Genomic DNA, 144,179 nt, shown 5'->3' with positions numbered 1-144,179 from the left:
TGGAAAAGGGAGAGGCTTGGCCCCATGGATGCCAGTTTTAACAATTCAACATGCCTTATTTGGTCCCTAACACAGGTGTGCTTGTGTTAGGGACCAAATATTCACAATTGCTGAAGGAGACAGAAGGGGCTGTGGTGAGGGCAGGTGGGAATTCTGTCCTCCAAAGCCAGAGCTGTCTGCCCCTTAAAGACCTCACAAGCCCAATTAGACCATCTCCCTGAATACTAGACCTCTCCGCCTGATCAGAGCACCCCACACTCAGCTTCTTCAGCACTGTCTAAACTCAGACATTTTCTAGAAAAGGAAGTTATATTTAGAAACTTGTTATCTTTCCCACATACATAATACATTTAAAATTGTGGCATGTACAGGAAAGTAAATTGCCTCATCAATGTATCGTACAGGACAACACAGACAAAAAGCACTAAAGTACTTGCACTATTTATTTTTTTTTAAGAGAGAGTGAGAGAGGAGAGAGAGAGATAGAGAGAATTTTTAATATTTATTTTTTAGTTCTCGGCGGACACAACATCTTTGTTGGTATGTGGTGCTAAGGATCGAACCCGGGCCGCACACATGCCAGGCCAGCGCGCTACCGCTTGAGCCACATCCCCAGCCCCCACTATTTATTTTTGTGTAATTTTAAAGCAAGGCTGGAGTTGTGACTCAGTGGTGGAGCACTTGCCTAGCACATGTGAGGCCCTGGGTTCAATCCTCAGCACCACATAAAAATAAATGAATAAAATAAAGGTATTGTGTCCAACTACAACTAAAAAATAAAAAATAATTTTTAAAGCAATCAATTGTTCAATTTTCTTTAAAAGAAGTCCATGATTTTATATATCTTAATTTTTCAAAACTCTGTGGCTCAATATCTTTGGATGTTCCAAGTGGCTAGTGACTTTCTGGAATTCTGCATGAACACCAAGTTAAAATAACAGTTTTAGATAAATTCAGATACTTACACATCCAAATCTATGCCAACATGTACATTTAATAATGCTCAGGTTGTGGCTCAGTGGTAGAGTATTCACCTAGCAAGTGCAAGGTCTTGGGTTTGATCTTCAGCGCCACATAAAAATAAATGAAATAAAGGTATTGTGTCCAACTACAACTAAAAAATAATATTTTTTTAAAAAAGAGTACATTTAATGAATGTTCACAACACAAAAATTGATAAACTGAGTACATATATTGAAACATCTCACTATATGTACTAAATATGTAGAATTATTTTGTGTCAATCTTTAAATGTTTCCAAAAAAGAAAATAAAGGGATAAAATTTTAAAGTACTTTCAGTACTCTCAAAAAGACACTGTAAAGGAAAGGGGGGAAAATGAGTTCTGTAGCTGGGGATGCAGCTCAGTAGTACAGTGCTTGCCTAGCATGCAAAAGCCCCTGGATTTAACACCCAGTACTACAATGGGGTTGGCATGGCAAGGGAGCTCATTGTCTCAAATTCTTTCCTCCTCAAATACAATGTTTATGACTTATTCTATTTAGTGAATTGATATTCTCTTTAATATCCCATATTAAGCCAAAGTTATGATTGTGTCCAATTTTAATTTCAGACTCAAACATCATTTGATTAAATTTTTTAGAAGCTCTTTTACTGTCGTGCAGAATAGAACTGGAATTTCCCAATGAATGTCTCAGGTATAAATACAAGACCACAGTAAAGAGAACAGCCCAAACTTTTTAGCCTAGTGCAATTTGGCCATTGTTATATCAACATGACCTTAAGAGTACAGGCCTTGAAGTAATTTGATTTAGTGTTTAGCTTGAGAGCTACCTTAATCCTGTCTTTTAGCTTCTTGACATTTAATACGCCTCTTCACACAAAAAGAAGGGGTCACTCTTCCTGGATAGCTCATTGCCAATTGGACAGTATAAACACAGACTTTAACTTTCCCTTCCCCACTGTTTCTGTTCTTATCTCAGTTTTATTTTGCCTTTATCACTTCACTATTTACACATAAATATGTTCTCCATGTCTTGTATTTATGTAATAGATTACTCCCTCAGTCAAACACCCACAGCCATTGCTAAAGATAGAAACCATTAAGAAATATGACCATTGCCTTTAAGAAGTTACTTCCTCATTTGAGTAGTAGTTTGGAGTTTGACTCTCTAAGCCCTGATTAAGGTTTTTGAAGGTGAATACATAGTCACTTTTGCATGGCTATAATGGAATACCTGAGGCAGTCTAACTTCTTTTTAAAAAAGAGTTTTATTTAGTTCATCATTTTGGAAGTTCAAAGGCATGGCTTTTTCAGGGCCCTCTTGGCTCTGCCAGGCTCTGCCACATCCTGTGATTTGATGTGATATGGTAAAGAAAAAATCACATCATCAGGGCTGGGGATGTGGCTCAAGCGGTATTGCGCTTGCCTGGCATGCATGCGGCCCGGGTTCGATCCTCGGCACCACATACAAACAAAGATGTTATATCCGCCAAAAACTAAAAAATAAATATTAAAAAAAAAATCACATCATCAGACAGAAACCAGGGCTTTTCTGTCCTCAGAGTGTCCTTCTGAGGTCACTCTCCCAATCACCTTAGGGCTCCCACTTGGCCTCACCTCTTACAGGATCCTCTCCTTCTCAATACTGCCCCCCTGAGAATCCCAACACATGGACCTAGGAGGACAATCACATCCAAACCTCAGAAGGGACTGCTGTGGTGGGCCTCAAACATTCACACCCCTCCAAATCAGCACGACAGTCTGTTCTCCTTGTTTGAGTCAGTTTGAGATTGTGAGTGTGACCTAGTTCTGAGGGTTAAGATGAAAGGGAAAGTCTGCTGGGAAATCTCTGGTAAAGATACAATCACAGGAGATAGACTAAAAGTTAAATATCGCAGACTGGGAAAATCTCCACATCCAACCAAAACTCCTTTAACATGCTAGGAAAAGGAATTTTTTTCTTTCTCTCTTTAAATATTTTTTAATTTGTTCTTTTTAGCTATACATGGCAGTAGAATGTATTTTGATGTATTTGTACAAACACGGAATATATCATATTTTAATCCCAGTCTTGTGGATGTACATGATGTCACGTTTCACTGTGATGTATTCACACATGTACACAGGAAAGTTATGTCAGATTCATTCTACTGTCTTTCCAATTCCTATCCCCTCTCCCTGCCTTTCATTCTCATTTGTCTAGTCCACTGAACTTTTACCAACCAGCTCCACCTACCCATTGTGTTAGCATCCACATATTAGAGAGAACATTCAACCTCTGTTTTTTTGGGGGGATGGGCTTATTTCACTTAGTATGATAGTCTCCAGATCCACTCATTTACCAGCATATGTCATAAATTCATTCTTCTTTGTGGCTGAGTAATATTGCATTGTGTATTCATACCACATTTTCTTTATCCATTCATCTGTTGATGGGTACCTAGGTTGGTTCCATAGCTTAGCTATTGTGAATTGAGCTTCTGTGAACATTGATGTGGCTGTGTCATTGAAGTATACTGATTTTATCCTGTAGTAAGAAGTGGGATAACTGGGTCAAAAGGTGTTTCCATTACTAGTTTTTTAAGGAATCTTCAATTGGTCCAGTGGAGTTGCACCAATTTGCAGTCCCATCAGCAGTGTATGAATGTACCCTTTCCCCCACTTCCTTACCAACAATTATTGTCACTTTATTCTTTTTTAAAGCAATTTTTCTTCTCATGGTCTTTTTTAAAAAAAAATACCTTTATTTTATTTATTTATTGTTTCATGTGTTGCTGAGGACCAAAGCTAGGGCATCGAACATGCTAGGCAAACACTCTACCATTGAGCCACAACCACAGCCCCTATATTCTTGATAATTGCCATTGTAACTGGAGTGAGGTGAAATCTCAGTGCAGTTTTAATTTGCACTAGGAAAAGAAATTTGAAGAAATAGAAATTCACGGGGGCATTGATAATAGAAGAGAAGAACATAATTTTGGAGGCCAGGAGAGATAGTTGATAACTGACTTGATGAACCCTCAAAAAACTGAAACCTAAGCTGGCAGTGGAGAAAGCCCTAAAAGAAGTCAATTGACATTGCACAATATTTTTTTCCTTTGCACAATATTTCTTCTTTTATCTGTGATCTTCCTTATGTGATCACTATACTTCTTTCTGAGGTTTTTTTATTTTTAGAAATTATCATAGCGAGGGTCTCTTAGTTGACTCCTGAGTTGTTTTGTCATTAAAATGTCTTTATTTCATCCTTTCTTGTTTGTTTATTTTTTTGGTACTGGAGATTGAAAGGCGCAGGAATTGAAAATAGTTGAGTATTTATAAAACGCATCCCATGTTAGGACAAAAGCAGAAAATTTTCTGGGTGTCTGCATAACAACAATTGCTAGACTCAGATCTCCTTTCTTCCTCCAAGAAAAAGTTTAGAAGATAATTATCTCAAAATATTGAGCCAAACTCTGGACAGCTAAGGATGGAGATAGGAGGTGAGGGGACCATATTGAATATAGGGTAATGTGAAATTATTCACATTGAATGGTGAGATAATCCCTCAAGTTATGGTAAAGTGAACGTGCCTTGGGCACAAAATTTAAGAAAGCACTAAAAAACCCCTCAGTAATCAAGATAAATAATGTTTGTTTTCATCAGTCCATGTTTATGTCCTTTTTCCTTTGCACAGTATTTCTTCTTTAATCTGTGATCTTATGTGATCACTATTCTTTCTGAGGTATATTTTTTATATAAGTTATCATAGTGAGAGTCACTTAGTTAACTCCTGGGCTCTGTTTTGTCTTTAAAATTCCTTTATTTCATATATTTATTATTGTTGTTGTTGTTGTTGTTGTTGTTTGGTACTGGGGATTGAACCCAGGGGCACTTAACCACTGAGCTATAACCCCACCCCTTTTTACTTTTGCTTTTGAGATGGTCTCACTAAGTTGTTTTGGGCCTCAATAAGTTGCTGAGGCTTCCTTTGAACTTGTGATCCTTGTGCCTGAGTCTCCCAAGTCTCTGGGATTACAGGTATGTATACCACCCTGCCTGGATTATAAAATTTATAACTTATAAAAACTATCAAAAATGCAATTTTGGACTTGGTGTTAATATTGGCTCCTTTGGCTAAGGTTTTTTCTGGGATGGGCTCTCAAGGGAGCTGCTCACTGCACAGAGGTCTATTGCTCCACTATGGCACTGCTACCTCCACCCAGCAACAAACACTGAAATATCATGCTTTGTGGCCACCACCATCAATGAAAGGCCTCCCCTAGGAACCACTGCAAGATGACATCACTGTCTTCAAGGGTAAACATATTTCTCAGTTCCAGGGTGCCCTTGGCCATGCATTTATGAATATATGAATGGCAATGAACATTTCTGCAAGAAGAATCATATGACTTATGAAATTTTTCGATGTCTTCATTATCTTCTATTTTATTGGAGTATAAGGTTTCAAAATAATGTCTAATTGTCTTCTGCATTTCTGTAGCATCTGTTGTGATACTGTCTTTTTCATCCGGTATGTTAGTAATTTGAGTTCTCTCTCTTCTTCTCTTTGTTAGCATGGCTAAGGGTCTGTCGTTCTTATTTATTTTTTCAAAGAACCAACTTTTAGTTTTGTCAATTTTTTCAATTGTTTCTTTTGTTTCAATTTCATTGATTTCTGCTCTGATTTTAATTATTTCTTGCCTTCTACTACATTTGCTGTTGTTTTGCTCTTTTTTTAGGGTTTTGAGATGAAGTATGAGATCATTTATTTGTGGTTTTTTGGTTTTTTTTTTTTTTTTTTTTTTTGAGGAATGAACTCCAAGTAATGAATTTGCCTCTTAGAACTGCTTTCATTTTGTCCCATAGATTCCGATATATTGTGTCTGTATTTTTATTTATCTCTAAGAATTTTTTAATTTCCTCCTTTATGTCTTCTGTAACCCATTGATCATTCAGCAACATGTTGTTCATTCTCCAAGTAATGCAGGATTTTTCCTTCCTTCTATTATCGTTGATTTCCAGTTTCATTCCATTATGATTAGATAAGACGCATGCTATTATCTCCAGACCTTTATAATTTCTAAGAGTTGCCCTATGGCATAATATATGGTCTATTTTTGAGAAGGATCCATGTGCTGCTGAGAAAAAAGTATATCCGCTTGATGATGGTTGATATATTCTATATATGTGGGTTTAGTCTAGGGTATTAATTGTGTTATTGAGTTCTATAGTTTCTTTATTCAACTTTTGTGTGGAAGTTCTGTCCAATGGTGAGAGAGGTGTGTTAAAGTCACACATAATTATTGTGTTGTGGTCTATTTGACTCTTGAACTTGAGAAAAGTTTGTTTTATGAATATAGCAGCACCATTGTTTGGTGCATAAATATTGATAATTGTTATATTTGTTGGTGGATGGTTCCCTTTAACAGTATATAGGGTCCTTCTTTATCCCTTTTGATTAACTTAGGCTTGAAGTCAATTTTATTCGATATGAGGGTGGCCACCCCTGCTTGCTTCTGAGGACCATGTGAATTGTATGATTTTTCCCAACCTTTCACCTTCAGCCTGTCAGATGAGTCTCCTGAAGGCAGCATATTGTTGGATCTGTTTTTTGAATCCAGCCTGTGTTGCTTTATTGGTGAGTTTAAACCATTAACGTTTAGGGTTATTATTGATATATGGTTTGTACTTCCAGTCATGTTTTCTTGTTTGTTTGTTTGTTTGTTTTTAATTTGGTTTGTTTTTCCCTCTTTGATTAGTTCCCCCACACACTTTACTGAGGTACTTCCCACTGTTGGTTTTGGTTGTTGTTTTTCATTTTCTCTTCGTGTATTGTTTTGCCAAAAATGGTTTGCAGTTCTGGTTTTCTGGCTGTAAATTCTTTTAACTTTTGTTTATCGTGAAAGATTTTTATTTCGTTGTAAAATCTGAAGCTTAATTTTGCTAGATACAATATTCTTGGTTGGCACCCATTATCTTTCAGTGTTTGAAATACATTGTTTCAGGATCTTCTCGCTTTCAGCGTCTGTGATAAAAATCAACTGTTAACCTAATTGGTTTACCCCTGAATGTAATCTGCCTCCTTTCTCTTATAGCTTTTAATATTCTCTCATTGTTCTGTATGTTGGATATCTTCATAATAATGTATCTTGGAGTTGGGCTATTGTGGTTTTATATGTTGGTGTCCTGTAGGCTTCTAGGATTTGGATATCCGTTTCATTTTTCATGTCTGGAAAGTTTTCTAAAATTATTTCATTCAACATGTTGCTCATTCCTTTGCTTTGGACCTCTATACCTTCCTCTATCCCAATGACTCTTAAGTTTGGTTTTTTTGTGATATCCCCTATCTCTTGGATGTTTGGCTTGTGGTTTCTTACCAGCCTTTCTGAGTTGACTAGACTCTTTTTGAGATGATATATTTTGTCTTCATTGTCTGATGTTCTGACTTCTACTTGATCTACTCTTCTAGTAATACTCTCATTTGAGTTTTTAATTTGGTTTATAGTTTCCTTCATTTCTAGGATTATTGTTTGATTTTTTTATAACCTCTATCTCCCAGTAGAGTTGTTGATTTGCTTCTTGAATTTGTTTATGTAATTCATTGTTGAAGTCTTCTTTCATTGTTTGCATTTGCTTTCTAATGACCTCTTTAAGATTCCATTCATCTGAGTCAGGTATGCCTTGATATCTTTATCTGACCCTTTTTCTGATGCCACTAGGTTCTCCTGTAGATTTAGGCTGTCCTGCATTGTTTGTAATCCTTTTTTTCCTTGTTTTTTCATGATGCTTGTGTTACTTTCTGGCTCTGTTTGACTGCTGTGTTACTATTTACTCCTATAAATTTGTTTTGGTTTTGTATATCTCCAGGATCTCTCCTTTGTGATGGGAGACTATGTCTAGAGATGTTGGGTTTTATTGTACTTTAAAGCAAATTCATTCATTTCATAAAAGGCATACAGATTCTGAAGGCGTAAAGCGATGTGCGGTTTGGTCTTAGGACTTTATGTTTGGGTCGGGTAATGTGATGGTATGGGGGTTGATATATCTTAGCAACCTTGGAAGATTGCTCTACTGAAGGGGGATATTAACAGGAGAATGGACCTGAGTATTTGGGGGTAGTGAGGGACTTGGGAGCACTGTAGACCACCTCGAAACACTTACCTGTATGTGTTTAGTAAATTACATGTAGTGAAAGTTGTAATGCTTGGGATGAAAGGTAGAGGAAGGGGAAAGAAGAAGTCCTTAAAGAGAAAGAGGAGAGAAAAATAGGTAGAATAAAAGAAAAGGGAACAATAAAAATTGAATAGAGATAAGAAAAAAAAAGATAAATGCAATCTTAGAGTTCTATTATCTTCTCTTCCAGTAGGTGGAGCTGTGCCCTCTGAGCCAAGTTTCTGCCCTCAATAGCAGGAAACAATCGTTGTGAGGTGGCTCCTCCTCCCCAGCTGGGCGGCTCTCGAATCCTGGTCATCCAGGGCCATTTCTGGTCTCCAGCCCCTGCCCCCCTTCTCCTGCCAGCCAGGCCCCACTCACCAGTGCCATTCTCCACAGATCTAGTTACACTTGTAGCCCCCTGGGTGCCCTATTCTCCTGAATGTCTGGGCACTCTCTCTGTTTGCCATTCACCCAGACCCCAAGGTTGTGGAGTGGGTGAACTTGGGGCCTTTAGCTTATTTTGCCTAGTCCCCTCCTGTAGCCACGCCCCTGGGACCTGGCGAAAAAGGCCTCGGCTGTCCCCACTGGTGGTAGGGAGAGTTGGAGGTCAGGTGTCCCTCCTGACGCCTTCGGCTCCTATAATCATGCCCACGGGGAGCTGGGGAGAGATTTTTGAGATTTCCCCGCTGTACGTATCTGGTGGGGTGAGAGTCACACACCTGTTGTAGCCAATTTCGCTGGGAAGGGATCCCATCTGCTGAACTCTGGTGACATCAGTTCTCTGCTATGGTGGACTCCCTTGCCTGGCTGACTGATGGGAAGGGTGGGTCTGGTCTGTCTCTCCTAGGTCCTGGCCTCAGTTCTTGGTCCAATGTCTCATGGAAGGTTTGGTTAGCAACCTCTTCAAAGGGCCCAACTCTTTTGTTTCTCTATGCCACTCGCGGGTCTCCGGTAGTGCTGAGACGCCTCCGTTTGCGGCTGGCCACCACACAACTGGCAAGCACCTCTGCGCCCAGGGTGGCCCAGATTGACCGGCACCTGAGCAAGCTGCCGCCTCTGAGAGGCCCAAGCTCCCCGCTTAGGTCTCACTTCAGCCGAATTTTGCTAGGAGATTTTTAGCAGGCGGCATCCAGTTGTTCTGAGGTCTCTCTCTGTCTGCATAGTTGAGAAGGTGATGGGAGTGTTGCCTCCCCACCCGCCACCATGTTCAAAATCCCCGGTGACAACCAATTTCTGCAGCTCAAACCTGCCACTGGCCACTGTCTGATTTTGGGCTCTAGTGGGGACGCCCCTTTTGCCAATAAATCAGCTCCTTCTCCCTCTCTTATACATTTGCAACATGGATAATGCGTCCTATCTGCCAGTAAACTCTCCCTTACAATGCCTTTTAGACAACCTCAAAACCCTCTCCTTGATACCAGACATAAACATACAAGTGTTCCCTCAAATTCACATAACCATCCAGGAGCAAGAGAAGGAACTCCAACACCAACTGGATGCAGTTGCCCATCCTAAAGCTGACTCTTTCTCATGGATGGCCCTAATACATCAGGGCCTTCAGCTTCTCAATTTATCCAAAGTTAAGAGCATTTCAGACTGTTTTCCTCTGCGCAGGTTTGGATTGTACTCTGTTAACTATGATTCCCATTGAGGAAGTACTTCTTTTTTGTAACTCATCAGGGAATTTCCCTTGCTGCTACACTGCCTCTGTTCAGTACCCTGTGACCAGATCGTTCAAATTTCTTCCCCAACCTTTGCTCCACCAGGGTTCTTTTTCTGGTGCAATGGTACCCTAACAAAAATCTAAGCCTCAATATGCCCTTTGCTTTTTGTGTTCCTTCCACTTTGCTTCCTCAATTAACTCTGTACAGTGAGGCTGAATTAACATGGCTTGTTACTTGTTACTACCTCCCTTTCCAGGGCAAGAAGGGCCATCTTCCTGTCCTTTAAAGCTCCACATCTCACACCTGAGCTTTCCTTTCCCCCTTCCCAGGGAAGACCTTCCTCCACCCAAGAAACCCTCACAACAACATGCCTCACTCTAGTTCCACCCTTCTCTTTGCCACTCTCCTGGCATCCACTTCTCTCACACCTACTTTGTCTGCTTTGTCAAGACATCCCAGATTGTCCTCTAACTGAGATTTTCTTGTTTTGTGCCTTTCTACCATGTATCATAAATTCCTACAGAATCAAATAAGCAAAATATCTAATCAGACCTTTAACCAGCTGCTCCTCAGGTATTTCCAGCTACCTGCTACCTTGGAGGACACCTGTCCCTTACGTGAAGGCCTCACCAATGGCTGACAGAACTTCACCATCATGGATATGGAGCTACAAAATGGAAACACGACTGCAAGAACTTCACTAGCTTGTCACCCAGGGTTTCTAGGCCCATTTGCTTTTGTGTGCCTCCTCCTGACTTCTGGTCTTTTCTCAGCCAGTTCCTCTCACTGGACCTCCCACCAGAAGCTAATGTGGTGTCTCCTCTCCCCTCTTCTTCTCCTTGCCTTCAGGTATCTTTGGTGTTCTTAGGTTCACCATGTGGCACACCTGGTTCATGGAGTTCAGGGAGGCCCTCTGACAGGACAGCTGGCTGACTCCCCCCATTTGCAGGGACAAGGATTGTATTAAGACTATGGCTTCGAGGAACTTTCATTGATTTCGTCCCCAAGGAAATTCACATCTTTAGCGCCCTGGTCTTTACAGCTATGCTTCTCTTGTCCCCACACCCTGACCATCCCTCCCTTCCTTCACTCTTCATCCCTCTCCAGCAGGAAGAAGCCATAGAGTTTTTTTGCCCTACGTTCAACACAAAAACAAAAAGGGAGGAATGTTGGGTGTGTGGGAGACTCCCCCTTCTGAGAGAACATCATGGAATCCCTTACCCCTCCCCCTCCTCTCCAAAGGGCACCAAGCTGAAGAAGAGAGCCAAATTCAAAGGTTTTCTCAACCTATCCCTGCAACACACGCAGGACACAGTGTCTGCTCGCTGGTCCTGAGTCACCCTGCCAACCAGCACCAGCCATGTCCCCTATGCAACCCTTCTAAAGCCAAAACTTGTAAGCACATGCTCTCTCTCTGCCATCCTCTTCTTCTCTTCTCTCCTCTCTCTGCTCTCCTCCTTTTTCTCTGCTCTCTTCCTCTCTTTTTCTCTGCCCTCTTCTCTCTGCTCTCTGCCTCTACTTCAGGCAGTCCCCCAATCAAATCTCTTGGTTGAATCTCTGTCTCAGGTGAGTCACTCACCTTTCACCCTGGACAGTACAGCAACAACAGCAGCTGCAGATATTTGCTGAAACACTTGAAAAGAAGCTATTTTAAATCAGACCTATGTGACTGGGATCCATGTCTCTTCAATGAATAAAAAATTCCTAATGGATATTTTGATTTGACTAAAGCCTTAACGAATACCTTCTAGACACTGAGTACCTTACCCAAGATTGGGCAGAGGACTGACTTCCTTAAACCTATAGATCTAAACAAACCCCTAGACAATAGCCACTCTTCAGTATCATTCTCTTGGAACCCCTCCCTCTGCTTTCTTTCTATCACTATAATAAATCTGTTACTTTGCTCTCATCTGGTCCATTCAACCCCATGCTTCATGCTACAATTTCATAGGCCAGGTGTTATCTCTTTTTGACTTTATAAGGGAACATTTATAAGGTTATCAGTCAGCCAATAATAATTAAATAAATAAACCCCCAAATTATGACCAGGAAAAAATGTCTGTTATAACTCCATTTGTGGCTAGTAAATCTTTATTCCATTAGGCCAACATTAGAACTGTTCTGGATTTTGAGAGAGATATCCCACCACCCCTATTCTTTTTTCACTCTTTAGAGATCTTGCTTAAAGTCTTATTATTATATTTGTTCTTATGTGTACATGTGTGGTTTTGAGTCACTTGCCCTTGATTTAAAATCTTGGTTTATTTTACCTCATGACAGCCGTATGCCCACCCCCCACGCCATTTTCTTTGCTTTTTCTCCATAACTGAAATGGAACTAAAAAATAAAGGAGAGAGCATATTAAGGTATTTCAAAGACAAACTGTTACAGGGCTGGGGAATTCCAGAAAATTGAGGCAGTGCAAAGGACCTCTTTCAACCTCTGATTCTTGGAAATCAAGTCAGAAAGATTTCAGATATGTTGCTCAGAGTGATATCAATGAGTTTATTCAAGGAGTAGGATAAGGGAAAGGGGACACTCTTAGGTGAGAGTGTAGGTCCTCTCAGAAAGAAGAGAGGATAGTGTGCCTCTCCTGAATCCCAGTTTTATTGGGAATCTCAGAGAAATTTCCAGAGAGTCCCACCCACGTCCACTTTTTCACTTTTGACTGACAGCAGAATGACATCAGACTCAATTTTCCACTGCCATGACAACTCTAGGTCCCTTTGGCCCATGTTGACTAGTTCTAATTAAGTTCTTACCATAAATTCTTACATATTTTATGGTTAGGAGGAATAATCCTTATCTGTGTGTATCTGGAGGAGGTAAGGGTCTCTGTGTGCATGTCTTAAGGATTTGTATCTTGTCTTTGATGAGCAGCGCTTACTCTGTTTCCCTTTTGCCATGTCCTGAGCTGCTTTCCTCCACCATACTCTTCCACCAAGATATTCTACCTCACCTTGGGCCAAAGCAAAGGAGTCAGCCAACTGTGGACTTGTCACAGGAAAGCAGGGAACTGAAACTTCAAACCTCAGTCTTGTGTTCCAGTGAAAGAAAATGTAAGGTCAGACATCAAAAGTCATACAAGAGAACTTTATTTTACATGATACTAGAGTGAAAGTGAGGTGAAAATAAAGTAAAAGCAAAGTGAGGCTCAAACAGAGAACACTTCCAATTGTTTCTACAGGCTCTACCAATGTTTTTCTGGGCTTTATTTATTACAAATTATTTACTTATCCGCCTTGGCAGTGACTTAAAGAAGACTTTAAGTATAAGGTCAGGCAGCGGTGACCAAAAGGAGGCAGATTTTAAAAGGCCACTGAACGAGGCTTTATTGAGATTTCACTCCCAGGCAGAACCCTCAGACTGACACAGCAAGTAAGAAGAGGGTCTAAGGAGAAGCACAGGGGGGCTCGACCTGACTGGAATTTTTACTGGGCTTAGAGCAGGAAGGGAGGACTTGAGACAGGAAAAGGGGTTTTTAGAGTCCCTAGTCCTACTGGGGTTGCGGGGGAGCTGACTAAGATCCAGGATTGTCCAGGAGACCCCATTGACTGACAGGCAGTTCCATCAGTGCCTGATTCGTGGTTCTTTTGCACGTGAGGGTTGCTTGGTACTTTGTTCTAGCCACCTCCACTTAACAGTAAGAGTAGCTAAAAGTAAACCCATCTTGCCATGCATTTCACTGCTCTTTGCTAACTACAACCTAACAGACTAAGACCTCTGAAACCATTAGCCTCAGACTAAAATCTTTTCTTCTCTACATTGTTCTTGTCAGATCTTTTGATACCCCAAATTCAAGAGTCCTACAAAAAATAATTTTTTAACCAAGTTTTAAAAATATATCTCTCTTGAGCCAAAAGGAATTTATGGCAAAAGGGTACATGATGAACTTTAAAAGTACATTTTAAAGACAGAGCAAAAACAAAAACAAAACAAACTGAAGTGCTCTGTCCCTTTTTTAAATGCAGAAAACAGGGAGAGGAAAGATGCACACACTGTGGTATCATACTGACCAGAATTTATTTAGAAAATGTAATTAGCTTTTAAAATGTTTTGTTGTGTGACAGTTACAGTAAGTAAATGCAAAGAAAAAAATTGCAAGTCAGGCTGTAGCAAAATCAAAAACAAAATGGAAAAAGAGAATTGAGCAGAGGCCAACTGTCACAAACCTGGTATATCAGCATGAATCGACATGAGAATGGGCACTGAATAACAGAAGCAAAAGGCTGATTTCTCTTAGATGCAAACATTGTGATACCAATGATCCAATGTTCACTCTCAGACTAAGAAAGCCAAACACCTTTGTTTTGGGGGGCAGTTAAGGATGATGTTTGTGCAAAAGATGCCTCCCATTGCCCTCAAAAATGTGAGAGGCCTGCACTCACATCTACTAAACTATAACACCAAGCAGATGACCTTGGGACAGTTGTGTTCCTAGCACTAACCACTCAACAAAGCCCTTTATGGACTGAAGCCTGTTGTTAAGACAAACTCTCCTGTGAACTTGACATGGTTGGACACAAAGAGTCATGTTTAATATCCTGCCTGCTTTAATATCCTATCCTTGAGTTCCCAGCATTTGGCAGGCTACCTAACACAAACCAATAACTGAGACTCCTGAATGGCAAAGGTCAGAGAGGGTATCCTCCTTGATCAGAAGATCAAACCCTCAGGCCATAAAAGAACACTAGAGGGATGATTTTTTTTTTGTACTAGGGATTGAACTCAGGGGCACTCGGCCACTGAGTCACATCTCCAGCCCTATTTTGTATTTTATTTAGAGACAGGGTTGCTTAGTCCCTTACTTTTGCTGATGATGGCTTTGAACTTGTTATCCTCCTGCCTCAGCCTCTCAAGCTGCTGGGATTACAGCTGTGCACCACAGCACCTGGTGATTAGAGACAATATTTATCTGGTGTTTGTTTGTTTGTTTTTCAAGACACATGGCAAAGTTTTGTGAAAATAGATACTAGTCTGGTGGGAACACACCAAGTCTCCAAGGCTGACTCAAACAACAGGCTTATAAGAACCTGTGCCATTTGTTCTTTCCCTATATTTCCACTCCTTACGAAACAACAGAAAGAAAAGACAAAGAAAATCAGACTAGCTTTATATGCAAAACACCAAATACAAATATAGAGCACTCACAAAACACCAACAGTTACTTCTACCAAAAAAAAAAAAAACTAGTTCACAAAATATCTTCTCGTGTCAATCTAAGTTTTTTTTGAGAAAGAAGGAAACAAAAAGTCCTACCACTCTCACCATGACTAGTGTCCACAGCAGAGATTCCAGAGGCTGACTGGAAATAGATATTGCCCTTGTTGGTCTTTTGCCATAGGTCTAGCAGTGGCAGCAACACCAGAACAAGATCTACTCTAGCCAGGGAAGGGAGGGCTCTGTGCTGGGTGCCAACTTCTGTAGGGGAGGAATAAATTCCACTAGCTACACTTTGTTCTTATGTGGGCTCTTTGGCTAAATCTAGGAACTAAATTTAACACTGTAATGCCAGATTTATGGGACCCCAATAGATCTCCAGGAGCCAAATCCAATGCAAGCTCAAGACTGGACTCACAACCATTTCTGATGCAGCGGTCCCAAGGAGTGAGTCCCCGTCCTTTGTTCAGTAAGATTTTATAGGTTTTTTGAGGATACTCTATATGTCACAACGACACAAGCAAATCATTTCACACCACAGGAAAATCAAATAACAACTCTTAACAATGATTAGCACTTTCACTGGCGGGAGCAAGTTGGGTAAGGGTGATTGGTTAGTACAAAAGGGGGATTCCTTTGAACTGATTGGTTTAAGCCACAAGTGGTGTACGTGCTAAACTACATGGTTTCCCAACATGTTATCTACCACCATAAACTACTGGGGGGTCATCTGGCATCCCAGGTATTTTCCCTGTCTCATGCTGATTGGTGGTTGCTAGGGTGTTGCTATGGGTCCTCACTTAGCCTAACTGAGTCAGTGACACATGGCACCAGAGATTTCTCCTGTTATTTGCAGACAAACAACTCAGCAGGATGGGTATGTGCCTAGAAAGGCTCTGTGGGTTTTTCCAAGGACAAGGGTCATACCCCCTTCCTTGGACAGGCTTTACTCTGAGGTAGAGGCTGGTTCTCAAAAATGGAGTCACATCAGTTTCTCAACACAAGGATGATTAACAAGAGAAAAGCATAGGAGTTTGTTTAATTTTACATGTGCATGAGGATATTCACAAGAAATGACCAAAGCCGGGATAGGAAAGGTAGCAAAATACAACAATTACTAATTGGGCATTATGTAAAACTGTGGATGTATAACCGATGTGATTCTGCAATCTGCATTTGGGGTAAAATTGGGAGTTCATAACCCACTTCAATCTAATGTATGAAATATGATATGTCAAGAGCTTTGTAATGTTGTGAACAACCAATAAAAAAAAAAATTAAAAAAAAAAAAAAAAAAAAAAAAAGAAATGACCAAAGCAAGATGATTTTGTACTTTCTAGAAAAAAGTACAACAAATTTGTGTGAATAAATGACAGCACAATGGATCTCTGGCTTGGGAAGTGTGAGGATGGCCTTAGGCCTGAGCCTAAGCAACTCCATTTTAAAAACTACAGTTTGAAACCAGGCATACCTAACAGAAGCCCTCCAGTATGGCCCTCAGGCACAAACAATTCACTTCTCCCCACCAGGATAAATTTAGAGTGAAGTCTCTGGCAGGTTCTGGTGGTGGGGACCACCAGACCAGGTGTTTTAACCCCAGGGTAAATGACATCACTGAGAGACCTGTTGGCAACTGATAAGGATTAAAAAGAGGTGGGGGCAAAAGCCCCAAAACTTGGTATAAATAATGGAGCAAATGAACAGACATTCAGCCAGCTAACAATGATACTCTTATGCTGAGAGCCTGATGAGGACCTGGACTGACATCCCAATACTTTTCATCATTTGCCTAATCCTCTGCATTTTCCTCATCACTCTCAGACTCTACAGCCACATATTAACCCTGGTGAGAGCTGGCTGGCTGTCAGCTCCACCCCAGAAGAAGCCTGTCTTGGTTCCTGACCTGATCACCACAGTCTAAGTGGGCATCTGCTGGACTTAAAGCCTAAGGCTTGAGACTTTTGATCTGACACTTGAATTTAGCATGCAAAGGGAATGTCTTTCAGGAGCCTATCATGATTAAGTGTGTTTGCAGTGCTTAGAATTAATCTAGAATTGTTTGCTGTGAATTGCTTATGTCTATTGCAGTGCCTAACATTAAGGATTGTTGTTTTCTTGATTAAGAACCTATAAAGTTAAATTGTATTGAGTGATTTAAGTGAATAAAGCATTGACAAAGGCAAAAGTGCATGGATATTCTCACCTCATCTGCATAAGTCGCACCTTTTGCCCATCACAACAGGCAGTAAATTCTAATGATGTCACTAAGAGATTAGTGGGGGACTGTAAAGGATAGTGGAAGATAAAGTTTACTCCAATGAGTTTATTTGTTCAGGTTCAGTACATTTCTAATTACATTTCTCTGTTGATTCAGGATAATATCTTGCCTTGAGAGGATACCACTCCAAAAAGCATCTTTAGGGCTTGCTACACATGGGAATAAACAGGTCAAATGGCCCTTTCTGCAATTACAATTTCTCAGGTGATTTCATCATAAAATAATCAATATACCAATTCCTCATATATTGAGATGGCACATCTAAACTTCTTCACCAGTCTGGAATCACCATCTAAACTAGTTACTGACTTATGCTGGGTTCACAAATCTGATTACTGCAATAACTTAAGAAAACAGCAAAGAAAGCACACAAACACAGAAAAGTACCTTTCAAAAGCTGGGGATGATTCTGTGACCTTAGAGGTCCATGGAAAAGAGAGAGCCACTGGAATTCTTTATTCTTATATAGGGGACAAACAAGGGGAGATTCCACAGAACATTCTATCCCAAAAATGGCAAAGGGGTAGGATTACAATGGAACAGGTGAGTGTAACTCAACCCCACTGGGTGACACCTACTCCTGGAGCCATGCCTCATTATCCAAGCAGAAGTAAAGTCCAAATTACTGGGGAGTGCGATAATTTTTTAGTATCTCTTGCTCTGGACTTAAGGGCATGAAATCCAGAGCAGCTCCCAACAGTTTGGGTTGCTTCACCATACAGTGTAAAAGAAACACACAAGGGGATGGGACTGTGGCTCAGAGGTAGAGCTTTCCTCTAGCACGGGCGGGACCCGGGTTCGATTCTCAGCACCACATAAAAAATAAATAAAGGCATTGTGTTGTGTCCATCTACAAAAAAGATATTCTCTCTCTCTCTCTCTCTCTCTCTCTCTCTCTCTCTCTCTCTCTCTCTCTCTCAAAAAAAAAAAAAGAAACAAAAATACTTACATATCTTACTATATTTGTATATATGTATGTTTATACACAAACATATGCACGTATACACACACGTATATATACACACACAAACACAAATAAAAAATGTATTTATAATGAAATATAAATGGCATATAAATATATATATAAATAAGCATAAAAATTCATAAATGTATAATACATATAAACATAACTAAGGGAACCACAATCTCACACATACTTGAACTTATATTTGTACCAGTTGCCAATGAGTCCTATCATCTACTAATGACAACAATGGAAACAGAAATCTCCAAGATGACCATTGGCTAATAGCAAGCATCAGGGCTCTGGGGGGCAGGGGTCTTGTTTTTTGTTTTGTTTGTTTGTTTTTGGTATCAGGGATTGAACTCAGGAGCACTCACCCACTGAGCCACATCCCCAGCCCTATTTTATATTTTAGAGATACCATCTCACTGAATTGCTAAGTGCCTTGTTTTTGCTGAGGTTGGCTTTGAACTCTGGATCCTCCTGCCTCAGCCTCCCAAGCAGCTGGGACTATAGGGATGCACCACTGCACCCAGCTAAGGGCTGTACTTTTTAACCAGGCCAAAACCAAGTGCCATACTATCAAGGGGGGACTTGGTCTCTTTTACCAAAATTGTCCATCAGGCCAAAAGCTCTTCTTTTTATGGTTTTTTTTTGTTTTGTTTTTAATTTCTTATAGTGCTGGGGATCAAACCCAGAGCCTCAGTAGGACTCTAATCAATGGAGAAATGCAAATTAAAACCATAAAATATCACCTCGACTAAGTTAGAATAGCTTTTATTTAAAAATATGAACAAAATCAAGTGTTGGCAAGGAGGTAGACAATGGAATTCTTGTATGTTGTTAATGAGGATGTAAAATACTATAGTCATGGCAGAAAATGGTATGGAGGATCCTCACATCATCCATCAATCCCACTACTCAGTATATAAAAGAAACTAAAACCATATGTCAAAGAGATATCTGCATCACTATGTTCCCCACAGTGTTCCCACAGTGTTATTCACAGTAGCCAAGATAAAGAATCAACCTAGGTATCCATCAGAGGATAAATGGTTAAAAAAATGGAGTGTGTATACACATGGAAAAATATACAGCATTAAAATGGGGAGGAGGAAGACCTGTAATTTTTGACAACATGGATGATTCTGGAGAACATTATACTAAGGGAAATAAGCCAGGCACAAAAAGACAAATACCACCTTATCTCACATGCTGAATATAAAGTTGAACTTAAAGAAGTAAAGCATATGGTGGTCACCAGGGACTGGGGAAGGGAATAGAGAAAGAGAAAATGGAGAGTTGTTTATTGTAGGGTACAAAGCTTCCAATACATAAGAAGAATTGATTTCAGGTCTATTCTGGGTAACTATAGTAAATATATTGTATATTTCAAAATAAAGGAGAAAATTTCAACTGTCTCACCATTTAAAATGAAAGGTAGTGGTTGTGGCTCAGTGGTAGAGTGCTTGCCTAGCATGTTGTGAGGCCTTGGGTTCAACTCTCAGCCACACATGTAAATAAATAAAGGTCAATCAACAACTAAAACATATTTTTAAAAAAACTTTTAAAAACTGAAAGGTAATCAATGGGATAGTTAATTATGTTGATTTAATCATTCCACATTGTATGCATACACACACACACACACACACCATTATACCCCACAGATATACACAATTATGATTTGTCAATCAAAAACAGTAATAAAACCCAATACTATACATAACCACAAGGTTCTAATAAAAAATTTTTAAAAATAAAACAGTATTAACAATAATAATATTATAAAAGTTATTGGTGTTGATTGGGATTAGTTTAGCAGTAATAATTACAATTTATAGATATCCATGCTTTTTGGCCTAGTAATTTCACTTTTAGCACCTTCAGAAGGGTTTACAAGTGAAGGTCTGGGAACATAGCTGTGACAGAGCACTTTCCTAGCACAAACAAGGCCCTGGGTTTGTAAAAAAAAAAGTATTATTATTATTTATTAATGAATTAAAAAGGAATATTTATAAACATGCACAAAAATGTATCTACATTTTTAAGTATTAGAAAAAATGCCCTACTTACCAATATGAAAATGGAAAAACAAATTACAGGATATCTATGGACTCAAATGCAACATTTTAAAAGGATACTCTCAATCTATATGAGGACTTAGAAAATTTTCTCCAAGACATTGTTAGGTGAAAAAAAGCAATGAGTAGAATTGCACAATATAATTTCTGTCTTTATTTTGTAATTTTTTGTTTTCGAGGATTGAATGCAGGGCTTTACATAAGCACTCTACCACTGAGCTACATCCCCTTTTTTGTTTGTTTGTTTCTTGAGGCAAGCTCTCACTGAGTTGCTGAGGCTGATCTTGAACTTGTGATCCTCCTGCCTCTGAAGTAACTGGGATTACAGCATGTGTTACCACACTCCACTTGCAAAAAACATTTATATCTGCTGAGCATGGTAGTAGCACCTGTAATTCCAGATACTCAAGGCTAAAGCAGGAGGATCACATGTTCAAGGCCAACCTGGGCAATTTAATAAGATCCTGTCTCAAAATAACAAATAAAAGATGTGGCTAGGGAAGTAACTCAGTAGTAAAGCACATCTGGGGTCAATTCCCAGTTCCAAATATATACACATCATATATATATTCCATATGTATGTATACATATGTGTGCACACACATTTTATGCAAATGCATAGAGAAGGACCTAGATTACACACCTTGTACTAGAATAGTGTCCCCAAGAAATCCAGGTCCACTTGTAGCCTCAGAATGTGAACTTGTTTGGAAAGAGGGTCTATGCAGATGTAATTAAGTCAAAATGAGGCCCTAGTAGATTAGGTGGGTCCTCATTTCAATGACTGGCATCTTTATAAGAAAGCCATGTCAAGATGAAGGCAGCAACTGAATTAAAACACCTACAAACCAATAAATGGCAAGAATTACTGGCAACCACCAGAAATTATGGAGGAGGCATAGAACAGGTTCTCCTTCTAAGCCTCAAGGGGTCAATCTTGTGGACACCTTGATTTGAGATTCTAACCTCCTGAACTATGAGACAATAAATTTCCATTGTTTCAAGCAATTCAGTTTATGCTAATTTGCTAGGGCCACCATAAGAAACTAATATACACCTGATTAATAATGGTTAGTTCTGAAAAGGGGATTCATTGAAGATTTTACAATGAATACTTATGCTTGCATGGCTAATCTTTTTAAGGAAAAAAAATAAAAATGATTTTAAAAGTTACCCATGTTTGGGCTGGGATTGTGGCTCAGTGGTAGAGCCTAGCATGTATAAGGCACTGCCTTTGATTCTCAACACTACATATAAATTAATAAATATATAAAATAAAGGTCCATCAACAACTAAAATATATATATATTTTTTATAAATCACCCAGGGGGTGGGGATGTGGCTCAAGCAGTAAGCTCGCCTCGCACGCATGCGGCCCGAGTTCGATCCTCAGCACCACATACAAAGATATTGTGTCTGCCGAAAACTAAAAAATAAACATTAAAAAATTCTCTCTCTCTCTCTAAAAAAAAATAAATAAATCTGTACTTTCTCAAATATTGTGATAAATACACATTAAGTATAGAAAACATTACTGAATATTTCTAGAGGGAATGTAAGAAACACACACCATGTTTTAAAAAAATAAAATAAATAAAAATCACCCATATTTTATGTTTAAGTTTCAAATCTGCCACTTATCATGTATGAAATCTTAAACAAGTCAGTAGGCATGTGAACATCTCAATTGATTCATCATTAAAATCAGTATGTTAACACCCACCCTGCTCACGTTACTGGTTGATATTGGACTCTCTGGATTTCTCCTATCACCCACATCCATTTTCCTCCAAAATGGCTCCAGGGACTCTGAAAGTCTTTCCACTTCCACTATCATACCTTTATCTAATCCACATCACCAGCCACTATAAAGATTAATTAACAGAACACAACTAATGATTATTCTTTTTTAGCCACTTCAATTCATTTCCTTTCAAATTTGAAACAAATTTCTTAGCTAGTTTGAGCCTCCCACATCCTGAGCTTCACCTCCCTTCCCATAACCACTTTTTCCTTTGTGTAGGGAATCCAGGTTTGTGGATTTTCTCAAACCTTTCAAGCCACTGAGTATGTTTTCCCTACAAATGGATTGTTCTTCAACCCAACCTCTTTCCAATCTGAAGTCTTCTCCGAAGGCCTCACAATAGAAGTGATTAACTATCCTTTGAATTCCTATAGCACAAACCTTCAGTATCCTATGATTAAGCTGCAAACTCCTTTTGATGGAAAGAATGTTATTGTGTCTGGTACATTATCTGATGGAGAACAGGTGATCAATACATATTTTCCAATTAAATGAGTAACAAATTATAAATGGAACTGATATTCAGCCAGTACAAACAAGTATGGTCCCAATAGTTGTAAAATATTGAAATATTGACTCCCCTCCGATTGTCTCTTGCTATCCAAATACCTTCCACTACTAGTGTTTTCTTCCATGGGAATTACTTGGACTCCCTCAACTAAATACAATCCTCCAACTGGAGGGTTAATGTCTTTCAAAGTAAGTAACACTGATAACCCTTATCTAGCCATGTGGCCAGGATCTACAGATAAAAGTACACATTTTGATTCTGACCTGTGCAGTATCATTGTTAACTAGTATGATAATTGGGCTAGTATGTTTTCTGTTGCTATAACAAAATACATGAGGCTGAGTACTTTATAAAGACATTTATTTAGCTCACATTCTGGTGACTGGAAGGTCTTATCAGCATGATGCCAACAAGCTGGCAATCAGAATATGTTTGAGAAGTGAAAGGAAACCATCATCATGAAGAAGAGGAAAAACAATGAACATACTTACCTCCCACCAGGCCCCACCCCCTTAAAAAGTTTCCACCACCTCAACACTGCCATGTTTGGCCAAGTCTCCAGCACAAGAACCTTTGAAAGACAAACCAGATCCAAAACATAATCCCCACCTGATTATAAATAACATGTAACTATACAGTTGGAAAGTTTTTCATTGTAAAATCTTGTACAAGAGTCAATAGATCCAAGAATAGGAAAGGAAAATGATAGTCTGTCAATCTCTGAAGATATAGAATAAATATCCATTAGGACTCAGTCTTCATGTAAACCAGAAGATATGCTGTTTCCTGCCTAGAAAGATGAGAAAATTCATCAGCATAGCAAAATGAACCACTGATAGTGAAATGATATTATTATTTCATGATAGGACAAGCATTATCAAACTTCCAGGCTGTTGAATCAAACCTTCATCTATCCATCATCTACTCAGTCTCATCTACTCAGCCTCATGTATTTTGTTATAGCAACAGAAAACAACTCTTCAGAGAGAAACAAAATCGTGACTTGGTGGGAAATAACCACTAATATGCTACTAGTTAATATCTAAATCATATGTTGACAAATTATGGGACCATGAGCCTTAACTAACCCTGTTTTTTGCAAATAAATGTAAGTGGAGAATAGCCAATTAAATTAATTCATTTTTTTAATATTTATTTGTTAGTTCTTGGCAGACACAACATCTTTGTATGTAGTGCTGAGGATCGAACCCGGGCCGCACGCATGCCAGACGAGCGCACTGCCACTTGAGCCACATCCCCAGCCCTAAATAAATTCATTCATGTACAGTCTGTGTCCTCTTTTATGCTAAAATGACAGAGTTGGGTACTTGAAACAGAGACTATGGTCCATAAAACCTAAAATATTTTCTCTCTGGTCCTTTACAGAGTTAAGTCTGACAATCCCTAATCTAAATCATGGATCAATCAATAACTACTACAAAGACTGGTCATGTAAGAAAGATAGCTTAGAAGAAATAGAAGAGAAATATGAAAAAGTAGAAGTCTAAGAAAGGCTTCAAACACAAATTACACCTAATTTGTTACTTTCAAATAATAGAACCTATCTCTGCAACTGAAAATCATCTTTAATATCATCTTTGGCATACACTGTCACTCCTAATACAGAAACTCAGCCAGAAAAACTTACAAAGTCTCTCTGTTTTAACTTGATAAAGTTAAAGCTTTCTTCCCTGCCATAGTTACCAATTTAAAAAGTATTATTTGATATTTATTAAATGCAAGCCACTATACCAAAGAAATATGAAAAAAATGATCTTTCTCCCCCCAAAGAGTACAAAGGACTAATGTGAAAGAAAGGATGTACCAAAACAATTTAAAAACAGTGTGATTCCTGCTATGATGGAGTCATGCTCAAGATGCAACGAAAGTACTCAAGAAGCCCCTACAAATATGATCAGGTCAATCAATAAGACTTTGAAGATCATAGAAAGACATGAGTATTGAAATGTGAGGGGGAATTTGCACAAAAGTTAAATCAGGAGAGGGCAATGCAGAAACTCCTTATGTGTAGTTAGAAGGGGAAGATGACAGACATGGTCACTTATACTTGAGGATTACTGTAGTCTAAATTGTTAGAGCACCATGGTGTAGAGGGATGGGTGCTGACAAATGAGGCTGAATGGTTAGTCCCCAGAAAGCCATCAGAATATAAGCAGTGGCTAAGTCCATGAGAGTTCCATACAGCTCCAAGAATCAGCTTAAATTCATCAGGTTTCCATCACCCAAATACTTCTCTTACCAGCGATAATTACGATTTCCATAGGTACACTGGATGTCTTCCCAGGACACCTAGAAGTACATAAACAGAAGTCAGCACCTGGCTGACCATTTACTAAATATCCACAGAATATAGGATGCTGCAATTTGCCCTCTTTCACTCCTCTAGACAAACCCACCCTAGTAACTCCCAAGAGCTGGAGCATCTAATTATAGTATGTCACGCATAATAGTCTTTTTTAATAGCCTCATTCCTCCGCTTGAACTTGGTCATGCTTTCCCCAGAGTTATATACACATGTATGTATATATCTTACATATCTGTAACCCTTCTTGCTTTACAGAAGTTTCCCACAGAGCAAGGAGCCACAGAGCAAGGAGTCCACAGCACCAGAAACCTGGACATTGAGGTAATGGCCTCTTACAGAGATTTACAAAGCTATAAACCAGATAGGGATTTCATGCAGAATAGGGATTTGAAGTCATAACCCACCTCATACACAAAGGACAATACCATACTTTGTCTTTGCCTTGAGGATCCAGGTAGATCCTCAGAACTTATTACAGGTGGCTAATTCAGGGTAAGAGGCAATTTGGGGTGTTGTTTCTCACCCAAGAAACATGGGAGTCGTTGAAGCAAAACCATCTTCCATCCACAGAATTCCGGATATAGGCACAGTAATGACCCAAGTCAGCAATCCCCACATGGGCAATCACAGCAAAGAGTTCAAACTGTCCTTCAGACTGAAAGAAGACAAAGCATAAAATGATTCACCCCCTCTTTTTCTAAACTCAGACTTGAAAAAGGAAATATTAAGTCATCACATATTTATTCACTACCTGCTCTTTGTCAGGCACTGGTACTTCAAAGATAATAGGAAAAAGTCCTTGACCTCAAAAATCTCATGGCTAATGGAAGAACAAGTATATAAACCAGAACTATAATGACATGTTTTATTTTTTAAAAAAGTATATTTACAGGTAACTTTGGAAGAATCATTTTTTGTCCCCCAAAAAGAAGAAGGAATGAACACCTAAGGAAGGGCTAAGGGGCTAGGGAAAGCTTACCAGTGCAGAACTGTTTTAACTGACCTTAAAGGATGGATAAGATCAGCAGGCAAGTTATAGGAAGGCAGTATTTTTAAGGCAAACCCAGAAACTTCAAAGATTCAGCAACTTAATAGAGCAAAGAATATTAAGAAAATGGATAATCTTCACAGACCAAGTTGGGAATTAGAACTTTAGCCTCTCATCCCAGGTACTCAATCTCAAATTCAAGGCCACCCTGGAAAATTAGTGAGACCCTGTCTCAAAATTTAAAAAAGAAAAGAATTAGAACTTTATCCCATGAATGAGGGAAAACATTCAAACAATTTTAAGGAAAGAAACAACATCATCAGATTTATTTTTGAGAAAAACCACTGGAACAATGTACTTTTAAAAAATAAATGGAAAGTTCAAGTGTGATAGGAAGTCAATGAGATAAATTAAAATACTACAATACAGTGAGGAACAAATGGTATAACCTGAATGATTACTATCAGTGTTAGTCATTAAAGTGATAATAATCATTATTATTAGCTAACTTTTGGCATTTAGTATGCAGTTGGTTTTTATATAAATTATTTCATTTAATAAACAACACTCTGAGGTGGGTATTAGTAATGCTCTATCTAACAGAAGTACAATCTGAGCTCTGGAAAAAAAGATAATTTAACCAAGGCCAAAACAAATGAAAGAGGTAGGCTGAAACCCAGTTCATACTCTGAAGAATGTAAGAGTAAAGGTAGAAATGAAGGGACAGATTTGTACAAAATTAGGCAGAAATAATTAAAGGTGCTTTGTAACTGATTGAATTAGGTAGGGGCTTGGGGGGCATTACATGGATGAATCCCAGATTTCTGGCTTGGTAATTCGGTAGATGTTGATACTATAAAGTCAACATGAAACAGTACTGTTTGAAATTAAGGACAATGAATTTGGAGACTGTGAGAATATTAAATTGGAAGGTAAAAACTCAGGTGTGGAGACCAAGAAAAAAACTCAACAGAAGATATGGACTCAGAAACCTTCAGTTTGAGACAATTATTGAATCCATTAGAATTTCTGAGATGATCTTCAAAAAATTTAGAGAAGAAGGAATAGAACTAAACCTAAGTTTCAACTAAACTGATATGCAGAAAATGATCTAGCAATGGAAAAAGAAACCCTATGCGAGAAACTTAGGGTAAGTTGATGTTTTTAAGTATCAATAACATGGAATATCACAGAAATATTTAGGGGAAAAGCCCAAAAGCATTCATTAGACATTGCAGTAAATCATTCTACTCCCTCAAAATCTTAGAAAATCAAAAAAGAGATAATTCTCTTTGAAAAAGGAATACTGATAAGAGAGAGTTTTGATTGATTATAAGCAAGATCTCCACGTTAGTCAATGTGTCAACAATTCTTCTCTCTAAAAAAGTCAAACTCAACAGAAGCAGAGAGCAGAATAGTGGTTACCAGGGGCTAGGGTAGAGGGGAATGGTAAGAGGTTGGCCAAGAAATACTAAGTTTCCATTATGGGGCAGAAGTTCTGGAAATCTCTGTACAGTACAGTAACTATAATAACTATAATTAACAGTAACATATTAGAAACTGCAATTTTACTTTAAAAAATAGATTTTAGGCTGGGTATGGTAGCACACACCTATAATCCCAGCTACTTGAGAGGCTAAGACAGGAAGATCACATGTTCAATGCCAGCCTGGGCAACTTATCAAGACCCTGACTGAAAAATAACATAAAAAGGCCTGGGGATGCAGCTGAGAAGTAGAATGCTTCTGGGTTAAATCCCCAGTACCACACAAAAATTAAAAAATAGATTATAAATGTTTTTACCACAAAAAATATATATACATATGGTAATGAAGATGCTAATTAGTTTAACCCAATCATTCATTCCACAATGTATACGTATATCAAAGCATCATGTTGTACACCAAAAGCATACATTTTTGATATTTTAGATCAATTAACCAATTCAAATATTTCTAAAATTTTATCAACAATGAGTGTAGTTGATGCACTTGTTCTATGTAATATGAATTTATTTTATTAAAATTAAAATAGCATGTAAAAAGTAAAAATCAATTACTAATTTAGACTTTTTAAAAATAAATAAAATTGCATTTTCTGTAAAGTACTTTTTAAAAAAGGAACACTTCATTCTAATTTCTCCACATTCATACAAACACCCCTAACCTGAGACTTTGGAAATGAAATGGAAGAAGGGGATAGGGTGTGAGGCAGAGCAAGTGAAGTTAATTCACTCAAAATGGAGGGCCCCACTTACTCAATACTTCTTTTACTTAAGGGCTCTATATTGAACTTTTTTTGAAATGCAGAACAATACCTGGATTTGATGATCAGTTTACAAGAAATAGCAGAGTTTAGAGGAATATGTTAAATGACACCAACCAGCCAATTATGGAATATAAAAAATTCAACAAAATAAATTACAAGAAAAAAAAATTGGTGAGTAAAACCTAAAATAAATTTAGCAGGAAGGAAGAGAAGGAGGAGGGAAAGGGAAGCCAAACGCAAACATGGACCTCGTTTGGATCTAGATTCAAACAAACCACACAAATTAAAGAAGAAATCTGAACACTGGCTAGATATTTGAAAATGTTAAGGAATTATAAGTTACAATTAGCTATATTTAGAAAAAGAGTGTTTATTCTTTAGAGAGACATAACGAAATATTCATAAAATTCAGCACATGATGTCTGGGATTTGCTTTAAAATATTGCTTAAAAAATAAGTGTGTCTTGAATCTAGTTAAGGGTGGGATAAAAGAAGAGTATGAAGGTGGAGATAGATCAAGATTGACCACTAGTTTCGGGAACTGCTAAGCTCTTTGATGGATACATGTGAATTCATTGTGCATTGGTATGTATCTGAAATTTTTAATAACAAAGTCTTTTTTAAGCAGAAGAAATTTTAAATATAATTCACCAGGCAAGACTAGGTAGGGAGAAATAAGAAAAACTGGAAAGAGAGAAAAGAAGAATCCTATGAGGTCCTGATAAACTGAATATTGTTGTAACATATTATCAGTCCTTAATTTATTTTTCATTACTGGGAATTGAACCCAAGGGCCCTTTTGAGACAATATCTCAAAGTCGCCCAGTCTGGCCTCAAACTTGGGATGCTCCTGCCTCAACCTTTTGAGTAGCTGAATTATGGGTATGGGCCACAGCACCTGACTTAAGGTTTTACTTAACTTTTTAAATAGCATGGTTCTGAGCATAAATAGACAAACAGAAAATGTAAAAGAAACAATGTTCTAAAAACTGACCCATATATATATGGAAATGCAAAATTTGTTAAATGTAGTATTTCAAACCTATGAACAAAGGATATTTATGTCATTTTTTCCTCAGCATCTCCCAATAAATTAATATAATGTCCATAAATGAATATAATGTCATATCATGAAAACTAAATAAAACTTTCCTTTGATTAAATCTGGCCCAATCAACTTACTACTTTCTTATTACCTTCAAAGTAGGCCTTGGCTATTTTAATAATAAAGTTGTACTTATGCATTTATACCTATTCTGTGTTATTTTTTTCAAAATAACATTATTTTTGCCAAATAATGCAAATTTTATAAGAGAATATGACAAATAAAAACTAGAAATCAAGCACCATTCAAGCATACACAAATGTCTACAGAGCCATAAATGAAATCAAGTTTTTTTAAAGTATGAAATCTGACCATTTGTGATGCAGGGGTCAGAATAGAACCGTGTGGCTCATCAATGCATGCTTTTTAAAATTAAAAGTGAAGAACTGAATTATGAGTTCCTTCCCTCAATCCTTCAAGGCCTTTAAGTACAGACCCAATGTTTAGAAATAAGAAAGTTTTTTGAATCTTAAGAGAAAATTAAAGTCATAATCAACAGCAAAGTCTGGTAATAAGAGTGAGGTGATAAAATGTGCCATTGTTCCATAAGACCACATTTAAATATTGTTTAAAAATAAGTGTGTCTTGAATCTATGAATGCTTCCATGAATCACACCAAGCTATGATTGGGTTTTCCTCCCTTTGAACATCCCAACATGGCAGTAGAGGACAAGATTTCTCAGATAGGGAATGGGGATGTGGCTCAAGGGGTAACGCGCTTGCCTGGCATGCACGGGGCACTGGGTTCCATCCTCAGCACCAGATAAAATAAAGATGTGTGTCCACTGAAAACTGAAAAATAAATATTTTTAAAAATCTCTCTCTCTCTCTCTCTCTCTCTCTCTCTCTCTCTCTCTCTCTCTCTCTCTCTCTCTCTAAAAAAAAAGATTTCTCAGATAAAAGAATGACACAGAGGAAGCAGACCTCACTAACTGAGCTGCTCCCATTCACCTTGCCGGTATTTGCCCAGCATGATGCTGCTTGACTCCACCATCACAGTCTGGAACCTGACATCACTCTACCACACAGACTGCATCACTGATGTGGTCTACAGAACTTCTGAGCAGGCGACTTCTAGCAGCTGAGGGGTCCAGGAAGGCAGAATCTTAAGGCTGTGGTGCCTGATAAGATTGATGTATAATGGGAAAGAACATCTCACCTGTTCCTTGGCATCACCGAGAACTTGCTCATTTGAAAGAACCTGATTGAAATCTAAACTCTGGGGGAAATACAGTGAGTGGCAGATCTTTTCTGTCCGTGAATTCTTGATGGAGAATCGCATGAGGTGGATGGTCAAGGTCTGGGGCAAATGGGTCAGCTTCAAGTCCTAAAAAAGCAAAATCACTGTGGAGTGAAGTCCTAAAGCACTTGAAATGGAAAGACAGAAAAATATCAGAGCTAGTAGAATGTTCTTCTCCAAAAGAGGAATTCAGCATGATCTAACATAGAGTTAAGGGCTCCATTTCACTGAATCTGTTGGGTTCCTCCAAGAGTCATGTGACACTTGACAACCACACCATTGCACATCTTCCACAGAAGGCACCAGCAGCCCCAGGATTCTGCAGAGGCTCCTGAAACTAGAGTAATGATGGAGTCTGCTCTAGAAAGCTAATCTATCTCATAGGGGAAAACTTAACCACTTCTTTCGAATCTTCTCTATTCTTTAAAAGGCTCTGTTTCTCTCAGTGAGAGACAAGCCACATCCACAGCTATGAAAATCAGAAGCCCTAAAACACCAGATACTAGCCTAATCCAAATTGCCTCCTCAACCAGCTTGAGGTACCCTTAGGGGTCTGGAAAGATGATATCAGGAAGTCCACTAGGGGCAAACTCAGACTAGTGAAGTAGCTGAATTAATAAGTACCTGTTTGCTATGTGTCCTCTTCCCACAGTCCTCACAGAAGCACTTGCTGGATAACACCCTGGGCTGGAAGAAACAGCGTAGGGCATCCTCCTGTCTCATCCAGAACAAGAAAAATGCAGTGTTGGTATTTACCATCTAGAGAACAATCCCCTATACCTCTATGGTAGGGATGCCAGGTTTATGTCCAGTTTTTTCCAAGCTCCCCTAAATGTCTGGCCCAGTGCAGTACATTAAGTAGAATCTCAAAAAGAATAAAGATTCCACTATTTGGAGAAATAAAATGGGAGGAGCACATTTAAGGAAACATTTTGAGTAAAGTGAAAGTAGGAGAGAAGTTTTTTATTAATTAATTTTAATTAATTAATTGATTGATTTTGCCAGTCAAAGGAGAACTTGAACAAAGCCACAGAAATGAAATACAAACCCAAAGATGGATAAAAGAAGCAACGAGGGATGGGCAACATTGGGGTTTTCAAATCCACCAAGAAAAGTTTCTCACCAGTGTTTGCAGGGGCTTTGAGTCCATATCAAAAAGACAAAGAGGGAGAGTGAGCATGCTACTGTTTCTGCTACTCTCCTTGGCACAGTCTAGACAAATCAAGGACTCCTTCATCCGGATCATGTACAAGGCCTGCAACCTATCTACCTGCAAGAGGAAGGAGGAAAGAAGTAAGTCAGGGAAAAAGCCCTAAACTATCTCAGGCCTATTACCAGAAGTTGGATCAAGAAGACAAAAGCTCCAGAAATGGTAGCCACTAAAGTTCATTGTCTTACATATAAAGGTGCAAAATAGTAATTATATTATGGAACTGTAAAAAGCATTGTATATGAATTAATTCTTTTTTTCCATCTTACATAAACATTTTTGAATGAGTTATATGAGTAGCATCCTAAACCTCTGAGTTCTCTTGTTCCAGGATCTTACCAAGTCCATATCAGTGATTTGGTCCTTAATTAGGTTCCAGACTGTGAGGTAAAGCTGAGCAGCATCATGCTGGACAAACACTAGCCAAAAAGAAGTAACATCACAATTAGAGAGATCCCTGGAGACTACTCATGCCCTTGTGCCCTAGCTACCAAGATGCCCATGAACATTCACCACTTCATCTTTTCCTAGCCTTCTCCCACTCCCAAAACAGCTAAGTTTGCACTACATTTTAGGTGCTCAAAAAATGAGAAGTAATTTATATATTGATTTTTGACAGATCCTCTAAAAACTTAAGCCATAGTCCCACCATTACATGACCCAAATTTCACTGTCCATCTCTACTGTCACCAGGGGACCCATCTAGATAGATCCAGTAATTCTCTCCTGTGTCTACCCAAAGCCAATGCTCTCACTGTACTCCTAAGGTCTTTCATTTCTCTGTCCCTTGATGTGTTTTCTTATTCAGTGCCCTAAAAACTGAGCACTATCCCCAATTCCTGTATCTGACCTAGGTTTTCCCATGGGTTCCTGGGAGGACAAGGAGGGAAAGGACCATCTTACAGTCAGATGATGATAGATAAGAGGAAGCAGGAATTAAGCAGTGAAGTCTATATCTGTTTTATAAGTAAAAGTAAGGTAGATATAACCAAATTTAATAGTATTGTTAGAAAGAAAACTAGAAAGTTAAAGACGATGAAAAACACACTGAGGGCTATTTTTGAAAAGGACAGAAAGTGCAAAAATGCAAAGATATTGCAAGAAAAGGTAGTTATTGTAAATTAGCTAAAATCTTACACCCAAACAACATTTTCTTTCCTTCATAATACTTATCACAACTTGTACTTAACATTTTTTAGTTTGTATTGGTTTTGGTTTGGGTTTGGGTCTGTCTTGACTCTAAACTGTGAGTTTCATGGAGGCAAAGACTCTTTCAGCCTTATTTCCTTATGCATAGAAACCTGGCACTATAGTATCTGGCACTCAATCAGTGAACATTACATATAAGTTGAAGAGATTGATTCCAATGCAGTGAATTCCAAACTCAAAAGAGAAACAATCTATTAGTAGGGTTAAATTGGTGCTTTCCAGGGAATAGTGTACCAAAGAATTATGTCCTACCACAGAGCTGACACTGGATGTAAAGGAAACTGGATCATGTTACCATTTAAAGACAATTTGCCATCATCTGGCCATCCTAGAACCAAGAATTCCCATTCATCTAAGAAATAGTCATTTGCCTGTCCCACAACATACTTAACATCGGCTAGGACAAGGCAGATGCCATAAAAAATTGCCATGAAAAAAACATACCAAAGAAAATTTCTGTCACCAAGAAACCTCTATTCTAATGGAGAACAGGTATCCAAATAATCATAATTCAAAGAAAAATTCCCTAAAAATTATTTCCTTCCTGTAGCCATGAAAGGCTAAAAGAAGGAAAAAAATACATCTGAAATGATAAAGTGAGGGCCTCCATAAACCTGTTCCACTGTAAAAGCAATGAAAATTCTGGCAAAAAAGAGAAAGCAAACTCAGGGCCGGGGTTGTAGTCCAGTGGCAGAGCGCTTGTGAGCATGTGTGAGGCACTGGGTTCCATTCTCAGCACCACATATAAATAAATTAATAAATAAAATAGAAGTCTATCAACAACTTTTATTATTATTATATTATATTATATATTATTATTATACTTAAGGAGAGAAGTTGAGTTTTTCCTCTAAATCTGAAACACAAATACTCACTTTTTTAAATAGAGAAAACTGACCCACTAGATGCATAAATTCCAACATATGAAAAAGAAAAGCGTGAAAAAACAAGGTAATATAATATCTCCAAAGGAACCTAATAACTCTCTAGCAACAAACCCTGAAGAAAAGAAAGTCATCAAATTACCTGACAAAGAATTCAAAAGAATGACTTTTAAGTAAACTTATTGAGATTCAAGAGAATACAGACAGACAAGTCAATGAAAAATACAATGAGAATTCATGACATAAATAAGAAATTTAGCAAAGACATAATAAAAAAGAACCATTCAGAAATTGTGGTGCTAAAAACTGAACAATATATATTTGAGATCCTTAACAGAAGAACTAGTCAGGCAGAAGAAACAATATCCAAGCTTGAACACAGGTCTTTGGGGGGAAAAAAAGAAATGAAATTAAAAAGAGCTAATTTTAAAGAACTAAAAAAGCCATTAAGGTCCACATGACACAATTAAATAAGCAAATATTCATACAGTGGGTGCTACAAGAGATGAGAAGAAGGGCTTGGGCTATGGCTTATTGTCAGAGTGCTTACCTGGCATATGTGAGGCACTGGGTTCAATCCTCAGTACCACGTACAAAAAAAAGCAAATAAAATAAAGTCATGCTGTCCATCTATAACTACAAAATTTTTTTTTAATTGAGAGATGAGAAGGAACCAGGCATGGTGGAGCACACCTATAATCCCAGTGACTTGGGAGGCTGAGGCAGGAGGATCACAAGTTCGAGGCTAACATCAGCAACTTAGTGAGACCCTAAGCTACTTAGTGAAATCCTGTATCAAAATAAACAAATACAAAGGGCTAGCCCAGCATGCATGAGGCACTGGGTTTGATCCTCAGCACCACATAAAAATAAAAATAAAGATATTATGTCCATCTAAAACTAAAAAATATTTTTTAAAGGGCTGGGGATGTGACTCAGTGGTTAAGCACCCTGGGTTTAATCCCTCGTAACCCCTCAAAAGAAAAGATAAGAAGGAAAAAGGCATAATAAATCTATTCAATGAAATAATCAATGAAAACATTCTAAATCTTGGGGACAGCTACAGATATTCAGGTCCAGGAAGCTTAAAAGAGTCCCAATAGATTTGATCTAAAAGATCCTCCATTGAACAGGAAAGAAATTTTGAACTAACAAAAAAATTGCCAATCTACATACTATCCCCAGCAGATATATCCTTCAGAAATGAAGAAGAAATAAAGAGTCTCCAGGACAAAAACTAAGGGAATTCATCACCAGGCTGACAAGAAATGCTTAAGGGAGTCTGGCAGAAGAGAAAGAATGATGACCACCATCACAAAACTGCACAAAAGTACAAAACTCAATGGTCAAGCAGGAACCAAAAGAAAAAGAGAAGAGAATCACACCCTACCAATATAGAAAAACCACCCATCAATAAGAATGGACAAGAAAGGAAGAAAGGAGCAAGAAATACACAAAACAATAAGAAAAATTTAACAAAGTCACAGAAATAGGTCTCAACTTATCAATAATAACCTTGAATGTAAATGGGTTAAATCTCTTAATTAAGATATGGACTGGATGAATGAATTTTAAAAAGTAAGGCTCAAATATATACCTTTACGAGAAAATCACTTAACGAGTAAAGATACACACATATTAAAAATTAAGGGACAGGAAAATATATAACATACAAACAGAAACCAAAACCAAGCAGAAGTAGCTAGCTTACATCAGAAAAAAAATAGACTAGGGCTGGGGATGTGGCTCAAGCGGTAGCGTGCTCGCCTGGCATGCGTGCGGCCTGGGTTCGATCCTCAGCACCACATACCAACAAAGATGTTGTGTCCGCCGAGAACTAAAAAATAAATATTAAAAAAAAAAATTCTCTCTCTCTCTCTCTCTCTCTCTCTCTCTCTCTCTCTCTCTCTCTCTCCTCTCTCACTCTCTCTTTAAAAAAAAAATAGACTATAAGGAAAACATTATAAAAAAGACAAGAAAATAACTACAGAATGATAAAGAGATAACAAGAAGCTATAACAACTATAAATATATATTTACCCAGCACAGTAGCACACAGTTGTATAAAACAAACATTCTTAGACTGAAAGGAGAGATGTACTCTAATAAAAATAATACTTACGAACTTCAATACTCCACTTTCATCAGTGAACAAATCATCCAGACACAAAACCAACAAAGAAACAACAGAGTTAAATTATAGTATAGCACAAACGGACTTAACACTATAATGAATATTATGAACCACTGATGAAAGAAATTGAAGAGGACACAAAGTATCTACAGATTCCATGAAATTCATATCAAAATACCAATGATATTCTTCACAGAAGTAGAAAAAAAAATCTATAGGGGAACACAAAAGACCTTGAAGAGCTGAAGCAAACCTGAGCCAAAAGAACAAAAAGGGAAACATTACAACACCTGACTTCAAAACATACTATAAAGCAATAACCAAAAGAGCATGGTACTGGCATAAATACACACAGTTGGGTAAAGAGACATCTGACTCTCACATTTATTGCAGCACTCTTCACAATATCCAAGAAATAATAACAAACTAAATGTTCACCAATGAATGAGTGAAAAAATGTGGGTATCTATCCACAGTGGAATATCAATCAGCCATTAAAAAGAATGAAATCCTGTCATTTGCAAAAATATGGATGGAATTGGAGGACATTATGTTAAGTGAAATAAATCAAACACATAAAGACACATTCCACACATTCTCATTTATATGTGGAAACCAAACAGTTGATTTCAAAGAAGGAGAAAGTCACAGGGTAGCCATTAGAAATTAGGAAGGGTAGAGAGAAGGGTGGATGGGAAGATGTTGAATAGCAGGTACCATATTAGAGTTAGATAGTATCAGTAAGTTCTAATGTTCTAGAGCACAGTAGAGTGACTGTTAAGGTCTGTAGACAAGTCAAAATAACACCTGGTATTTTGCCGGGGAAATGTTAGAGTTTGTAAACAAGTCTGGATGGTGCCTGGCAAAATGTCAGAGGGAGTGGTTTGAGAAATAACAAAAGTGAGCTATTAAGTGTGGAGATTCCTTAATGGTTGACTGATGTATCTAGTTTATGCTAATTAAGATAAGCTGTGTAAAATGTATAAATAGCTCTGTTGTCCTACAATAAACGGCTTCCATTCCTGCTGCATCAACGTACACAAGTTATTCGTCACCCCCCACCCCCGCAAGTGACTACTGACAACTATTTATTATGTACTTTATAAGCAATTAGGAGAGAGGAGTTCAAAGCTTCAAAACACAAAGAAATGGAAAGTGCTTAAGAAAAGGGAAATGCTAATGACCTTGATTTGACTGTTACATAAAAAATGTATCAGATTACCACAATATATCCCATAAACGTATGGTTATGCCAATGTAAAAAGAAAACCATTGGAAAAAAAATAGTAAACTGGTAATAATCACAAAAATATATATATATTAAAATAAACAAAAGTTTTAAAAATTTTTTCAGATATACACCAATACCTTAAAAATAAGGGGTTGGGGCTGGGGTTGGGGCTCAGAGGTAGAATGCTCACCTAGCATGCGTGAAGCACTGGGTTCAATCCTCAGCATCACATAAAAATAAAATAAAGATATTGTGTCTACCTATAACTAGAAAATAAATTTAAAAAATAAGGGGCCTAGGGTCACCTCACTTCCTTCTTGATGATTGTGTGGTGTGTATGTGTGTGTGTGTGTGTATGTGTGTGTGTGTGTGTGTGTGTGTGTGTTTCTAGGGATTGAACCCCAGGGATGTTGTACCACTGAGCTATATCCCCAATTTTTTATTTTGAAACAGGGTTTCACTAAGTTGCCAGGCCAGCTGGAACTTGGGATCCTCCTATCTCAGGTTCACAAACTGCCACAACCACAGATGTGCACCAAGTACGGAGCCCTGATTCATTCACTGCCCTTTTCCTCACTCTCTGGGAGCCTCCCAGGCTCCCAGCCTCTTTAGATCAGTAGGCAGCAGCCAGAACTGAAAGGACTGTCTTACGTGGCACATTGTACTTCTGGAGGCAGTAGGCAAACTCCATGGGTCGCACTGCTTTCTGCCTACTGTCTTGCATCTTCTCCAGCAGCAAAAGAAGCTGGAAGGGAACACTTCTTCTCTGTTCTCCTGCTTCCCTTGGCACTTTTATCCTGTCGAATAAGAACAGCCAGGAACCTCCTTTCACCCACAGTCGTCCATGTGAGGTACCTACTAGAATCACTTAGGAAACTTTTAAAAAATCTCCATGTCCAGTCCACTCCCCATATAAACTAAATCAGAATTCTGGGGGTGGGACCTAGATGATCTAAATGGGTAACCAAGGTAAAGAACCACCATGTTAGTGAATTGGCTAAACAGAATACCCTTGAGAAGGGGACCAACACAACTGCTGCCTCAGCAACTCCACCCTGACCAATAATCATGCTAGAATAAAGGGCACATGCACCAGATTCTGGGTTCACATAAGAGGCATGCAGTGAAATGTCCAGTCTGAAGCACTTCAAACAGAAAAGGCAAATGCTAAGTTAAGTCCTGGGTAGAAAGTGCAACATGAAGGGATGGCATGTATTTAGGCAATGATTCCTTAAATTATAGGCATCTCTCAATTTTCCTGTCAATGAAGAAAAAAAAGAAGAGTGCACGGGGCAAAAAGAATGAGTATGCTAACTATGCACACACTTGGCTCCACTGACAGTTTCTCTGACATGGGTCTAATTCAATGACTGCCAATCCTGGCCACATTTAAAAATCACCTACAGAAGAAGTCATTTAAAAAGTATCAATGTCTGGGCCCCAACCCAGACCAATTGAAATCAACTAAATGGAGGTGGGATATGGTATTTATGTATTTTTAAAACTTCTTAAGCAATTCTAATGCAGAAAAGCAGAAAAAAAATATATTTTCTTTGTCCACTTTTGAAAGAAGACTTCTAAAGTCCAAGTCACTGTAACTGAATAAAAAACATGAAATAATATACATATCAATTAACCTGAGTAATAGTCTTACCTTTTCAATATCTTGGTGAAGTCTGAATTCATTATGAATACCTGAATTAGGGAGTTAAGACAACAGGTCTGTCCGATGTTGTGTAAACCAACCAGGCCTATAAAAGGAAAAGAAAAAAAAATACTGAGAGTAAAGTATAGTTAAAGGATTTACAAAAAATCAAATGTTTTTCTAGCATCTATTGAGGACATTAAACCCTGTGAAATATCTCAGATGTACAAAGAATTCACTAGGGAACTTGTAAACAAATTTGAGAGGAGATATGCATGAACCTTTGAGAAATTAAATAACAAGACAAGTTTCAATAGTCCACCAGAAAGGAGATGTCACCCAAAAAGTGTATCATGCATTGACAAATGAATGATACAAGCAGTTCTGCACAAAAAAATTGCTGGAAGAGCAAAGGGAAAAAAATTTCTGAAAGCATAACTGGGGTGCCATGGGTTCCTCCCAAACTGGTCTCTACAGCTGTGTCAGAATGGCTGTCGAACTTTGGGGAAGATCCACCTACCCTAAATTTACCCCAAGAGACTAAAATCCAGAAAAAACTTTCAAACTATGAGAAAACCCAAAGATAAAACAATTCTCTGTTCCACTAGCAACCCACCTTTCTTTTCCCACCACAGACTCACCAGACCCCACAGGTGAGCAAAAGGGAAGCAGTACCACTAAATCTCAGAATTCCTGGGGAATGAGCACTGGTGTATAAGAGACAGGGCAGTAAAAATATCAAAACATGTAATCGCAGATTTCTGCTCCCAAATCAGTAACAGCATTTTGATTCTACACAGACTTGTAAAGGGTAACAGAGAAGACAGAAACTAATGCTGCATGCTCCATGGCAAGCATTGGTTTAAAGCCGTTTCCCCCAGATTATCTCATTTAATCCCTGGAACCACCCTCTGTGCTCAGTACTATTATTATCTCCATTCCAAAGACAGAGAAACTGAGACACAAGTGATGTGGACCCATTAACCAAAAAGCTCTAGTGCAACAGAGTGTAGTAAGTAAATGAAGCATTTCTATGAAGTCAAAAAAGAGAAAAATAGGAGGTTCTAATGACCATGAGGGTTGTCCCAGGAATTGAAATGTTCTCTCTCCCTCTTCATGCTGTTGTTCTCTTCCTTCTTCCAGGTGGATTCTCCCGGGTACTGCTGAGACTCAGCCAGGATTAACTGGCAAGTTTCTCTCAGGAACCCGAACACATTGTCCATTAATGATGACTCCAAAATCCCCAGGCCAAGGCTGCCTGGCAGGTGTTCAGGACTCCACCACTTAACTTCCAGGAAGAGCTCACATGGGCCAGGTGCAGCAGAGCCTCTGTGAAAACACACAATCTAATAAGGATAAGACAGGAGGAAGGCCTATTAATTCAATAAGTTCTGATTTCAAAGAGCCAAGTCTTAAGAAGAGATCACTGATTAGGGATATTGACTAATAAAGCTCAAGGGCTGTAAATAACAACTAAGCTAGATACACCTGACCCTCATTTCCATTTGTTCTTCTCCAGAGTAGACTGTCATACCCTAACCTTGAACTCTTCTCCCCACTCCAGATTCTCTTTTTGATAGATGATGTAACTAACATTCACCAAGGGGACCAGATGAGAAGCCCAGTGTCTCTTTGCTCCTCACTCCCATCCCCAAGTGTCACTTCCACAGCTTAAAGGCTTCTCACAGCAAATTCCTTGCTATCCACATCTCTAACTTACTGGGATACTCCTACAGACATCCAAGTTCCAACAAAATGTCCTGTCTTCTGGGAAGCTTGTGCTGGGTCCTTAGGAAGTCCTGGATGTTGTCTATGTTCCTGTGCACTTTATGCACAGAGCTATTCAAATAATTAATTAATTGTATCCTAATGTGAGGAATAGCTGTCTCTCCACCTGTGGATGTGGTGGTTCACAGACACACATTCCCCAGGCCCAGAGGAGCATTGGTTCTTGACAGAATACAACTGAGCACTTCTCCATGCAAACCAAAGGTCCAGGTACACGACAAAATCATAGCTATGGATGAGGACATAAAAACTACAGTACTTAAATTATTCTACTTCTTGACTTCCTCTTGACAACACAGACCTGACACCTGTAAATTCTCCCCAGCATGCAATTCCAGGAGGGATCTCTCATGTGTTTTACAACAAATTCATAACCATGGATACCAAGACACTACGCACTTCCCTCAGATCTCCACTAGGTAGCAGCCACATCACTGCCACACAGCAGTCAACATACCCTCACATCTCCACATGGGGGCTTGATGTGAAAGTGGGAAACACACCCAGCTCTTCTCACTGTCTAGTGCCTTTTGATTTAATCATATTCCTTCTGAAAGGGCTTTAACATGTGTATTCAGCTTCTCTCTCCTCCAGTATTCTTAGTCCTAACCACAGGTCTAAGCTGGAGAGTACAACCATATTGTATTCTCTAGGCCCCTGGCTCTCCACCCAAGGGCATATATACAAGATTTCCCCAATGATTCTCCTTTCCCTATGTAAATAAATCTGCAGCCCTATAGCCCACCTGGCCATTAGGCACTAAATCGTTTTTTATTTATCTAGAACTTTTTTGCTACCTTTGGGAGGGATTCTTAGAAATAAATACCAGGTTAAAATGTACAAGGTTCTACCAGACATGGTGGTACACACCTGTTAATCCCAGCAACTCAGAATGCTGAAGCAGGAGGACTGAAGAAAGTTCAAGGCCAGCCTCAGTAATTTAGCAAGACCCTATCTCAAGATAAAAAAATTAAAAGGGCTGGGGATCTGACTCAGTGGTTAAGAGGCCCTGAGTTCAATACCAAAAAAAAAAAAAAAAAAAAAAAACCCGAAGGCCTAAATTCTTTTTTTTTTAATCTCTTTAATATCTGACTTTAAGATTCATAATACATGTGGCAGCATGTACTAGCTTATAGTCATTGCCCATGGAGAGTGAGTGGCTGGTCAGGTCTCAGAGGCTAAATGACATAGAATGTAAATTTATTGACATTTTCAAGGGCAAGTTCATGAAAGAAGTGAGTCTGGAACTGAGTTTATTAAAGATGAGAGGGAACAGTTTCAAACAAGGGATATCTTGAAGCACAGCAAGTTGTACACAAAAGATCAGAGTTTGGAAAAAAAAAATCAAGAGTTTGGGGAAAGAGGATGTGAGTGTGTGCAAAGGACTATAAGCAGCTTTGCATAAACAAATCCAAACTTGACATGGAAGAATTATAAAAGTGTTCCAGAATTTTAATTTTATAAAAAAATAACTGCTTAACTAATAGACATGCAAACTCAAATCAGGACCATAATGAGATAGCAATTTACACTATTCAACTGGTAACAATTAGGAAATTCTAATAGAATTTGATCATTATGCATTATAAACATGTACTGAAATGTAATATTGTAATCTAGAAATATGTATAATCTTATGTGTCAATTAAAAATATGCACAGAAAAAAATTCTGATCCCGGGGACCTGGATAAATAGGATTTTTATCTACTACAAGGATAGGGGCATAAAATGGTATAAACACTTTGGAAAAAAAATTGGCATTATCTTTTAAAGTTAAACATCCACTCAACCTCAACCCCAAAATTCCAAGTGTTCTGGGGTTTTGGTTGTTTGTTTTGTTTTAGTTTATTCTACTGGTGAGGATCAAACCAAGGGCCCTGACATAATAAGCAATACTCTGCCACTGAACAACACACCCAGACTGCAAGGGAAATTCTTACATGTGTCCCCAGAGACATCTATACCAATACTCATGGCAGCACTGCTTGTATAGCAGAAAACAAGGATATTACTCGATTATTCATCAATGAAAAACCATAATGTACGTCACAAGATACTGAATCTTAGAAACATAATGTTAACTCGAAAAAACGATTCCCAGAAGATAACATATATAATGTGAATTCTTTAGATTTAAACTCAAGCTCAATGGAACATTACATTGCTTATGCATCGATATAAGCATGTACGATAAAACTGGTTTTTTATTCTTTTATTTATTAAATTTTTTAAATAGATAATGAAAACCACATGCCAATTACTCTGAGGGGAATGCAGGAGAACAAGACAGTGGAGAGCCATTGTTTATAATATTTTAGCTGAGTGTTGAAGGAGTTTCATAAGTATTTATTATTAAGTAATTAATTAGAATGTGGAGTTAAGCCTAATAGTCTAAGGAAAACACATGGTCTGACACAGGCCTAAGGGAATCAAATCATCTTTCTCGTATACAGAGCACACAGCACAGCGCCAACAGGCAATGCAGAACTGACACAGTGGATGACAAATCTCAGTTACAAATTCCTTCCTGCCTTTGCCCCAACAACCCTTAGTTTTGACTGGCTGAGATGGGAGTTTTCAGTAAAAGGCAGAAGGGACTTCACAAAGTCCTGTCTTCTAACACAGAAAAGCAGAAGTCAAACCAAGTTTGGGGATGGAGAAACTGCTTCCTAGTGAGATATATGAGGAATATCCAGGTAGAAATGAATTGAAAGACACCAAGCAATGCACCAAATAAATTAAGACTAGCACACATTAAAGGACAAATAATAAAAGATATCATCTGAAAATCATAAGTCGTATAGATAGATTGGTCATTACTACCCATTACCAGGGCACATATTGAAAGTGGCAGTGGGTACATTTTTTAAAAAAATGACTTTATAACTTTTGCCAGATAGAACTGGAGACTACTGTGCTAAGTAAAATAAACCAATCCCCCCAAACCGAAGGCTAAATGTTCTGATATGCGGATGCTAACACACAATAATGGGGGGAGGGAGGAATAGAAGTTCAGAAGTGAAAGGAAAAGAAGGAAGGATGGGAATAGAAAAAAGACAGTAGAATGAATCAGACTTAACTGTTCCACAATCCCCTTCAAGGGCACACTCCCCAGAAAAGAGTTCTTAATAGGCCCCACCTTTAAAGGGTCCACCATTTCCTAACAGCACTACCCTAAAGATCAAGCCTTTTAAGCCTTTAAGGTGGGCCTTCGGGGAAACATTCAAGATCCAAACTAAAGAAGGAGGATCATCAAAACTAAAAATAGATCTACTAGATTATCCAGTCATTCTACTATTGTGCATATTTCCAAAGGAAATTAGAATATGGAAGAGACATCTGTATGCCACTGTTGATGGCAGCATTATTCACAACAGCAAAGATTTACAGCCTAAGTGTCCATCAACAAATGAATGGATAAAGAAAATATGGTACATACACACAACAAAACATTATTCAATGATAAAATGAATTTCTACTATTTGTGACAAATGGATGAACCTAGAGAATATTCTGTCAGGTGACTTATTGTCAGGCACAGAAAGACAAATACTGCATGTCTTTTACTTGAAGTGAAAACTAAAAAAGTTGATCTCATAGAAGTTCAAAGCAGAATAGTGGTTACAAGAAGCCGGGAAGAGAATAGGAGGAAGGAGAATGGAGAGGAGATAGTTAAGCATTCAGTTAGACAGAAGGAATAGCACAGTAGGGTAACTATGGCGGAAATAAATTGATTGTACATTTCAAAATAGCTAGCTTGAATGTTACCAGTATAATGAAATAATGTTTGAGGTGGCAGATATTCCAATTACCCTGATCAGATCATTACACATTACATACAAGTATTGAAATGCCACACTGTACTCCATAAGTATGTACAAAGAATATGTCAATTTTTTTTTTTTTTTTTGCAGTACTGGGAATTGAACCAGGAGAACTCTACCACTAAGCTACATCCCCAATCCCCAGCCCCTCCTACCCTTCCTCCCTTTCTTTCTTTCCTTCTTTTTTTTTTTTTAATAATTTGTACTGGAGATTGAATCCAAGAACTCTTAATCACTGAGAACCACATCCTTAGTTCTTTTTATTTTTAATTTTGAAACAGGGTCTTACTAAGTTGCTTAGGGCCTTGCTAAATTGCTCAAATTTAGGATCCTCCTGGCTCAGCCTCCCAAGTTGCTGGGATTACAGGAGTTTGCCACTATGCCTGGTTTATAAGACCTTATCTTAAAATCAAAAAAAAAATGAAAAGGATCCAGATGAGGTGGTGCATACCTGTAATCCCTATGACTTGGGACACTGAGGCAGGAGGATCACAAGTTCAAGGCCAGCCTCAGCAACTTAGCAAGACCCTGTCTAAAAATTATTTAAAAAAAAAATCACTGGGGATGTGGCTCAGTGGTAAAGGACCCCTAGGTTAAATCTCCAGTACCAAAAAAGAAAAAAAGATCGGGTTTTACTAAGAATCAGAGGCTGGACTTAAATTTGTTATCCTATTGTCTCAGCCTTGAGAATCACTTAAGAGTACAGGCATGCACCACCACACCTTGCTAACTATTTTAAAAGATAGTTATAAAGAGTTGTCCCTTATGAAGCTTGTAGGCCAAGTTGCTTGTAGCAGAGTCAAGCTGAAAAAGAAATGGTGACAGCAGACAATTTCATCAACTAAAAATAAATACTTGAGATCATCATTGACAGACATCTAATAAAATTGACTAGAAAAGGTCCTGCAATGGAATATATCATTTGGACAGGCAGACAGGTCAGGTCCCAAAGGGGACACACAAAACTGCAGCAACATTTTAAGACTGATCACAGGGTAGGTAGGGCAACAAAAGGTAAGAAAGTGAAACTTAAAGATCTGAGGAAAATGAGGAAAGGCAAAGTTGGCAAAGAGGGTGTTCACGTAAACTATGCAGGTGCAATAAACATCCACCAGAGAAAAGAGAATGAATATATTTCAAGGAAGATGAATCTCCAAACTTAACCCCTTACAAAAAAAAAAAAGGTGGGGGAGCTCCAAAGTACTGAACCAATTTAGTTCTACCCTTCCTGAATAAGAGTGATGGAAATAACTCTTATTATATAGAATATATACTGTATATATTATATACATATATAATATATATATTATATATGTATAGACCCACCACTGTAGTAGCCAGAGAACAGAGATATAGCAAAAGCACCAAAGACATGGTAGGAAGAACCTGGTTTTGCCTGGATCTCTAATGCACTACTAAACCATGCACTACCAAACCAATGCACTACTAAACCAATGAGAGGTTGTGGGAAATTGTACAAAACTGCCTCCAACTTTAAATGCTATAAGAGGAACAAAATTAATATGTTGGCGACAATATATAAGCAACTTCCCTGTCTTTCAAATCCAATAACAACATATTGAGACTTTTTTTTTTTTTTTTTAAACAGGTTCTCACTATTTGCTGCCCAGGCTGGTCCCAAACTCCTAGACGCAAGCAATTTTCCTGCCTTAGCCTCCAAAGCTGGGACAATAGGCAGATGCCACCCCAACCAGTTTAGAACCCATTCTTAATGATTTGTTCACCTGTTTTCATTTCATGGGTAATGGCAATATGCTGGACACAAATTAGAGCATTCCAGATAAAATCCAAAGTAATTGGGAACATTGGAGCTATTCTCCCCCAAAGAATGAGCCCACATGAAATGATTAGGACTTACCTTCTTTTTGGTTCTCTTCATGCTAAACATTTTCCCCTTTGTGAGCCAACACTGCATAAAAGTGTCAAATTCACAGCACAATTTCAATGATTTAAAAAGGAAAAACAAAAGAAGTCCCCTCTTTTTTTTTTTTTGTTCTTTGCTAAATGCATCATAAATCAAGATGGAGCTGTATAACTGTGTTCTTTCTTCTCTATTTTGTTCCTGTGAACTCATAGGATAACCTGGATGTCTACATTAAACTCTCCACTTCGCTTTGCACGGTATAACACCCAAAAGAAAATATCACATGAAATATTTTAAAACACTTGCTTTGTTTTTTGGAAAGATTTCAAAGTATAACTAGGTTGTTAAGTATGAAAATAAAGCCTGTGCTTTAATTTCCCAATACTTTGGATTCAGATTTTCAAGGATATTTGGAATGGAGTTTTATGTTTAAAGGTCTAAATTTAGCTTTCCTCCAGGAAAATGGGAGGAGATGGGCTGGGAATATGGCTCAAGCGGTAGCGCGCTTGCCTGGCATGCGTGCGGCTTGGGTTCAATCCTCAGCACCACATACAAAGATGTTGTGTCCGCCAAAAATTTAAAAATAAATATTAAAAAATTCTCTCTCTCTCTCTCTCTCTCTCTCTCTCTCTCTCTCTCTCTCTCTCTCTCTCACCTCTCTCTTTTAAAAAAAAAAGAAAATGGGAGGAGAGTGATTAAGACTAAAAGACTCTGATTTGTACAGTTTGACAAAATTAATTTTATATATATATATATATCCACTGACCCAGCAATTCTACTTCTAGGAATTTCTCACAAATATATTCATATATTTGCAAGAATGTGCACATAAAATTATATTCAGTGCTGGCTCATCTAAACCAGTAAAAACTGGAAACAACCTAAATGTCCATGCGTTGTTTAAATAACGTACTTCCCATACAGTACCTATAAAAAATGTATGCCATTGACATATTTATATGTCTTGACATGAAAAGATGTCCATGATATACTAAGTTGAACTTAGAAAAGAATTTTAAAGACTGATAAAGTAAACACAAAATGTTCAATATTAGTGAACCTGGTTTCTACTTTACACATTTGTCTGCGTTACTTGCATATTTTTTTGCAAAACTTTTGTCATTTCTTTTTTTAATTAAGCACAAAGACATGTTAAAAGTTCAAATAAATATATTAGTTTGGGGGGGGGAATTATTGACCCCATATATTCACTCAATGAAAACATGCATTATTATCACTTGCAGAGCCCAAATAAATTTCTTAATTATTTGGAGACTATAAGCAGAGTTCCGTTGGATATCTTTCCTAGAAAGAAAACTTTCAATATTAGTCTCAAACTTGCCTCAAGTGCCTAGCAGCGTCGAGCTTCCACTGCTGAATTCCCGTCCGGTCTGGATGAGCTCCTCACCAACTCAGCAGGGTAAGCAGAGCTCCCCGTGGCAACCCGCGCTGCGCGCTGCCTCTGCCTGCCATCTGGCCTGCGCTTGGCTGAGCGCCCCCTTTCCTTGCAGCCGCCACTCCTCCCTGCTCCGCCCCGCTCCGCCCCAGCCCCTAGGCTTTCGTTTTCCACTAAACTGAAAGTGAAACTCAGCGAGTTGCTGGGTGCGGACGTGGGCGGATCCAGGCTGTAGGGAAATTTAGCAACCTGGTCCAGAGATTCCAGGAGGAGTACTGTTACCAGCGACGCGTCAGTGTAGCGTATTTCTCCATCTCTGCCATTTGTCCTTGAGTCCACGAATACACGCTGCTTTTTGACATTTCAAAATCTCTGCAGTAGGGAACAAATCACAACCATTTGGCATCTTACAGTATATGTATAATATCAGGGTTTTTCCCCCTTTCTGGTATGCTATAATTTATTAAATTGCGTGTTTTGACATTGATGGCTTGTAGATTCGATGAAAATCGATACCCTATTGATGTATAGCTCTTCGGAGCCAGCAGCATGGGTGTCAGAACCATGGGTGTCAGTCCACACATGGAACAGGTGCAGCAGGTACAGCCTGGGCATCAGAGAGCCCAGGTAATTTGAGAGTAGTTTCTATGTGGTGGGTGGCAAGATCAAAAGTATAGTCCGTGTAGGGAGGATACTGGTAGAGATGAGAGATTGGTTATATACAGGGGGGTAATCTAATAAGTAAACATGTATTAAGTATAACAAGCTCCAGATTTGAAATTGTCAGAAAAGAATGTTGCAAATAAAGAATGTAAAAGTGAAAACTTTAGCATTAACCTGGAACTGAGTTGTCAGTTTGGATCCATGATTTTATACACAAATGATAAGGAAATGAAGAGCTAAAAGTGTGTATGCTTGCATGTATTACTTAAGTTGGTCCACTGAGAGTGCCCAGGATTACTGACACCCCAGAAGTACATCTAGCACCCAGAATTTGACTTCTAATTACCATTCTCTAATAAAGGAACCAGAGTTGCTTAGACAAATGGCTGTTTCCAAGGTTAGGACAGAGAAAGCACAAAATAAGCCTATGACATCTTTTTCTGACAGAAGGTAAGGAAATGTGCAAAGGATGTTGGGGATGTGTCAAAAAGCACAGAAACCATCCTGAAGATACTGGCCAACTCTAAAGTAACTTGAGCATCAAATTAAAATGATGGTGATAATATTGTGACCCATTAAATAACATAGGAAACCATAATCCATATCAAAGTTAATGATTGAATAAACTGAAAGTTTGCTAAGGAATAGGATACTCTAATGTTTTGATACTTCCCACAAAATGCATATTATGAATTACTAATAATATTGCATATGTAATATTACATCACAATTACAAATGCTATAATTGATGTAAATACTAATTATACCGGGGAAAGAAGTACCTTCCCAGCAGCAGTGGCCAGCAGTGGCCAGCAGTGGCCAGCAGCAGTGATGGGACAATTGCAATTGCATGCCATCTAATAGGATGAAATTAAAAGAACACGGCATCTCTTCTGTGATGTTGCTGTCACAGATGCTAACCTGAACCCATTCATAAGGAAACTCTTGAGTGTTCAAAATTGATAGATATTCTGCAAAACAGCCAGCCCATTAGGTTCAAAAATGTCAAGGAAATAAAAATCAAAGAAAAGTTTGAAGAACTGTTCTAGACTGGCAGATCTAATAAATAAATCATTATAAGTAACAGGAGATTCTGAACTGGATCCTTTTGCTATAAAGGACAATATTGGGACAACTAGTGAAAACTGAATGGGGTCTGAGAATTAGGAAGTATTAATTTCCCACTAAGGTACAGCGGGGAATGAAACATCACATGAAAAACTTACCCTCAAGTGATTTAAGAAAAAAAGTTCTTTGTACTATATTTGCATCTTTTCTGTAAGCTTAATACTATTTCAAAAATTTTTGCCAGGCACAGTGGTACATGCCTGTGATCCCAGCAGCTCGGGAGGCTGAGACAGGATCATTGTGAGTTCAAAGCCAGCCTCAGCAACCTATCGAGGCCCTAAGCAACTCAGCAAGACCCTGTCTCTAAATCAAATTCAAAAAGGGCTGCGGTGTGCTCAGTAATTAAGTGCCCGTAGTTCAATCACCCGTACCCTCCCCCCCAAAAAAAAAGTTGTTTAATATGAAAAATACTATGGGATGTTAGGGGGTTTTTGTGTGTGTCTTGTTTTGATTTTTTTCTGAAAACCACATGATTGTATTTTTTGGAAGCACTGGTTAAAAAAATTTCTCAATACCAGGCAGGAAAGAGATTAAATGGAAACTGATATAATACTTGTCTCAAAAGAAAGCTTGGACCCTGAGATTGCATTGTATTTCTGCCTATTTGGGATATTTCCAGGGACATTGAAATTATTATCAGCTAAATTTCTTACTTCCTATTTTTTTAAATTTGAATTCAGGAATTAAAGACCACACATAACCAGTTCAACTTGAAAATTCTGCCTAAAGTCTTGGTCAGAAAAGAAGATACTGGCTGACATCATGGAATAATCTAGTTCTCCTTCACAGTGAAAAGCTACTTTAGAAAAAAACTATTTGCCTGAGGGGAAGAATACTAGTGAAAATGGCCAGGTTTGTTGCATGGGGCAAGAGCAATTGGTGGTTTTTAATAAAAAAGAATCAGTAACTAATAAAGTTTTGATACTTTTATATAAAACTCATTTCTCTACAAATACAAATGGTTTCGTGTGACTTATGTGCTCATTCTCTCTATAAATCTCTTTTTCCTATTTTCCTCTCTGCATTTTGCCAAGTTTGGGGAGGCTTTTTTGTTGATGTTGTTTTTGGTTTTGTTTTAATTTTTTTATTATAGATGGACACAATAGATTTATTTTATTTATTATGTGGTGCTGAGTATTAAACCCAGTGCCTCACATGTGCTAGGCAAGTGCACTACCACTGAGCCGTATACCCAGCCCATTTTTGTTTTGTTTTGTTTGTTTTTATATTTTACCATATTTTGCATGCTTCCAAGAATAAATAATAGGTTTGTTTTTTGAGGGATGTAAATTGATTCTCCTTCACAGTATTCACTTCAGTAAATACATTCCTAAAAGAAATAGAGGATTGTGCTAAGTTAAAGCAGTCAAACTAAACTCTAAGTTTCACTTTCCTGGCATAGATTTCAGGGGCCAACTAAAACAGACTATGACAGCATTGTCACCTTCTCCAGTAATTCTTTCTTCTGTTACTTTGTTGCCTTAATGGAGGACATTTTAAAATTATTTTACAGTTCTTTATTTTGAAAAGTCAACTTTGCACATAGGGAAAACTATGAAAAATATTACAATGACTTCATAAACCTTTCACTCATTATTAACATTTTGACACAATTGGTTTTTTGTTTTTCTCTCTTCTTCACACACATATACCTACACATCTGTATAGTACTTTTTTCTTTTTTTGCAAGAGTACTTGAGAGTAAATTACAGAAATCAAGATTCTTCAACCCTAAATAAATCAATGTATATCTCCTAGAATCAAAGTTTCTTTTGTTTGGGGTTTTGTTTTATTCATTAACCCTGATGCAATTATCATCAAATTCAGAAAATCTGATGCTGGTACAATACAATTTTCAAAAATATTCAGTTAATATTTAAATTTTGCAAATTTTCCCAGTACTATTCTTTACAGCAACTTCTTTTTTCCAATACAAGATCCAATCCATAATCTCATTCATTTAGATTTTTTATTTTTATTTTGAGATCATTGTAGATTTTTATGTAGCTATAAAAATGAATTCTTTGCCTTGTTTTCCCAATAATAACATCTTATAAAAATCAAAGTACATATCAAAATCAGGATATTGACATTATCACAGTCAAAATATAAAACATTCCTTTCAAGAAGAAAATCCTTCATGGTGCCCTTTACAGCCATACCTATGTCCTTCCTTCTTCTCTCTTTAACCCCTAACAACCACTCTTCTGATCTCCATTTCTTAATTTTGTCATTTCAAACATATTATCTAAATGAAGTCTCACAGTATGTAATCTTTGAGAATTAGCTTTTTTTTTCACTTAGCATAAATCCTCTGGAAATTTATCAAGATTTATCAACAGTTTATTCCTTTTTATTATTGAGTAGTATTCCATAGGATGAATGTACCATTGTTTGTTAACATTCTTCTGTTGAAGAAGGTTTGAATTATTTCTGAGTTTTGTCCATTATAAATAAAACCACTCTTAAAATTTTTGTCATTTTTCTACTGAAAATTTTTTCTTTCATTCTGGGATAGATGACTACCTGCAGTTGCTGGGGGTTATATAGTTGTATATTTAATTTTTTAAGTGCCAAATTATTTTCCAGTATGACTATACCACTTTTTATTCCCCAGCAATGTATACGTGACCCAGTTGCCCACTTCCTTCCCAGCATTTGGTGGTATCATTATTACTTATTTTAGTCATTCTGGAAGATGATATATGATATCATTGTGGTCATTCATTTCATTTTTTTAGTTGTATATAGACACAATACCTTTATTTTATTTATTTATTTTTTTAATGTGGTCCTAAAAATTGAACCCAGTGCCTCACACATGCTAGGCAAGCACTCTGCCACTGAGCCACAACCCCAACCCTTCATTTCATTTTAATGTTGCTTTTGTCTCCTTCCATCTGGAACAAATCCTTGATCTTTTTTTTTTTTCACATGACATTGACATTTGTAAAGAATGTAGCCACGGCATTTCCTAAAATGACCCCTAATTTGTGTTTGGCTTTTTTCCTCGTGATTTGATTCAGGTTACACACTTCTAACAATAATACTCTCTGTATGATGTTATGTCTTTCTCTGTGCACCACTTCAGGAGTCACCTAATTTCAATTTGTCTTACAATTGGTGATGATTAACGTTTTTGTACCTATGAATTTATTTATTCTTTATTATAAAATTCAACCATGTTAATTGTACAAATTAATGGGTTCCACTGTGACATGTCCATACGTGACCATGTCATGCTTTGATTGTACTCACCCTCCCTACTACTCTATCTTACTCTCCCTCTCACTCCCCACCAGTCCCCAGGACCCTTCTATTTTCCTGTAATATTTTTTTTTAATTTCCACGTTTGAGAGAAAACATACAATATTTATCTTTCTGTGTCTGGATAATTTTACTTAACATAATAATATCCATTTTCCTGCAAATGACATGATTTCATTCTTCTTTATGGTTGAATAAAACTCCATTGTGCATATATACAATACTTTTTTGTATCTAGTTTTATTCATCTGTTGATAAGTCTTGGCGATTGTGACTAATACCACAATAAACATAGGTATGCAGGTATTTCTTTTGTATATTTACTTATTTTCCTTCAGGTATATACCCAGGAGTGATATAGCTAGATTGTGTAGTAGATCTATTTTTAATTTTTTGAGGAAACTCCATTGTTTTTCACAGTGTATGTACTAATGGACATTCACACCAACAGTGTATGAGTGTTCATTTTTATCCACATCCTCTCTAGTATTATTTCATTTATTTGTTTGTTTGTTTGATACTGACTGGGTCAAGATGACATCTCAGCGAACTTTTGATTTGTATTTCCCTGTTGAATAAAGACGGTAAGCATTTTTCATATTTTTACTGGCCATTTGGACTTCTTGGAGGAGTATTTGTTTAGATCATTTGGCCATTTATTGATTGGATTGCTAGTTCTTTTGAGTTCTTTATATATTGTGGATGTTAATCCTCTGTCAGATGAATAGCTGGCATAGATTTTCTCTCATCCTGTAGATTGTCTCTTCACTTTAAAGTGTTTCCCCTATATTTCTCTCTAGCCATTTCAAAGTTTCAGGTCTTTCCTGTATTTTTACTTGATTATTGTACAGGGGGAGAGATAGTGATCTACTTTCAATCTTCTACATGTGGATTTCCAGTTTTTCAAGCACCATTTGTTGAAGAGACTGTCTTTTCCCTAATGAATGTTTTGAATACCTTTGTAGAAAATCAGATGACTGTAGATGCATGGGTTTATTTCTGGGTCTTCCATACTATTCCATTGGTCTATGTGTCTGTTTTTATGTCAGTATCATTCTGTATTATTTATTATGGCTCTGTAGTATCTTTTGAAATTAGGTATTGTAATGCTTCCCTTGTTACTCTTTTTGAGTAATTGCTCAGAATTACCTTAGCTAGTTGTGATCTTTTGCGCTTCCATATGAATCTTAGGATTGTTTTTTCTACTTCTGTGAAGAATGTCATTGGTATATTGATGGGGATTACATTGAATCTGGACATTGAACAATATTAATTCTCCCAATCCACGAAAATGGGTGATCTTTCTATTTCCTACTGTCTTCTTCAATTTCTTTCTTCAGTGTTTTGTAATTTTCATTTTGGGAGGCCTTCCTCCTCTTGGGTTAAATTTATTCCTAGATATTTGGGGGCAGGGATGTATGAATGGGATTGTTTTTGGATTTCTTTCTCTGTGGGTTTATTATTGATGTATAGAAAAATCTACTGGTTTTCATATATTGATTTTGTATCCTGCTACTTTAATCAGTTCTAAGGAGGTTTTTTTTAAGAGAGGGAGAGAGAGAGAGAGAGAATTTTTTAATATTTATTTTTTAGTTTTCGGCGGACACAACATCTTTGTATGTGGTGCTGAGGATCCAACCCGGATGCACGCATACCAGGTGAGCGCGCTACCGCTTGAGCCACATCCCCAGCCCTCTAAGGAGGTTTTTTGTGAAGTCTTTAGGGTTTCCTAAGTATTATTCAATCGGGGATAATGTGACGTTCTTCTTTTTTATTTGCATCTTTTTCTATTTCCTGATGGCACTGGCTAAAATTTCAAGTAATATGTTTTATAAGAGTGATGAGAGTGGATGCCCTTGCCCCATTCCTGATATCAAAGAAATACTTTTAGTTTTTCCCCAGTTAGTATGATGTTGGGTAGAGTTTGTCATATACAGCCTTTATTAGATTGACATAAGATTTTTCTATATCTAGTTTTTTCAGGGTTTTTGTCATGAAGGATGTTGTGTTGAACTTCATCAAAGTATTTTTCTGCTTCTATTGAGATAATTACGTGATTTTTACCCTTGATTCTATATATGTGCTCTATTTTGTTTATTGATTTGAATATATGGAACCATCCTTCTATTCTTGGAATGAAACCAACTTGACCATGGTGTATTATCTCTTAAACATGCTATCTAATTTGATTTGCAAATATTTATTGGAGATGTGTGTGTGTGTGTGTGTGTGTGTGTGTGTGTTGCTGGGGATTGAACCCAGGGCCTCGTGCACATAAAGCAAATGCTCTACCAACTGAGCTATATTCTCAGCCCTTTATTGAGGATTTTTGCAGGTATGTCATCAAGGATATCGGTCTATACTTTTCTTTTTACTGTTATTGTCTGTGTCCTTAACTGGTTTTGGTATCAGGGTAATGCCAGCTTGGTAGAATGAGTTTCGAAAAGGTTCTTTCCCTTTCTGTTTCATGAAATAGTTTAAGGAGCATTGGTATTAGTTCTTTTAAAAGCTGATAAACTTCAGTGGTAGAGGTGGTCTAGTATGAGTAATTTTTTTTTCTTTCTTTCTTATCCTGATTGATGCAGTGGTTATACAAATCTACACATGTAATAAAATGTTGTAGAGATACACACACATTATATCACTGTTGTTTTCTTGGTTTTAATGTTACATAAAATGGAATCACTGGAGGAAATGGGTTAAGGATTCTCCCAATCTCGCTACTATTTTTGCAACATCTTATGGATCTATAATTATTTCACAACAAAAGAATTTTTCTTTTTTTAAAAAAGTTGTGGGTACTGCTGGGCATGGTGGTGCATGCCTATAATCCCAGGATTGTGAGTTCAAAGCCAGCCTCAGCAATAGCGAGATGCTAAGCAACTCAGTAAGATCCTGTCTCTAAATAAAATATAAAATAGGGCTGGGGATGTGGCTCAGTGGTTGAGTACCCCTGAGTTCAACCCCTGGTACCCTCATACTAAAAAGAAAGCTATGGGTACTTTTATTGGATTGTGTTAAATGTATTAAGTAACTCAGAATAACATGTATGCTTCATTGAGACATACTATCTAAAAATAAATATCTTTAAATGTTCTTCTCTACTTTTGTGTCTGAGTTTTTCTCCTAAGGTCTTCTAATATTTCCTAAGTTGTTATTTCTAAGTATTTAGCTTTTTTTCCTATTGTTAATGATTTGGGGCTCATTAATTTTCTGAGGCTAGCTTTGAACTTGTGATCCTCCTGCCTCAGCCTCCTGAGTTGCTGGGATTACAGGCATGGACCTCTACATCCAGCTTCTACTATTCTCTTCTATTAACTGGTTATTGTCTTTATAAAATCACAAAATTTTGTCTGAGTCTTATCATTGATTCGATAGAATTTTCCAGATAGTGTGTCACATCACCTACAAAGAGAGAAGACAGAGATTTTCATCTTCATTTTTAATTATTCTTATTCTGCTGTCTTTTCCTTATTTAATTGTACTACCTAATACTATAAGTACAATTTAAATGATAGTTGAGATTCAAGACCATCCATAATTCCTGATCTTACTGCAATGTCCCTAATGTTTTCCTGACTGGCATAATGACTTTTAGGTGGAATTTCTAATATTGAACCATGGTTGAATTCCTGTGATAAATCTCTCTTGATCAGACTGTCATTTTTCAATGTGGTATGGATTCTACTAATATTTTACTAATTATTTTTGCACTGACATTTATAAGTAAGACTATTTTATGTATTTTTATTCCCCCTCCCCACTGAAAGATAATGGAACCTGCTTAGAGAGACTATGTTCTGACCATAAGCCTAAAAAGCAGTCTTACAGTTTAGACTTTAGTTCCTAATTTCCAAGCATCGTGTATATAAATTTCCATAAGGGATATGTACTGCATATTCATGAAAAAATGGATAAGTGAGGTCTCACCTTTACCCTTGAAAAATCTGTTGCATAAAAAAAGAATAGTTGAAACACTACAAAATTTAATTAGTTCATATTAATATCCTCACTCACCCTCTCCCTCTCATCATTTTTAAAATAACCAACGAAAATTTGCCAAAAGAGCTTTTAAAGCTAGCTATGACACTATCCCCCCCCCCATACACCAATGTGGAGAGTTTGGGCTTACAAAATGGAAAAGGAGAACATTTCAATCCCTTTGGTAGATGTGTATTATAGTAGGAAAGGTAATTCCACTGGCATCAATTCAGATTTGCTGATAGAACCAGCAAATTTAGAGAAAATAAACGTATTGTCTTTCCCCTTAGTAGATTAACATTGAAACCTAAGTTGATTTCTGTCAAAAACAAAAACAAATCTGGAGGTTTGTCCCTATTGTTGAGATTTAGGAATGCAAATACTAGAGTGATAAAAAATATATGAATGCCCATACTCCCAAACTAGAGATAAACAAGAAATATATCTGATAAATTAAGGTGGGAAGTGAAAGAGGATTTCACTGGAGTATTGTGTTAACTATGAATTCCAGGAATAAAATATAAAAATGTTTTTTAAAATCTTGGTAAACATGACTTTAGGGCATCCCTAAGGGAGCTAGCACTGGGTTTTAAGAGTTTGAGATATCTAATTGGTTAGCTCAGGGAGCTAAACCAGCAGCCTACCAAGGGTGTTGCACAATTCTTTATCATTTATCTAGTGTCTGACAACCCTGCTTTGCTATTTAAGAAGCCTCAAGCCAATCCCATACTAGGGAAAGACTGATACAGCTGCCAATTTGGGGAATGGCAGAGAGTCACCCACCTCCTTGCCCACTTTCTTACTAGGCACCCTTATGTCCCATTCTTAAACTCAGTGCTTTGATACTTCTATCTTCTAAACAGGGCCTAAAAGCTAAGCAGTGCTATAGGCACTCAAAAAGTGTTTGGTAGGTTTTAAAGCAGGAATATATACATAATATCCAACCACCCCTCCAAACCCTGCAAGAATCTCAAAATGATTGAGGGCTGAGTAGGCCTAGAGGCTGGACAGGGACTCAACAAAAGGAGGAAAATGGAAAAAGAGATATGGTGGCAAGGGACATACATCTAAATTCCTTACATATAATCCCCCAAACTTTCTTGCAGCCCCCACCCAATTGCACATACCTTTAGTATTAATTTTGTGACTTTATCATTCATTTTTATTTTAACATAATTCACATAAATCTATAAGGAATATAAGTGATTTGCCCCTGCATTAAACCCTGGCCTAGGGGGTCATACTCACACATTCAGAAGTTCTTTGAGACTTATCCAAATCCATGAATAGGACTCTTATCTTCAAGAGAAAATATGCCCCTTCCTGAGATGGGGCTGACAGCTCCTGACCCAAATTCTCTACCAGACACCTGTCAGACACCAGAGGAACTTGCTGGCCAAGGGTGGGGGTTGGGAGGTGTCCTCTGACTCCTTATGTCATCTGGGTCTTTTCTGACCTCCTTATCCACAGAGGCACTCCTTCAACACTCTCTCATCACTATTTTCACTTAATGTCATTTAATACCATCTGATATAATCTCAGTAATTTATAGGTATTTAGGAAGACAGGCATGTGTGTCTTATCACTAACTCTCTAGCTCCTGGGACAGTGTCTAAAACAGAAAATGTACAATAAGCCCCTTTATCCATAGTTTTGCTTTCTGCAGTTTAAGTTTCCTATAGAAAAGGGTAAGTACAATTACACTAAGATATTTTGAGGGCTGGGGATGTGGCTCAAGCGGTAGCGCGCTCGCCTGGCATGCGTGCGGCCTGGGTTCGATCCTCAGCACCACGTACCAACAAAGATGTTGTGTCCGCCGAGAACTAAAAAATAAATATTAAAAATTCTCTCTCTCTCTCCTCTCTCACTCTCTCTTTTAAAAAAAAGATATTTTGAAAGAGAGATCACATTCACATAACTCTGTATTTTGTTGCAGCATGAACCCAGAGTTCCACACATGCTAAGTGCACATTCCATATAATTTTGATTACAGTATTTTGTTGCATTAGTAGTTAATATTAATCTTTTATTGTGAAATTGTTCTGTTGCATTAGTAGTTAGTATTAATCTTTTACTGTGACTAATTTATAAATTAAAACCTTATTATAGGTATGTATGCACAGGAAAAAGCATACTAACTATTCAGTTTGGTACTCTCCATAGTTTCAGGTGTCTAGTAGGTATCTTGGAATGGGCCCTAAGATAAGAGAGAAGACTGTACTCAAATATTTAATGAATGAATTAATGTGAGATAAGTCCAGATGATGCCAAGGCCATGCTACAGATCCATTAATGTGAATTTCTGTTCACTCTCTCCCTGGAATCTTTCAGGAGAGATCTTTCCTTTCTTTAGTCTTTGTCCAACAGGATTCTTGTGCACCTTTGTCTTAGCTGCCCTAAGAGCTAGAGAGTTAGTAATAAACAGACCCATATTTCCTACCTTCATAAGTACCTATAAATGAATGAGATCAGGTCAGACAGTGTTAAGTAGGGTGGACCCAGCCTAATCTAGAATTAAAATAACTGATTAGGCCTCTTCACATGTGTAACTTGGCCTCACCTTCACCCAGAAACAATAACCTTCATTTTCTTTAGTGACAAATCTACTCTTGGCTCAAACAAGGGTCTGAAATAATTTAGCATCTATTTTTGGCCAGTCACATCACCCATGGGTACTAGAGTCAGGTGCCCTCCTCCTGTGTAAGACAGGAATCAGGCTGGGGTTGGGAGAATGGTCTGTTACTCTTGACTAGTTAAATGTGTATAGTGGAGCAGCATAAATAAAAAGACACAGCCAAGAGGAAGATGTATATTTAAAATTCCTCCCCTTCATTTTCTTCTTCAAATGAATCGGTCCCCACTTCTTCATAATCCTTCTCCAGGGCAGCCAGATCCTCCCTGGCCTCAGAAAATTCTCCTTCTTCCATTCCTTCTCCAACATACCAATGCACAAAGGCCCGTTTGGCGTACATTAGGTCAAACTTATGGTCAAGGCGGGCCCATGCCTCCGCAATTGCTGTGGTGTTGCTCAGCATGCAGACAGCCCTCTGGACTTTGGCCAGATCCCCTCCTGGCACCACGGTGGGTGGCTGGTAATTGATGCCCACCTGGGGAACAAATGAGGAAGAGCAACAGCAGAATATGCAAGTCAGCCAAAAGATAACTCATAGGGCATGTCTTGTAACAAGGTATGTTAGTGAGTCAGGGTCCTGTGTGTGGAGAGCAGATTGCAGGGTGGAATGTGAGAGGAAGGAACCAAGAAGTTGGGAGAGTGAGCAGGTAGAAAGAAGTGGGCACTAGAGAGAAAAGTAAATGGTATTGGTACAAGCAAATTCCAAAGCAAGGGCTGGAGGATTTAAAGTCTGGAAAAGAAAAAGAGAAGGCTGGTACCAGGAAGAAATGTGAGTGGAAAATAACAAAAAAGACAAAGGAAAGCAATGAATAAAGTTATTATTTCATGGGAGGTAGAGTATATGATTTGCCTCTTAAAGGGAAGGAAATACCTTCAATTTCAATCACTGGAATTGAAATTGTTGTGAGGTTATTCTTTTTTATTTTTATATTTATATATTTAGTTAGTTGTAGATGGACACAATACCTTTATTTTATTTATTTATTTTTATGTGGTGTTGAGGATTAAACCCAGTGCCTCAAACATGTCAGGCAAGTGCTCTACCACTGAGCCACAACCCCAGCCCATGAAGGTTATTCTTCCCAGATGATGTCTGAAGTTCTTCTTAGTTGTGTGCAAATAAATTTGGGTAAGTTTCTCTGTCAAGGGTAAAGAGATGTGTAAGAAGTCATAGGGATATTCCAGAACAATAAATTTAAAAATCCAAAGGTCCTTGGGGATTACATTAATATAAACCAGGCCTTGTTATGTCTGGAAAACAGGAATTCTCAGAAGAAAAGTAAGACCTCCAAATATAATTAAAGGTCTTGCCTGAGAGTAAGCTAACTTCCCAAGTTCTGGTGGCATGTCAGGGTCCTCCCAGCTAACCCCAGCCCAATCTTATGGTGGGGCTATCATTTTAGAAATCTCTCTCCTTCCCACACAGATATTCCAAACCAAAGTCAACACCAAGAATTGTAAGAAACTGGAAAAAGGTGACAAATGGCAAAATATGAGGGACACTGAGAACCAGGAACGATCCAAACCTACTGTGCTCCTGCTCAGGCCACCATGCGTAAATTGACAATTAAATTCATTGCTTTAAAATATATATCTTCTTGATTGTAGGGGGTGGAAGTGGCAACTGGAAGTAGTAAATATTGGTAGCCCCTCAATTGAATTCACAATGTTTTATCATTCTTCTTAAATGCAGTGGCATTTTTGTGGTAGAGGGCAAACTAAGATAAGACAAAGGACCAAAAATGAGTAGGAGAAAGATAATGAATATAAACCCTGCCACATAAAATATTTTGCCACATCTGGTCCTGACCAGCATAAGACTTGTGCCTGGAGCCAACTCTTCCCTTTTCTGAACAGTACCAGCCCTTGATGGGAGTCAGGTGTGGACAAATAACCTCAGAAAGAATGTCAGAGGATGAAGTTTAGCAACATTCACTCCCCTGGCAGTGCTAATGTCACCTTATTTATCTTTCTGGACATGAACTCAGAATAGATGTAAATGAGAGAGAATGGGAGGGCATCTCCTTCTGTCCTCATTTCCCCCACCATCCCAACATCTCTGTATATTTTTCTATCCCCTCTTTATTCTCCTACTAACTTGTATTGTTTATTTTCATTTGAAAAAAAAAAGAAAAAGAATACCATTTTTTAAGACCTTGACTACTTTTGCAAGAATGACCAGAAGAGCCACATAAAAACAGGCATAGTCTTGGGGAAGGAAGATGAAAAAATGTAGCCAGGAGTAGAACAATGAGAAGGAGTGCTACACTCCCTTGCTCTAATAGAGAACAGTTACATCTTGGTTGTCAGGAATGGAAAGTGTCAGGGCTTTATGACATAAGTGACTCATGTAATAAACAAAATATGCCCCACTATTTCTCCAAATTAATTAAGTCTTACAGAATAGGTATTTAATTTCTCAAAATAAACTGGGGTAACACATTTTTTGTTAGAAGAGAAAATTATTCCTCTCTAACAACAAGAATAACTTACTCAATTCTAAAATTAAAATATACCTGGAAGTGGAAAATGTCTATTAAAACTAATTTAACATAAATTGAACTGAATCATGATCTCCAAAAGCACTGTGATTCAGGTCCATTCCAAAATCATTACTTGCTCCTCAGCTTTAAAACAAAATCAAAGATAATAAACCAATTTAAAATATTCTCAAATTCATGTTTTCTAAATTTTTTTATAAGGGATTGAACCCAGGGACACTTAAGCACTGAACCATGTCCCCAATCCCTTTTAAAATTTTATTTTGAGACAAGTCTCATTAAATTGTCCATGCTGGCCTCAAATGTATGATATTCTTGCTTCACCACCCAAATCATTGGGATTACAGGCATGGACCACCATGCCTGGCTCTAAAATGACTTAAGCAGACAAAATTTCAATAGCATTTGTGTCTCAACCAAAGATGAATGAAATTAATTTTACATGTGGTTTCAGTTCCTCTCCCCATATCAACACATAAAACCTGAGGCTCCCAAGATTTCATTCTCCCATTTTTTGTCTTCTGTTTCTGCTTTTCTGGTTATCTAGCCCTTTTGTAATTTATCAGCTCTCACCTTGAAGCCTGTGGGACACCAGTCGACAAACTGGATAGTCCTCTTGGTCTTGATGGCGGCAATAGCAACATTCACATCCTTGGGCACCACATCTCCCCGGTACAGCATGCAGCAGGCCATGTACTTTCCATGCCTTGGGTCACACTTCACCATCTGGCTGTTGGGCTCAAAGCAGGAGCTGGTTATCTCAGCAACAGAGAGCTGTTCATGGTAGGCTTTCTCAGCAGAGATGATGGGAGCATAGGTGACTAGGGGGAAGTGAATGCGGGGATAGGGCACCAGGTTGGTCTGGAACTCAGTGAGGTCCACATTGAGGGCCCCATCAAAGCGGAGAGAGGCTGTGATTGAGGACACAATCTGGCTGATGAGGCGGTTGAGGTTGGTATAGGTGGGGCGCTCGATGTCTAGGTTCCTGCGGCAGATGTCATAGATGGCTTCATTATCTACCATGAAAGCACAATCTGAGTGTTCCAGTGTGGTGTGGGTTGTCAGGATGGAGTTGTAGGGCTCAACAACTGCCGTGGAGACCTGGGGTGCTGGGTAGATAGCAAACTCTAGCTTGGACTTCTTGCCATAATCAAGGGAAAGGCGTTCCATCAGCAGAGAAGTGAAGCCAGAGCCAGTGCCTCCACCAAAACTGTGGAAGATCAGGAAGCCCTGCAAGCCAGAGCAAGCATCTGTCTGGGGAAAGCAGGAAATGAGAAGAAATCATGAAGACAAGTTCCGAGAATTCTCCCAGGTAACAAATCCTTCCCTCTGCCCCATCCCATCCGACAACATTTTTATATGAGTGAAATCATGAAAGCCTTGAAGAAATAAGGAAACACAAAGGCAGTTGTTTTGATCTTGGGAGGAGTAGCTGAATTATGGGATAGCAAGCTACACATGCCTTTAGGAACATGAAAGTTTCTTCCCAGCAGCTTAGTTAAAACAGGAATGAAAATTTCAGAGCCACAATGATCAATGACTTTGCATTTTGAGAGCCCCAAATTGCCCACCACCCTTGCCCTATGATTCTGTAGGAACTGTTTACCTATACCTCTCAACCCAACCTTGAAAGGGAAGTCAGAGTACCAACTTAAGAAAAGGAGTTAGGGAACCTGAGGTTTCCTTTTTTATTTTATTCTAAATTAAAAATTTATAGCTGTGCATATTTATGGGGTACAAAGTGATATTACAGTTTTTATATACACTGTGGAATGACCAAGTCAAACCAACCAACCCATCCATGTGCTTCCCAGCTGTAAAAACTTGAACAAGTTATTAAACCTCTCCAAACTTTTGTTTGTTCTTGATTAAAGTGGAGACAAGAAAAATATCCTCATCTTGAGACAATTAGAGAAGGGAAAAGGGGAGAGGGAAGGAGAGAGAAAAGGGAGGGGGTAAGAGTAGAAGGGAGGGTAGATATGATCAAAGCATGATAGAGGTAAGTATGGAAATACATAGTAAAACCTATTATTTTCTACAATTAATGTGTTAATAATTATAATTTTTTAAAAGACTATGATTTCCTATTAAAAAATCCTTATCTTACAAGGTTATTGTGATAATTAAATGAGATAGCATAATGTTTTGAGTAAAAATCTGATGCTTATTAAGCATTCAATGTTAGCCTATCAGATCAAAGAGAATTCAGAGTCATAGAACTTTTCCATTGAATACTATGTATTATTTAATCCAGTGCTTCAAAACTTAGTAACACTACAGATGGCTTTGAGAGTGATGACCTCTATGGGAACCCTCTAAACAAAAAAAGTAAACATACACAAAAATGTAACATCCTAAGCACCCACGTTAAAAAAGGAAAAAACTTCACTACATCCAACATTTTCCATCATACAAATTAGGAAATAAGAGCTTAAACAAAGTGACTTTGCCCACAACTCAGAGCTTTCTAGTCAAATCAACCTGGTTCAAATCCTAACTCTGCCAACTTTCTATCTATGTAAACCAAGCTAAATTATTTAACCACTCTGGCCCTCAATTTCTTTACCTGTAAAGTACAGGGAAGAGACCTCCTTTGTATGACTATTAAAAAAATGAAGGAATGTTCTTGATATGTATAATATTTGCAAGTCCTCAAATGTGTAACAATTTCTTCCTCTCCTCTTCTAACTTAATGATTTGTAAACCATTATTCCAATAAGCAAGGCCTTAGCCTTCCTTATAGTTGGAATCTTCCCCAGATACCACCATACAGTATTGATAGGTACCTTCAGGCATCAACCTGTAGGATAGTCCATGGTATCTAGGTAGGGGAAAGGCATCATCCTTGGGAATGCCCTTTACAAAATATAAAACCAGGGTATAGCTCCATAGTAGAGTGTGTGCTTAGCATCCATGAGGCCCTGAATTTAATCACCAGCACTGGAAAAAATTCCCAAACCTTAAGTGCTCTATACTGTAGACAGAAGTCATATATAGCTCCATCTACCCAGCCTTATCCAAGAAATATAGATCCAAGCCTGTTCACTCTAGCCTAACTCACCAATCTTCTGTCCCAGATGCTTACCAGCTTCCGTATGCGGTCCAATACTAAATCGATGCTCTCCTTGCCCACTGTGTAGTGACCCCGGGCATAGTTATTAGCTGCATCTTCCTTTCCTGTGATCAGCTGCTCTGGATGGAAGAGCTGGCGGTAGGTTCCTGCCCGAACCTCATCTACCAAGAGAGGGGGACCATTAGGTCTTACCACCTGGTTTCCAGAGGAGAAGCCTCCCTCCCCATTAGACTATCATATGACACGCTTCTGGCTTTGGTGTTGGAGATTAAGCCCAGTGCCTCATGCGTTCTGAGCACACACTCTGCCACAGAGCCACACACCCAGTCCAAGACATATTTTTTAATGCTTTTAAGCAAAATTGTACTCCAGGTCGTGGAAGAGCAGGAGCCTTTGAGAGGCCTTCAAGGGGGCTCTGCTTACCTCCAAGGATTCACACAGGTTAGGCACAAGGCAGATGAAGATTCATCCGCCTCACCTCATCATCTCTTTGGGATTCCTCTACTCCCCCTTCAGAGAAATCATTCAAGTGTGCAGCCACCTGGGAAGGTGACCCCCATATTTTGCATTTGTACAAAACATCCAAAGGGTAGAGTACCTGTCATTCGTTGCCTCTAGAAACCACTGTTCAGGTGTTATAAGCATTTGTCCAGATATCTCTGTGCAACCTGTCTACCCCTTGCTTGATGAACCAGCCTTAAAGCTTAGGAAATTCTGCTGTGTAACTAACTGAATGAGATTCATTCTAAAACAACTGCAACACCTGGCTGTGAATATACTTGCTGTTTTATCATTTTGTATGTAAGGTACTTCAAGGTTAGACCAGACCTGTGAGAATAGACTGCAATTATTATAAAATCAGAAACCTACACTGTGGGAAATTGACTAATTAGGGGCTTATTATAATTTCCAAAATTATTTAGGTTTTTTAAATTATTAGCATTTAGTAACAGTCTTGTTCATTTCAGACTGTCTCAGCAGGCTTAAGGGGCACTTTACATTGTAAAGATTAACAGGGATCCTCAATCCCTATTGCAAGATTCCCTAAAGAGTTGACAGAAGTCACAAGGGCTGGTGGATTCTAGTTGAGCCACCCCCACTTTTTAGCTTTCTTATCTTTCATTAAGCCAAAGCCTCTGAGGTTTTGTATTGTTTTCTGTGGAGGGAATTTTAACCCATACTCACCTACTACAGTAGGTTCCAGGTCCACCATGACAGCCCGGGGCACATGTTTCCCATTGCCAGTCTCACTGAAAAATGTGGTGAAGGAGTCATCGTCGTTGATCTTGCTGGCCTGAGCACCAAAGGTGCCATCTGCCTGGATGCCATGCTCCAGGCAGAAGAGCTCCCAACAAGCATTGCCAATCTGAACTCCAGCTTGACCCACGTGGACAGATATGCATTCCCGCTGTGGGGAGAGGACAATATCAGGGTCAGAGAGCCCTGGCCACAAATTGAGGCTCCACATCTGCGGACCTGTCTCTTCCTGTATTCAATCTTCAGGACACCCATCCCTCTATCCATGCCACCCTATAATCAGGTGGTATCTGAGGTTGCAAGTGCCTGGGAACAACTGCAAATGGACCAAAACTTGGGCTCCAAAGAAGACATGTTTTTTTTTTTCCTCTGGTTTTCTCTAAAATTTGCTTTCCATAGTTAATTCTTTGTACCAGGAAGAAAAAAAAAAAGCTACTGCAGAGGTGAAACAAGGAGCTAATTCTAAACCATCAGACTCTGATACCAAAGAAACCCATGAGAATAGCAGAAAATATTTCTAAGTTTACTACCACACCCAGTGGCAGCATTCACATTCATTAATACTAATCCTTGACTTGACATCACACACACACACACACACACACACACACACACACACACACACACTCAGACTAACAGAGCAGATGAATATTTATGGAAGGAATATGGTTTGGAGCAGTATTATTAGTATTATTAGTGTCATTGGTGTTGTGGTGACAAATGTAGAAATAAGAAGAGATCAGTACACCACCAAGGGAAGGTTGAGGGGCATAAATTAGGCTCTTACCAAATTCTGACAAAGTGGAAAATTCTTTTTGGAGCCACCATTATCTACCCCCTTGGCCGATGTCTGGCCAAGTGTTAAATAAAGCTAACCTTTAGAGTATTCTTATCTTTGTGCTACTCTAATATGAAGCCACAATTACCTGATTGATCTTAGTACTCAATGCCTTAAGATGGGGAGGTGTGTGCTTAACTAGAAACACACCATGAAGTTTCACTAGGAAGATGAACTCATTTTCCCTACCCATATCCTGCCTGTGGGGAAGCAGTGGCCAACATAACAGCTCTGTGTTATGTGACACTCGCCAGAACTCAACCTGGAAGCATGTGCTTGGTCTGTGGGTTTCTATTCTTATCCATGACCTGACTTGTCATTTTCCAGCTCTAAGTAATTCAAGCCAGGAACAGAGCCTCCAGAGAACATGGCTGGGCATGAAAACAAGTAGAGTCCACATCCAGGACTCCTGGGAAATTGGAAGAGTCTCCAAGCATAGCAACATTCAAAGGGTCAACTATGTCAGGACCCATTTCTCCCTTATTCAGTTTTACAGCTGAGTCCCTACTCTACACCTAACTGTGCTAGAGCTGACTGAGAGTTGCCACTTGCCCTGGGGAAGAAAAGAGCATGGGCATTCACAGCAGCCAGTATGGAACACAACCCTGTACAGAATACCCAATCCAGCTGTGTTCCCCAGTGTCCAGGGAAAAGGCTTCATTCACAAGGTTGCCCACATTCCAAGGTTGAAATCTTGCCTTCTCAATTTACTTGCTGTGCTGTGCAGTCTTAACTGAGTTACTTACTCTCTCCTCATCTGAAAATAAATTAGCCATAATTGCTATTATTGTTCTTGTCTTTACCATTATCATTTTCAGCTATACTCTCTTATAGCTCTTTTCTCCACCTATAGGAAGCAAGAAGCACCTATAGGAAGTCAGAGAGCTCAGGTTTCCATTCTTCACTCCTTTATTTTGGGGTGTGTTCTCAACCTCCATCTTAAGACTCTATTCAGGACTTAGAAAAGCACATTTTGTATCCATCAACTAGCCCAAAACCAGCGTGTTATTGACCCAGACCACATCTCACATTCAGCAAGCAGCCATGGCTTCCTAGAGAAATATTCAAAACTTAGGGGACATTAGAGAGGCTTGAAAGGAGCCTCATCCTATATCTTCTCCTAAGTGACAGTATCCTTCATGGCCCTGACCCTTAGCTTTCTGAGCCTTGTTCACTACCATACCCAAACCTATCTCAGGGACTGCCTGGTCCCTAGGCTGACCTCTCTTCTGGAATACTCTGGGTCTTTCCACAGAAGATAAGGAAAAGCAAAGATCACAGGACGAAGAGTAAAGAATCTGGCGGACCTGAAACCACTAACATGTGACATTTACATCAAACTCTGTTTGATGCCCTCTTTAATCTCATACAGTTAATATGCATTTTCACAGATAAAATCCCCTCCATCTCTGTCACACAAAAACACACCCTTAAAAAAAGAACTGTTTTATTTAGTAAGACCCTGTCTCAAAATAAAAATTTAAAAAGGGGATAGGGATGTAGCTCAGTGGTAGAGCATTTCAGTGTGAAACCCTGGATTTAATTCTCACTACCACAAAAAGAGAAAGGGAGAAAGAGGAAGGTCTCTTAATATTATTCCTTACTAACAGAACCAGTGAACCTTAAAGCAATAGAGAGTTCTGGGTCTGAACTGAGGAATGTACCAGATAAGTCTGAAGTATTGTAGTGCCTGAAAGCGCAGAAGCTAACAAAGACTGGGATGTCAAGCCAACTTGAAGAGGCTCCCACTGCCAAAGACAAGCACCAGAAAGAATAATGAAGGGGTGGGTATGTAACTCAATGGTAGAGTACTTGACTAACATATGCAAGGCAAGGCCCTAAATTCCATCTCCAATAGTGTGGGGACATAGGGGAAGGAGAAGGACAGGCATGGTGGAACACACCTGTAATCCCAACAACTTGAGAGACTGAAGCAGAAGAATTGCAAAGTTTGAGGACAGCTTTAGCGACTTGGCAAAGCCCTATCTCAAAATAGATGTTTTTTAAAAAACGAGGTTGCAAGAATAACTCCGTGGTAGAGCACCCTTGGGTAAAATCCCTAGTACCACCAAAAAAAAAATTATTTCTTTTGAATATTTTATACACTCTATTTCAATCAAGTAATGCCATTATTTTTTTATTGATCAAGATATATAAAAAAAGATGCAAAAGATGTTCTCCTCCACCTGCTCCCATCCTGGTGCTGAGGATTGAACCAAGGGCCTGGCACATACAAGGTAAGCATACCACTGAGCTACATCCCTAATCCTATTTTAAAATACTTTTTAACACAGAAGATAAGTAAATATGGAAAAGAAATTCTTAATATTATGTCTAAATGATAAATATATAGGTGGCATTATACTCATCTACTTTCTGGATGTTTGATATTTTTTAAAGTAAAAAGCTAAATAAAACAAGAGTAGGAGTAAGGACTCCATTCACCTTTTGAGGGTCCAGATTCTTCTTGCCCCACTTCACACCGTCATTTATTGAACTAACATTTATTAAGACCTTAATCTGTGAGGTCAAACAGTGATCTCAAAGTTGCATGAAGAAATCACAAGTGAGATTACAAGTTGTCTGAGGCTTTGTGGAACTCTGAGGTCTGTGCTCATGCTCAACCTTCCTCTGGGCCTTCGCACCTGCTTCTGGTCAGGTGCTATAGTTTGGATCTGGAATGTTCCCTAAAGGCCCATCCTTTTCTAAAGGACCGGCACTATTTGGAGGTATTGGAGACATTCAGAGGTAGGACCTCATAGGAGGACTTTGGGTCACTGGGAATTTGCCCTCAGAAAGAATTGTGGAACCCCAGTCTTTTGCTCTTCCTCTCTTCCCCTGTTTAGCCATGAGGGTTGTGATTTTGTTCCCACCATGACATGCTGCCTCGTCATAGGCCCAAAAGCCACAGAGTCAACCAATCATAGACTGAAACCTACAAAACTATGAGTCAAAGTAAACCCTTTCACTTTATAAGAAAATTATCTCAGGTTTTTATTATAGTGACAGAAACTTACTAACACCTAGGGGAACAAGGAACATTTCAAAGCTCCGCCACAGAACTCCTCTAACTCAGGCGCTGACCTAGCCTCCTCCAGCCACTCTGATCACTTATGCATCTTTCTGCCTGGAAGTTCTGCATAAACACAGAACAGACCCAGTGCAGATGTCCTTGGGAGACCAATCCTCATTGCCCAAGAAAAGGCATCCACCTTTCATAACCAAGGATGTGATGTTATCTTCAAAATATTTAGGATTCTAGTGCTGGATTGGCTTTATGTTCACCTAATATGATTCCCCCTCCATTATTTTGCAGACAAAAGAAAAGCTGGGGTTCATAAAGGTTATGTAACAAATTCATGAGTTCACAGCTCTGCAGCAAAAAATCCTGGACCAGAATCTACAACTTCAGACCCCATCCTGAATTCTTTCCTTTGTACTGAACAACCTCCTGCCTCACTTTCACTCTGAATTTCCAGGGCCTTGAGATGTGCACACATTCACATCAGTGCCAGCCTGATGGTGGACACCAAGATCAAGCTTGTAGAGAAAAACTACAAACAGGAAAAATTCTAATGCAGAGAGAAACTGAGAATGGATCAGGGTAGTAACCTAGTTGAAATGGATCATTTTGACAGAACCAAGGAGACTGTTTCTCCAAACCAGTGTGCACAGCCATTGGCAGGGGAAGGAGTTACTAGGGCAAGGGTAAGCTGACCCAGCAGAAGATATTTAAGTCATATGTTTGCTTCAAACTCATATTTCAGGTTTCCTTCTTTAGCCAATTGGAGTGTTTTCTCTTCTCTTCTTTCTCTCTCTCTCTCTCTCTCTCTCTCTCTCTCTCTCTCTCTCTCTCTCTCTCTCTCTCTCAAGTTTTATTTTGAATCTGGGCTTACAGAGCCTCAGACAAGCTCTGCTCTCCTGGGTCCCAGTGAGGAGTCCCCTCTGTGCTGCTGAAGCTAACAATCCAGAAGGTGAAGAAGATAAAGAAGAGGATAGACCCGGGAGTCCCTTTCCTCAAGGAAAGTATGACATCCTCTCACACAGACTTAGCTCTGAGAAACCTACCAAAGTCACCTACTCTGTTCATTCCTACAACAAATGTTTTTTGTGCTGTTACGTGCAAGAAGGCATTGAAAGGTAGTAGGCAAGTCCCTGATGTGAATTGCTACAATCCCCTTTACCTCCCCATCATTGCATTTTTCACATCATATTATATAGTTGCTTTTTCAGTTTTCTGGCTTTTCTAGTACAGAGATTAAGCCCTATGGGGATAAGGAACACAATCCCCAGCACAAAGCACAGTGCTTGAATGTTAACAGGTACTCAATGAATTTAGAGATGATTAGAATAAGAAACCCTCATTGGAAATGCCATTTAATAAGGAGAGTAGCCAGTGCCCAAGAAGTACATAGATCAAGCTCAAAAGAGTTCAAATGAGAAAAAAGACAACTGCTGGCCTGATTTCCTCAAGAAGGAATAGTCACAGGGACATGGGACATGCCAAATGCCAAGATGACCTGCGGGCATTTAAGAGAGTTTAAGAGCAGTGTGACAAGAGACAGAAAAATTTAGGGCAGGGACCATGGCCACAACTGCCCAATTTGTCTGAGGTATAGGTCCCTGAAAGGCAGAGGAGATGAAACATCTGTGCCCCCTATGACCAAGCTGCATGGAGAGGAGAGCAGACACTTTGCAGAACATTGAAAAAAGAAAAGAAAATTCTAGAACTTTGCAGGACTTTTCGAATTTCACTGCAAGAAACCTTTCCCTATGCCAATTCTATTTAATATTTGGCTTTCCATTTTAACATGCCATTTCTCTTTGCTCTGTTCTCAGATGATTAAGACAAACTAATCACTATCCTCAGTAGAAGGCTTTGAAGCTTTAAAATTCATTTGAAAGAGCCTGGGGTTATTGCTCAGAGGTAGAGTGCTCACCTCGCATGTGCGAGGCCCTGGGTTCGATCCTCAGCACCATATAAATATAAACAAATAAAATAAAGGTATTGTGTCCAACTACAATGAATATATATATATTTTTTTTTAAATCACTTCAAAGTATCACAAAACAGTAAAACTGGCATATTATATGGGAAAAGAACTGACACAGCCAACAGTGTTTGCATGTGAAAACCTGAAACCACTCCACAGTCCCCTGACCACTTGTGTGCTCAAATACCTCAGTTGCTTTTAGGAAGCCTATTATTACACCAAATTATTTCTAGTTGTCAGGCTAGAATAATACATCAATATATTTTAGGACCTAGGTCAGAGACAGCAAGAGAAAAGTAGATCCCCAGTGTTCCAGTAGGATAATTAAAGTAAGAACAAATATGATTCATGAAATTGTCTCTGCTCAGAAGCCTTCAATTAGAATTATCTGGAACCATTAAGAACAAAGAATAGAAAGCAAGCAAGAAACAGAAATAGATAGCAAGCAAGAATAAAGAGATGGCTCAGGAGAAGGGCTCAGATTATAGGCTCCGCAGTTAAGGCAACAATAGGACTGACCTAAGACCTACTTTAGGATGACAGGGGTGTTTGGTAAGTAGACTCCCAGCACAAAAGACCCTGCGATGTCAGAAGGGTTTTAACTGACCTTGGGGCAAGCATAGGAGTCACACGAGAAATAAGCACTGCCCACTGCAAGTTCCAGTTCTCTTCTACAGCTCATTAACTGGGGAACATCCTAACATGGAGATACTAACCGAGGAAATGCCAACCACAAAGCCATAGATAGTGTTGTCAGTCCCTTGACAGCCCCAGGGAAAGGGAGCAGTTGATCCACTTCCTCCCATTAAGCCACTACATCCTCCCAACCTCCCCCATCACTGGCCTTGTATTCACCAGCTAGTTCCTCCTCAGAAATTATTTTTAACTTTTTACTTTCTCTTCAAGGTCACTCAGGGGCACCTCACATTCACACTCCAGCTCTGCCTGGGCCTTACCTGAGCCTGGAGGTTTCCCATCAAAACCTACAAATGGGATTATACCTTATTAGAATATCATCTAAATAATATAATAAAAGGCTTACTGGAAGTCAGGGCTGCAAATATTTGAAAATTCTATAAAAGAAGCCAATTTAGTATTGTATGTTACTTTTCTCAGGTTTATGAAATTGGAAAAATTGAATTTATGTTTGGGGTTTGACATGATAAGTTTGTCTACATGTTCGAACTAAGTTTTATATGAATTAACTATGGATATTCATATATCAGGAACTAAAAGCTTGGAAAAAACTTTTTAAAAATCAATTTTCTAAAAGATCCAATTTAATGAATGTATTGGTTGCTTATGACTTCTGTAAAAAAAAAAATGCCATGCATTGGATGGTTTAAAACAAAAACAAAACTAAGTAAATAAATTAATTAAAAAAAAACCCTAATAGTCCTTTCTCACTGACCCAGCAGTTTTGCCCTACTACTGCTCTGTGAATGGAGGCTCCTTCACTCAGAGATATGCCCAGTGACCTCCTGCATTTAGTAATGGAAGGAGGGAAACAGCAGTTATTTGCTGTCTGTTGGGAACCCCACACAGTGCTCTGAGGTCAGTCACAGCTATGACTGCCTATAAGAGGCAGATGGCAGAGGGCAACAGACATGGCAGTGCCACAACACCCCCAGAACACCTTCCCCTCTTCTCTAACTGCCAATTTTTATAATGAACTATTATATGTATCAGGATCTTTGTCATCATTTGGTGCCAATTCCCATTAGAACTCAACTGGTGCTCCCCAGTGCAGAAGCAATGGAGCTAAGGAGGCTGTGTTACAGAATTCAAATTCCCACCTCTGCATAGACCACAGAAAACTCCCTTGCCAGGTATCATTGACCTGCCCACAATTCTCCATATTATAGCCCCCAAAAAGGTGTCACAGTCTCAGTTCCCAGGAGAGCTGCTCCCTAGGACATAGACAGCAGATGGGAAAACCCAGCTGTAGGATTATCCTGCTGATCTGAGAGTTAAGAACAGAGGCTCTGAAATTGAGTGGGTTTAGGTTTGAGTCTTCTTACCAATTGTGCAGCTTGAGGCTCCAGTTTGGAAATGCTAAAGGATATTGGTAGTATGGTGTTGTGGGTGACTAGGGAGAAGGGGAGTGTTTCACAAACACACCAAAAATGTCCATCTGTCTAGTAACTGCAGGAATGCCTTTTTAAAAATATGCATGGGGGGCTGGGGATGTGGCTCAAGCGGTAGCGCGCTCTCCTGGCATGGTTCTATCCTCAGCACCACATACCAACAAAGATGTTGTGTCCGCCTAGAACTAAAAAATAAATATTAAAAATTCTCTCTCTCTCTCTCTCTCTCTCTCTCTCTCTCTCTCTCTCTCTCTCTCTCTCCTCTCTCTCTTTCTTAAAAAAAATATGCATGGGGATTAGTTATATATTTCTTATTCAGAACCTACAAAAATTCCAAGGCTAATAGAAAGGAGAATATGGGGGATAGCTGCCTGAAACTTAATCCACTAGAGGAAGGAATCCACAGGGTGGGATTCTTGGGGTAAGTTGTATAAATGTATCATTCTAGCTTTTTTAGGAATGAGTCAGGGGCAGTGGGTATAGCTCAGAGGTAGAGCACTTGACTAGCAGAAGCAAAGGCTTGAGTCCCACCACCACAAAAAAGGGAGGGGAGGGATGAGTCAAAGCATTATTTTTTAAAATATCTTTTTAATATGGACACAATATCTTTATTTTTTTTCTTTTTAAATATTTGTTTTTTAGTTGTAGTTGGACACAATACCTTTATTTTATTTATTTATATGTGGTTCTGAGGATCAAACACAGGGCCTTGCATGTGCTAGGTGAGCACTCTACCACTGAGCCACAACCCCAGCCATCTTTATTTATTTTATTTATTTTTATGTGGTGCTGAGAATTGAACCCAGTGCCTCACATGTGGGAGGCAAGCACTCTGCCACTGAGCTATAACCCCAGCCCTCAAAGCATTTTAAGGCTCTATGAGTAGAAAGTATTTAATAAAAAAAATGTTTGCCCATATGTTTGCTGGCACACTATTCCTTGTGTGCCAGCAAATGCTTTCAATAGAAACCACTATACAAATCTTAGTGTTTCAAAATAAGTAAAAGATACTGCCTTTTTAAAATATTCAACCATTGGTTTTTTTAAAAAATCTTAAGCACATTTCAAAATTTCCTAAGCATGTTTAAAATAAGATTTTACTGTTTTTTAAAGTTTTTTATTTATTTGCCAGATATTTTCAGAAATTCATCTATTGCATGCACATGGAAATTTGTGCAAGGGCGGGATTATGATCCTCAGCAACCCTTGTATGCTTCCTTTAGGCTTTTCTTGGAAAGTAACTATGACATTCAGTCAAATTTAAAACATGCAAAGGACAGCACTTTGAAAATTATAAAGCAATAGCTACATGCTAGGCATTATATAAATTAAATATAAATTTTAAGGTATGTGGCCTGGGATTTGCATTGAAATAATGGAAAGGGTTGGTAATTGTTGAAACTGGATGATGCATATAATAGTTCATTATAACACTTGCTCTTTTGTATATGTTTGAAATTCTCAATGATAAAAGGGTTTTTGTTTTGTTTTGTTTTGTTTAATACCTTTATTTTTAATTATTTATTTTTATCTGGTGCTGAGGATTGAACCCAGGGCCTCACACATGCTAGGGGAGCATTCAACTGCTGGGCCACAACCCCAGTCCCTGATAAAAAGTTTTTTAAGAATAAAATCTACGTGAAGCCTTAGAAGTTTGAAAACGCTTCATTTTATAGATGAGAAGAACCATCTCAGAGAGGTTAAGTAACCTTCTAGAAGTCACACAGTTAACTGCAGAGCCAGGAGCCAAATTTTTGAACTCTAGCTTCTGAGGTCCTTCCATGGCCCCACACTAGGGGCCTCAGGCAGAAATAGGTTCCTCTGGACATTATTCCCAAATTCTTCAAAATCCCAGGCGGTACTGGAGCCTGCTGGGGAGAGGGAGGGTGCTGGAAGAAGCACTGCTAGGGCCAGAGCCAGAAAGCTCTGGGCTCTTTCCAAAAACAGCAGGGTAAGGGGGAGGAAGGGAGGTTCTCTGCCGGCCTCCTCTGTCACTGACACCTGGAGCAAGAGTCACCAGAGAATCTACCTTGGCCCATGAAATATGCTTATTCTGCCCGCACCCTTCACTCAACCTTTCCGAACCACCTCTCTACTGCTGAAATATCAGGGCTCTGGAAGAGATCCCTGGGTTTCCAGACATTTAGGCAAAAGGATTGGAAGCAAATTTAACCCGGCGGGGCTGGAACTACCCAGTTTGTAGGGGGCCTCTCTGGCAAATAAGATAAGCAGTTGTCAATAGAGATGTAGGTGGGGAAGGAGCCGCCACTGAGTCCACCCCTAAGCCAGGGTAGGATGAGAAACCAAAAGGCTGGACTTGGGAGGGAGACTTCTGAGTTCGAAAGGCGTCCTGACCCTGACTTTGACCGCTAGAAAAACTGGCGAATTGGCACCGGCGCTAGGTGCCTGGAGCTGATGGTGCCTGGGCAGCGGATTGCGCCTGGAGGACCCAGCGATGCTGGCGTTGAGGGTTCCCCAAACTCAATCCAAGGATACAAGCTGAGAACAACCTCAACGTAGGGGAGCTGTGATGCCCTAAGTCCCTCATCACTTTCTGGAACCCTGTTCACATTTGGTTGGGTTTGGGGACTTGACTGTACCACTCCCTGAGCCTCTCCGACCCAAGCAAATGGTCCGGAACCCCTGGGCTCCATTTTTCTTCCCACTCTGGTCCATAAGCTGCCTATCTGGGATCCTTCAGAATCTCCCTTGGTTCTCCACCGGGCTCCCCGTGGCCTGCCACCTCTCATCTGCGTGCACAAATCTCCCTGGGGCTCCTTAAGGGGCAACTCTCCCTGCTCTCCACTTTCGCCCACAAGACAAACGTACTGACACCAAGTGTCTACCGCCTTAAGGTGTGTGCCCCCTGAACTGACACTCTGCAGGAGACAACTAGCTCCGCGGGCGGAAGTGGTGAATCCCCACTCCCAACCCACCCTACGAATCCGCGGCTCTTGACCCAGCACTTGCCCCGCGCTCCCGCTCTCGGTCCCCGACCCCAGATGCCCGGCACCAGCCCCTGGAAAGCTCACCATCGCGGCCGCTCTTCTCACCCGCTCGCTTCCCAGCTGGGCCTGCCCACCCCAACTGCTCCAGATACAGCCGTCTCCGCTGTTGTGACACACTGGGCGGGAGGGGGCCCGGGGACAGACGTGCCGGGCCAGCAGCTGCCCTGCGGCATCATAGTGCCAGCTGAGGGGAGGGACCCGGGCAGGTCATAATGGCACTTCCCCGCCCACCAGCGACTCAGCTTCAGCTCAGCCGGACTCCTCGGTCCCGCGGTCCTGCCCCGACTTCTAGGGTGCAGCATGCGTTGGGTTCCTCTGCGCTCCGCTGGAGAGGCAGTCCTATTAGCAAAGCGCACGTGTACTCATTTCTCCACAGACACTCTGGAAGATCAGCCATTTTAATTCTGGCTGCTCAGTAAAGCAATGTAAAAATTCCATGAGAATATTTTTTCCCCAAACTCTCGTTTTTTTCCTGCTGCCAGCACTAGCTGGCCCAGGCAGAATAGCACCGTTTTCGTTGACCTCAGTCACCCTCACTCAGGAGAGGCCAAGAGTGATCAGGCATCTTGAAGGACTCACAGGCCAGTTGCTTGTTATCAGTGTGTACTTTGGCAGATTGTTAATGGTGCTTCCACCAAGGCCCATCTGGTTATTGAAGAATTAAAGGAAATGACAAGCATTCAGCTCCTGTAACACAGTAGGTGCTCCAGAATGTATCTGTTCCTATTTTTACCACATCCACAATAGTGGGGGAGCCCTACACTGAAGAGATGGGAGGAAGTGGACTTGGTCTTAAAGAGCCCTCTGTACACTTAAAGAGCCCTCTTTACACTTTATTTATTTATTTATTTTTAAAGAGAGAGTGAGAGGGGGGGGGGACAGAGAGAGAGAGAATTTTAACATTTATTTATTTTTTTCTTAGTTCTTGGCGGACACAACATCTTCGTTTGTATGTGGTGCTGAGGATCGAACCCGGGCCGCACGCATGCCAGGAGAGCGCGCTACCGCTTGAGCCACATCCCCAGCCCGGCTCTGTACACTTTAGATGTTGGTCACTTCATCAAACCCATTCTTCTTTCCCCTTGCCTCCCCAAACTGAGTGGGTGGTTGGATGGTTCTTGTTTCTTGGTCTTACTGCAAAATTCCCCACCATGAGCCACTTCATGCTGAAGGGTGTAACCTAACTTCTGTCCCCTCCCACATTCCTGAGGCAACTGGAACCTTGCAGGCAGATTGATGATGAGACAGGCCCCTCTCAGCAGGACCATTTGTTTCCTAGGAGCAGAATTGCCCTCCTTCAGAATCATGGGTCTGATAGATAAAGGTCCTGAGTAGCAAGTGGAGATGGCCTCCTCAAGAGATAAGAACTTACCTGGAGCCACCTAGCAGAACCAGATCTGAACTAATGACCAATCAGACCACAGTTTGACCAAGACCCTTTGATCTGGTCAAATCGGTATCCAGAGACAGGACTGAGATGCAGATGACCAATATTGTTTTTTCCTGAAGACATTGACATTATGGGAGTCCTGGGCCAGAGGTACAACTCTTGGGGTGGGGGGTCCCCAAAAGAACAGGTCTGACCACTTACCTCAAATCCAAACAGAAAAGATAATGATGAAAAGCAGGAAAGAACTACAATCAATATGGCCATGTTGAGAGGTGAGATCAAGCATCTCAGTCCTGTCTCTGGGGTACTGATTTGACCAAGATCAAACCGGTCTTGGTCAAACTGTGGTCTGATTGGTCATTATTTCAGATCTGGTTCTGTTAGACAGCTCCAGGTAAGTTCTTATCATCTGAGGGAGCCATCTCCACTTGCTGCTCAGGACCTTTATCTATCAGACCTATGATTCTGGAAAGAGGGCAATTCTGCTCCCAGGAAACAAATAATCCTGCTGAGAGGGGGTGGTCTCACCACTGATCTGCCTACAAGGTTCCATTGTTCCTGGAAGGTGTAGAGTAATAACAGAAGACTTCTAGATGCCATTCCAAGGGGTCTAGAACAATATGTTATAAAAGCTGGCAAATGAATGTCCCTGCCAATCTTGAAAATACTTTAATTACTCTTATCTTGGTGTCTTTAGCCTGGAAGCAGGGAGATGAACAGCTTCAGATGAACACTCTTTAAGTGATTAACATGACTGTGTACAGTGTTAAGCAGAAATCTGACCCAAATTTTAAGGTAATAAAAAGTACAAATACAAAAAAAAAAAAAAAAGCAGAAATGCCAAGCATTTTCCTGCTTTTAGTTACCTATTGGCATCTGCCAAGCAAAGGTACTTTCAGCAAAAACAGCTTCTAATTCTGTTACTCTGCTGATACAGCTGCTTTGACCGGATGTAGTGATTCCAAGTTTCCAAGCACAAATTGATATTTACTTTCCTGACACTCATAAGAGGTGCCTATCTCTGGCCAGTAGAGAATAAAAACAGGTTTTTTTTCCTTATGCATATAACAATTTGTTTGGCTCACCAACTGTTCACAGATTTTCCAATTAATGCATTTCTTAAGGATAGGACACATGTTTAATCATCTTTGCATCTGAAGGGGTACCAGAATATAATGATTTGCCTGCTGATACATAGAGGACTTAGTAAATTATCATCAAACCATCTTATCTACACCTTGAATGGGTTTTGAATAAGCCATGACTACACCATAAAAGCTGAATCTTTTGGTTTCAAGGAGATAAAAAGAAGTTTACCAGTTGTAGACTGAATTGTACACCCCAAATTTATATGTTAAGCCTTAACCCCCAATGTGATTATTTGAAGATGGAATCTTTAAGATTACCAGAGATAATTAAGATTTTAAAAAGTACCTGATATGTCGGTGCACAACTATAATCCCAGTGACTCAGGAAACTGAGGCAGGAACATCACAAGTTCAAGGCCAGCTTCATCAACTTAACCCTATCTCAAAATATTAAAAAGGCTAGGGATGTAGCTCAGTGGTAAAGTACTTGTCTAGCACATTCAATCCCCAGTACCTCCAAAATAAGAAATTAAATGAAGTAATGAGGATGAGGCCCTAAAAGACTAAATGAAGTCATAAAGACAAGGTCTCATAAAGACTGACATCCATAAAAGAAGAGGAAGAGACATCAGGAGTGTGCTCACACAGATGAAAAGTCATGTGAGGACACAGAGAGAAGGCAAATATCTACATACCCAGGAAAGAGGCCTCAAGATACACCAGCCCTATCTGCACCTTGATCTTGGACTTCCAGCCACAGAAACATGAGAAAGTTAAGTTTCTGGTGTTTCAGCTGCCCATTCTGTGGTATTTTCTATGGCAGCCCTTGCAGACTAAGACAGTGGCCTTCAATTCTTTGGCCTAAAAAACGTAGCTCTTTTCTGTTAAGCCCTCTTTCTTCAAATTATTTGACTTGTGAAATCCCAGATCTATTATTGAAATATCCCCCATCCCACCCTACCCTACACTTTTTTCCCTGAGTAGAAGTTTGGAAGAGTAAAAGGACATGATTTTTTATTCCCTTGATGTTTAGTTTTATGTATCCATATAACAGAAGCTCAGAGTGCCCAAACATTGATCAAATGTTCTTCTGGGATTTCTGTATGGGTGTTTCTGGATGAAATGAACTTTTGAATCAGTGCACCAAATTAAGAAGATCGTATTCCTTCATGTGAATGGGCCTCATCCAATCAACTGAATACAAAATGATATGAAAGGACTGAATAGGAGTGGACTTCTTCCTGCCTGGCTGTTGGAGCAAGGACATTGGTCTTCTTTTGCCTTTGTACTTACACCACCAGCTCTTCTGAGTTTCCAGTCTGCTCACTGTAGAACATATAGCTTCTTGGCCTTCATAATTGCATAAGTCAAATCTTTATAATAATAAGACTGAGGGTGTAGCTTCCCTGGTGGTAAAGTGTTTCTCTAGCAATGTGGGTTCAATCCCCAGTGTTACAAATATTTTTTTTTAAATCCAGTTAGGATGTATGAATGTATTTCTCCTTGTATAAATTTTTGTTCTGTAAGGTCATACTATCCAATGTAATAATTATAATGGTGACTCCAAAATTTGTGCCATATTCATTTGAATAAGAAGGTAAGATAATTTCTATTATTCACCAAGGAAAAGAATCTTCATTATATTTATGTATTTAGCATAATACATGTATATTTAGCATGTATAATTTGCATAATAATTTTACAGAATTTCTTGATATGAGCACCTTCTGAATCACCTTCTGTATACCAAAAGTCATGCTGAGGATTTTCTGTGCATTCTCTTCTACTCCTCACAACAAAACCTCTGAAATTAAAAATTTATTGTCTTCACTTTAGGATGAAGAATCTGAGGCTTTATCAAGAATACAAATAATAATATATGTTGGCAAGGATATGGGAAAAAGGTATATTCATACATTGTTGGTAGGACTGCAAATTAGTATATCTATTCTGAAAAAGCAGTATGGAGATTCAAAAAAAAAAAACAACTAGAAATGAAATCACCATACAATGCAACTATTCCACTCCTCAGTATAAACTCAAAACATCTAAAATCAGCATACTATAGGGATTCAGCCATATCAATGTCTATAGCAGCACAATTTATTATATATATATATGGAACCAGCCTAGGTGCCCATCAACAGACGAATGGATAAAGAAAATGCTATATATATACACAATGGAGTTTTACTCTGTCTTAAAGAAGAACAAAATTATGGCATTTGGTGTCAAATAGATGGAACTGGAGAATATCATACTAAGTGAAAAAGCCAAACCCAGAAAGTCAAGGGTTGAATGTTTTTTCTCATATGTGGAAGCTAGACCAAAATAAGGGAAAATAAAGAAAAAGGTGGGGGGGTATCCCATGAAAATAGAAGATTAGTGGATAGAGGAAGGGAAGGGAGGTGGGAAGGAAAAAAGGAAGAACAGTAAAATGAATATGACCAAACTTTCCTGTACACATATATGAATATATCACAGTGATTTCACCTTTATTTATATTCACAAGGCACCAATTTTAAAAATCTATAAATAAATAAAAGATCAGTATTGGAAAGGGAACAGGAAGAAGGAAGTGGGGAGGAAAAGGGGAAGTACTTGGAATTGAATTGGAACAAATATGTCAAAATGAACTCCCAATATTATGTATGTCTATATTGAACTAATAAAAAAGAATCTAAGGCTTAGAAATGTTAACTGTTGCCCCTCATCATACAACTGATAAGTGGCAGAGCAGGAGTTTATACCCTGGGGATCTGACAGCAGAGGATGAACTCACATTTAATAATTTACTATGAACTAGAACTGGAAGGGCAAAGCTTAGATAGAAAGGGCTTCTTTATTCTCTCAGCTTAGACCTTGAGAGTTCAAATACCTAGGATGGTACTGCCAGATGAAGGGTATAAAAGATGGAGTTCCCCCTGCAAAGGGAGCCTAGGAGCCCTAAGGAAAAGACATAGGAAGAGCCATCAATTTCCAGGCACCCACACTGCTGGGGTTAGCCTGTGAATTCCAGAGAGCAAATAATATCTTATCATCCATCATCTAGATTCAAGCACTTGGCATATGTAATTAAATTGGTTATCCCCTAGCACCTTAAGAATATACATATTTATTTATTTATTTATTTTTAAAGAGAGAGAGAGATTTTTTAATATTTATTTTTCAGTTTTCGGCAGACACAACATCTTTGTTTGTATGTGGTGCTGAGGATAGAACCCCGGCCACACGCATGCCAGGCGAGCACGCTACCACTTGAGCCACATCCCCAGCCCCCAAGAATACACATATTTAAATGTTAATATTCCAACCTTGAATCGTGTTGTATACATCACAGGACATTAAGGGAAGGAAAGGGTCAATATTTTGGTCACAGTATCACAAACAAAGTAGTTCCCTTTTGATGTATACATGGATCCAGCATCAGTAATCAAGAGATCACCAAAGAAAACATGAATCTCAGGACAACTATGGGAGCACACAGTCTTAGCTGGCCCTTCTCCTCCATCAAAGCCAACCTTGGGGGATGAGGGATGGGTTGTTTTGTTTAAGTTATAGAAGGTTATATCTTCCTGCTGGCTCTGATTCTTCTCTGTTCCCACTCCTCCCAACTGGTTGACATCAGAAATTACAACTTTCTAAAATTCTTTAGATTTTAACTTTTGCTTCCTGTTAACCTGCTGGAGGGTGGGAGAAGGGTGACTAGGGCTTTAAAATGACCCCAGTCATTCACACAGAACTCAGTGGAAGAAAATTACTAATCTGCTCTTAAGTCCCAGCTCCATGTGCTCAGGCACTTGACAGACTTGCCAAGCACAGAATGTTCAGGGACCAAGAAGAAACTTATCTTCTTCACAAATTGGCTCAAGTAGATTAGACACCAGAACCTAACCTCTTAACCTCACTTCATCTAAGACTCAGGTAACCATCTTCTTCAGCTGCCAGCCCTGAAAACAGTACCAAGAGGTCTGTGTGGGATAGAGTAGCACACAGGAAAGATAAGGCAGTCAGGTCATTGTTTTTCCTTCTCTCTGACATACGTGGTGTATGGTTTATTTTTCACCATTCTCAATATTTCTCTCCTATCAGATATTGAAATGACTTGTCAAATAGTCTAACTTTGTTTTTCTTTCAGTTATTTCACATATTGCTATAGAGTATTGCAAAATGATCTAATCTTTCTGGATCACACCCTGGCAGTATATTACAAGAACAGAAGAAAAAAAACCAAAAAACTCCTCTATTAATGTTGTAAATCTACTTTTGAAAACTGTCCCAAGAAATACCCCTTCCCCACAAAATAGTACTGTCATCTTAACTGGTTTTCCCAGGACTTAGTGATTTATAGTATTTTCATATGCTATCGGTTTAGAGCTATGTTCATATTAGCAAAAAGTTGGAAAGAACTGAGTTACTTCTATGGATTAGTGGGTTGAAATAAATCCCTCCCCAAAAATATGTCTACCCCAAACCTCAATATAATATTACTTGGAATAAGAGTTTTTGTGGATTTAATTAAGGATATCAAGATGAGACCATGTTGGATTAGTTTGGGTCCAATTCAAAACCATGATTCCTTTAAAAAGAGAAGGAGAAGACATAAAAAAAAAAAAACAGAAGAAAACTGAATGAATATAGAGGCAGAGATTTGAAATATATTGACCCAAGCCAAAGAACACAGAGCCACCAGAAGCTGGAGGAAACAAGGAAGGATTCTCCTCTAGAACCTTCAGTGAGAGACACCTTGGTATTGAATTTCTGGCCTCCAGAGCTGTGGAAGAATAAATGTCTGGTTTTTTTCTTTTAATATTTTTTTAGTTGTCAGACTTTATTTATATACAGTGCTGAGAATCAAACCCAGCACCTCACACATGCTACGCAAGTGCACTACCACTGAGCCACAACCCCAGCCCAAATGTCTATTATTTTAAGCCATGAATTTTTGATTTAGTACAACAGCCCTAGGAAATAAATATATATGGTAAGGACATAGAGAATGATGGAAGTGAAATAGAGGATGTTAGTATATGGAAAAAGATGCAAAACTCAAAATAGTAGATATGTGTTTATAATGAGTACATATGCATGTACATTGAAGAGACTATCTAGATTATTTTTATGATTATTTTTTAAGTAAGATTATTTGAGTGAATAGACAGCATTTCATATCCTAAGTCCAGTCATCCTTATTGAGAGCCACAGCCAAAGGGGCCCCAGCAAACTTCCAGCTGCCAGCTGATGATTGGCTCACAGCGGCCCCAGCAACATCTAGTTGATTGGCTCCTCTGCGGTGATGTTCATTGGGCTGTTTCCCTGCCCTTCAGACTGCCAGCTGATGATTGGCTCACAGCGGCCCCAGCAACATCTAGCTGATTGGCTCCTCCACGGAGCTGCTCATTGGGGGACTTCTTTGGCTCCGCCCACGAAACCCTTCCAATCGGCCTCAAGAGCAGGAGGATGGTGGGAGGTGGAGAGGCGTGTGTGGGTGAGAGGCTTGTGGAAGCCGGTGGTGGCAGTTGGGCTCTGAGGGTTTTTTCCTGAGGAGCTGTTTTGCTTGGTGTTTGTAGTTCTAAAAATAAAGTTAGTTTCTTTTGACAAGTGGCTCCTGAATTGTGCCCAGCCAGACTGCGGCACATCCTGTGTGAAACAGAGCCAGGATAGCACCCCACGCTATTTTTCTGGACAATTTTTTTTTTTTTTGGTTTTTGATTCCAGTTATTATGCCTCACAAAAGCCACATTTTAAAATTCAAGTACTCATCAAAATCTTACCCACCTGTACATGCTTCCATGAAGGGGAAGCATACTTCTTGCTTCTACTTATCTTCTTTTTTTTTTTTTTTTATTTTTTTGGTGGCAGTGCTAGGGATGGGACCAAGTGCCTTCTACCTGCTAATTACATCCTCTAACACTGAGCTACATTCCCAGTCTGTGAAGTGAAGAAACCGAAACCTCCCAAATTAAGTGATTGTTTACAAAAACAGCAACAAAAAAAGAATCAGAGATATAAAAAATTAAATGATTTTGTGTTCATGCCTCTGAAACAGGTAATCGTCTCCTAGGAGACCAAGAAATACATACATGGGATAGAATACCAACAAGTACTAAGAGGGCATGGAATAGGATCCTCAGAATGTTCCAGAAATTTAGTAACAGAGACAGAATCAAACCTTTACAATCCTGTGTCTAGAAGGCTAGTACATATTTTCTTTTACCATTATCAAAACCATGCCACTTCTTAGATAAATAAAAAAATAGTGTGTACATAATATGTTAAAATTGTAGTTTTTGTTTTTGTTTTTGAAGGAAAACAGTATTGGAGATTGAACTCAGGGGCACTCAACCACTGAACCATAACCCAGCCCTATTTTGTATTTTATTTAGAGACAGGATCTCACTGAGTTGCTTAGTGCCTCAATTTTGCTGAGGCTGGCTTTGAACTTGAGATCCTCCTGCCTCAGCCCCAAGCCACTAGGATTATAGGCATGTACCACTGCACCCAGCCATGATTTGTTTTTTTTTTCTATTTTTAAGGAAAAAATAGGATATATTTGTTTTGTACATATAAAGAAACTTTGGAAGAATAAAGTAGAAACAAATAGCAGTGGCTTTCCCCAAGGGTGGGGGAACTTGCTCAATGAAAGAATTTTGGGCTTTTCACAACAGATCTTTTCATATTTCTTGGGTTGTTTTGGAGGGGGATGCTAGGGGTTGAACCTAGGGCCTTACCCATGCTATGCATGTGGTCTACCTTTGACTCATATCCCTAAAATCTCATATTTTAAAAAAGGCCATATGAAAGCATTGCATATTTAGAAAAATAAATATGTTCTTAAATGAACATCTAAAAAATGTTTGGCACTTCTTTAAGTAAGTAAAGCCATCTGCAGAGCATAGTTCCTATGCTGAGAATCAGGAATCAAAGAAAGGTTCCCTTTCCTGTGCTATGATGCATATGTATTGATACTGAGTTCTACCACTACTGGCTCAGTCCTCCCCATCTCACTCTTCCTTTAACATCAATAATAATAACTAGCCCGGCATGGCAGCACACATTTGTTATCCCAGCAGCTCGGGAGGCCGAGGCAGGAGGATGGCAAGTTCAAAGCCAGCCTCAGCAAAAGTGAAGCACTAAGCAACTCAAGTGAGACTCTGTACAAAATAGGGCTGGGGATGTGGCTCAGTGGTTGAGTGCCCCTGAGTTCAATCTCTGGTACCAGCCCCCCCAACAAAATAAATAAATAAGTTACTATTTTCTCCTCATGGAACACCATGCACTTTTTTTTTTAAGTACTGGGGATCAAACCCAGGGCCTCAATACATGCCAGATGCTTTTGTCTTCTAATTTTATTTTGAGACAGCCTAAGTTGTCTAGGCTAGCCTCAAACTTGTTTTCCTCCTTCCTTAGGCTCCTGAATAGCTGGTATTACAGATGGGTGCCACTATGCCCAGCTTCATGCAATTTTTAATTGTTTCATATGTTTTAGTACCATTTATTTCTCTCAATAAATCTATAAATACCATATTGTCCTCATTTTACAGATTAAGAAATTAAGACACAGAAAAAGTGATTTGCCCAGGGTCAAAGAAAGGGAGCCAAGATTTGAATTTGAGAATTATGGTCTCAGAGTCTACATTTTTATATACCGTCTCAGACTGCCCATCATTTGAATAGCAAGAGTATTCCATTTGGGTTTAGCCTTTATTTCTCAAGGAGTCTTGCAGGGTCTGGCAATATAGTTCAGTGCATAGCATGTACAAGGCCATAGATTCCCTCAGCACCAAAACAAAACAAAGCCCTATAATGACTTTATGTGTCTTTTGGGAGGATTAATGGGGCATGTCTTTTAGCATCTCTGAAAACAGGCAAATGTCACCTAGGAGACCATGAAATTCACGAATAAGATAGAATACAAAATAAACGCTAAAATGGGAGGGGGTATGACCCTCAGAATGTTCCAGAGCAGTGGCTACCTGCTAGAAGGAGATTGTCATCTATTGCCTAAGTCCAAAGACTCAGAAAGACTGGGAATGGGCTGGGTGTCTCCTGCAGGGTGATAAGCTTCCAGCTTGGCACTAGACTAGTGAAGATGAACAAAACTCTCAGGCAACTGTTTAGAGAAGATCAGAGATAATAGAGAGGCTTCTTTCAGAGAAAACAGCCTATTGGTTTGAATTCAGCTACAGTAGCTGGTAATCAGGAGCTTAACTCATCTGGTGAGTCATCTAATGGAACCATCAGCTTGTATTTATATCTACAGAACATGGCCTGCCAGGCTGTCTTTGTCATCACTGGTACATGTGAAAAGGAACATCTGCTGCTCTTTCTCTCTGATGGGCTGAGGAATGCCACTACTAAAGCAGTTGCCAAAACCATTGTCCCTCCTTCTCTCCACCCTCACCCATCAGCCCTGATGCTTACCTTATTGCTCCCCAATTTTTGCTGCTTCTTTCCCCAATTTCTTCCTTCCTCTAATATCCAAAGCCCAAATTCAAGTTCATTCAACACATCTTTATTACATAGACTTTTCCATACATGGCGTTCATTCTAGGTGCTGCAGAGGTGGCAAGAAAAAGACTTCTAGTGCCAGAAACTAGAAGTTAAAATCAAACTAGGTTAAAATCTCAGCTCTACTACTTAACGTGGGATGCAGGGCAAGTTCCTAAGCCCCTCTGTGTCTGTTCTGTCATCTCTAAAATAAAGATTATAATACCTACCTCATGGGTTTATTATAAGATTCAATTCATTAATATAGGTAAAGTGCTTTGAAAAAGGGGCTAGGGATGAGGCTCAAGCAGTAACTCACTCACCTGGCATGCTCGGGGCTCTGGGTTCGATCCTCAGCACCACATAAAAATAAAAATAAAGATGTTGTATCCACCAAAAACTGAAAAATAAATATTAAAAATGTCTCTCTCTCTCTCTCTCTCTCTCTCTCTCTCTCTCTCTCTCTCTCTCTCTCTCTCTCTCTTCTCTCTCCCTCTCTCTCTTAAAAGACTTCCATCCAGCTGGAGAGATAAGATATGATCCATTAAAACAGTTTAAGAACAAATATCTACTGACTTAATGAAATAAGTGGCTTGACTAATAAGTGCAAGAAAATGACTGGAAAGAGAAATATCATTATGATAGTGGCCAGCAAAGGCCTTACACAGAAATCTAGCTAAGTAGTGAGTTGATATCTAACAGAGTATGGAAAAATGAAATACAGGGAACAGCCTGAGTGGGTATGGGGATGAAGCTGACCAACAACCAGAACAAAGGCCAAGAGGCCAGATGGAGAACACGGCAAGAAGGGTGTGGGTCCAAATTTTCTCTGCAATTGAATATGGAATTAGACAAACCCTGAGATGTCAAGGATGGAGCTAAAGATGGGGAAACATTCAGATAAAGGAAACAGCTGAATCATAGAAGTAAAAAAAAAAAGAAAAATAAATAAACCCTCTCCGAGAGAAAGAACATGTAGAAACAGAAAAGCACCTTGAGGGTTCACTCACTTCAAGTTTGAAGGCCCAAAGAAAATGAGAAACCATATAACGAAATAGAGAAAAAGGAGTCAATGAGGCTACAGATGAAGCAAGGAGCCAAGCAAGGAATGGTGTTCTATTGCACTTGAAAATAAGCCTTTTTGTAAAAAATATAGGGGCTGAGGGTGTGGCTTACTGGTAGAGTACTTGCCTAGTGTGTGTGAAGCCCTGGGTTCCAACCCCAACATGACAATAAAAAGTAAAGTAAAATAAAATTTGAAGACTTTTTTTCCCAGAACTTAAGATCTCTGAAGGTGAGAATCCATTGGTTATGTTCTAAGGGTTCTACAAATCAGTTTTCTGGCTAAGAAACCTTTCCATACAAATAGCATTGATATTATTGTTAAAGTGCCCCACCCCCAAACTAACACTTTTCCACAAAACTCCTTTGGGTTTTCAATCAAGTCTCTAAACATTATATTTTCAGTCTCCATCAAATCTAATGATCCCCTGCCTCCACCTCAAATGGTACAAAGTGATAAGGAGATATTAAAAGTTTCAAAGTTCCTAAACTTTGGGAAACATAAACTGGGAAATAAAATTAAATATGAACTTGGGTCTGTAGCAATAAAATTAGAAGTGGGCCATAAAATCCCAGCCATGTATTTGGATCTGGCCTACTGGCAAGAGCAGGCACACAACGGCATGCCATGATTCCATGTGTAGCACAAGCTGTTCAGCTTCACAGAGAAGAGCAACTCTGCCCAGTTCCTTGTCCCCAGTCTTCCCTTTCTGAGATCACCTTTTCTCCCTGGGGCAGCTGCCTATTGGTCCCTATAAATGCACAAATCATTCTGTCTGCAAACTGCCATTTTCACAAGATTCTCAAAAGGTCAGGGCTGTCTACAGGATTGGGTGTTTAAATTTAAAAAAGAAAATCAACCAATATTAGCAGTGATCATCAATGAGTGGAACCACAAGGCCTATCTATATTTCTTCTATTTAACTTGTTTTATTTAAATTTTTTAATTAGTTACACATGACAGTAGAATGCATTTATGCACTTTGATATCATAAATGGAATATAATTTCTTATTTTTCTGAATGTACATGTTGCAGAATCTTTAGTCATGTAATCATTAACTTTTAATATTTTCTAAAATATAATTACAGTAGTCCTCCTCTCCTCATTCAAAGGGGATAATTCAAGACCCTGAATTTAGTACCGGGAACTGGAGAAAATCGCAAACCCTGTGTTACTATGTTTTTTCCTAACACACATAACTTCGATAAAGTTTAATTTATAAAGTTGGTAGAGGAAGAGATTAGCAATGTCCAAAAATAATGTAGAACAATTATAAACTGTAATAAATGATATGTGAATATGGTATTTCTCAAAAAATCTTACAGTAAGATATATAAAGGTTCAGTACTACCCAGTGTGGACCATAGGAAACTAAAACTATGGAAAGCAAAACCCGGCATAGGTGGGGACTGCTTTAAAGCAAAACAGCCCTGGGGATGTGGTCAGTGATAGAGCTTGTACCTGGCATTAGCAAGGCCCTGGGTTCCATCCCCAGGACTGCAAAAAGTAAAAAATTAAAATATATTTGTTTTATATACTTATGTCAAATATATTTACATATAATATATATATATTTTTTTTAAAGAAACTGTTTACTGTTTTATCAAGAGGCCTAGAGACTCAAATGGTATCAGGACCCCCTACTTCCTCCTTTCTTCATCACTGGAGAAGAAGGGACACAGAGGGGACTGATAAGCTGCCAAGAGAAGCAGTGCACCCATGGCCTTTAATTTAGCTTCTTTCCTGCCCTAAATACTAGTTTCCAAAGGGAGAGAAGCAAAAGGGCCCTACATTTTTTTAGTAAACACTCCAAGTGGTATAGTTCTAACAAGGTGCTAGGGCAGAGTAGGGAGGCCAACCTTGGCCAGATTGCATGCAGCTGCTTAACTAAGGTCAAGGTAAAATCAGTAGAATTACAACCACACCTTTGAGCAGCTGAGGTCAAAGTCTATTAGCTCTGAGGTTTTCCATGCAAGGAGGGAAGCAAGGGTGAGGTTCTTGGTAGTACCCTATTTGCAGTCAGATCAGGACTTCTTTCTGCTATTTCTTCTGGCTGTTTTAACCAGGTGGGAAGGACAGATTGAGTGCAGATTTTTTTTTTTGGGGGGGGGGGGGACGTTGCATGTTCAGAGTGTGAAAAGCCCTTCCTGAATCCAATGCAATTTGGGTAGTTAGAGCAACCTTTGTGTTTACAGAGAAGTAACAATAAAAATGTATGAGAGATGTCGGCAAACTTAAAAGGAAAAGGTAGCTACTTGGAAGGCAAAGGCAGAAGGATCACTTGAACCCAGGAGTTCAAGTCCAGCCTGGGCAACATAGTAAGACCTATCTCTACAATTAGAAAAAAACAGAAAAGGGATAGGCTCTGTGATCCTAGCCCACAATGAAATAAGACTTAGCAGTGAAGAATTAAGATGTTCTACATGTGCTGACAGGGAACAAAGATTCCGAATTAAGTTAAAAAAAGTTGTGTGTAAGGGTGTAGTATACTATCATTTGTTAAAGAGAAAGAGAAACTTAACATCTGAGACTATGTCTGAAAAGAGAAACAGACTCAAAGCAGTGGTTGCCTCTGGGCAGGAAATGGGGGATTCAGAATGAATAGGGTAAAAAAATAAACTTTCCTTTCCATAAATTTTGTACCTTTTTGCATTCTGTACTGTATGTATAAAACTCTATATGATCTTCATATACATACATGCAGACACTTACATGCAAGAGTGGGGATCACTTGCATGAGGCCATGAAGTGACATTCTTTCTGATCACCTTTTTAGGAGAATTCTACATCCTCCTCCAGGTACTAGCTATTCTGTTGCCTACCCACCTCCACCCCATGATTTCCCACAGTAGTCTAATTTTTCTTCTCCACTATACTCCATCCTCTCAGACCCCCATACCCCTGTTAACCACCCCTGAAGTGAAAAATCTTTCTCCCATGTTGCATTCCTTCAGAACCCTACAGAACTAACCAACTAACTCTAGCTAAATTTTCCCCTTTCAGATACGTCTGCCTATAATGAACTTTATACCAGCAGTGACAGTGAGGATTTGGAGAGCAAGTGAGAACACCAGGCCCAAGAGTTGAGAGACTTATTGAGTCTTATTGAGGCTCTGTGACTTGGAGCAAATGGCTTTACCTTTCTGGGTCTAAATTTCTTTAGCTAAAAAAGAGGGTTATAAGATGTGATCTGCCACTGAGGCTCTTTCCACTTCTAACATACTCCAAATCCCACCATACACTGCACTTCTCTGATCCCCCTCTAAATTGCTGGTGTGTGTTGTATGTGTTGAACAGCACCACCCTAGTGCATGCCACATAGGTCACTTTAAACAGACTAGGAGCCTCAGTTCAAAAAATACAAAGAAACAGATGAAATTAGTTTTAATAGATTTTATTTTATCTAATATATCCAAAATTATTATTTAAACATGCAATCAACATAAAAATAATTTTGAGTTTCTGTTGTTTTTTTTTTAATTTGGTCTTCAAAATCCAGTGTGTATTTTACATATACAGAATGTTTCAATTTGGACTGGCCACATTTCAAATGCTCAAAAGCTACATTTGGCTAATGGCCAAAGTATTGAATAGTGCGGGTTTAGTAAGTCTGACAAGAAAGCCCTCTCTTCACTTGACCTCATTAAGCCCAGAATTGAAGACCCATATGAGCACCTGTCTACATCCATAGTTCCTCACCTGATTAGACAGGTAGCTGCGGCTGTACCCAGCAAGCATTGCAGAGTTCAGAACAGAGACCTTAAAGACCTGCAAGCTGAATGGCACTGGGAGCTTCAGGGAGAGCAAAACAATGAGTTGGGGATGATCAGGTCTTTATGTTCAGGGTTTTCACAACACAAAATTGCACAAACTTACCAAAAGCATGTAGCCCTCTTATGTCACATCAATCCACTCATTAACCCCTCTGAGCACCTTCTCATTTCTAGGCTCCTTGCTGGGCCCTGGGATACAGCTGGACCTGGTAACTGCAATCACTCACAAGAGCTCCTCCCTAGGGCAGAATGTGCTAAGTGCTTCCTTATGAACAACCTCTTTACTCATCTAAAAGTCCTTGTGGGATAAGAACTTAAGAAATGAGAGCCTGAGGTTGAGAAAGATAAGATTACATAAAGGATCTGAGCCCTACTCTTAAAAACCACCACAGTCACACTCCCCAGCCTCAAACAGCTCAGCGCACCAGAAGCAATGAGGAATTATGCAACTATAGGTCATGACTGCACAAGGGATAAGAAACAAGGGGAAAAAAGAAAAGAAACAAGGGCCTGGAAGCAGGAGGACTTGGGGAAGGATTCCTAGAGGCTCCCTGGAACAAGACTAGAAGGTTGAGGAGCTCCCCAGACAGAGAACAAACACAGGGCCTTCCAGCAGGAGCATCAAGCTACAGAGGCCTGAAGAAACCCTGATTGCCTGGTGGCTGGAAGCAGCATGTCTAAGGAATAGAGGCCCCAGACACATGGAGGTATTTCACCGAAACCTACACCTACCAGGCCTTAACAAACATGAAGAATCTGGATTTTATCCTAGGGATCATGGAAACCACTAAAGATTTTCTCTAGGGTTGTGAATGGGACCAGATTTTCATTTTTGAGAACTCATCCTAAGCCAGGTACATAAGTCCCATTAACTAAGGAGACTGAAGCAGGAGGATCACTTGAGCCCAGGAGTTTAAGGCCAATCTGGGCAAAACTGCAAGACCTCCACCTCAAAAACAAAGAAAAATTTACTCCAAAGGAGGGATCTCACACTTTGCCTGATTCCCTTTGTCTTTTTGGGGTTCTAAGTTCAATTTAAAGGCTATTATACAAAGCATAGATTTGCTTCTTGCAAAGAGTTGGACCATGTCCTAGAGTTTTAGATTTAATTCCAAGGGTCTGTGATGTTTGTTTTCTCTAAAGAGAAATTGTTAACTCACAAACCCTGAAAATGGACCAACACAAGCTAGTAAGTATCCTTGGCATCAATGTTGACTGGGGTCCCAGTATGGGCAGCTTGCTTGGACTTCGATGAAGAGGCCAGCCCTGGCTGAAAGTTTTCATGATTCTGACACACAGTAGTACTCTACATTTACTTACAAAGAAACATATACTATTTTTGTGGCCAAGGAGAAAAAAAAAAAAAAAACTGAAATGTTTCAACTCCTCAATGCCAAGGCTCCAGTGTTTCCTCCTCTAAAGTCTATTGTTCACTGCCTTCAAAGACCACATCTTATCTCAGCCCAGCCCCCCACACATTCCTTCCAGCTCACCTGATTACCCAGTTCCATTTTCGGCTTGTCAGCCTCTGAGGCTGGCCTACTTTTCAAGCCTACAGAAGCAGAAAAACTTGGGCATTATACAAACGATAGAACATAATTAGGACAGACATGATGGGGAGGATCTGCCACTGCATGTACCAAAGTCACAATGATACAGATAAACAACTATGGGGCAGTTTTCAGGAAGGAGAGAGAGAGTGGCAGGCTGAAAGAGTGGGCAAGGACACTGAATGTAATTGAGCAGGGTTTGGCCACTGACATGTTGGAAAAGTGAGCTGAAGACCAAGAGGCACCAAGCAAGATCACTTTACCCAGTGATAAAGACTGAGCGGGCTCACTTTGCTTTCAGTGGTCACCTTGGTATTCTGAAAGCCATGCCCCATTCCAAGCAGGGAGAGGCCTCAAGAGTCAGGAAGCCTTCACACCCACTGCAGGACCAGGGGAACAGTGGCTTGATTCACAATTATAACAGGTCTGTGGAGAGAAATAGAGGAGAAAAGAGAGAAGTTCTCTCTGATATCACTCACTCTAATTAAGGTGCTGCCCTGTAAGAGGATATTCAGAAATAAGTTTTTCAAGGAAGTAAAAGGTCAAGGGTCACTCCACTAGGATGTTTCTGAACTTTTTGCTCTGTCAACACCCTGACCTGGAAGGTCACCCCCTGCCTTTGCCAAGAAAATGGAATGTTTCAGGGACACATTCCCCGATCCCAAACCCCTTCCTCCCAAGAGGCCTGAGTATAAGAGGGTGCAGTTCTAACAGCTGTGTGCTGTGGCCCCACTTTGTTTCCACATTCTCCACCAAGGAGAGGCAATGGGTGCAGAGAGAAGGGCATAAGAGCAGCAATCCAGAATGTTCCCCCTGGAATGAGGCTCGCCCCATTACTACAGGGGCCTGACTGGCATCAGGGAAAAGAATATTCTCCTACAAAGGTGGAAAACGAGAGGCCAGGGTGCAGGTGGAAGACTACTCAGTCATGGAGGGGAAGCTGGTAGAGGCGAGCAAACATGGCCTTCCGGATCCGGTGGAAGAGCTGAGCCAGCTGGTAGAGGAAGGGCAGGGAAGAAGGAGACGCTGCAGGAAGAGGGAAAGACTCTGGTAAGTGTCCCTTCTCACACGCCCCTTTCCACTCTACCCATTACTTGGTCCTCAGGAGCTCTGCCACCTGAGGATATGTACTTGGTGCTTCATGTTATTTGCATCTTCTTCAATAATAAGGAATCTCACTTTCTCTGGGATATGGTTTCTCCACTTAAATTACAATGACCTTAAATTTTCTAAGAAAAAGATCTGGATTTAATCTAACTTTTTAATATTAAAAAAACTGGCAATAGTGACTGTCTTTGGAAGAGCAATTTGGGGATAATCTTTCACTACATTTTGTACCTTTCTGTACCTTTTAAATTTGAAGCCATATGATAATTTACTATAAAAGTTAATTATACTGAAAATAATATAAAATAAGATCTACCAGGTTTTTTCTTTTCTTTGTTTGAATTACTGATTGATTTAACAGGGAATATACATTTTTTTCTTTGAAAAAAAAAATGGGCCAGATACTTGTGAGGCTGAGGTAGGAGAATCATTTTATGTCCGGGGATTCAAGGACAGTTTGGGCAACATGGTGACACCACATATAAAAATGAAACAAAACAAAACAAGAGAAACTTAAAAAATTGTCTGGCGTTAGGGATGGAACCCAAAACTTTGATCATGCTGAGCACATGCTGTACCACTGAACTTCAACCTCCACCCTTAAAAAATGTTTTTGTTTTTAAAGCTACTGATAGTCAACTGTTCTTATATCCTTTCTAGCAGTTCTAACTGTGGTCCACTTGCAGATCCTCTCCTCCTTTAGGCCAAGATACTTCTGAAGAAGCTCTGAGCAGCCTTGGAAACAGCAAGTTCAAATGGCCTGCTATCCCCATTCAGATCAGCATTTATGAGACTTAAGGGCTTAGAGGAACCATAAGGAATTTCTAAGTTTTTATGAAGTCTCTAGTTCAAAGTAGAAAGTCAAAGCGTAGATAACAAGAAAGAACACAGACTAGCTTTTTTTGTTTGTTTGTTTGTTTGTTTGTGGTGCCAGGAATTAAATCCAGGGCCTTGCACAAGCTAGGCAAGTGTTCCACCACCAATCTAACATCCCAGCCCTATCCTTACCAGTTTTGAGAGCCACCTAGTGACTTCGTACAGCAAATAGGACTTTCTGGAGGAAATTTCTACTCAGAATACAGCAAAAGGGTTAAAGTCATATAACTTTAAGTCTGAGTTAAAAAACAGAGTGGAAATTAGATCATAACTCACAGAAAGTAACAGAAAAAAATAATCTAAACACATGTTTGTCTAACCTTGGTCCAGTGTTTATACATCTGAACAGTTAATTCAGGAAATAATCAACGGTGTCCAAAGTATCACTTTCTACTTTGTAGTAAGACAGAAAACAGAATCGTCATCAGAATGTTGAATATTTAAATCAATTATGGGAATTTCTATAAATTGAAATATTATTTAGGCTATTTAAAGCCAAGCTTAAAAGAATACTTATGATACATAAAACTGCTTACCATACTACCATATCCATATCCATGACTGCAAGTTTAACCACTGCAATACTAAGCATAGGTGATTTTTTTTTCTTCTTCTTCTTTATGCTTTTCTCTGTTTTCCACTCCCCTCCCCACTTTAGCAGTAATAGGTACTTAACCCAGGAACACTCTATAACTGAGTCACAGCCCCAGCCTTGTTTTTATTTTTTTAATTTTGGGCAAATTGCTGAGGCTGGTCTGGAATTTGTGATTCTCCTGCCTCAGCTCCTAAGTAGCTGGGATTATGCACATGTACCACTGTGCCTATCTCCACATTTTTTCTAAAATGTAAAAGTATTTCACTTACAATTTAATATTTGTAACATTAACAATTTTATAAACATTAATTAGACATTATACTTAGATTAACACTCTTTTTTTTCTTAAGAGAGAGTGAGAGAGGAGGGAGAGAGAGATAGAGAGAGAATTTTTAATATTTATGTTTTAGTTCTTGGCAGACACAACATCTTTGTTGGTATGTGGTGCTGAGGATCGAACCCGGGCCGCACGCATGCCAGGCCAGCGCGCTACCGCTTGAGCCACATCCCCAGCCCCAACACTCTTTTAAATATTCATAGTGAAGGTTTGTTTTGTTTTTAATTCTGAGGTGCTAGTCAGATTTCACTCCTAAATAAAGCAGACACCTACATGACTCCATCAGTGTTCAGGAGAACACTCAAATTGCAGAGTGGATTTTCTCCAAACTGCTCCCATAGACTCTACAGCTAGTCTTTCCTTCCAGGTAAGGCTGACTTCTGCTTAAATCCTCATTGTGGCAGAGGCTTAGGGAACAATGTTGTAGTCCATGGCTCCATCCCCAGCAGGGCTCTGATGGGAGTACAGAAAAGCAACTGTTCCCACAGGCCCAATCACTGTCAAGGACCCCTTCCCCAGGAAGGAGGGTGTGGAATGTTCTCACTTACCTGGATCAAACCTTACCACCAAGAGACAAAGGATCAATGTGGCAAGGAGGCTCTTCTTGAAGGATAGAGAAAGAAAGTAGCTCAGAGCACAGTCCCAAAGCCGACGAAGCAGCATCAGTAGTGACAGGAACTTGTGGGAAAATGAGCCTGGTCAGGGGACAGAGTGTAACTTCAGAGTAAGTTAGGAGAATAGGTTCAGTTCTGAGCTAAATTATAAGAGTTACCTCATGAAGTTATTCAAAAGGAAATTCCAAAAGCTTCGAAAATGTTTTGAGGACAGACTACATCACCAACTGAGTGTCATGTGCAGACAACACCTACTTAGCTGAGTAAGCCCAGCATATACGGTGTTTCTTTTAATGGTCTCATTATTTTATAGCCTTATTTATAGCCTAGCTTATGACACATACACAAGAGTAACACAGACCCACAATTCTATTATATTAACACAGTGAAATGAAAGGCACTTAATATATATAGTGAAGAATTCAATAGTCTTGGATTATGAATATAAGCATGAATACTACCAGCACAAAGGCAAGCGGTATCAGTCCTGAAAGAAGAATCTGGACTTGCCATCAAACATCTCTTCTCACCCTCTCCCTCCCAGGAGGTGCAGGGTAGAGGGCCAAGGCAGCCACACATGATCCCTGAAGCCAGCAACCTGCTTGCAAAGAAGTGATTCTACCTCAGCAGGTTGATGCTTTTAAGCACACCATGAATAATATTTTTGAGAACAGGATTACAGTCTCCTAATTAAACTGAAGGACCTTTGTTAATTAAAAAACAAAACAACAAAAAGACTCCCAGATGAAATTTTTAAATTTAGCATAATAAAGAATTTTTCTGCAGAACTGTCTAGAGATGGAATGTGCTGTTTCAGGAGATAATGAATTTTCTATCTTTGCAAGTATTCACACAAAAACTCAAGGAAAGGGAGATGAAAGGATTTAAGGATCAGGGGCAGGGTCTGGACTACAGGGCCTTTAAATTCTCTTGTAACAGAACAGTCCCCACACTCACCTTTGTGTAGGTGATCCTAGCATGATGCTAACTAGAAGCCATTGTGTAAAACTGCATCCAAATGAGCAAGTTAGACCTCAAGAAAATAGAAATACTCAAAAGCTCTAGTTAAGTGAAGGTAGACTGGAATTGGGCAGGAACCAAAAGCTGAAAACAAGTAATACTTACTTCATAAAGTCAAGTTACGAAATTATGATGTTAGTTTCTCAGCTATCCTGAATATATCTCATATTTGTCTGTGTTGGGGCCAGCATTTAAAGGAGGACTAACATCCCACCAGGCTATTATGGTAGAAGCAAGATATCTAATGAGAGGACCTCAAGGAGATGATGACTGATCAGCCCAGAAAAGGAAGGTGACCTTCAGAAGACCAGAATCACAATTCAGAGATCCATAAACCCCAACCCTTTATGGAGAGTCTCATTTCATTGCAAACTTTAGAGGGTCTGATTGGCTTTTTTAGGCAATTCATCAAGTTTCTGTGATTCAAGAGTTATTCATACAAAGAATTGCTCCCAAGGTCTTAGGAAAGCCTTGAAGGACTCAAGATGGAGGCAAAGTCCGCAATTCCACTCTATAGAGACCACAGAGGTATAATCCTACCTTCCTGGTTTAGTTTCTGGACCTCCTGGGAGCTTGAATGTTCCTGTTTCTGCTGTTGCCTCGCTGTATGAATGGTCTGGAGCACTTTTAGTCGCTGCTCCTCACCAAAGGCTGCAGAGCCCACCACAAGCTTTTCAGCCTCCAAAAAGTGGCCCAGAGGCAGTAGCACCCGCTGTAGGTGGAGTTCACACAAAGCTCCATATTCTGGAAGGCGCTGGTTGTCTGGGTCTTGAAGCCAGGAACATACCACATTCAGCACTGCTCCAGGCTCTTGCATTTTGCTGTATAAAAGAATGCTGCATCCCCAAATAATGCAATTCCCCCCCCCAAAAAAAAAGTAGAGTCAGTGCTCCATAGTTGGTTATTTCTCATAACCACTATGCTTCTCCTATCAAACCCCTCCCAAGTCCTCCAGCCATTCCCTATAGAATGCTGATATTGTTAAAGAATTAGGAATTCCTAGGAAGTAGCAAGCAGCTCCTTCAGTTCTATCTACTGGTCATCCCACCTCACTCCTATTCCCTGTCCCCTCTTCTTCTTTTCCTCTATCCCAGTCCTAAAATCCCCCTTCCTCATCCTTTACTGCTATTTTGAGGTCTGACAAAAGCAGGGAGGATTAGCTTTGGAGGGAAGTGGTTAAGGATGGAGAAAGAAGAAGTATTAGATCCAGATTCAAGAGAGAAGAGAAAAATCCTCTTGTTCCGGTACTGATCTAGTGCCAACAAAAAGGACCTACCACAGCTCCAGGACTTTCGGGGGTAGCTTTTCAGGGACCTGGTAATATTGAAGGACCCATGAGAGGACTTCCCGCCACCGATCCATTTCTGCCAGGGCCTGGATCCCCACAATACACAGAGAACATTTCACCTCCAAGTAGCTGTCAGCAGAAAGACCAATTCTGGTTTAGAAGTAGTTCCCCTTCAATTCCATTTCCACCCTGGGACTATTCTCCTGCTCCCAACTTAACAGCCATTTACCTCTCCCATCCCAATCATCCTGGGGGGGATTCACAACTGGTCTCATGGGTGGTCCTCCCTGCCCTTCATTACTTTATAGAGGGAAATCAGCTGTTGTCCAACATGCATCTTTGTATGGAGGTGAAATCAAGTTTGAATGAACATAAAGGGTATCCTGAGGGGAAAATATCAAGGTTCAACACAGGCATGTGTATCTAAGGAGAGCTGGAACTAAGTGTATGCTTAGTGAAGAAATGGGCTTGGAGCAAAGCTTTTGGCTACATATAGATTTAGGAACTCCACAACTGGACTTTGAGAACTACCTAGTAAAGTACCTCCAGATGTCCAGAAGCAAAGCCTTCAACATTCACTACAACAAACTCTCTTGCTCCCTAAAAGCACAACCAGAGTTCCACAGTTTATCCTTCTCTGAGGTCAGCTTTGACTTTCTACCCTCCAAGTGTGCCCTAACCCCAATTTACAATCCATAGAGAAATGGTGCCCTTAACTGCCAGAGTAGGCTGTGGGATTAGAAAGAACAATGTAGAACCAAGATCTTCTCCAGATTAATTCTTTTTTTTTTTTAATTTTTTTTCTTTTGGAGAGAGGGAGGGGGGAGAGAGAGAGAGGGAGGGGGAGAGAGGGAGGGGGGGAGGGAGAGAGAGAGAGAGAGAGAGGATCTTTTTTGTAGATGGACACAACACAATGCCTTTTTTAATTTTTTTAATGTGGTGCTGAGAATCGAACCGGGTCCCGCCCATGCTAAGCGAGCGCTCTACTGCTGAGCCACAATCCCAGCCCCAGATTAATTCTTTATTTCAATCCTTCAACAGGACCAGAACACTACTCCTGCTTTGATACCCCCCACCACCACCATTTCCAAGATCAGCCACGGTCTGGGGTGAACAATTGTGGGATGGAGGCTGGGAGTACCTAAAGAAGGATTTCCTGATTACTGAACCAGCTAACTATTGAACACCTGATACACATTCAACCTCCCCACCATGCCATTCTACGCTGGAACCAGGAGTAAGGATTGCCAATAGGTTCAATTACACCACCGCATCTTCATTATGCAGTGCCTCGGTTTCTTCCTCTGTAGCATGGGCCGAAGATGCACAAACAGTCTCCCATAGGAAAGCCAGATGTGCAATTTGGGAGGGAGGGAGGAAGGAAGGGAGGGAGGAAGGGAGGGAGGGAGGGAGGGAGGGAGGGAGGGAAATCCTGCAACTTTTGAGTCCCTCCCCAAGAGCACCCAGAATAGAATCGAGCCCAGCACGTACGTGCCCGCGGGCTCTTCGGCCAAGGAGTCGTCGGCCAGGCTCTGGCAGGCCCGCTCGCAGGTCTCCAGTGCCGCGCGGAAGTCTAGGTGTACCACCAGGAGGTCGGCAGCCTCCTCCAGCAGATGCACTGAGGGAGACGCTGCCGGGACCAAGCGCGCGGGCTCGCTGCTCCGCAAGGCGGCCCCGAGCCCCTTAAGAGGGGCTGCAGAGGTCGAGATGTCGCTCTTCATCGCCAGCCTCGGCTCAAAGCCTGTCTCCTCAAACATCAGAAGGACCGCCTCTCCCGAGACTCCGCGATATCCTGGGTCTGCCTGGGAGAGGAGGGGAGAGTCTTCCTTCCCTTCCCCACAACCTGTCCGAAGGTCGATTCTGGAGAAGAGGAAGGGGCAAGACAAAAGCTCGCCAACAGCCTGGCACTCTGAGAACCAGTCTACACGTCAGGTTTGCAGAATTGCTGCATCTATGAAATACCTGGCCTTATTAACTCCGGAGAGCCCTCCCTGCTAACAGAGCCCGGCAGCAGCGGCATGGGGCAGCGAGGGCCGACATCTTTGGCGGTCGTGTGGACACGCGCCTGCTCCGGACTCCGGGACTCTGGGAGTTGTAGTCTCCAGCGCTCGACTGAACCGCCCTCTAGAGACGGGGAAAAGATTGTACTACAACTCCCAGCACGCCACGCGCCAGCTGTCACGGTCCTGGGAGAAAACACCTGCGCCCAGGGGTTGAGAAATCAGGGCCAATGGACTACTAGCAAAACCACAGCAGTCCTGGGAGGTACCCTCGCTAGCCAGTTTAGGCAGAGGCGAAACGGAAGAAATTCCATTAACGGAGGCGGAGCGACCTGCACGCTTCTAACTCTTGAGTTTCTCCTGGGGTGGCAAATAGAACTGCTGGAGGAAGTCTAGGAAAATTACTGAAAGAAAACAGCAAAGCTGGCCGCTTTTTCAGAATATGTTCAGTCTTCCCAAACCTACCTCACAATTCATTCAATGTTTTAAATGGGCCTGACATTATACAACACGCTTTGTGTGCGATCGTTTAATTCTTCCCTCCCCATTTTACAGGTGAGGACATTGGGCCCTATTAAATAATTTACACAACTAGGCACTTTGGGTAGACGGCATGTGTTTAACCACTGTCGGTTCTTCAGAAGCCAAACTGAGTCCATACTTTCTATTTAGGGGATGCAGTCATCACACAAACAAGCTAGGTAAATTCCTTGAACCCTCGTTGCCCACATAATTTAAGTATGTGGTGAAAAACAAAGTCATGCGGTGTGTAATGTAATTTACGATGAAATGCTAAGACCAGAAAAGATATTTGATAAATCGTAGCTATAATAACTATCCAATCTGAATAGTTACACAAATTACATCTATTATTATAGTATGTGTTTCACCCAGGCTTTGCCTAACCTCTCACATTTATACTAGAACCTCTTGGCTTCAGTTTCTCCCGGGTTTTCTACCTTCTGAACGCTCTCCAAAGCGTCCCTAGAATCATTTGCTCCCCAAGCAGAGGGTAAGTGCTTGCTCACATGTATATTTCCTTCCTTTGTCACTGAGTATAGACTTATCCATCTTCTGAGTTTACAGCTCTCTGCAGAAAGGTAATAAGGCAGAAACATCAAGTCCATCAGACTCAGGAAAAAGAAGTGTGGACTCTGTGACCATATAAAATGCCACAAATATAAATATTCCACAAATATTTTCTGAATACATACTAGGTGGCAGGCACTGTTCTAGGCCCTGAGGATCCCACAGTGAACAAAAGAAACAAAAATGTCTCTTTTACTTAGCTTACACCATCATGGAAGAAAAAAAACAAAAAATAAATAAATAAGGTTGGGAATATAGCTCAATGGTAGAGCACTTGACTAACACGTGCAAGAGCCTGGGTTCCATCCCCAGTGAGAGAAAGAAAAAAAGGGAAGAAAGAAGAAAGGGAGGGGAAAAAATAATATCAAATGGTCGTATATGAAAAGGAGAAATAAATGAAATAGAGAGGAGAGAATGGAAGTGATAACAGTGGGGAGGTAAAAAATGGTATCTGCATTTAATTTCATTTTTAATAGTAAATTCAGGGGTGAGGACACAATAGAAAGAAAATATGTCCCTTGTGCTCAACAATAGCCCTATCATTGGAGCCACTATTCATTTTGGAACACTGCCCTAGAACCAACAAATTCTCAGTGTTTTTGTGAGTAGTCCTTCTTCCTCACCAGGCAATATTCATTCCCCCACAGCAAACTCTAGAGAAAAAACAGAGATGCCTAGAAAGTGTGAGTCACTCTAAGACTGAGCATGCCAAAATGTTTAATCAGTTCTGCCTCAGACTTAACATTAAATCATGAAGATTGTAGGTAATAATATAATTAGTAGGCTGGAACTACAAAAACAAACAACAACAAAATCAGCCACACCAAACCAGAACTGTTTCTCAGAACTGAATTCAGAAGTCTGCCATTAAAAAAAAAAAAAGGAAAGCAGAAAGAGCAGCAGAAAATAGACCTGAGTGGACCTTCGCAAGATGAAGCTGGTGCAACCACATCCTGCAGGCATACCACTTTTAAAGGACTGCTGCCCAGAAAAGTCCTTCCTTCATCTCTAGCAAATTTCTTGGTGTTCCAAATTTGTCCAGGAGATGGCAGCACAGCCTTAAAAGAAGCATATTTGCCAGAAACAAATTTAGTGGTGAGTAAGCCAGAATAGAGGTCAAGATATTTAAAGAGGGAATGGGGAGTGCTCAAAATCATACAAAAATAAGATTGTGTTCCATTTGTGTGCTTCACCCAATTTTCAACTAAATATATAGGGCTTCACAGTAGTTTGTATGTAATCATCTGACCTTTGCAGTTTATGCCCACAAATTGCTTTTTCAACACACAACCACGATACACCATCTCCTTTGTATGAGTGTACTCAGAATTTCTAGAGCTAAGACACAAAAATCTTAAAGAGAAGCGAAAGAAATCTATCTGTGGGAGTGTGAATAGGTATTATATATACACCTACCCAGCTAACCTTCTTTCTGACTCAGGGATCATGATGCAACCAACCCATCCTTCTCTCATTTTTTTTATCCTTGGAATAAAACAAGGAATGGAAATAAGAACTGTTTTCCACTATCTATAAGGCCTGGCTCATGTTAATATTTGTATTGTTGAAATTGTTTCATTTGCAGAGCAAATGGGACACCAACATCCAAATTATGATTCATTCCCAGCCCTGTCCAAGCTCTGGAATTTGGTTTTCTTCCTTCTGTTTGGCAAAGTGCTCAGGGCACTTCCTTAGTCTGCAGATGCAGATTTGTTCAACAGGCTCCTTTGGTGATGAAGCCATGTGACCTATAGTCACCTGACTTCTTTGTGCCTTATTCTTCTCATCTGAGGAAACTAACACCAACATCTGTCACATAAGGCAGTGGCAAGGGTCAGAAGAGAGCCTGTGACATCCCACTGAATCCCTTACATTTATGAAATCATTCAGATTAATACAAGGTGTAATGTATGGAGGAAAAATAAGGAGCAGGAAGACTCTTAGTCTACCTTGTTCTGTAATCTTACTTTCTGACCTGGAGTCCAACTCTTGACTCTTCCACATTAAGGTCAGGGATCCCCACACCTGCAGTCAGCCTGAACTATCTTGCTCCCTCCAAAATGGTTCCACACTTCAGACTAATAAACAGCATCCACAGCTGCTCCCTCAAACCTATCCCACCCAGCCAGAGTCCCTCAGTACAGAGACATCTAAAGCAACACACTGCAAGCAACAGATCATGCCAAGTGGGGACCTTTGGTCAGACATAAGCTAAGGAGATAACTGCGGGCAGGGTGGAGAGAATGTTTCCCAGGTTGGACTAGGGACATGATTCCCTGGTTCCAGATCTTTGTCAGCTACATAGCATTTTTATGGCTCTTTTTGAAAGCCTGGACTTGGAGTTCAGGGTAAAACTCAATGCTTCCTGTTTTCTCCTCTCCATTATAGACACAGCAGAACTCTGCTTCTATTTCTAAGAAGTAATCATCCTGTAGAGTACTTTACAATAATAATGATAGCTCAATTTATATAGCATGGTATTGGTTAAGTGCCAGGTGCTCTTCTGAATGTTGAACTTTTAACTCATTTTAATTCTCAACAACCCTATGACAAAGATCCTGATATTGTCCTTATTTTGTAGATGAAGAAACTGAGGTACTGAGAGGTTAAGTAACTTGTCCAAGGTCACACAACATGCCCATGGCAAGGAAGGGCTTAAAACCTAATGGGGCATTTTGGCCCCATAGTTTTTCTTCTTACTGGAACATAACACTTACCTTATTTGAGTTGACAGTATACCTGAGAGCAAGGCATTATTGTTATTATTATTATCCCTATTTATTGAAGGAAAACTAAAGCTCAGAAACTCTACCCAAACGCAAAGCACATGATTTCAATGGCAAAGCTGGAATAATAACTGGAGATTTCCTAGCAGATCACATGCCCAGTGACTATTCAATCCCCAGAACTGCAAACAAACAAACAAAAACAAACCAAGACTGGAAAAATATAGCTCAGTGGTAGTGCACTTGCCTAGCACGCTCAAGGGCCTGAGTTCCATCCCCAACACTAAAGAGAGGGAGGGGGAAGGACAGAAGGAAGGAAGGAAGTAAAGAAAGAGAGAAGGCAGGCAGAAAGGGTGACTAAAGAATCATCAGTCACTCCTCTTCACCTACATTAAAGGTGATTGGGGAGACCTTCTAAGGAGACCTTCTCTCACCATCCCAAGAAGATCTGTTTGGCGAAAACTGAACAAATCTTCCTGATTCCAGGCCAAGACTGCTCTTTGGAATAAGTAATGAATACTCTCTAGGGACAGATAATTCAGCCCTAGTTCCATTGTGGAAGGGTGTAAATATGCTCTGTGTTCCCCAGAGTCTTTGCTGTTCTCAGCAACTGACCACTCCTTCCTTCAAACTCCCAACTGTACTTTGCTTTTTTCATGCCTCTCCTATGGGTCCTTCTCAATTTCCACATTTCCTTCTAGTTATTTGATGTCATTCCTCTATTGGACTGTGCCCTTTGGAGGACTGGGATGGGGTCTCACTCATTTCTGCATCCCTGCAAAACAATAGGCAAGCAATGCTCCAGAGGGGGCAGTTTTCCAGAGCTGTTCTGTGCCATTTGGTCTTGACATTCTGGCACCCTTGCTTGAGACCAATGGGAGAAACAGATTGAAACTGAAAACACACATGCCCTAGATGTTCCAGAAGTTCCAGTCTGCTTCTTATCTACGAGTAATTCATAATGTCCTTTCTAGCATATTCTTCCTTATTTCCTTGGCAACAATCTAATAAACCTGTTACTCTGCAAGAATTTTGAAGGTAGAAAGAGCTTTATCACATTAGTCAAGGAAACTGAGACTCCACCCAGCAGCTGCTTCTGAAACAGACTAAGAATGACACCAGATGGAACACTAAAGTGTTAGTAGTAAAGCGAGGAAAATAGATGTCACAGCTTTTTTTTTTTTTTTTTTTTGTTCCAAGATTGAACCCAGGGTCCTTTAGCCACTAAGCCCCAGCCCCAGCTCCAGCCCCTTTTTTATGTTTTATTTTAAGACAGGGTATCACTAACTCCCTATGGCCTTGCTAAATTGCTGAGCCTGGCCTCAAATTTGTGATCCTCCTACCTCAGCCTACTGAATCTCTGGGATTACAGGCATGAGCCATCACATCTGGCTCAGAGCATGTTTTTTAACTAATGACAGTTTTGCTCAGTTCAAAAATTTAGGACTACTCAGCTCCTACCAAATGTGTTTTGTAAAGATCTCTTTCTTTGTAAGTCAGTCTGCCAGGAAAATCACCTTTACTGAGATTTACCTGGAACAACTCTAGTAGGTTCTAGTTTGTATGAACAGCACTCTCTGGAGTTGTGTGGTTTTATACCTGCAACTCCAAGTATGGCAGCCCTAATTGTTCCTACTCCACAATAACTTTGATGCTTAAGTTTCAGTTCATTGAGTTCTTCCTAGGAACACTCTCAGTTGTTTGTAGTGATTCTGAAGAACGTGCCCATTCCCTCAACCTCAGTCTCTTGTCCTCGGTGAAGATGTGCACCAACAGAACCAGTTGCATCCAAACACATGCCGACTTGCCCGTGGAAAGTTCTCTGGGGAGATTGTCCTGCATTGTAAGGCATGCTGCCACCACTCTTCTATTTTGTGTCCTACTGAGAATCATGTTTCCGCCTGTGTGTCTGGTTCTGAAACATAGAGGGACAGTGGCAGTAGGTTACACCACACCTAGGTTCACCACACCCTTTCTCTAGTTCCTCATGACAAAAGCATGGATGAATGGGTGAGTTTACCATTCTCCCTCTGACACCCAGAGTCTAAGGGACTAGAAGGGAAAGAGGTGGAAAAACAGGATTCCCATGTTACCATTGCAAACAAGGAAATTCATGTGTACACAGCCTGTGATTGAAACTACCATGTTATTACAGCCATGAAAGAAACAGAGATAAAAAGGCATCTCTTCCTCCTTTCTCAGGGTTTTCTTGAAGGGAACTCCATTCCTCTCTGACTTTTTGTTATTATGATTTTCACAACTGCTCCCTGTTACCAGAAACTTCATTTTCTACACCTAAGAAAACATTCTGTGGGGACAAAGGAGCACCCTGTAGGCTCCTCCAATGATTTACCACCTGAGATCTGATTGTTCAGCAGCTGCTGTTTATTGCCTTTTCATTGTTTGTGTGAAAATAATACATACCCACAGTAAAAACAGTCCACATAACAAAAAAGTATAAAGAGATAAGAATCTGGGCTGGGGATATGGCTCAAGCGGTAGGGCGCGCTGGCCTGGCCTGCGTGCGGCCCGGGTTCGATCCCCAGCACCACATACAAACAAAGATGTTGTGTCCACCGATAACTAAAAAAATAAATAAATAAATATTAAAATTCTCTCTCTCCCTCTCTCATTCTCTCTAAAAAAAAAAAAAGAGATAAGAATCTGAAAACCCACCATTCAAAATGACAGCTTTTAACACATTAATGAATATCCTTCCATAAATTGCAGTCTATATTGCCATTATACTCTATTATGCTACCCTGAAACCAGTCCTTTTTATTTTTCTGTTGGATAATGGTAGTACCCACTATCTAAACAAGAAATAAAATCCTGCTGTTGCTAATAACAATTTACTTGTTAATGTTCTTTGTAGCCAAAAAACAATTGTGCATCCTTGATCCCATATAGTTTTTTTTTTTAAGGAGAGAGAGAGAGAGAGAGAGAGAGAGAGAGAGAGAGAGAATTTTTTAATATTTATTTATTTATTTATTTTAGTTTTTTTCGGTGGACACAACATCTTTATTTTATTTTTATGTGGTGCCGAGGATTGAACCCAGCACCCTGCACATGCCAGGTGAGTGCGCTACCACTTAAGCCACATCCCCAGCCCCAATCCCACATAGTTTTGAAGCTGGAAGAAAAACTCTGGGACATCCAACTTTCTTCTTTGTGTGTTTAATGATAATCATCCCTCCATGTGTGCAGTACTTTAAATCTTAAAAAGCATCTTCACAGTGTTTCACAGATTTTTCACCAAAAGAGATGATCAAGAGTAAGATACATGATAAAAGTCACAAAAATATTAATAGTCATAACTACATTTATTGAGCAATGAGTTGTACCAGGCTCTGTTCTAGGTCCATTATATGCATTGTTTCATTTAATCCTCACTACCCCATTTTAAAGATAATATAACTAAGGCTTATATACTTTAAGTAATTTAACCAGATTTCCACAGCTAATCCTCAGTGAATTCAAATCCAGGTGTGTCTGGTTTTAAAAGTTCCTGTTATTAATCACAACATCATACTGCCTCTTATAACAACTAGTCTTTGTGCAGCATTTTGCAAAACACTCTACCAGATATTGTGATCTCAGTTTCATAGCAGAAGAAACCCATGTCAGAGAGACTAATGGTTTGCTTGAGTCTCGGAGCCAGAATTTTAATCATTGGGATTCTACATCTGCTGCAGTTTCCACCACACTATAGATCTCTTTCCTCCAAATAAAGATACTGGGTATCAAAACTCTCAAGTCTTGGGCTAGGGATATAGCTCAGTGGTAAAGTGCTTGCCAAGCACGCATGAGGTCCTGGGTTCAACCCCCAGTACTGAAAGGAAAAAAAAAAAGTCTTAGAAAAGTTCTTATTAAGATCTTTCAACAGTCCTTCTTACTGCAATGAAATCAGCCTCTTCCTAGGAGCTGAGCTCTCTGTCACATCATACTAGTTGGGGAGAATGAGACAAAGAATGGTAGGCTTAAATCAAGTCCAAGTCATTCCTTGATTGTGAATTTCTTATACCATTGTCATAGGGCACTCTTGTCTTTCAGAGAGGAGGAAGAGTGTTTATTCTTGAGGATATGAAACTAGAGATGATGAAAGAAGATAGAAGGAGATGTAGGAAAACAATTTAAACACAGGGTGGGTAGAAGACATACAAGGCATTCAACAGCATCTTTTTTGACATATAGGCAAAGAGTTGGTTTATGGAAGCCATTAGGCAATCAAAATTAATATTTTACCCTTTAGAGATAACAATTTTTATTTATAAAATGCTCCTTGCTGAATGAGCTCAAAGCACTTAAAAGATGCTGGCTAATTACTCCACCCAACAAACAATCGCAGCTAGGAAAAGAGAGAGATAATTATTCCCACTTTACAGTTCAGAAGACTGAGCCACATAAGAGTGGTGCCTCGATCAAAACCAGAGCTGTAAAATAGAAGGCAAGCTTCCTAACAACACCCCTCCATCTCATTTATACAGGTTTCCTGTTTGCAGATGTCCTCCTGAGAAAGGACAACCCACTTGCTGGCCACAGAAGAGCATCAGTCACTCTCTTGGAACTACAGCTCCCAGCAGACACTGAGAGGAGACAAGGCCGTGCCCTTAGTGCCCATTCCAAATTCCCTAATATGGAGAAGGTCTGGGTTTTGGAAGAGGAACAAAATGCTTACACTTGAGAGAGAGAGAAAGAGATGAGGTAAGTTTGGAATATTTAACTCTATCACCTAAATGTCTGCCAGGTCTCTGAAATATAGCAGTCAAATTCATGATCTCTTAATAAATCTTTCTAGAATATCTCACTTTTAAAAATCAAGCAAATTAATTCAACCAAATACTTTTTTTCTCCAGGATTGTGTGTGTAATGACAGAGCAGTTGCAGTTCTAAAAGATCAGATTCCTTTTTTTGAGCCTGAGCAGCTCAGAGAATGATGGTGGTAGTGATGGGAAAGAAACCAAAGTTTCTGATCCAGAGGATAGCAACCCTGGGACTGGGATGACAAGGGTTACTCTTTTTCTGCCTCAGAGGCTGCTAAGCCTGCCTGGTGGGAAAGGCATGAAAAAAGTATTTCCACCAGTCCCATTCTCATTCTGTCAGCAAACATTGATCAAACCACCCCAAGCTAGAGGCACTGGGCTAGAGATTGAGGGGGATGCAAAACCCAGGATAGATACCTGCCCTCAGGAGGCTTACCATGCACGGGGGAATATAGAAAATAAGACAGATGGAACAGAACTAAGAAAAACACAGACAATGCAAGGCAGTGTATTATGTATGATTTTCATTCACTATTTATTGACTGAGCACCCACCATGTGCCAAGCACTGTTCTATGCCACTTGGAACACAATGGTGAATACACCAAAAGAGAAAGCTTTGCTTTTCTAGATGTTATTTTCTGTTAGCCCTGATGTCTGGGGGAAGAGTTTTCTAAGCAGAGGGAACAGCCAGCAGGTGCAGAGCCTTGAGGTGGAGATGAGCTGAAAGAGGATAAGGGCAAGAGCAATAGGAAATGAAGCCAGAGAGCTAAGCTAGTATCAAATCACTCAGGGCCTTATAAGAGCAACAGAAGTGTGTTTCACTGTATTTGTTGTAATGGGTAGCCATTGTTTTGCCACCATTCTCTCTTCATACCTACAGCTCCAATCATGAAGTTCATTCTGCCATCTGCCGGTCCACTCTGCTCTCTCTGAACCTGAGACTTTGAGCAAATTATTCCTTCTTCTTGGAAGATTTTACTGCTTCTGGACTGGCTAACCCTCCAGAGTTCCATTTAATTAAAACCTCTTCCAAGAAGATTTCCATGAACCTCTTTTCACCTCTCTAATGTAGATTAAGTGCTCCCCAGTCTGTGTTCCTGTAGCATCCTGTACTTACCTGAATTGCAGCCCCCTAATCACTAGTTTACTGAAATTCATTCCTACTAAATCATTATTAACTCCTTTGGAGTTCAGCTGTGGCAATTTATTTCTGTATTTCCAACTCCTAACCCAGGGAGGCAATCTGTGAATATTTGTTGAATGAATGAATAATCAGAATACTTTGTCCTAACGAGTCACCAGGTCTCTATCCATGAGGTAAAATTAAGAAGGGGCCCAGGTTGTGGCTCAGTAGTAGAGCGCTTGCCTAGCATGCATGAGGCACTAGGTTTGATCCCCAGCACCACATACAAAATAAAGGTATTGTGTCCACCTATAACTAAAAAATATTAAAAAGAAGAAGAAAAGGAAGAAGAAGAAGGAGAAGGAGGAGAAGGAGAAGGAGAAGAAGAAAAAGTAAGGCAGTGGTCTCAATTCTCTAGGCCACCTATAGGTCTTACAAAACATTGACTTCTCCTTTCCTGCTCTCAAGTACCACCGCCCCCCATCCTCTACCCCACCTAGTCCTCACCATGGTGTCTTGCAACCCTCTGCCCTGAGGCTTCTCACGGTTGTGTCTTTGGCTGAAGGAACACTAAGTCTCTCTGGATTGCCAAAAAGAGTCTGTCCTTTTATGCAGTATCCTAAAGCAGGTTTCTACTTGTGAGGTAAAATTAAGCACCCTTTACAAACTGTTGGATCAGACTCCATCCCCATCTACCCAAGCCCCCATCTGATGTGAGGAGAAAATACAAAACCTGAGAGAGGGTACTGAGGTGAGAAATGAATTAAGTTTGAAAAATAGCATTTGTACCAACAAAGTAGAGAAAAGGACAATATCAGTATTTAGCTGGAAGACTTGATGGAACTCTGCCCATACTAGGGGTTCTTTCAGGCAGATTCGGGAAATAAAACTGGAAGAAATGAAGTTCACTGTCGACAAGAACCTCCTTGATTCACTCAGGGTTTGATTAGATTTCTACTATAGGGGTTGTCTACTCAAGGTCAGGGTTGGAGTAAGTGTGAGACCACTGAAAGCCATTCCTGCCTTGGAATTCCATACCAGAGGTCAGATGTAGCCTTCCAGACTCAAGTTCCATGGGAGCTATTTGGATCTGCAGTAAATTAACTAGTCCTAGCAGGATGGGAAAGTGCCACTCCTGAAGGATCAGGATGCCTAAGGCTATACTGCAGAGTCCCTTTGCATCCCAGAACAATGGCCTTCAGTGTGCAAGATACTCTGGGTTAAGTGGATAATCTCAGCAGTTCAGAGCCCATCAGCAGAGAGGGCAGGCAGGGCTAGGACTCTCAGATAAAACCACTGAGGTTTCTAAACTTCCTGGTGTAGTAACAGCTCCTTCAACCATTTCTAACTTCCAGCTACTATTCACTGGAAGAAGACTATGATCAGGCTTAATATTTACTTTACTTTTGTCATTTTCTTTCTTTTTTTTTCTTTTTAATACTAAGAATTGAACCAAGAGGCTTTCACATGCTAAAAACAAACAAACAATAAACAAAAATAAAACATCAACTTCTCCACTTAGTGAGGAAACCAATGTGATAGTAAAAGGATGTTTTATTACTGTTTCCTATTATTGCTCTATAGAGGTACAGAGGTACAGCTCTACCACTGAGCTATATCCCCAGATCTTTTTATTAAAACAGGGTTTCACTAAATTGCCCAGGATGGTCTAAAACTTGGGATTCTCCTGCCTGGGGCTCCCAAGCAGCTGAGATTACAGATATGTATCACCATCTCCACCTTTCATTTTCTTTCCTTGAGCCTGGGTCTCACTACATTACCTAGGCTGGTTCTGAACTCCAGGGCTCAAGTGATCCTCCCAGCTCACCCTCCTGAGTTCTGGGACTATAGGTTCATACCACTGCCACATTTTAGGATTAATCTTAACAACAATCCTTCGAGGTATTTATTAGTATTGTCATTTGATTGAAGTTTAGAAAAACAAAGAAATTTGCCTGAGGTTAACTGTGATTAAATATCAGAGGCCTATTTCTGACCCAGAAATGTGATATCATTGCTGCCTATTATATCATGAATAGGCCTCCCTTCATGTCCCTGGGCTCCATGTCCCTGGACTCTTCCCAGAGGAACCAATTCCCTGAGTTAGCTAGTAGAAAGGGAACAGTCTAGTCTAAGCTCCACTCTTCCCTCCCAGAAGTGATATGAAAAGGAAGACTAAACCAGGCGTAGTAGTGCATGCCTGTAATCCCAGCAGCTTGGGATGCTGAGGCAGGAGGATCACGAGTTTAAAGCCAGCCTCAGAAAAAACGAGGTGCTTAACCACTCAATGAGACCCTGCCTCTAAAATAAAAAAATAAAAATAAATATATATATATACAAAAAAAACCTAGGGCTGAGGATGTGACTCAGTTGTTGTGTGCCCCTGAATTCAATCCCTGGCCCCAAAACAAACAAACAAAAAAAGAGGACCAATTTCACTGTGCCCATCAAACACATGGACATGGCATATACAGTTCTATCTCTGAAGAGTAGCATAAGGGAAGCCCAAAGTGTCCTTTCTCTGAGCCAGGGAAGTTCTTCCATAAAGTAAGAGCTAAAAGGGCTGGGCAGAAGCAGGTTGGAGGGGAGAGTGTAGACCTGAACAGTGTCCTAGAGTAGTGGAGAGTCTTAGGTCTGGGTCAGACCATGCAGGTTCTTTATCCAGTTAGCACAGAACAAGTTACTTACCCTCTCACCCTCACTTCCTTTATCAAGGAAAAGGGGCTGATACAATAGAACAATGAATAATATAAAGTGCCACATAGAGAAATGATTTTTATATATATAAAGTCTAAGCTTTGAGGCATCCTAGGGTTCTCTGTGATTTTCATTAATTACCCAGTCTCATCACAATCTTAATAAGATTAGACCCTACCTAGTCATTCACCCTTGAATTCTATACCCCTGACATGAACAACCTTGATCCTATTTTTTGTAAACAAGTCAATTTTCTCATCATTGGAACTTCGCAATCCTCAACAAGAGAATACTTGGTCTGATCATTCCTACCTCACATCCTAAGCCAACATTTAAAAAGCATAGACTTTTTCTTGTTCTCATCGTACTTTCAACAGTTAGTGCAGTTGCAGAGCACAGTAAATGTTTGATGGATATATGAGTATCCCTCTGGTTTCCCTTCCCACCTCTGCTTACTTTTTCATTGCTATTGAGAATGGTGATCATTCTGACCTCATCCTGTGGGGATGCCACAGAGATTACCTAATTAATGATGATGAAGCTCTCTGGATACTTGGTGTTAATGTTTAACATGAGTTAGCCGGAGCTGTATGTAGTGACCCAGGGAGACAATGGAGAAACCCTTTGACCTTCTTAGATCATCAGGACACCAGTTGCTACAGTTCTTTTCCCACTGAACACTCATTGGGTGAGAGGCCTGGCCCTTGACCTTCAATACTTCCCAGACTCTTCTCTCTTCTCTTGGCAAGTCATGCCTCAGCATCCAGCCTGGAGGCCCAATCCCACTCCCCTGTCTCTCTATATTGCCTTTCCCTCTGGGAGATTCTGGACAGCTAGGTCCTTTGGAAGGTCTAGAGGTCACAGTCACCGGCTGCTGAGGTGCCCATCCCCCCTCCCCTTTTCATCAGATTGTGGGAATCCATAAATATAAATAGTGGCCTCATATCTGGTGCTTTCCCAAGATAGAAAAACGTTCCCTGGCAATGAATAAATAGAAGCAAAAGACCCATGGCAGTTGGAAAACATTGGAAAAAAACAGCAAATCCATGAATTATCCTGTTTGTACCAGAAACAGGTATAAATGTTTGGTCCTTTACTTAATAAATTGTGCTGAAATTATAGGCCATTCACGAAGACAAATGCATGAAGCTGTTTTTGCCCCTCCTTTTTTGTTAAAGACTGGTACCACTCCATGCTAAGTTTTGCTATCATCCTGGGTGACTTCAACATCCAAACAGACTAATTATTTACAAAAAACTAGGGATCACAATCCATTAGTGTGTCATGAGATTGATTTAGAGGATTGTAACCAGTTTTTGGTTTTGTTTTGCAGTGCTGGAGATTGAACCCAGGGCCTCGTGCATGTGAACATGTGAGGAGGCAAGTGCTCTACCACTGAGCAACACTCCTGGCCCCTAGTATTTTTTAAAGAAACGGAATAGAAATATTAAAGTGCTTCATCTTTAGGAAAGGTGGTTTAGGATAAAACATTTATTTTAATGAAATATATAAGATCAAATACTGATAACATTATTTCAAAAACATAATATATGCATGTGTAATAGGTCATGTTATAAACTACATTCCTTTTTTTTTATTATTGTTGGTCGTTCAAAACATTACACAGTTCTTAAAACATCATCCTTCACAGTTTGATTCAAGTGGGTTATGAACTCCCAACTTTACCCCGTATACAGATTGCTGTATCACATCAGTTACCCTTCCATTGATTGACATATTGCTTTTCTAGTGTCTGATGTATTCTGCTGTCAGTCCTATTCTCTACTAGCCTCCCTCCCCTCCCCTCCCCTCCCCTTTTCTCTCTCTACCCCTTCTACTGTAAATCATTTCTTCCATTTGTATAATAAACTACATTTCTTATTGTGGGCCATAACCAAAAGTTTAAAAGGGATAAAAGTATATTCAATGAAATATCATGTGGCCTTAAAAAGAAGTGAAATTCTGACACTAAAATATGAATGAAACTTGGAGACATTGTGCTAAGTGAAATAAGCCAATCACAAAAGGAAAAATGTTTCATGCTATCTAGAATAGTCAAATTCATAAAGACAAAAATGTCTGTCAGGGGCTGTTTGGGGACTGCCATCAGTGGGAGCTGAGGAAAAATAGGGAATTACTATTTTTTTTATTGTTGGTTGTTCAAAACACTACATAGTTCTTGATATATCATATTTCACATTTTGATTCAAGTTACTATTTAATGGGGACAGATTTTCAGTTTTGCAAGAGTCAAGAGTCCTAGGAATGTGATAAAGGTAACACAATAACATGAATGTACTTAATGCCACTTAAAACTCTTTTTGCAGGGAGGAGGTACCAGGAATTGAACCCAGGGCACTTAATCACTGAGCCACATCTCCAGCCCTTTTTTATATTTTATTTAGAGGCAGGGTCTTACTGACTTGCTTAGGGTCTCGCTAACTTGCTGAGACTGGCTTTGAACTTGTGATTCTCCTGCCTCAGCCTTCTGAGATGCTGGGATTATAGGCATGCACCATTGCATCTGGCTCACTTAAAACTTTTTAACATTGATTAATGAACCCAATATGTTTAACAATTGTTCAGATGGTAAGAATTATGTGTAATTTACCACACTTAAAAAAAAACATAGGAGAATCCTCCCATGGCCTTGATCTCAAAGTGACTTTCATCTCCACTAGCATCCAACCTTACATTCTCAAGGTCATATCATGGTCCTGGTCATCAGGAGAAACTGTTTAGTTTCCCATCCTATGATCTCAGTCTCTTATCTGTCCAGCTGTCTCACTCTTCTCATCCCCAATGCCTCTGCCTCATTGCAGCATTTAAGCTCTTGACCAACTTACCCTCTCCTGGTCAGTTCACCTTCACATCTTCCTGAATTGTGACTATTGGTATTTGTGACATAGGCTTGCTCTCTACAATTCCCCCTCTAAATTTCTTTAGAAGAGACATTTCCAAGATTTCAATCCATCACTTCAACCTCTGAACAAGGAAGATAACTTGATGATAATACAGCTTTTGGTTATTATACCTCCATTCTTCCTTCCTGCATAGATAATGCGTAATCTTTAACTTGCAGTTCTTGCAGCATATAAAGAATTTACTTAGGGGGCGGGCTGGGGTTGTAGCTCAGTGGTAGAGTACTTGCTTAGAATGTGTGAGGCACTGGGTTTGATTCTTAGCACTGTGTATTAATCAGTTAATTAATTAATTAACTAAAGGTCCATTGACAACTAAAAAATATTTTTTAAAAAATTACTTGGCTTCTGAATCTTTACATCCATTGCTCCCTTTGCCCAAAGTCTTCCCATCTTATTCCTTCTTCACCTGACTAACTCCTACTACTCCAGACTGGTTGGCTATCGCTTCCTCTAGGAAGTTTCCCTGTAAAATTGTATTTGGGGCCCTCAAATGAAATCCTCCAGCACCTTATGTCTATTCAGATCAGAGCACTTATCCAACTTCACTATAATCTCCTGTTTACTTCTCCATCTGCCCTGACTAGACAGTCATCTGCCTTCCTAAAACCAGGTACTGAGTCTGATTCATCATTGCATCCCTGAGCCTATGACAATGCCTACCACCTAGCAAATACTCTCTGAGTGAAAAATAGGTGAATGGGCAGGAGGATATTCAAATGGATGGATTTCACAGAGTTTGAAATTCAAATTTGGGAATCAGACCCATCAACACTTTCAGCTGGAAATACCTTTCTTTGATCCAAGCTAAAAGGATGGTTTGTCCAAAGTAACACTTGTTCCTCAACAGTTTATAGACATAGCACTCAACAGTTTATAGACTATTGCCATATTTGTTATCTTTCTTGACATTCTTCATGACCGTGGAAGTAAGCAAAAAAGCCATTGTTATCACTGCTTTATAAATGAGAAAACTATGGTTTGTCCAAGATCAGTTAATAAATGGTAGAGCTGTAGCCAGTGTTCATATCCTCCTTCCACTGATTCTACCATACATTTAACTGATGGGAATGAAAATAATCAGAATAATTAATCCTAAAATCAAAACCTTTCAAAGGTTTTTATATGTATGGTATATGCATATATATATGTACATACATACATATTTTTGTATATATATATATACATATATATTTAATATTTATATTTCTTGGCTTTTCTAGGGTCCTACTGAGGTCCTGGTAAATAGGTACTTAGTGAATTTAACTAGATCCACTGCAGCAAAACTATTCTTGATTTGCCTTTCTTTTTTCACATTTTCCGGATAAAGAAACAAAACTAAGTATCCCAAAGGATCAATGTCTAATAACATACTGGGATATCTTCTTACATTTACTCTTCATCTCTAAAGTTGCAAATCAAGCCCAGTTTCTTTTTTCTTTTCTTTTTTTTTTTTTTTTGGTTTTCAGTAGAGAGAAATAAGTAAAGCATGAATATTATTTATATCCCATCTACATCCAAAAAGGCAGAAAAAGGAAAGTTTTATCACTGTTCCCCATATAAATAATTTCTTCCTTCTGCCGTCTCCAGTCCAAGTTAAGCATTCTAATTGCATTTTGCATAAGATCTACTTTGCAAGCTTTCAGTCATTTTATTTGTTCATATATGGACTGTATCCAATTGTTTCCAGTCTCCTTTTTTTTTTTTAACCTTTAAAACCAAAGCTGGACATGGGTCACAGTAAGATTCTGGTTAAAGCCAAGAATAGTGAGAGGATGACATCATGGACCTTGAGACTTGCCCATGAACTCATTTTAGTGCATCCCAAGCACATGAAAATCCATAGGGCATGTCCACAGAGCCAGAGAGCCCTGAGGCTCATGAGGACTACACACAGAAAAGTGTTCAAAATGCTCTTCTTCTTCCTAAACATGCATCACTTCAGTTTCTATCAGGATCAATTAAGAACTAATAATAGTCTTTTGCAGAGATGAAGCCAGATAAATCCTAAAGCTTTGATTTCATGGATACCAAGAAGGCCCATGTCTATGTAATCACATGACTGACTTTTCCAGAATTGCCCTACATTTGAATATTCTTCTCTGGTTTGCCATAAACCATCAAACCATCCTAGGAATTTAAGCTACACCTCAATGAAACTCCCCCCCCCACCCCCGCCGCACATCTAAAATCAATTTTAAAACCTTTGTCAGACATTATGTCTACATTTTGGATTTACATACATTCAGTGAATCCAGGTTTTCAACCAGCAACATCAACTTCTGCTGGCTATAACCTACAATTCCACAGCTAGAGCCTTACTCCTTCTTATTTTAAGGAATTGTCAGGCCTGTTAGTGGGCAGATAGCCCTTAAACTATTTTCAGACATTTACAACTTAGAGGGAATATTTTTAGATTCTTTGCTAAAAGCAAAGTTGTGATCACGAGAGAAAAGAGCATGATGTGGCCATCTAGGGAAGGAACAAGACAGTTTGTCCCCAATTTTGACATTGTCACCCCCTTAAAGAGTGATTTTTTTACATCTTCCTGATCATCAGATCCCCCTCACATGAAATTTTATCTGTTTGTGTGCTAGATGTATTTCAGTGCTCTGTATATTAAATATAGTATGTTTTTCATTCCCCCTAGAATCAATTTTTCTGTGTTGGGGATTGAGACTGCCATGACCCAAAAGTACATTGTATTTAAAAAGCTGAGGGACACCATGGCCAACTCCTTGAAATGACATGGTACCTCTTTCTAATTGGCCATAGTACCTTTTTCTACATCCTCAACAGTCGTTCCCTTCCTCAGTTATCAGGGTCCCATTGTCTTTACCCTTTTAGTACCTGGGATAATGGGTACCAGAGTGAGATAATGTTGCTAGGCAAGCAGATTACTAATCAAGTTCTTTATGTTAGTCTCATTTGTGATGATGTGGAAATATGGGCAGGGTTTGACACCCTAGAAGGTAGTCAGGGATGATTCCAGGAGTCTCACTTTCTACCCTGTGATCGATCAAGGAAGGACCTGGTATCAGGAAACACGTAACTGGCAAAAGGGGGAAAGAACTACCAAATTCCATCCTCACTGGGAGATTATGGGACACTGCTAAGAAAAATCATTGCAAATTGCTCAGCTGGAGTCAAGGCTGAATTTCTTTAATAGTAGTTACTGCGTTGGTAACTGGAAGTTACAAACTATTTGACTTGAAAAAAAAAGCCCCACAGATGAAAGCTAAAAGAGGAAAAAACAGAAGAATTGGAAATCCAACATAACTAAAAGCAACAGACTAAAAAGTTGCTCCCCTCTAGATGAAGAGAAGGTAAACAAGATAATGCCAGCTAGGGTTGTCCAAGGAAACACAAAAGAGTTCTATAAATATAACCAGAAAAAAAATATTTGTCTTAGCTGATGAGATCACCACACATAGCTCATGATAGGGATCTTTTGTTGCTCCCTTAATTGAAGCTTGGAAAGAAGCAGAAATGAGAACAGAGATCAGACTATGACCGATGACGTTCCAATGAGCCAGTCCACATTTAATTAAGTGCAGCTGAAGTCATTAAGACTTGATATCATCAACTTGGACTGTGGCCTGTGTTCTCATTGACATGCTGGCCCCCACCCTTCCCACTCATCCTCTGCCCCAATACCTAACTAGCCCATGGCTTGCCCACATAAGAAATGGTGAGAAAAACAGGAAAAGAGACAGATGGCCATAGGCTAGACACAGGCCTAAGGAAGGGGGAAGGCTGAACAAGACCCCAGTCTTCACTTCCCAGGGACCTTTGTTTTCTCTAAAAGATACTTGCCATATACAACAGGAATAGGAAAGCTACTAGAGACCTCCACAAATATTCAGTGCCGGCTAAGTGCCAAGTAAAGTTCTAATCATTGGTAGTAGAAAAGAGCTTACAATCTAGCTGGAAATATGGGATTTGGTAGGTAGCTGGAGATAGTCAACGTAAAGGAGTATATGAGATGATTTCACATACTGATAATTACCACAGAGAACATAAAATGCAGAAGAGCAGTAATTTGGGGGTTCTTTTAGCTCTTGAGGTTAGGACAGCCCTGTCTGAGCAGGTGTCATTAAAGTAACCACTTGAAGGGGGAGGAGGGAAGAATGTTAAAGAAGAGGGAATATCATAGGAAGACAATGAGTCAGAAAAAGCCTGGCATATTCAGGGGACAATAAGAAAGCCTATAAGACAGTACCAAGTGAACCAAGGAGAAGAGGATGAACTTCAAAAGCAGGAAGGGCCAGTTATATAGAATCTTATAGGCCATAAAAATAGATTTGGATTCCCTTGGATTCTTTTAGGGAAAGAATGCCTTGATGAAGAATCTGCTTTAGAAGGCTACTTTATAAAGGATCAATCCACCAAAGGGGACCAAAAATGGAGATAGAAAAACCAGTTCAGAACACTGGCCTAAGAGAATGGTGGCTTAGATCTGGGTGGAAGAAGAAGAGGCACATAGTGGGCCATCATAGAATGAAATTTGAAAGTAAAATGAAGAGGATTTAAGGATGGATATCTTGTGAGATGTAAAAAAGTAGAGAATTAATAATGAATTCCTGAGCAACAGGGTACATAGTCCCCCTTTATCTTTTGTTTTGCCTTTTATAATTCTAGTTACCTGTGGTCAGAAATTAAAAATGGAAATTTCTAGAAATAAACAATTTGTAGATTGTTTTTGTTTTGTTTTTTGATTTTTTCTGTAGTGGTTTTTCTTGTTTGTTTGTTTGTTTTGTTTATTGGTACTAGGGATTGAACCTAGGGTCCCTTAACCACTGAACCACATCCCCAGCCCTTTTTTAATCTTTACTTTGATCCAGGGTTTCATTAAGTCCTTAGGGCTTCACTAAGTTGGTGAGGTTGATCTCAAACTTGCAATTATCCTGCCTCAGCCTCCTGAGTTGCTGGGATTATAGGCATGTGCCACCATGCCCAGCCCAACAATTCATAAGCTTTAAATTGTATACCACTCTGAATAACATGATACACTCTCACATCATCCTACTCTACCCCACCCAGGACATGAATTATCCCTTTGTCCAGCATGACTGTGCATAGGGGAAAATATACTATAGATGGTCCCCAATTTACCATGCTTTAATTTGTGCAAAAGTGATGGGCATCCAGGAGAAACTATACTTTACGTTTTAAATGTTTACCTTTTCCTAATATGTAGTCTGATCCTCTCATGAGATGCTGGGTGGCGGCAGCGAGCTGCAATTCCCAGTGAGGCCCATGATCGTGAGGCTCAACAACAGACACTATAGTGCACTATGCTGTGAGGCTATGGTGTTTGGTATGTTAGGTTCATTAAAAACATTTCAACTTACTATTTTTTCAACTTAGAATGGGTTTATCAAGACACAACCACACCATAAGTAGAGGAGCATCTGTATATATAGGGTCTGGTACTGTCTGCAATTTCAGGTATTCACTAAGGGTTTGGCACACATGTCTCATGGATAAGGGAGAACTACTGCAATAAGATGGAGAAGGCTAGGAAATGAAAGGGTTTGGAGTGGTTGGAATCAGGTATCTTGTTTTAGACATGCCAAGTTTGAGAAGTCTATTGAACACCAAGAGAGAATAGCAACTAGGACCTGGATATGAGTCTGACACTCAGGTCAGCAGATAATTAAATGTGAGAGTCATTAGCATATCTTTGGTACCCAAAGCCACAGGATTGGATGAAATCAATGAAAGGAGAGTAGATTAAAAAAAGAGAAGTGGTAGAAAGACTGAAGACACTCAGAGACCTGGAAGAGAAGGAGTAAACAAAGGAGACAAATGCAATAATGTGAAAAGAGGAAAATCGTGAAGTTACTTCTATGTCACCCAGAAAGTTTCAAATGAGAGAAATGATTATCTGTGTCAAGTCCTGCTGAAGGGCAAATAAGTCCACATGGGATGATTAAGCACTGGCTATGGTCAGATGTAGGTCGGCAGTGACCCATTAGAGTGAACTACCAGAGACACTAGCCAAGTGGAATAAGACAAAGAGAGAAAGTCAGATAAGGAAATGTAGGCAGTGAATACTAATTTTGAGGAGTATTCCTATGAAAAGGAGAAGTGAAAGGGGATGATGCAGGAGAGGAACATGTAGTCACCTGAGTTCTTTGGCAGTTGGCAACTAGGCCACTTGGGCTGTTCCCCACCCAACCAAGTGTACCAATAATTAGCTACATGACCTTGGGAAAATTGTTTAACTTCATGCTTTAGTTTCATCATCATTAAAATATAATAGCACCTACTACCACAGGATTGATGTGAAGATTAAATGAGTTCATTTGTTAGAAAAGTCCCTGGTCAGAGTAAGCAATACAATATAAGTTTTTGATATTATTATTAAGACAATCTTTTTCTTTTACTTTCTCTCCTCCTCCTTCTCCTAATCCTCCTTTGAAGTAAAACTCTGGATGAGGGGCTGGGGTTGTGGCTCAGCAGTAGATCGCTCGCCTAGCACATGTGAGGCCCTGGGTTCGATCCTGAGCACCACATAAAAATAAATTAATTAATTAAATAAAGGTATGTGTCCAACTACAACTAAAAAATAAATTTTAAAAAAATCCCTCTGGATGAACAAGGGCAGAAGTCAAGCAAAGACAGAGTTCAAGTAGAAAGTGGTCATCAGACAGGAATAGAGATATTTCTGTTGAAACTGAAGGAGGCCCAACCACGTGGCATAGATGGACTTGGACTTGCAGAGATGTGTGGTGGGAAGAGGAGGTAATTCTGCTCTGATCATACAAATTTCCTCTATGAGATATGAGTCAAGGTTATTATCTGACATGAAGGACAGACACTGGGTGCTGAAGATTTTCAATGAGCATTCGGAGTGTGACAATAGGGGGACTAGGAAGGTAGAGTCTGGCAGGTGGGAAAAACACTGGTAGCTCAAACTGCCTCGCACCATACAAGGTTGGTTGTACTGTTAGCTCCAGCAAGTGTTTTGGGTGGCCTACTTAGGAAGATAAAGATGAAGGGCAAGATATGTGGTTGAAGAGAAAGTTTCATGGTAAGTAAAAAAAATTGGAAGAAAAATAGAATTCAATTTGGAGCTGAAAAACTGAATTACAGGAAAAATACACCATCAAAATCAAAGGGAATAGGATTCCCTGCATGCTGGAACTATCAAGGAAGGCTTCTGAATGGAGGTAAAGCTGAGCTAGAATAGAACTGAGCTTCAAACTCATCTAATCCCATCACCAGAGTCTACCGCTGCCTATAAACTTTGAATTCATCTCTATCATTACTACTATTCCAAGTCTGCTCTAATAATGTAGCAGAGCTGACTCACTTGTTCCACCTAATGAAGGTCCATCCTACATCATCAGTAGAAATAGCAGGAGAGGGCTTCAACAAGCTTGTTTTCCTGAGAGTCCTGCCTTCTGAAACAAGAGAAGGTTTCCTTGGTGTACCTCTTTCTAATATCATTATTACAGTGCCTATGAGGAAGAGCTAATTGGAAAAGATTCTGGCAGCAAGATAACCAGAAATGTCATACTGAAATCCAGCCACATCTTTCTTCCCTGACAACTGGGAGAAACCTCTTCCACTGAGGCCTTTGGGACTTATTCCAGCAGAAGGGCCTTAAGTGGCAGGAAGTAACTGGAGAAACTTAGGATTGGACTCCAAAGATGTGCTCCTCATTGTGTATCAGAGAGGAGGAGCCAAGACTTGATCTCTGTTGGCAAAGTTTTTTTTAAAACTGGATTTGCTGGTAAGGCTGCTTCCCTAAAAGGCAACTCAAATCCTGTCTTCTGTCTGTCTTTCCCTGAGCTATGGCTCCCTGCCATCATGTTACTAACAAGACTTCCCCAGACTCCCTAGGGGACAGGGTTCTTCTTGTTCATTCTCCCCGAGCTCAATTCCTTAACTCCCTACTCCACTATCCTCAGTCCATCCAAGATAAAATTAAACAACTGGAAACTTTCTCAATCATGCTCTAGAAAATCAAAATGTCCCTAGTTACATATAGGGAAACCTCTAGCCCTCATAACTTTAGGTTTTGGGATGGCACAAGGATCTCCTGGGTTCACTTCCCAAAAACTTAAGTCCAGTCCAGAATACTTCAGAACATTGCTGTGGTATATCTTGGTTTCAGGATGTCCTAGTTGTCCTTGGTCTACCAGATCAGTTGGAAGTTAGACAAATTTGGTTATGTTTTCCTTGTCTCTTCCATGGGCTATGACTCCCTCAAGGCAAGGCAAAATGAGGATAACAGTCTAAAAGAAAGGTGAGTTTATAGGAATGCAGGAATCATTTTCTCTGCCCTCTGGAAAATAGACATATGAAATTGAAGAAAGAGAGATGAAGGGAAGTACTCTGATACTTCCCTGAGTTTGGCACACTGGGAATAAAGACTATGACCCAGTTATCCTACATAAAAATTACAAAGTACATCTTGTCATCTTTCTGTGCCCTGGTGCTGAAGTCCCTGCCTTCTTCGCCTGAGTCCTTGAAACATAAAGTCTTTCAGCAGATCTGAGCCCCCAGGCCCAGCGATGGTAGCAAGAAAACAGGAGGGATTTTAAAAAAAAAAACACATGAAAATGAAAATTTGGAATATGAGAAAGGACAGGAAGGTAAATCCATTAAATGTAGTATGAGGCAGATAAAAATTAGAAGGGCGGGAAAGGAAATGACTAGGAGGAGCTAGAATGAGATAACAAAGCTACAAAGTGTCTAATGTAATAACAACCACAGGGAGCTGTACCTGGTGTTTGCTGAGCTCCCTAATTGGAAAGAAGCAGAAAGGGTTTGTGTTCGCCTTTGGCTATAAGGAGCTAATCCCCTTGGATAAGGGATGAGTTCTAAGGGGTCAAAGGGATTGTTCCACGAATTTATTTACAGTTCACAACATCCACACCTTCTCTCTAATAGAATCAACATGAGATGTTCTACAGACAGGGCATGCAATATATACCATAGGATGTGGGTTCAGATTTCAAGAAAGCCTATGATCTTATACATGTGTGAGTAGCACCATTTTAAAATCAATATTCTTTTTTGGAAAGTATTGCAAGGGCTCCTAAAAACATATTCCTCTCCTCAAAGGGTCCTAGAATTTCCTGAGGATCATTTGTTTGCAGAGAGATCAACATAGCTAACATAAAGAAAGTTCTCTGTTTTCTTGGCCCTTCAAGTTGATCTGTTTATTTTTCTTTCTAGAAATTACTAGCTGATTTTGGCCCAAACATAAGCCCTCCTTGCAACCTAAACATACCTTAAGTTCTGTTTGTTCCAGGAACCATCTTGAAGCAAGATGGCAGCCAGTACAGATTTTTAGTGCATGATTAGGTACTAACCCTGAGAAAGACCAAACCACTATTTTACAGATTCAGAATGAGAGTGCTACACAGGCCCCACATACTATGTAACAGATGAGGAAAGCAAGTCACTTGCCAAGGGTACACAGCAAGTTGCAAGTCAGGATTAGGATCTTTATTTTTACTTAATCTTGCAGGATTTTATATTTATTTGTAGATTCCATGATAACATTTGAAAGAGTTAAGGGGCTGGGGACATAGCTCAGTGGTAGAGCACTTGCCTAGCACAAACAAAACTCTAGCACCTCTCAAAATGAATGTCAGGCATGGTAGCACATACTTATTATCCCAGCTACCAAAGGAAGCCAAAGCAAGAGGATCACAAATTTGAGGCCAGCATAGACAATTTAGCAAGACCCTGCCTTAAAATAAAAATTTTCAAAAAGGGGCTAGGGATGTAGTTCAGTGATACAAGCACTTGCCTATGCACAAGGCCTTGGATTTCAATCCCCAGTACAAATGGATGGATGGATGGATGGATGGATGGATGGATGGATGGATGATGGAAGGAAAGAAAGGAAAAAAAGAAAGAAAGAAAGAATTTTAAAAATAATTTTGATGTTAGTTCAGTATATCCTCTTAAAAAATGACATCCATTAAGTTTATCCAAAAAAGCCTGACTTTTTAAATTGGGTATATTTGATAAAATCAGTGATATTTGATGAGTAACAAAACCTAGAAAATGAATGTCTTATACAAAGACAAAGCTCAACTTGCCACCTTAAAAGTAACTCACTGAATTATTACTGCAAGTATTTTAATATCTAACAACTGTCCTTTCCACACACAGTAGCTGGATTTTTGACATCTGTCAATTTATGTAAAATACTTCCATAGTGCTTTTTTTTCATTAGTATTTTTCACTACTTTTTAAACCCATTTTATCCTTGAACGAGGTCAAGAGACTGATTCTGCTCTCTCCAGAAGACCTTCTTCAGCAACTTTCAGCCAAAGCAGGAGAAACATTGCAAATAGGAACACGAGTGGGCAGAGATGGTTCAGTCCTAAATCCAGCCTGATTCTGGGCGTTGTTCTGGGCTGGCCCAGTGTTTCAGGCATACAGACTTTATTGAACTTCCCCCTGAAGGGGGTCCCCTTCCCTCTTCTATACTCTCAAACCCTGAGCTCTCTAGAATTCCCCACAGCCTGTGAAAGTACTCCTCAGTTCCTCGGGAGAGGAAAGAACGTCTTGTCTCCTGGGCTCTCAGCTTCACTTCTGGGAATTGGGAGGACAGAAGGGTGAGAAGGGGTACAGAGAAGGGGTTGGACTCCACCTCCAAGTGGGAGAGCTGACCACACTGAAGAGAAGGATGGCAAGCACAGTCTTGCTGTTCTTTGTCTACTGCTGCTGGGGATGGGGGTTCCTGGCAGCTGGCTTTGGCCCCAGCCTTGGCCTTTGTTTCTCTACACTCTTCTCTTGGCACAGTCAGAGGCTTTCAGTGTTGTGCTTCAAGGTCATGTGACTAAATCTTTGCACAGCTGCCTGGGGGAAAAGAGAAAGTGAGGGAGAGGCAGACACAGAAAGAACAGTTACTTGGTTCTTACCATATATGAGGCTAAACAATTATTGTCAGCATGACTAAAAGCCCATCAGAGAGGGCTAAGGGTGTAGCTCAGTGATAGAGTGCTTGCCTAGCATGCAAGAGGCCCTAGTTCCATCCCCAGCACAGCAAAACAAAAAACCCATCACAACATTCTCTCTCCCTGACTCTTTCTCTGAGTTATAAAACAAACCACCTCTCACCATACTTCTGGACCCTTCACACTCAAAGCATCCTCTGCCTTCTACAAACATTTCTATTAATACTTCCTTCCACCCTCTCCTGAATACACACACACAGTCACACACACAACACCGAAGATATTGCATGTATCTACTGAAAGAAATCTGAACATTTTAATCAGTCCAGTAACTTGTGTACAGGATATTGGATTCATACTTTTTTTTCTTTTCAGTAAGTTTCAGTGGCTCTGGAAACTCTCTCTCTCTCTCTCTCTCTCTCTCTCTCTCTCTCTCTCTCTCTCTCTCTCACACACACACACACACACACACACACACACACACACACACATCCACATTATGCATTCCATTGTCCTTTTCCATACTAAAGTTTTGCAACTCCTCTTTCCAATAGCAACTTAAGCTCTAACTGCTTTTCCACTAATGTTGCATCTTTCACAACAGAAAAGTTATCTACTGTACTTGAACTTCATACAATATGGCTGGTAAAAAACAATCCTCACATCTCTCCACCCCACCCCCAACACTTATAATTCTTTCTTCTCAGCACTTCTCACAACACCTTGATCTCTGTTCTACTGTTTCTACAAGTTTCTCCCACCATCAATGGCCTTTGTCGGTCACTACAAGCAGCTAAATGGATAAGGTGTAATCTGTCCCACATTGCTCCAGATTGATCTTTGCCAGTTTTACATCATTAGTGGTGAATGGTAACCTGATCTTACAAAACATAGATATGCAGTAAGATGATTGATTTTTTTTTAATAGACAGGGTTTGGGGCTATAGCTCAGTGGTAGAGGGCATGCATATGCAAGGTCCTGGGTTCAATATCTAGGGGAAAACAATTCAAACCAAGACTGAAATATTCAAATCAAGCTTTGTATATATTAGAATCAGCATCATAGAGGTTGGTCTCTTACTTCCCAAGGTCATCAACCAGACGGTAGCATGTATTTAGGTATGAAATTTTTGAAATGTTATTTAAAAATTATCCTCATTAGTCTCATTCATAGGCTCAGTTCTGCCACATCTAAGAATGTTTTGAAACATACCAAAGCATACAGATCACTTACAAATACATAATAAAGGCTTACATTTCTTTTTTATTTGAGAGAGAGAGATAATTTTTTAATATTTATTTTTCAGTTTTTGGCAGACACAACATCTTTGTTTGTGGTGCTGAGGATCGAACCCGGGCCACACGCATGCCAGGCAAGCGCGCTACCGCTTGAGCCACCTCCCCAGCCCCAAGGCTTATATTTCTTATACTTTAGTTTATTTGTAGGCATTATATCATGTACAACAAGGATTAACAAATTACAGACTGGGGGTCAGTCAAATCCTATTTTTGTGTGACTGTAAGCTAAAAATGGTTTATATATATATTTTAGATGGTTAGAAAGAAATTGAAAGCAAAATAATATTTCATGACACAGGAAAAGTATATGAAATTCAAATTTTGGTATAAAGAGAATTTTATTAGAGCACAGCTATGCTTCTTTGTTTACATATTCTTTGTAGCTGCTTACACACTATGACAACAGTTTGGAGTAGTTGTGACAGAGACCATATGGTTTGCAAAGCCTAGAGTATTTGCTGTTTGGCCTTTTACCAAAAAAGTTTGCTAACCCCTGCCCTAGGGTATTGCTTTTCCATCTTTAAATATCTTTAGGAAATGAGATATATCATTCAGGAAGAAGTTTGGTTTACTAGAAACAGAAGCCTTAAATAACAAGGGCTTAAATAAGATAGGGTTTATTTTTTTTTCTCACATAAAAGAAGTCTGTAAATAGGCAGACTGGGCTAATATTGTATTCTGTGGTCATCAGGGACTGAGGGCTGCTTCTTCTATCTCCTCTGCCAGACTTACTGCAGAGTTTCAATCCTAAAGATTACCTCATGCTCACCTAATGGTTACTGGAACTCTAGTCATCATGTCCTGTTCCCAGTACTAGGAAGTAGAAGGGGGTCAGAACAAAAGAGTGTGTCATCCCTCCCAGCTAAGTTAGCTCCCACCAAATAAATTCTCCAGAACTTCTACTCAAATATTTCTTATTATTGGCCACCTCCATTTGCAAAGAGTCTGAGAAATGTAGTTTTATAACTGAGAACATTGCAACTGAAAAAAACCCAGAATTCCATTAGTGAGGCAAAGAAGAGAGTAGATGATGGTTAGGCAATTAATCCCTGCCCCAGAAACAAGAGGTCTCTCTATGTCCTTGTCTTCTTTTTTAAAAAAATATTTTTTATTTATAGTTGGGTACAATACCTTCATTATTTTATTTATTTATTTTTATGTGGTGCTGAGGATTGAACCCAGTGTCTCACATGTACCAGGTGAGCGCTCTCCCACTGAGCCACAACCCCAACTCTCTGTGTCCTATGCCACCTAATAGTTTCTTATAAACATAAGAGTTCTAGGGGGCCAGGGTGTAGCTCAGAGATAGAGTACTTGACTAGCATGCCCTGGGTTTGGATGCCCTGTACTATAAAAAAATAAAATAAAATAAGAATTTATAAAATAATAGTTCTACTTTAAATATCATTTGTCTATTTTTTAAGCATACATCCTTACTCATCCTCCTCAGGTTCAGCTCTTTTCAAAGACTATACCCTTAGGGTCTGTGGTAGGAGGGGTACCCCTGGGTTAGGCAAGTACTCTGCCTCTGAGCAATACCCAGAGCCCAAAACTGTACCCATTTTGATATCACAGGCTCCCAGACTCTTCCTACCAATAATACCCACTATTTCTTCTTCCCTCTTTCATCCACATTTTCTTCTTTTCCATATCCTTCTCTCCTCCCTCCTACCAACATCATCATGGCCCAAGAGTATTTCTTGCTTTGACAGTCACACCAATCTTTTTTATGGTTGTTCTGCCTCTAATCTTGTGTTCTTATAGTTTTATTAAGTTTTATACCCAGGACATTTTTTCTTTAATATATTTGTACCAATAACTATATTTAAGTGATTGTATGAACAGTGAAATAACACTATTCAATAGAATCTATTAATATTGAAGGATCAGGAACAAAATAAAATAAAAACTGTTAACAGGTTGTCAACCAATTTGTATGGCATGAACTTCATTCTCTGCCACTTTTCTTAACTCTTGCTAAGTTTATACTTACTTAAAAAAAAACCAAGCAAGCCTTTTATTGAAGATTCACCAAGACTTGTATTTAACCATAAGGGTATAATTATAAATCCCATTCTTAATAAAATATACAAAAATATATTCAGTGAAAATGGATCTCTCTTTAATCTGTTTCCAGCAACCCAGCTCTCCTACCCCAAACAACCACTGCTTCTTGAATATGCTTAGACATAATCTATACATTTGCAAGTATACATAAATACAGATGTGAATATACATGCCTGTATGATGTTTTATTAGAAGAAATGATAGTTGTTTTAGACAGCTTTTTATGTTGTCATGACCAAAGGAACTGACTAGAACAATGTAGAGGAGGAAAAGTGTATTTTGGCTCACAGTTTCAGAAGTTCAGTCCATGGTTGGCTGACTCCATAGCTTTCGACCTAAAGCAAGGCAAGACATCATGGTAGAAGGGTGTAGCAGAGGAAAGCATCTCAGAACATATCAATCAGGAAGCAGAGAGAGCTCTGATCACGAGGGACAAAATATAAACCCCAAACGTATGCCTCTAGTGACCTAGTTCCTCCTGCAGTAACCTAACTCCAAAAGTTACCACCCAATTGATCCACATCAGTGAAATAATCCACTGATATGTCACAACTCTCATAATCTAATCATGTCTCTTCTGAATATTCTTGCATTATCTCACATGAACTTTTGGTGACATACATATCCAAACCATAACAGTAGTACAGTTGTTCCTTGGTATCCTTGAGAGATTGGTTTCTAAGAACATTCACAGATGCCAAAATCTGCTAAAGTTCCTTATATAAAATGGTCAGGTATTTGCATATAACCTACACACATCCTTCTGTATACTTCAAATTATTTGAAGCCTTATAACACCTAATATAAAACAAATGCTATATAAACAGTTGTTATGATGTATTGTTTAGGGAATAATGACAAGGGGGAAAGTCTGTACATGTTCAGTACAGATGTTATTGTTTTTATATATATTTTCAATCCCCAGTTGGTTGGATCCAAGGATGCTGAACTCATAGATAGAGAAGGCCAACTACATATTATTGTGTTAACCAGTTTTGCATTATCATAACAAAATACCTGAAAAATCATCTTCAAAAGAGAAAACTTTTATTTTGGCTCAATTTTAAAGGTTTCAGTTCATGGTCTGTTGGCCCTGTTACTTTTGGCCCTGTGATAAGATAGTACATCATAGCAAGAGTCCTTGGTGATAGACTTTTCTTACCTCATGGCAGCCGGGAAGCAGAAAGAGAAAAGGAAGGATCAAGGGCCCCACAACCCCCTTCAAGGACATGCTCCCAAATGATGTAACTTCCTCCCATTAGACCCCTCCTCTTAAAAGTTCCACCACTTTCTAATAGTGTCAAGGGCTGGGGACCAGCCCTTCAGCATGAGACTTCCAGAGACCCTCAAGATCCAAACTATAGAAATTATATACACCAATCAGCATCTTACTTTTCTCCCTTCTAGTATATCTGAAGGATTTCTCCATCTATAGCCAGATCTACCTTAAACTCAAATTTAAACATGTCAACATGTTGCTTTAAGTGTGGCTTTCCATTCCTCAAAGAATGAAGTCCATGCTCCTTAGCTTAGCTTCAAGTTTATCTCTAACTTGGCTCCCTCCTAGTTATTCAGTATTCTCTCCCACCACTCAGGGACTTTTTGTGTTCTAAGGCATGTTAGCAAACCATATCTCACCTTCATATGCACAGCTTAGAGTCTGTGGAATGCTCTACCTACCTCTCCTCATGGTGATGACTATGTTTATGTATCCTTCAAGATATATACATTCTATGTTTATGTATCCTTCAAGGAGAGAAGTAGATGAGGAAGAATACATCAGGCAGAGGTATTATGCCCTAAACTGGACATCTTGGGAATAAGAAAAGAGGAATATCCATCAATACTTCTAAGGTCAGAGCTTTTTTCATGAACAAGCAGTTTGTCAATAGAGGAGGACCTGGAGCTGGGGTGTACCCAGTGGTAAAGTATTTACCTAGCATGCACAAGGCCTGTGGCTCCATTCCCACCAAAATGGAGGAGGAGGAGGAGGAGGAGGAGGAGAATACTGCAATCTCCATAGTAAAAAATGACTTTTTTTTCCCTCCAACCTTTATTCCCTGCTGATTAATAAGTTTTTCGATGGTCAAAAAAAAGGGAGGGGGAGAAAAGAAAAATTAAATTCTCACAGTGATACCAGAGAAGATGACATAGAACTACTTACAACGGTGGTCAATGTGTCTGAGATGCAGGTGCTATAAGCTCCTACATCAGAGGATGACCTTCTCAAAGACTGCAAGGAAGATATTGCTGAAGAGAGAAGTCACAGCTGAGATCTGTGAAGGTTAAGGAGGTGTTCACTGGGCAAAGGGTAGGGTGAGTGGAGGGGTGGAAATACATTTCATGCTGAGGGAAAACAACACATGTGGAGTCTGAGACAGAGATGTGGAAGGATTGAATGTAAGTCAGTAAGAGGAGAATGGTAAAAGACAGCCTGTTGAGGTAGGCAGGGGCTCTGTACTGCATCCTAAAGGCAACAGAAAATATCTCAAGATACAGAGGAATGGCTTTCCTATTCATATATGAATACACCACCAGTGTAACTACACATCATGTTCAACCACATGAATGGGATCTAATTAGAATAAGCTGTATTCCATGTGTGTATGTCAAAGTACACTCTGCTGTCATGTATATCTAAAATGAACAAATAGAAAAAAAAGAATGATATGATTTGTGGTCATAAAATATCTCTCTAGGCCATCAGCACATGAAAAAAATAAACAAAATATGGCATATACAAACAATGGGATATTTATTCAACCTTTAAAAGGAAGGAAATTTGGCTGGTCATGAATGCACATGTCTGTAAGCCCATCTATTCCTTGAGAGGCTGAGGCAGGAAGACTGGGAGTTTGAAGCCAGACTGGGCAACTTAGTGAGAATCCATCTCAAAGAAATAAAGGAAGGAAATTATACAGTGTAAATTAACATTGAAAATAATATTCTAAGTAAAATAGCCAAACACAAAATGACAAAAATTGTATGATTCCACTTACATGAGGTACTCAGAAAAATCAAATTCACAGAGACAGAAAGTAGAAATCATGGTTACCAGGGATTGGGAAAGGATGGGGAGTTACTTAAATAGTATAAAATTTTAATTTAGGATGATGGGAAAGTTTTGAAAATAGTGGTGATGGTTGTACAATGTGGTAAGTGTACTTAACCCCACTGAGTTGTACACCTAAAAATGGTTAAAACTATTTCAAAGAGCCCGAGTAGTCAAAACAATCTGAGGAAGAAAAACAAAGCTGGAGACCTCACCCTTCTAGATTCCGAAACTTATTACAAAACAAAACTAATTAAAACAGTATGGTACCCTACATGATGGTCACACCTGTAATCCCAGCAGCTTGGGAGTCTAAGACAGGAGGATCATGAGTTTAAAGTCAGACTCAGCAAAAGCAAGGCACTAAGCAACTCAAAATAAGACTTTGTCTCTAAATAAAATATAAAATAGGGCTGGGGTGTGGCTCAGTGGTCAAGTGCCCCTGAATTCAATCCCTGGTACCCAAAGTAAAAAACCAAACAAACAGTATGGCACTGGCATCAAGACAGATATACAGAGTAATGGGACGAAACAGGGCAGGCAATATATGTGGTCAAATGATCTTCAATAAGATTACACAGTGAAGGAAGGACCATCTCTTCAACAAGTGGTATTGGAGAAACTGGAGAAAAGGATGAAATTGGACCTTTACCTTATATCATGTACAAAATTGACTCAAAATGGAATTTGAACATTAAGACCTGAAACTATAAAATTCCCAGAAGAAATTTATGGGTAAATCTTTATAATATTGGATTTGACAATGATTTCTTGGATATCGCACCAAAAGTACAGGCAACAAAAGCAAAAAGAGACAAATGGGACTGCATCAAACTTTAAAACTTCAGAGCTAGGGCTGTAGCTCAATGGTAAAGTACTTGCCTACCATGCACAAGGTCCTAACTTTGATTTCCACTGTTGAAAAAAAAAGGTAAAAACTTTATTCAATACAATAAAGGAAACAACAAAGTGAGAAGACCACCTACATAATTTGAGAAAATGTTTGCCAATCATATATCCAATAAGAGGTTAATATCCATAATACATACATATGTATATTTTTAACAATCTCCTACAACTCAAAAATAAATAAACAAATGGTCCAACTTAAAAATGGGCAAAGGACTTGAATAGACACTTCTCAAAGAAGTTTTACAAAAGACCAACAAAAATGAAAAATGCTAAATGTCACTAATCATTAGAGAAACCAAATTATACCCACAATGAATTATCACCTCAATGAGGAAACAAAGCAAGTGTTGGTGAGGATGTAGAGAAACTGAAACCCCTGTGCATGGTGAGAATGTAAAATGGTGTAGCTTTTATGTAAAACAGTATGGAGTTTCCTCAAAAAAAATTAAATTATAATTACTATATGACCCCACAATCCTACTTCTGGATATATATCCCAAAAAAAATTTTAAATAGAATCTTAAGGAGTTATTTGTACACCTATGTTCTTTGCAACATTTATTCACAATAGTCCCAAGGTTGGAAGTAACCTAAAAGCGCATCAACAGATGAATGGATAAAGAAAATCAGTACATCCATACAGTAGAATATTGCCCGGCCTTTAAAAATTATAATGGGGGCTGGGGATGTGGCTCAAATGGTAGCGCACTTGCCTGGCATACGTGAGGCACTGGGTTCGATCCTCAGCACCACATAAAAATAAAATAAAGATGTTGTGTCCACTGAAAACTAAAAAAATAAATATTAAAAAATTCTCTCTCTCTCAAAATAAATAAATAAATAAAAATTAGAATGAAATTTTGTCATTTGCTCCAATATGGATGAGCCTTACAGACATTATGCTAAGTGACATAAGCTAGTCACAAAAAGGCACTCATGATTCCACTTATAGAAGGTATTTGAAATCGTCAAATTCTTAGAAACAAAAAGTAGAATGGAGAGTGATAGAGATTAGGGGAAGGGAAAGCAAAATTGTTCAAGGTTATAGAGTTTCACATTTGAAGCTCTATGAAAAAGTTTCAGAGATCTGTTCTACAGCAATGTATCTATAGTTAGCAATACTGTACTGAACATTTAAAAATAGTTGAGATGGTAAATTTTATGCTAGTGGGTTTCTTTAAAAAATTTTTTAGTTATAGATGGACATAATATCTTTATTTTATTTTTTAATATTTATTTTTTAGTTTTTGGTGTACACAACATCTTTATTTTATTTTTATATAGTGCTGAGGATCAAATCCAGCACCCTGCTCATGCTAGGTGAGCGCGTTACTGCTTGAGCCACATCCCCAGCCCCTATTTTTATTTGTTTACTTTTATGTGCAAGGAACAGGGAAATTCAAAGCCTGAAGGTGGCTCAGAGGGAGCATGGAAAGAGGCGGAGTTACAAAGAGAAACAGAAGTGGACCAAAAAGGGTGCATAAAACAGACTATTCCTGTGCCACCGGCAGGCCAAGGGTCAGCTGGCTCACAGAGGGAAGTTTGCAAGGGAGGAATTTTGACAATGATTAATCAGTTTCAGTGGGAGAGAAAACCTAAAACATACAGCCAGGCAGGAAAAAAAAAATTGATAGTATGATCTAAATCTGATGGAATTTCACAAGGTCTCCTTCCAATCTACTTCTTTTTGCTTTATCATCATTTTAGGGGGCTGGGGTGTAGCTCAGTGGTAGAGCACATGCTTCTCATGTGCAAGGCCCTGAATTTAATTCCCAGTGCTCAAAAAAATAATAATAATAAAATTGACTTAGGTTTCAGTCACAGCAAGTCTCCCCAAATTAGACTCTTATTCCCAATCTTTTTGCTCATGTTTACTTCTGTTGCCTTGTCTCCCACTGAAAATGCGAACTCCTGGAGGGAAAGAGCCTCTTGTCCTTTTTCTTTGATATCCTTATCCGTTTCCATAACAGAAACACTGTAAGTATTCACTGATAAACCACATCTAGAAAACTTGCTACAGAAAAAATCATGCCTTGACCTGAAAATGCAGTTCACATTTAAACATTTAATGTAGATCACAAATTTAATGCAGATTTTGTCACTCTATAGGACAGCTATGTGGAAGACATGGGTCTTTTCTATGGAATGTGGGGGTGGGAGGTAGGGGGTTTTGGCTTGTTTCTTGAAGGCCCAGGTCTTCCTCAGGTCAAAGAAAACCATAAGGTGAAACAAAAAAAAAAAAAAAAAAAGGAAGAGCTTCATGCTTCCAAGGAAGAGGGGAGCAACAGATCCAGAAGGTAAATGATGTCCCCAGGAAGCAGAGAGGAAGTGGGCTTGTGAGCTAAACTCACCCATTACCCTCACCCCTGGCCCACTGCCTCTAGACTATCTCAGTTCTTCCTCTCTCCCTGTCACAAAGAGGCTATCAGTACAGTAAATGCCTAGTCAGCCAATCAGATGAGGACTACAGAGCAAGGGGGAACAAGGGGAGTAGAAAATGGCCATCCTGGAAACTTGGAGGTGGGGACAGGGAACACTGAATATTTTTCCTAAGCCAAAGAAAACACTGGATCAGGAGGAGGACTGAAGATTTGCGTGGGGGGAGAGGACTGCAGATTTGTAGGAAGCCTACATCTTCCACATATGACAACATGCTTCTGACTTTCAGTGTCCTGAAAAGAAAGTCCAAATATATATGTATATACACATACATATCCATATATATTCACACACATACATATATATACATACACACCATATGTGTTTTTCTGTGGACACACAGATATGCTTTTACATATGTACTTGTGTTACAAATCTCTGTATTATATATCATATAATGTATTATGCATATATTATATATTATGCGAGTGATAAAATTGGTGCACACACAGGGGAATGTACATCTGCCAAGGTTGGTATAGATCTGGGAGTATGTAAATGCATCAGAGCAGCAAGGTGGGCTAGAGGGAAAAACTGAGCTTAGCTTTGTCCCAAGTGCTTCTTCACTCTGGGCAGGAAGAGAGGTGAGCAAAGGAAACACACTTGCTGACAGGCCTCCAAGTGCCTCATGACATCAGCTGTAATCATGACACTCCCCCGCCTTCTTCATAGCCCCACCATCCTGCTGGTGAAGAAGATGATCCACTTTAACTTCCAAATGATTGATGAAGCTAAAAAGGCCTCTGACTCGCAAGGAGGGAGCTGGGATGGGGAGCCTCACATGGCTCAGCAGTGGAGAGGTGAGGGCTACTGAGGTAGCCGCGCCATAGGCAGTCCAGGCTTCTGGCTACCCAGTGCCTTTAACTCTCCCTCTTCAAAGCCTCTTCTTTCAGTAGGAGACCTTTGATTCAATAGGCTTTGGACTCAGAGCCATGATTCTTGCTCATGTTCATTCAAGACCATACTGTTTCTCTCCTACTAAAATTCTCTGCTTCAGCCAAGTTGGCCTATTCATTCATGGTCTCCTGAATATAGCTGGAGATTTTCTGCCCCTGATCTGGAAAGCACCTCCCCACTACCACCTCTCTTCCGAACACAACAGCATCCACTTTCTTTCAGAAAGCCTTCAATGACTGCCCAGCCATGAACAAACTTTCCCTCTTCACAGCACTCCTGGGTCTTGTGCATGTGATTCATCCTCCACTGGCTGTGCAGCCCACATTTAAAATTTGCTCCCTCCATGGGCCTGCCTCTCACCTCCAAATCAGATTACAAACTTAGCTTTCCGATCAAATACCCTTATGTGCCCAATCAGAGGCCCTACTCTCACCATCTTCTCAGGCTTTGTCAGTGTCCATAGAGTCTGTTTCAACCCATCACCCCAGTTTCTGTTACAATGCCTTTCAAACATTGCACAGGCATAATAAAAATTATCAAACAAAACACCCTGATAACCACACGTGGTCCACGATTAAGTCATAACCCCTAACTTAAACTAATAAATAATCACCTGTCTTCTATCAGGAAGAATATAAGTCATCATTTCTTAATTCAAAGCATTAAGCCTTCTTGATTATCCTCCCTGGAAAATCATTTACAGAGTTCATTTTTAAATTTTTGTTTGCTTTTCCACAAAGACACCTCCAGGAATGGGTAAATATTAATTTGGGACTGGAGGCCCTGGGTTCTGGACTTAGCTATCCATTATGTTGAATTCTCAGGATTGTCTGGCCAGACTGGGAATGATCTGAATGGTCGGCCCTGTTCTCTTCAGAGTCTCCTAATTATTTTTTCCTTAAATATCTCTCTCAGAGGTTGCTTGGGTAACAATGGCAGGCTTACTTCCAGAACTCTTGTCCCAGTCACAGCAGATGACATTCACAAGGTATGAAGTTTCTGATACCAAAAATACAGGCTTTCCTCACAGTGAGCCAAGGTTAACTGCTTAGGAATCTGAACACGAAATCCTGGGGGGTATTGAAACATATATATGTCCCAAGTCCGCCAGCAGATACAGCTTTGCGTTTGGACAGTGACACTAAAGGCTGTAGAGTATAGAGGCAGGAATCCTCCTTCAGGGAACTCCCATTTGCTCTAGCCAGTCAAGGACAAAGGTAGAGTCAACTCAGGAATTCTGAACAAAGCAGCCATGTTTGGTGTCAGTAACTGGGTTGGTTAGAATGAAGGAAAGGGCTTGATCCTGGCTGTGTGGGAAGCAGCATAAAGGAGGGTAAAGTTCCCATGGCACACCCTTTACTTCTTCCTACCCTTGGGCTTTGCCAGGTCTCACAGGAGTAGAAGCAGGAGTTCCAGGCACAGACCTGCCCCCCTTTCACTCTGGCCTTGGCAAAGTCCTAGGCAGGACTTGGTTCCCTCTCTCTCTACCTGATGTGAGGTATCTTCATCAGAAAGCTCCTATTAGGCATCTATCTACAGGTCATAGATGAAGAGTGATATATGCAACATCATGCCCTCTAGCAGTAGCCCAGGCCTCCTGGTTTTGCAATACCATGGGGGAAGTTATAATGATCCCAGGGGTGGGAGGAGGGGAGAATAAAGAGTAGAGGAGAGGTGAAGAGACAGATGATAGATCCTCAGAGCTAAATATGTTAAAATTCACATTGATTTAAAAGTAAACATACCCTCTGGCACTTTTAGGACAATGAAGACAGGATGGGAATCAAAAGGAGAAAATGCTAAGAGGCACTAAAACAGTTTCTTTCTTTCTTTTTTTTTTTAGAATTTTTTTTTTAATATTTATTCTTTAGTTTTCGGCGGACACAACATCTTTGTTTTGTATGTGGTGCTAAGGATCAAACCCAGGCCGCACGCATGCCAAGCAAGCACGCTACCGCTTGAGTCACATCCCCAGTCCCTAAAACAGTTTCTAACCACTGCAAACCAGTATGAGTCACTCACAGGAACTCCATCATGTGTCTTTCATTCCAAACCCCTGAGCCAAGCTGATCTGGTAGCAAATTGGACAGTGATCACACCCAGAAAACTGGGCTGTGAAAGGGAAATACAGCAGGACAAGTTCTCAGCTGGTTTCCAAAGAACAGAGGGAGTGATGGAAAGAGGTGGGGTAGAGGAAACCTGGTACCATCTGGTGTTTCGCTACTGAGAAGACAGGACTCATTTTTGGACTTTAGTCCCTTGATAATTTGATTAAATACAGATTGTAAATGGTTAGGAGCACAAAATCTAGAATTGGGAGAATAAAGTGAGTAAATGCAGATATCACCTAGAATAGTGCTTATGTCCTAAGTAAGTGAAATAATGTTCATTGTTACTACTGAAGTGCTACAGAAGAAAGCAAGCCAGTATCCTAAAGTAGCAATAATCTGTAACACAAATGCATTTAAGATAGAAACCTGTTTTGAAAGCATGAAAAGATGTCAGTGGATGCAGTTATGGAAATATAGATCTTACTATGGGAGTTGAAGCTACCTCAGGGGAGCAATAAATTATAGTTAAGAATTGTGAATTAGTGATGGGTTGAGGCTCAGAGGTAGAACACTCTCCTACCATGCATGAAGCACTGGGTTTGATCCTCAGCACCACATAAAAATAAAATAAAGATATTGTATCTACCTATAACTAAAAAAATAAATTAAAAAAAGAGAAAAAACTGTGAATTATAGCCTGAATCCTTCTATCAGAGCCCATGGGGGGAAAATTCTTTTTCCATATTTAAGAAAGTCAATCAAGCTGGACGTAGTTATACATACCTATAATCCCAGAAACTCTGGAGACTGAGACAAGATTACAAGGTCAAAGCCAGCCTCAGCAATTTAGCAGAATACTCAGCAACTTAGTGAGACCCGGTCTCAAAATGAAAAAATTAAAAAAGGGGCTGGGGATGTAGTTCAGTGGTAAAAATGTCCATGGGTTAAATACCTAGTACAAAAAAAAAAGAAGAAGAAGTCAAATCAACTACTAGGCTAGCTTTACAGAAGAAACTTAACAAAGAAATACTATACACAAAATATATTTAAAACAAACAACAGTGAGCTTGGGACAGAATAAATCTTATTAAAAGAGCGATTAAGCAAATGAGAATTAGGACGTAAATTAAATAATAGAATAAATCAAAATGGCAGGAAATAATAAATACCTCTCTATAATAACACTGAATGTAAATGTTCTAAACTTTTAAATTTACAGAGTAGCAGATTGGATTAACAGAAAGCAAGACCCAACTATGTGCTACCTTCAAGAGACTCAACTTTCAGGCAAGGACATCCATAAACTTAAAGTAAAAGTGTAGAAAATGATATTTGGAACACAAAATAAAGCAAGAGTAGCTACTCTCACATGCAACAAAGCAGATTTACATTAGCCAAAATTAATCAGAAGAGACAAAAAAAGTATGAATACTGATAAAGGGAAAAAATCAAACAAGAAGATACAATGATAGTAAATATTTATGTCCCAGACATCAGTACACCTAACTACACAAATAAAAAAATATTCAAAAGTACAGGTCTTACTATGAGACCCTGTCTCAAAATAAAAAAATAAAAGAGCTGGGGATGTGAATCAGTGGTAAAGTTACCCTAGGATCAATCCCTGGTACAAAACAAAAACAAAAACAAAACAACCCAGGAGAGAGAGAGAGAAAGAGAAAATACTGAAACTATATAAACACATGGAGATTAAACAATACACTTTTAAATTATGAATGGGTCATAGAAGAAATCTGGAGAGAAATTTTTCAATTCTTAGATCAAACAAGAGTAACAATACAGGGCTGGGGATGTGGCTCAAGCAGTAGCGCGCTCGCCTGGCATGCATGCGGCCTGGGTTCGATCCTCAGCACCACATACAAACAAAGATGTTGTGTCCGCTGATAACTAAAAAATAAATATTAAAATTGTCTCTCTCTTAAAAAAAAAAAGAGTAACAATACAGCAGATGTTACACATCAGAATCTCTGCGACACTGTGAAGGTCATTCTTTGTTTTCCCCACTTTTTTATTGGTGCATTATAGTTGTATATAATGATGGAATTTGCTGTTACATATTCATACCTACACAATATAACAATATAATTTGGCCAACATCAGTCCCCAGTTCTTCCCCTCATCTCTCCGTACCTCCTACTCTTTGGTCCCTTTCCTCTATTAAGCTCCCTTTGATTTTCATGAGATCCTCCCCATCTTTCTTTTCCTTTTTCCTCTCTAGCTTCTGCATATGTGAGAAAACATAAGACTGTTGACCTTCTGAGTTTGATTTATTTTGCTTAACATAATGGTCTCTAGTTCCATGCATTTTCCTGCAAATGATAGTTTATAGTGAATAAAAATCCATTATGTATATATACCACAATTTCTTTATCTATTCATCTGTTGATGGATATCTAGACTGGTTCCATAGTTTAGCTATTGTGAATTGTGCTGCTATAAACATGAGTATGCATGTATCACTGTATAGTATAATGACTTTTAATTCTCTAGGATAAATACTGAGGAGTGGTATAGCTGGGTCGTTTGTTGATTCCATCCTAGTCTTTTGAGAAACCTCCATATTGACTTTCATAGTGGTTGTACTAATTTACAATCCCACCAAAAGCATAAAAGTGTTTCTTTTTCTCTACATCCTCTACATTTATTATTATTTGTATTCTTGATGACTGCCATTCTGACTGCGGTGAGATGAATCTCAATGTAGTTTTGATTTGTGTTTCCCTGATTGCTAATGATGTTGAACACTTTTTATATATTTGTTGGCCATATGTATTTATTCTTTTGAGAAGTGTTTGTTTCATTCATTTGCCTATTTATTAATTGGGTTATTTGATTTTTTGTTATAAGGATTTTTTGAGTTTT

General features: G+C 39.5%; 3 protein-coding genes across 10 annotated transcripts; all 3 read right to left on the bottom strand.

Annotated features, from left to right (window-relative positions):
• Positions 1–22,911: 22,911 nt before the first annotated feature.
• Usp18 (ubiquitin specific peptidase 18) lies at positions 22,912–48,062 on the bottom strand. 3 transcript variants are annotated; one of them, XM_005340583.5, is made up of 11 exons: positions 47,649–48,062; positions 39,881–40,137; positions 38,818–38,914; positions 37,815–37,960; positions 32,045–32,124; positions 31,619–31,765; positions 31,120–31,209; positions 30,415–30,582; positions 25,418–25,549; positions 24,829–24,878; positions 22,912–23,358 (listed from the first exon to the last, which is right to left on the bottom strand). In XM_005340583.5, the coding sequence occupies exons 2-11, from the start codon at positions 40,029–40,031 to the stop codon at positions 23,313–23,315; spliced, it is 1,107 nt and encodes a 368-aa protein (XP_005340640.1). In that variant the 5' UTR covers positions 40,032–40,137; positions 47,649–48,062; the 3' UTR covers positions 22,912–23,312. The 3 variants fall into 3 exon arrangements, with proteins under 3 accessions (XP_005340640.1, XP_077871687.1, XP_040137155.1); XM_078015561.1 differs by lacking the exon at positions 47,649–48,062 and adding an exon at positions 44,873–45,636; XM_040281221.2 differs by lacking the exon at positions 47,649–48,062 and adding an exon at positions 41,467–41,642.
• An 11,474-nt stretch (positions 48,063–59,536) lies between these two features.
• On the bottom strand, positions 59,537–90,119 carry Tuba8 (tubulin alpha 8). Of its 3 annotated transcripts, none has more exons than XM_078015559.1 (5): positions 88,423–90,119; positions 66,133–66,355; positions 64,960–65,108; positions 62,448–63,128; positions 59,537–59,848 (listed from the first exon to the last, which is right to left on the bottom strand). In XM_078015559.1, exons 2-5 carry the CDS (start codon positions 66,158–66,160, stop codon positions 59,555–59,557), a joined length of 1,152 nt encoding a protein of 383 aa, XP_077871685.1. In that variant the 5' UTR covers positions 66,161–66,355; positions 88,423–90,119; the 3' UTR covers positions 59,537–59,554. The 3 variants fall into 3 exon arrangements, with proteins under 3 accessions (XP_077871685.1, XP_005340639.1, XP_077871686.1); XM_005340582.4 differs by lacking the exon at positions 88,423–90,119 and adding an exon at positions 77,156–77,505; XM_078015560.1 differs by lacking the exons at positions 59,537–59,848; positions 88,423–90,119 and adding exons at positions 60,337–60,512; positions 77,156–77,515.
• A 2,423-nt stretch (positions 90,120–92,542) lies between these two features.
• Pex26 (peroxisomal biogenesis factor 26) lies at positions 92,543–102,434 on the bottom strand. 4 transcript variants are annotated; one of them, XM_078015563.1, is made up of 6 exons: positions 102,287–102,434; positions 101,816–102,184; positions 100,313–100,453; positions 99,577–99,872; positions 97,951–98,097; positions 97,104–97,855 (listed from the first exon to the last, which is right to left on the bottom strand). In XM_078015563.1, the coding sequence occupies exons 2-6, from the start codon at positions 102,079–102,081 to the stop codon at positions 97,704–97,706; spliced, it is 1,002 nt and encodes a 333-aa protein (XP_077871689.1). In that variant the 5' UTR covers positions 102,082–102,184; positions 102,287–102,434; the 3' UTR covers positions 97,104–97,703. The 4 variants fall into 4 exon arrangements, with proteins under 4 accessions (XP_005340636.1, XP_077871689.1, XP_077871688.1 ...); XM_005340579.5 differs by lacking the exon at positions 97,104–97,855 and adding an exon at positions 92,543–95,513 and having other exon boundaries at positions 101,816–102,403; XM_078015562.1 differs by having other exon boundaries at positions 101,816–102,407.
• Between the last annotated feature and the right edge of the window lie 41,745 nt (positions 102,435–144,179).

Source organism: Ictidomys tridecemlineatus, chromosome 6 (genome assembly GCF_052094955.1).
Source record: "Ictidomys tridecemlineatus isolate mIctTri1 chromosome 6, mIctTri1.hap1, whole genome shotgun sequence".
Lineage (NCBI taxonomy): Eukaryota > Metazoa > Chordata > Mammalia > Rodentia > Sciuridae > Ictidomys > Ictidomys tridecemlineatus.
Note: the sequence above shows the minus strand (reverse complement) of the source record. Positions and strands in the feature narration are given on the sequence as shown.

Coding starts and splice junctions, on each gene's coding strand:
- Pex26 (XM_078015563.1), bottom strand. CDS start 102,081: ATGTTTGAGGAGACAGGCTTTGAGCCGAGGCTGGCGATGAAGAGCGAC. Junction 100,454..101,815: donor GCCGAAGAGCCCGCGGGCAC/GTACGTGCTGGG, acceptor TTCTGCTGACAG/CTACTTGGAGGTGAAATGTT. Junction 97,856..97,950: donor GGTGGTAAGGTTTGATCCAG/GTAAGTGAGAAC, acceptor TACTCCCATCAG/AGCCCTGCTGGGGATGGAGC.
- Tuba8 (XM_005340582.4), bottom strand. Junction 65,109..66,132: donor CCTGGAACCTACTGTAGTAG/GTGAGTATGGGT, acceptor CTCTCTTGGTAG/ATGAGGTTCGGGCAGGAACC. Junction 63,129..64,959: donor TGGACCGCATACGGAAGCTG/GTAAGCATCTGG, acceptor TGCTTTCCCCAG/ACAGATGCTTGCTCTGGCTT.
- Usp18 (XM_005340583.5), bottom strand. CDS start 40,031: ATGGACAATGTGTTCGGGTTCCTGAGAGAAACTTGCCAGTTAATCCTG. Junction 38,915..39,880: donor TTCCTGGGACAACCCTCATG/GTCATTAGAACC, acceptor TTCCTTTTATAG/GCCTGGTTGGTTTACACAAC. Junction 32,125..37,814: donor CCAGAAGTACAATGTGCCAC/GTAAGACAGTCC, acceptor CTTTTTGGCTAG/TGTTTGTCCAGCATGATGCT.